The following is a 144,179-nucleotide window of genomic DNA, read 5'->3' on the forward strand; positions in this document are numbered from 1 at the left end:
GGCAGAGACAGTACGTTCAGCCTATGACAAACTCCAAAATGATCAAAAGCTCACAAAGAGCTCAACCCTTCCTAGATATTCATGCAACATCCAGGATGACATGGCTACCCGCAGGACTGAAGCCTGTTACAGCTACCGCCCATCACAATAAATACTGATCATCAAATTATAATGCTTCCTTCAAACCCGGAGTGTGTGGGCACTGGGCTAGTTAGCCACTGGTTGTAATACGATTTTATTTTCAGTAACCGGGATTCATTGGTTGCTGTATGAATTTCCTTCTAAAGTCGTAATTTCTGAAATGTGGCACTTTTCATTAAGATGACAAATGCTGGCATTTGGCGGGATGTGGTATTGATCGCATCAAGCTCTGCAATGACGGCTGGCAGCAGAAGAACAACGCGGGAGCCGGCTGTGCCCGGCTGGATCAGGCGGCTTCCCTAGGGTTTGTTTTCATCCTGAGGTATAGTTCTGACTTAGTGTGAATAAAATCACTTAAGAGGTAACATGCTGATTTGCTGAACTATCTATCAAGCAAACTGTTCAAAGCACAGACAGGGCCAACTGACATAAGTAAGAAGTATACTGCTCTGAATGGCAGAGGTGATTCTCCACCTGTGAGAGTTTTATTGCCTACTGCTGCACAAGCGGGTTCAAGCGCTGAGCAGTTTCCACTGGATGAATGAAAGAGTTTGGGGACCTTTTTGCGAGCACGCGCTACAGGGAAACATCACATTTTACGGTCCCAACTTTTTTCTTGCTAGTGAAGCTGGACATTATTTTTTAATTCCTCATAGTTCTTTTAAACATACTATAATACCAGGCCCTGATGAGGAATCCAAGTAGCCAGTAATCTTCTGGTATACGTGTCCCTGCAAAAACTCTATGTTAGAGTCCACTGTTTTATGGAGGAAATGAGAGATCACCTTCTATGCTCTAAGATATTTAACATCACGAAAGACATGAGCAATTAGACTGTCTTCTGCTCAGGACTGCTGAACGGTCAAGGAAGAGAAATAGTTGCGGCGCCTCATGTGAGGCCAGTAGCCAAGTCGTTTCCTTGCCTAACTGTTTTTCATCCAACTTTTCCTTACTGCTTCCTAATAAATGAGTGTAAGGTGTGTGTGTATATATATATATATATATATGGTCTCAAAAGGCAGAAAACACTGCTAGGAAAAAATCCATTGGTGTTCTTAATTAACAAAATTGTTATTTTTAATAAAAGCTTTCTACAGTGCTGTAGAGAAAATAAGTCCTTTTAGGGGAGATGTATCACCTTCTGGATTGAACTTCTAAATGGTATTTTTCATAATATTGAAAATAACTGGTCTTTGTCCTCATCTAATGAGAGTGACCACCTCTTTGAGATCTATTTATGAAGAGTGCCACATAAGAAACTGATATTGATTTTTATTTATTAACTTTCTTTATGTATTTCTGGCAGTTACATCTCTTTTATTACCTTTAGATTGAATGACTAGGCCTCTTATATATTGCGATAGGACTTTTTTCCAAACATCTCTTACTTTTGTTGCTCTCTTCTGAATTTTTGTAATTTTCCTCCTTTTTTTTCTTTCTTTTTCTTTTAAAACATGCAGCACTCTGAGACTCAAAAAGGTCTTCTGTAGAATAAGGTAATTATCTTGCCTAGAAGGAGATCAACACAAAGTTTGAGAATGAAAATTCGAGGAAAATAAAATGTGAAGGCCACAAAAACATTCACAACTCTGAAACTGTGGACCTGCCCTTTACCAAACATTTGACTAATTCTTGTCAACTGATGATTTACTTCTCTATAATTTCCACTTGTGTTGTTGCTGATTAAAATAGTATCAGGAGAGCTTGTGGAGGCACATGCTAATGTTTTAAGCATCATAAACCACATCTAAGAAAGGATGGAGAGAGAGATGTGCCTCCGTGAGAGAGTCCCTATGCTGAGTACCGTGCCCTCCCAGCATAGCTAATAACTTTTCCCAGGAGGATTTGTTTGGTTCTTTCTCCCTTCTCTAAGTTTTGATGGCTGAGGCAGGTGGCCACAGAGGTATGTGGCACCCCAGGGAGCCCAGAGCCCTGGCACCGTCCCTAGCAGGAAAGGCACTCACAGTGGGTGGCAGAGGGGAAGCAGCTCTGCAGGGTTCTGCTCTCTGGGCAGCTGGAAACACTCCGAAGTGGGGAGAAGACCAGTGAAGTGAACCAATGACAGGACAAAACACCCCCTCCAAAACACAATCCCTAAGCCGTGATAACACTCAGTCACTCTATGTCATTCAAGGATGAAAAAAAGAGGGGGAAGGCGGGGGGGAAATTTGCTTTTGATATATGTATTTAGTGAAAAATTTCAAACCAGCAAGACTTCTTTTCAAACTGTGAAATGGAAAAACTTTCTAAATATTTCATGGATCTGAGTCTCTGTTTAGCTAATTACTTGTTTAGAAAACAAATCTGTGAATTCAGCAACTGGGAATACCCATATGAAAATATGGCCATATTGACTTTTGTGTTGCGTACTAGTCAGTGAACAGGTATTGTACAGCCATTTCTACCCCTTTCCCCTTATGTCTCCCCAGGACAAAAGTCAACGGTAAGGAGGTACAGACCTACATCTCAGTTGATGTAGACTGTCTTTCCAGGGCCATACATGATGGGCCAGTGCCTATATCCCAGTCTCGACACGGATGTGCTCTCCACACATCTGGGTCCCCAACCCTGTGCATCGCATTGCTGATGGATACATTTGCACGGGCCGGCTGGTTTCAAAACTTCAAATATTGACTTTTTGCCACCCTAAATGTGTGTGAAATATTAATTCCAATGTTCTTTTTGTCCCTGCTTAAAAGCCACACCCTGCTGACAAGCCCCGCGCAGGCTCTGCGCGGCACACTGACCAGCCCTGCGCTGAGAGTTGTTACAGCTGTGCTTTTCAATAACCAGTTACCGTTCCTACTTCGAGCAGTGATGGGCCCATGCTTGATTTCAGGCTGATTCTGCAGACTCGGCTACCGAGCCGCAATGAGACCGCTGTGCAAAGGCAACAGTTTTCCATTGAAATAGGTCAGTTCTCCAACATGATCAGCAGCCTGCCTAATTCCCAGACATTGGGCTAATTGGATTGTCCAGATACAAGATACAACAATCATCTTTTGTATTCTTAGAAATAATTGTGGAATTACAACTTTCCTGTAGATTTAGCAGTACTCTCCACCCTCTTTCTCCATTAAAAGAATTAAATCCTATTTCAGAAGATAACCTTGAGAGAATGAGGCAGGTATATGCTTTGCCTCTATCTTAATAAAAGTCTGATACGAAGGTTTAATTAAGACACAGAAAATAACCAGGAATGAGCACAGGATTTAAAGCAAAATAGACCTCGTGTAAGTGAAGTAAGAATCACAAATGTGATTCAAAAGGTCCCCCTGCAGAGACAGAGCAGAGTTTCTCACTGAAGCTTGAGATAAGATCTGCCATAGCTGCTTTCCATTTTCCAGCTGTGATGGCAATTCTTATCCACACTTTTCCCTTCTTCTGTCTTGGCTTCCAAGGCTAAGAGAATTTTTTTCCAGTTTGTCTTTTCTTTGGACTTAGTGCATTTTCTTTCTTTTCTTGTGGTGTTGTGGTGCTAAGATTTTGCTGTTGGGTATTTTCTGTAAGTTTTAAACACCTTCCATTCCCACTAGCCCATCTCATATCACTTTTATTGCATTAGAGTAAGTGAAGGAGAAGCTGCTACATCTGCTGTGTTACCCTTCTATGTTCTGCTAGGGACACAAATATTTTCTGTAAACTGTCAAACCAAAGCAAAAAGTGGAGGGAAGTAAAGAATGGAGAAACTTAAGTTGCCTATTCTGACAATATCTGCTTCTGTGATGACTTGGGAGTGCGCTTGTTTATGCATGCAGGTATTAAACCTCTCCCACCCCACTAAGTTTAACTGTACAAATCTCTGAAAAAAACGTTTTAGTAAGTATATTATACTCAAGGGATTTCAGAGCTCAGGAAGTGAACTCCAGCTATCTTGTTTATTCATAGATGCATCCTTCCCTTGAGCTTCTCAGGTTTTGGCAGTAGGGCTTACTGAAGGAGTCCTAGGAAGCAATTCTGTCTCACTTCATGCGGCAGGCGCAACATTGAAAATGCACTGCTTTTCATGGAGATGATCTTGAAGGTATACATATATAATTGTATGCTTAGTCGACCATTAGTTCTTCTTTCCAGAGTTTTAGATTCAGGCTTATAAAATCTCGTGTTGTTAGGATACGTTTATACTTTAATTTGAGTCTAACAGCACTATAGTCTGTACAGCACTGAAGATAATGAGAAGCTATTATTGGGATTCCTACATGCTGCTACAATAATGCGAATATATTGTTGGGATTCCTAGATGTTGCTACAATAGAAATAAATGCTAAAAAAAATGTTTTAAATTTATCTTTGGCTGACAGACTAGTTTGAAAACGTTGTTGGCCACTGAAGGGGATGTTTTTCCCAAGCTAGATTTATCTGTTGTAAGGGAGAAGTTTTAAAAGCCAGTGAAATATTCCCAGGATAATTCACACACAGCTGACTGAATAATTCATAATGAATAATGTATTTAGATTTTGCCTCTCTCTTCATAAGAAGATTAGGATATTCTCAGATACATTCATTATTCAAACTAATACTGGGTTTTCTCACCCCCCCCGCCATGGGCTCAATTCTGTCACCTTTGCTCAAGTTGAGTAACGTTTTCTTTGGGGAGTTGTGCTGATTTTAATGGCAGTTCCTGCACAGCATGGTACTGGAGAGAGCATCTGGACGTAAGTGAATCGGTTACAAGCACTCGTGAATATTTGATGGTGGTACTTTGAAGCTCCTCCTGTATAGGATTGCTATGCAAATCCTAGGAGGTACTTTTGTTAGCTCTTTTAATTAACCATCGCAACCCCAATTTATTAAACATACAATTCAAATTTTGATTGCAGCTGAGAGGCAAGCTAACATCTTGCTTTCCATGAGCAGTGGAGCTTAGCTTTGAACACTTTGCTGTTTACAGAAAGCGAACACAAAAGATCAAGAGTGAAGGCTAAAAGAAATGTGCTTGAGTGTGCAGTCACTCAGAATTTATCTTGTTACCGGCGTTGCTTCTGGAGACTGCCCACAGGCATTTTTTCAGCATTGAGAAAATGCATTAATTACTTCTGTGCCTTCCTGTTCCCTGCGACTGCAGTTCTTTCTGGCAAATATTTTTAATATAGACCTGGCCTTTGACTGGGCAAACGAAGCTTCCTTCTCAGCTTCCAGCAGCAGTGACTGAAGGCAGAGCTATCAGTGTAGATCGTGGTCCACCTCCACTGCAGTACACTCTCCCGGATGCTCTGCGGCCACCAGTGCCACCCTGCTGTGCAGAAGAAACTTCAGCCTGGTGGCTCTGTAGGCTGGTGTTTTTTGCTCCCTGGCTAGCTGTGCTTCTGGGTTGCCTCCTGTTCCTCCCACCTAGCTAAGGCTGTGGGAGAAATTTGGCCCGGTTCTGCCTTGCTAGCCTTGGCGAGAGCTGGCCGGAGCTGCTCGCTGACTTGGGTTCTCCAGTTGCTCAGAGTAGCCTCAGGGAATTCACATGTGAGCTGGTGTGACTTGTGCCATCCAGCGTAGAAAGGGCTGGTGGCTCCCTGCCTCCTCCCCAGCACTCGCTGCCTCCTCTGCAGGTCTCCGGCGAGGAACTGGAGTTATGCAGGACTTTGCTTTGTTGGCAGACAGAGGTGAAGGGGGAATGAGGGACCCTTGAACACCCCTCTCAGCAATCATGTTTTGGTTGACAGTTTTGTGTTTTACAGCTAGCTGTGGTGGGCTGAACTGAATATTTTGCCTTTCCAAAAGGAAAGGATGACTTTTTCCTAAAAATCATACCATCTCTTCCAATGATTGGGTCAGAAAAGGTCTCTTTCAACACTCTGCCAAGATTTCTCATTCTTCCTGTGTCAAAAACGAGAGCGATCTCAGAGGGGAAGATTTTGGACTAAATATATTCAGTATTTTTACATAAAAATGAAAGATGTTTTATGTAAGAATATTATCCAATATTTTATACACCCACATTTTTTCTATGTGGGGATAAATGAGCTACCTGAAACGTTCTGCCAATGTGAAGTACAAAACCTGCGACAAAGCCTTTGGAGCAAACTGCCGTGCCTCCGACATAGGGATTGCAGTTGTCTGTATGATGGAGAAAGGGCACCTTATCAAGACACCTATTTGCAACAGATATGCCTGCAGTGTCTGCACTAGAAAGTGGTTGCCTGGTTCTATTAAAGTTCAAGCCAGCCCGGAGTTGGCAGGTTTGGAGTACTTTGAACCCGGTCCAACACTTAATTTGATGGACAGATTTGGAATAAGGCAGTTTAGTCTATGACAGTAAAACAAATACAAATAGTCTCCTGGCTCTCTGATGGTGTTTACAAGAGCATTAAAATGATTTCCCGCTAATGATACACAGTTGTAGGGATTGCAGCACTATATCATGAGGGTAATGCTGCTGCCACTGTGGTGTGGATCTAGAGAGATCCAAAACAAAATGCCAGCAGAGGTACTGGACAATGTACAATACCAGGAATGACAATCCAGCAAAACAGAGTCAAAGCGTTGCTGCTGTACTTTTAAAAAGAGAGAAGATAATTGCAGGAAGTGTGCCTTCACATTGGCTTTGCCTGATGCTTTAGTGATGTATTTGTTATTATTTACCTGGTATAGATAGACCTGGTTTTAAATGCATCTCCTCTTTGCATGGTCTAAGGACCTTACTCCAAATCAGGTTCCTCACTTCTTGTATTAATTCACATCGTGCCTTCTGTATAAAAGACCTCTTGTAACGCACATTTAGGTTCAGGAAGACATTACAGAGCTGTTGCAGATTTACTAATTTAGGCTTGATACTATAATTTATTTTTAAAGAAAGTTTGAAGCTTGCTTTTCTGTAACCACTACATTTTTCCTTAAATGAAAGGCAATAAAACAATGTTCAGGAAGTACTTTTACATACATACATTTTGCATAAATACTGCCTCGGAAAGCAGAGAATTTTATACTTGCCCTCTGGGCCTTTTCTCTGCTATAATGCAGGTTCTCCTGCAACAGCAGTGCCCTTTCTCCTTTCAGACACCAGCACTCATCTGGTTCAGTGGGACCACAGAAGCCCCCGATTTCTTTTTGTTCAGGACAGAAGTTGTGTTAACCTTGCAAATGCAGCGAATGTCAAACCGGTAAACTGCTGACTTGCCTAGCATCTGTCTTTTCAGCCTGTTTATGCCATAGCTGTATGTTAAAGGGCACCGTAAACCACTTATGATTTGACCCATTCTGTGCAAACGAAGCAAAATCTGCAGATAACACAAACCATAATTCCAGATGTCAGTAGGTTGCAGAACGCTCCCTTATTATTTTTAATGAAAGATGAACAATGAAGACTCTTTTATCTCATTAATAATCTACATATTATTCATATTAATAGAACTGGGCCCTGCAAACTCATAAATATCAGTAGATGTTGTGATACTGGCCTTGCTGTGAGTGCTTTATGGGTTATAAAATACTTTAAATTATCATTAGACACAGGTTTCAGTGGAGCTCCACTGAAAAGCCCTCCCTCCCTCCTAGTTTTCAAAGGCATCACAAGGCTATACTGATGCTGAAAACTGGTTATCATCAGCTGTAAAATTGGAACTGATGTGTGACTTGGAAGTTCACCACACTTTGTGGTGTTTCCGGTTGTGCCTTGTGCAGGAATTCGCTGGGTTTCTTGTTTCAGATTTTTAGTGTGATTTTAGGGGTTTACTTTTCCCTGAAGACTGAATTTTTGAGAACCTTTGCAAACATGGTTGCTATGGAGGCTGGGGAGAGGAGGTATGGAGTGGGGGAGACATTTCAATTGCAGTTACTAGAGCTCGTTTGTGTGCCTGATGCATTCACTTCCCAAAACAGCTGATATGATCACTGATGCCTCTATGCCAAACCAGCAAGGCAAGGACTAAACTGTAACACTGTTAAAAATTGTTATAAAGCTAAGGCATTCATAGGGCTTAGGAGAAGATAAAAGTCAGATTGGCCAGGAATAGGAGATTTCAGAATTTAGGATTCCCTTTGTCTTCAACTTCACTGCTTTTGGGTTTGTAATGAGTGAGCTGAACGTAACTTTACTTAGGTTCATCACAAGGGGGAAAAATGCTGACAGGGATGATTAGTCATACGGCCAGTAGAGTTACAGGAGATCTGGCAATCAAGCAAATAGGAGAAAAAGTAAGGTTTTAACAGATTGATTTCTCTTTGTGCTAATCTAAAGCTTATTTACAGCGATATCACCCATCAAGAGGCTATTTCTCCCATTGCTTTTCTCTTGGGCAGACTGCCATGTGCCAGCACTTGGTGGCTTCACCGTGCTTTTCATGCTGTTCTAATCATTGTCCCCTGTGCACAAGAGGAGACAGCCAACAGCCCATGACAACGCCTGCTTTTTGGGGCCAGCAGCAGAAATGAGAATTAACTCTGCAATGACTTGGATTTTGTTGTTTTGAAATCCCAACTTTGGATGCATTAATTAACTTTCTACTTGGAGAAAAAAGAAGTCTGTTATAACCTAGGAGTGTAATTTTGGGTTCTGTGCTTTCTCATTGCTTGTAATTGTCGGGATTAAGAATGGTTCCCAGATTCCAGCTCCTCTGTCTGCTCCAGTTTGTTCCCAGGATTTACACTGCACTAGGTTGCTTCAGCTTGTATTCCCCTTGCTCTGTTCCCTCCCCATACATTTACTGATCACCAGGATTAATGCATTCCTGAAAGGTAAGGAGCAGAAGCCTGTCTCCTTGACAGCAGGGGACAAACTCGTAATAAATACATAAAAATAAACATAAATAGTTATAGCCAGCAGCAGATTGTGATGGTAGTAAAGAAGAGTTTGCTTGATGCTTTATGGAAATGAAAGCTCTATCTTCTGCCTTCACTGCCATCATTATGAGAGCCCTGTTAACAGGCTCTCTGAACATGATTATCATTTCTATAAACATAAAACATGCTGCTTTAACTCTAAGTCTCCTCCCCCAGCTTAGTGTCATTGAAAGTAATTGCAATTAAAATAAGGGGCTGCGAGGCAGCCACTGCAAGTGCAGATTCAGATAACAATAGAGCAAAGTTCAGCAGCTGGTATGACGCAGGGAGGAATACCATTCCCAACAGCCTTTCTCCAGATCAGTTGCTTTTCCCCTGGCATCTGGCTGGTGATGGAAGCTACATCATAGGTGGCTATCCAGGGTGGGAAATGGTTTCAAATAGATCCTACTGGCCCTTGTATCCTATGGGACCTGACAGAAGTGACTGATGTGAAACTGGCAGAGGCTCAGTGCAGCAGTATAACAATATACATGAATTACTGCAATATGGATTAAGTGCTATATACAGATATAAAATGACTGACTGACTCAAATTGTTCAGCTAGAAATAAAATAACTAGAATGCTGTGTGCTAAGTTTCATCTCACTGTCTTAAATTATACGTCCATATAGCACAGCAGCAAACCCAACATAACGGTAATGTTGTCCAGTGGGCTATCCATTTCTGGGGACTTGCTGAACCTGATCATGGTAACGTCCAGCTGTCTTCTGTGCTAGATAAAATTATTTTCTGATCCCAGGTAAGCTCCTGCGGGACTACTGGGAGCCTCTGACTTCTGTGAAGCAGAACGTTTAGGAACTGCGAATGAAAGCTTTATGCTTGTAGACATTGCAGCTAGCCTTGCTCTCAGTTTGTAAATGTCAGACCCAGTGCTCAGTTTCCCCATGAGCTCTTCATGCCTCTCTGGCAGCAGGGAATAAGAGTAATGCTGGTGTAACTGGCTGCCTCCCAGTTTCTGCTCCATGGCAAAGTGGAATCCTGCTCACGTGGGTCTGCAGGAGCCATTCTCCATCCCCATGAAAGCAAGCTAGTGTGAGGAACTTGATGGAGAGGAAAGGGCTTCACTGGAATAATTTAGCTGTCCATGCCTGCTAGGCCAGCTTCTTAACATGATGGATAGCTGGATAGCCTCTAGGATCTGACCACTTCTGGAATAAAAGCAGCTCAGAGCCTGAAGGAGGCAAACTGAGGAATAAAACCACCTTTTCTTGAATTTCCCTACCCCTTCACCTACCCTGGGAACAGCTAGCAAATGTCAGCAGTTTTAATTACAGATTTAGCTTTTTATCGGTTTACAAATTGCCTTACAGATCGTTTCAAACTAAGCGCTCTGTTATTTTACACCTGTGGTCTGGGATAGAGCTTATGGTAGAGATTTCACTGAGTAACTGAGCAATCTTTCCCTTTTGCCATCTTATGGGTTTGCTCTGTGAACTGTTCTTTGTAGGTAGATCATTCTTTTGAGAGAAGAGGCTGCAGGAGTTTACTTTTCTCTGACGGTCCAGTTCCACTGTTAAGTGGCCAAATAATTTTTACTAAAGCCTTTGTTTATGTAAAGAATAGATATACAGACTACTTTTACCATAGTTCAGGCCTGACATTCATCCCAACTACCCTGTTACTTGAAAGACCTGCTTTCGTGGTAAGCGATACAAAATATGATGGCCTGGCCTGGGTCTGTCTTCAGAGGATGGAGGTTAAGACAATGTCATAGGTGTACAAAGGGAAATATAATCTTGTCTTACTTTCTCTTTCTCCTCTTGTTTCAGGTTGCCAAATTTTTGGTCCTGTTTTTGTTGGTGTGTCATCCCCCCCTCTCCCAAAACTGGTGGGATTGCAGTAAAGAAGCTTTGAGGCAGAGACACAAGCAGAAATTTGCCTGTGTCTCTTCTAAAGCCAGTGCAGGAGAAAACCTCCTGAGGTGAGCTGTAATAACTTTCTGCGAAGAGCAAGGAAGACTTGGTAACTACCTGGTTCTTTCTTTGCTCCAGGAATAGTGCAACTACATGCTGTCCCTTCCCTTGGGCAGATGGTGATTTGGATGATAATCTTGCGTAAGTCCCTCCTGCTTAGCTTGTTCACACTGTAACTGGGAAGTATTTTCCATGTGCTTGTGCTGCGCTGATTTCTAAAGCTATGGAAAGAAGGGCTGTATCGAGGTGAGACGTTCAAATTTCATCTAAAAACTTAAAAATAGCACTGAGAAGATAAACCTGGAATAGCTCTCTCTGTCTACTGTGTACTTTGCTTAGCATTTCCTTTCACCCCGCAGCCCAGCCCATCACTCCCATGTGGTGTTACCGTCGCCATAGCATATGTTAGTTACTGGACCAGTGCCACCGGTTTCCAGTGAAGTCGTACATAGTTTTTGCATACATCCCTTCTGATAAAATTCTGCATGGTTTCTTTGCTGTGACTCAGTAAATTGAATCCTTCTTGTAGGAGAAAGATGAAAGAGTGCATGAGATAAACGACTAAAATATCTAAATCTTGTGATGTTCTGCAGGTACCTTGATTAAAAATACTTCAGACTTGGTGCTTTTGTTGTATGTGAGCCAAAATGGCAGGTACAAATCTTTATCACTGGGTAGATTTTTTAAGGTCACCTGTCATCTGAACACCAGCCACAAAAAATTAGCATCTTAAAAAACTACCATTAATTCTTTTCATATCCCTTTTAATCTTCATTTTACTCCTGGCCTTATACTGTGAGTTCATGCAAGGTGACAAACTGAGACCTTAAAAATGCACCGTTTCTCTGGCATTTCATGAACACCTCAAGTTTCATGAACTTTACCAGAGTCATGATCAAAAAGTTTTAAAAAAATCCCCAAAGTTCCTCATGTCCTTTGTATTCTTTGGAATTAAGCTATGTCAGGTATTTCTGCAAATGGACAGCACCCATTGCAATTCCACTGAACTAAGAGAAAACTTTGAGCTCTTTTTTTTTGCCCTGTCGCATTTTTTTTAACCCTGTGAAGAAACAACAACCGGTAGTAAATCACAAGAGAGGACAGTCAGTCTTATGTTCTGGAAAGATAATTGTGACAACAGTATAAAAAGCTCCCTTTTTTGGCACAGTAACTCAAATGCTTGAAGAGGACAGGTTGTAGCTGCCCCCAAGCTCAGTGAAAGACACTTCACTTTCTCAGGGGTACTTATTAACCTGTAGATTCAGCTCTCACATTGTATGTGAGAGAAGTGAAATAATTATGCAAATAAGTGAGGGAAAAGGAATTACCGATACTTTACCAGTGTACATGCAACACACAGCATACATCTTTCTCATTCATGAGAGAGCCTTTAATCCTGCTGAAACAAGGGAAAAATATAGGAACTTGCATTGCAGGTCAGTGTGCAGGGGGCCTGAAGATCTAATAGACTGAAAAATACTACCCGTGGCGTATCTTGACATAGAAACCCTGGAGCAAGCACACAGCACATGTATCGAGTTCCCTATTCTTCAGCTGATGGCTTTGATGTTTTATGACAGTTTTTAAGGCTGTTGAGGCAAAACAACCTCAGAATGTGCAAAACCATAGCAACTGCTGCAGGAGGATATATCTGGAGACAAATTGCTCTCATCTCTTCTAATTTTACTGCATTTCTTCCCCTCTAAGCAAACGACGGTTGTCCCTCCATGAGTGGGTTTTGTGTTGGGATAGGATTGGGTTGGAGTTTCAGCAGAGACTCGAGCCCAGCGATATGCAGGAGTAAGCACACATGCTGAAACCTGAAGTGATTTTGCTGGGATAAAGGAGTGCCACCCAGTGTCTGCTGATTATTTATTGGATTAAAAGGTCTGTGGGGGAGAAACTGCTGTTGCCCAGACTCTGCCGGGTGCTCCCCAGTGCTGTCGGCAGAAGGGCACGTGATAGTGATGCCTCCTTCTGGGCCCCCAGCGCTGGGCTGGTGGCCTATGTGGGGGCTACGGTGGTTTGTCTCTCTTGAACAAAAGCTGGAGCCAGATATAAGGGGTTTTTCTGACGAAAATTCTCTTGGAAACTGGTGTGTTTCCGTGGAAACTTTCGGTTTAGCAGAGCTGGCCGTTCTGAAGGAGAAAAATATCTGCTCTGACATTTCCCAACTACTTTAGCTGTAAGTGGTGCGAATGATGGTCTGTAAGTCATATTGTCAGTAGGTCTTGATGTATCAGATTCAATAAAATCACACACATTTCTTGCTTACTAACACCTTCAAAATATATATGGTCATGCCTCATTTTTGCTTGTTGAAGCAGGAAATATACAAAACAACTTCAAACTTCTCCTTGGGTAGAAAAAGTTAATTTCCAGCGCTTAAAAGAAAAATCTTTGTAACGAATATATGATCAGAAATCGTCAAATTAATTTTAACTTTTATCGTAAGACACTATTTTAGTTTACAGCCTGAGTACTACAGGATTTGGGAAATAAAGCAGTCCCACAAGGATCCAGACTGAAAGACCCATTCTTTTTGCTGCAAACAAGCTGCAAACGAGAATACTTCAGTCAAAACCAGCCAGGACCCGCACAAAGGGGATCAGCACTGAGCGGGTGCTGTCTAGCCCAGCTAGCCGCACGGTTACTTTACTACAGAGCCTCCGTCAAATTCCTGGAATTGATTAGTTGTTTAACTCCAAGGAAAATAGTCGTGTAGCTGAAGGGAATGGAGGCAATTTTTGGGTGGTATAACTTCTCCTGTGATCTTTCCTGGACACCGGTGTGCCCTTATGCTACGGATAGGAGAACTGCAGCTGAATTAGTCAATACAATGCCACCGCTCTCTGCCGTCTGAAAGCCTTTATTACCGAACAAGGAAAATCCCTACTGAAAGCGAGGCCGTGTTATCCATTTGTCCAGGTAAAATCTGCCCATGATTTTTCCACCTGCTGCGCAGGGTCCCGGATAGCAAAGCCAGGTAACAGCGGTCTCTTTCGGCTCCCCGTGCAGTGCCGGCCGCAGGGGCTGGCAGTTCCTACCCAAATCACAATTACTCTTTTTGAAACAGTCCCCGGCTTAATAAATGAGCGGGGTTTATTGTGCCCAAAACTGGGAGAAATCTGCCCAAAGACACCCCCCCCAACCCCTCATAGAAAAAGCTGCTTGTTAAATTTCCACCCCCCCGCCCCCCCGGCCCCGGGAGCTGCGAGCACCGCCACGCCCGCGGACCCCTCGCACCCCTCCTCTCTGCCGCGTCCCCATCGCCGCTCCCGCCCCCGGGGTCCCGCCGCGGCTGCGGGAGCGGGGCGGGCCGGGCTGCCGCCCGCCGGGGAAGGCCGCGGCTGAGGAGACACCTGGGTTTCCCTGGCAACAGGTAGGCGCCCGCCGCGGCGGCCGGGGGAGCCGGGGTTTCCCCGCTGCGCGCCCTGCCGCGCCGTTGGCGGGCCCCGGGAGCGCCTCGGGGGCGACCGGCAAGGGTCAGGCCGGGGGCCGGCCGCCACCTCCGCCGCGGAGCAGCCCCCGGGCCGGTCCCGCCGCCCCCTCACAGGAGGGAGCTGGGGGGGCCAGGCGAGGAGCGGCTCCCGCCCGCAGCGGGAAGGTAAGGGGGCCCTGCCCGTGCGGGGGCGGGGGGATGGAGGGGACCTGGGACATCGCTCGGGGTCAGGTACAGGGGCTTACCCCCGGCCATGGCATGCCTCACCTGCCCGTGGCCCGAGGACTCGCGGTTAGGGTGCAGCTCCTCAGCCGGGAGAAGGGCCCCGTTTTCCTGGGGCCGGGGCTCGCAGGCTTCCCCTCTTACTGCCCCCCACCTCTGCCACACCGCATTGACCGAGTGGGGCTTCTCCCCTCCCGGCCTCCGCCACCCCACTTAGCTTCGCCGCTGGCCTCCTCGTGCCTAGGCGGCTTTTTCCAGCAGGTGTGTGTGCCCGCTGCCTCCCACCACTGCCCAGCCACCCGACCCTGTGTGTGCCCCCAGAGCCTGCTTTGCTTTTGCATGGGCCTGGGCTCAGCGAGGCAGCGTCTCCCCTTCCGTCTGTATCAGCCGGCAAAGGCTTGCCTGCTTCCCACTTAATTTCCTTCTTGTTTACATCTATCCTCAGTGAAGGCTGGCAGGTCACTGGCTTCACTGGTGCCTTTTCCTCTCTCTGTCAACACGGGAGCGCTCAGCATCTGCCTGCCGGGATGCCCGGTCCACATGCTCCATCTTAGTGCCCTTCAGGCTCTTTGTCTGGTGTCCCGGGCATGTATATATGGATGCCTGCTGGCTAATCTCAGCTTCTTTTGCTGGGCAGACGCATCAGGTTGGGCACAGGTTTGCTGTAATGAGGCTATGTGGCTCCTGGATGGGAGCTGGCTCCTGCGTGGGCGGTGAGCTCATGTCTGTCTGCACGTGCCCCCGTAGACAGACATGCCCGCAGTCCAAAGCTCTGTTCCCTCAGCGGGTTGCGGGTCCCCTACCAGAGGAGATGCCTCGGTCACATCCCGGGATGCACAAGAGGAAATGGCCTCTCAGCGCCAGGCATCACCTCCGATGTTCACTGCTGGGTGAGGTCAGACGGAGATGGGCAGTACTGGAAGGCTTGCCATGTTGTGGCCAAGTAACTCCTTTCCTACTGCTTTATTTTCTTTCCCTGAATCTCAAACCTAAAGCACAGGGAAGAGCAGAAGAGAAGAATGGATGTCCTGGTACATATTTAAAAAAAAAAACCACCTTTACAAAAACTAAAAACATAAAAAAATCTTTAAGAAAAGTTCTTCAAAAAAATTATCCCCACTTAAAATTTGCCTATTTGTTTTGTAACAGGAATGGTTCAGTAGCGCTTGCTGCTGAAGTTAAATGTCAAACAGTCTTCCCATAAAACTTATCAGGAAAATGGGGCTGATTGGTGACCTCAGGCACTAATACAACAGTAGCAAATAGGCCACAGCATCACAGACAAAGATACAAATTGACCCTGAATGTCAATTAACAGAAGGCTTTCTCCACAATTTTTTATTGCACACGAGATCTCTGGGCTCTGCTGTGTCCCTGTGTTTCCTTTGTGTTGTGTTTGCAGAAAAAGAAAAGGAGCACAAAGCTCCCTTTATTTTATTAAAACCAGAAGTTGTTTATAATTCTGTGGCCAGTGTGATATTTCCTGATAATGTAAAAACTCAATTCAAAAAGGAAATAATGTGTTACCTTGCATTGTTCCCACAAATAACTTAGAGGGAGATAACTTGATAAAAACATTTCTATCACACCCTCTGGTTAGTTAAGTGTAGTTGTTATGTTTCCAAAAATAGATCTTCCCTGAGCATGCCTGAAATCTGCAACGTGGAGGTCAGTTCTGTGTCATGCGTAGCCTTGTCTGCCACAGCCTTTCTGCCTTAAAATTGTCACGGACTTCTCCTCTGTCTATTTCTTTAATTCACTCATAATTTTGCATCGCTCTACAAAGTAGATGCATGCTTGTAATCAGAGAGAGACAAGCTTGTAATCAGAAAGTAGCCAACAATAGTTGTTTGACGCCAGAAAAATAAAAAATGTTCAGATGTTTGAAATAAGGGGAATTATCACTTTTTATGGCTTCTGGCAAAACTCCATGACTAACTTCTTTAAGAAATGTATCTACTAAATAATAAATAATGAACCAATATCTCTTTAACCTCTCCACAGAATCACTTCTTTGTCTTATTTTTCAATGACTTACAATGTTTTGGCTTTCCCAGCATTATTGATACTAAATCAGCTTGCTGACTGTGGGGATGTCTTTGCAAAGAGAGTGGCCAGGAACTGCGCGAAGCCCGGGAGGAGCCTGCTGGGCCGGGAGCTGGCAGATCAGGGCCATTCCAGAAGGAGCGGGATGCTTTTCCTTGTGCTTAGCCTCAGGCGTAGACATGGCTTACTCCTTCCCTCAGTCAAAAAAAGGAACTTCAGAGGCTTAAACATACACTCGGATGGCTGCTAATGAGACTGTTCTGTCTCTTCATACATTTCAAAATCTACATGCCGTATTTCAGTCTCGGGCCTTCTGGGCGTTTGTGTCTAATTAGGCTGGAGGGCCTCCAGGTCGAGATTACCTATGCTGCTTGGTGCCCAATTTCTTTATATGACTTTGGCAATAAAGCCGATTACCGTGGGTTTATGTGCAAGCAAATTAGGGAGAGATGTAAGCATTCTTGTAAGCCCTATTCCTGCTTTCTTAGCACTGATTGAATTCCACCATCATCTGGTTCTTTCTACATGAAATGGCAAGTGTGCCGATTATAGCATATTTGTAACTAGGGGTACTCTGTAAGGTGCAAGGCTTTTAAATACCTTGTCTTCTCTTGCCTTTTGTTTTTTCAAGGGAGAAACAATACTGCTTCAAGAAAAGCTTCCCAGTTCCAGATTCAAATAATGAAAAGGAGGAAAGTACTCTGAGCTGAGCTATACAGAGCACAGCAACAAATGTTTTGGGTTTGTTTATGTTTTCATAACAGCTTAGAATAGAATGGAGAAAACACAATACATAGCACCTGAATTGGCGTCTAGCACTATGCAGTAATATTCCATTGGTTAGGACTCCTATTTATTACTACTTTAGGAAAAAAAAGTCCCTCTGCATTATCGGAGGAATATGGAAAGACTGCTATGGCTGTCTCCTCAGCCATCACTGAATAAATAAACCAGATCTTAATTCTCCAGATTGTTGTCCACTTTATGCGTGCTAGAGGCACTCTTAGGATGTTATCCCTGGTTTTGTCAAGCCAAAGCTTGAAGTGAAATCCCAATTCCAATTCCAGTGAACTAAATGACAAAATTTGCTGACCAATAGTTTCATCTTGGATGTCAGGAGAACTGGATACATGTTCAAAGGCAGCCACCACCTTAAATGAACCTTAAAAATATTTGGAAATATGTGTTAAAATGCAATTTGTGAAATGCTACGTAGCAGGGATGAAACCCAGATATTAAAGTACTCTTCTAAATGAATAAACCAATTTTTCAGAATGATAGCAAATATGTACAAATCTTCTGGTACTTGGCATCCTGCAGTCTTACATAACTGAATATAGATTTTAAGTGCCTAACTTCGGACACTGGTAGGTGAATGTTTTAGATTAATAACTGTAAAGATAATGCACTCCAGAAAGCACCAGATTCTTCACAGTTATAATTTTGGAATATTAGACTTACAGCTCAGAAATACTGTGTTTGAAAATAAAATTCTTCATGACCTCATTAGGAGGACCTAAGAATAACTGTCTCCTGACATCCAAACTCCTGTTTAAATATAAATCTTAGGGATCCTTACCTCAGGTCCCCCTGTGACAGCTCTACAGCAATGTTCTGATGCTGAGACGGTGGGGAACAGTGCACCATGAAAGTGTCTGTCTTCTGCCTGTCAGGCTCCCAGATTTTTGCTTGTGATTGTGCAGTTGATAGAGTCAGTTTTATTTCTTTGAAGAAAAAAGATTATAGTTGAAACACTGATACCTAATTCTTAGATTTAAATCATATGACATTAATTAAGCAGTTCTACATTTTAGAATGCTCTAAAAAAAATCAACACCTTGTGTTTACAGGACTTGGAGCCACAGTAAACTCATTACTCCTAACACTGCATATATTATGAAAAAGAAAAAAGGCTGCCTGAATGTCAAATAGTGACAAATGTGTACGACAGAAATACCGTGCAGCCACCCTTTTATAGACAACTTTTATATTAAAGGAATTTCTTTCCTTTATGAAGTGCTGAGACAGCTGGGACAGGCAATCACATCTGAAATGTCTCTGCTTTCATCTCTGGAATATCGAGGAGTAAGCAACGAGGGGGCATGGCTTGGTGGCAAGAGCAGCCAGAGAGGTTCGGTCCTGAATGCTCAGAAGTGGGCACATCTGTCTTGCTGCAGGTCCCCTGCCCTGTTCCCTACCTCCCCAAACCATGGTGAGGGGTAGCCTTGCAATGCCTTTGAAATCTGTGCCTAAACTTTGTGGCGTGAGCCACTATCTATTTAGGAATACAATAGCGCACTTTGATGTATCGTATGGTCATTCATTTTCATCGAAAGCAAAGTGACTGCTCAATAATAGAATGTGCCTTCAGAAGAAGCTGAGCTACTTTTCATGGGAAAACGAACACTTTAAAACCTCTTTTTCATCCCGTAACATTCCAGAGATCAAAGTAAATCTGCAAATGTTAACCTTGAAAAGGAAACTCTTTGATGCTTGGCCCTGAAGGAGGAAATGCAGGTGTTCTTGTGTCAGAGAGCAAACTTAGACCTCAGAAATGACAAACCTGAGTCCACCTGGTCTTTGCCAAAATAGTTTTATAGTGAAGGGCTTCAGAAATATTTTTAGGTAAATCACATACTTGTTTCCCAGTGTTTCAAATGTAAAGGAGAAGATAAATGACTTAATAAGTTAGGAGGGCAGTAGCCTCATTTATCAAAAAGATAAGAGGAACCCAGATGACAGAATTATCAATATTTTGCAGAGAAAAAAGCTTATGGTAGGATGAAGCACTGTACTGCAGTGTGTTACTGGCTTTGTCTTTCGGTCTCAGAGCACTAACCTGAACTCTGAAAAAACGTTTGGGGAAGAAATATTCTTAAAGACCCAGTCTGGACTCTGTGTGATGTTACAAATGAAATGCAAGTGGCATTCTGCGGGTCTTTTTGGTTCGTATAGAATTTGAGTAGGGCTCTGTGGCTTGGATAGTTCTACTTTTTTTCAGCACTTTCTGAAGTCATTGTAGCTGCATCTTGGCTGTCATGTTCTTCCTTTAATTGGAAGCTGGCCAAGGGGACGGTTGGCAAGCCTGTTTTTTGGAAGTCTGGACATTATCTTGCTGCTTTGGGGCCTCTGCAGTATTAATAAACCACAAATAAATTTCCTGGCATTTCTTTAACGACATTTTGGTTAAAGAACAATCAGTTTAAGCCTTCAGAGAATAGCTATTGCAGAAGAACAGAAAACACAGTCCACTGACATCTAGCAAATGACTCTTTCTTTGCTAAAGCAAAAAGGCTTGTTGGATCTTTGCACGGCAGAAAGAATAGTCCTGGGACATAGTATAAATAATAAACTACCACTACTAAATATAGCCCTTCCACTCTAGAGTCTTACGCATACTGGTTAAGAATCTCTTTTCCTCACTTGATCTGCGTATGATATTCATTGGATTTTGTGTCCTGATCTTGAATTTATGTTTTGGGATCTTATCTTGAAAATGCCGTTCAAGTTGCTATCCAATGTGTATCTCAGCTGGCCAGAGCCGAGAAAATATGCCTAGATTTAGCAGAGACCTACTTAACTTTCCTTGGACAGGGGGCCGCAGGCAGAATTGCTCAGCTGTGTATGTGGAGGACCATTAAAAAGCATGTTCTGTAGAAACCCGCTGTGTAGGGATGCTGCAGGGTAAGCCAGGAGTCCATCTGGTCCGTGCTGCCACTCTTTGAGGAGCTGAGTGGCGTGGCCAGCAAGAAGACCCCATCTGTGCCATGAGCCTTTGGTCAGCAGCTTCTTGCAGGTGAATTTTTCAACAGCAGAGAAGGGGACTCTGGGGGATGCATGTAAGGATTTTCCTTGACGGTGTTGTTCTGTGTTGAGTGTCGTGGTAGCTGTAGTCAGCCACACCACAGCTTTTCCTCTCCTACAGTGTATCTCTGTGTGACATGCAAATCACTAATGAGTAGCTAATTAGGCATAAGTGATCATGATTTTACTCTGTTTTCCTGTAATAAATATATTCAAGTCCCTATCCTCACTGGTTTATGAAAATGACCAATTTTGTAGTGCTGAAAACAAGTTTCAAGACAAAAAAAATTGTAAAACTTTTTCTTTCTGTCTAAGAATGTTAAACTTGATGACCAAAAAGACAAAGAAAACTCGATGAAGAAAAGTTATTACTATGGAAATCCCCAAGTGAGAAGGTAGGGGTGTGAAGGTTTTATAAAATAAAAGCTAAGGACCTCAGGAAATTGATAAAGGTACACAAAAGTCTCAATGGTGAATAGAATTATGGATGAAATATGTTTTTCTTGCCTTTTTTTTATTTTAAAGGAACACAGTAAGAACAAAAGTAGTCTGAACAAAAGAATGGGCCATTGCTGGATGAAAAATGTCCATTAGAATTAGAAGGAAGTATTCATTGAATTCCTTCTCTTCTTCACGTGTCAGTGAAGGACAGGCTGCTGCACCTCTGCTGATGGTAATCATGTAGTGTCTAACACCCTCCTCCACCTTTGCTGTGCTGCTGTGCTACTGTGTGAACTACTGTTGTGCTACTGTGTGAACTGTTACTATTAGGCTTATTTAAACATCTGGACCTGACAGCTAATACCCAGAAGTTTTTAAGGAATTCACTGGAGAGTTCTGTGGGTTATGAAGCTTGAATTTTTCAATATGCTTTGGAACACAGAGAAATTACGGAGAACTTGGGAATTTGTCACCAATGCTTTAAAAAGGAATCCTCTGGATAATTGCAAGCCTATCAATTTGGCTCTGGACCTGGAAAAAGTAAAAGAAATTCTCCTACTGGATGACATTTAAACTTCCTATCATTCTTTAAGACTAGTCACCCGTGATTTTTGGAAAACAGATTTTATCAAACTGACTCTTTATTCCTTTCTTTATTTTCTTATTTGAGAGATAACAAATACAGTTTGATCAATGCCATTGTGTTGAAGTAATATATAATATGCTTCTGTGAGGCATGATTTTTTGATGAAGTAACTAAACTGAAATGAAATCAATGCGAAGCTTCTTAAGTGGGCTAAAAGCTGGCAGACAGGCTATGAAACATGGCTGTAAATGGGAAATCCTCACTGAGTATGTGCCTTTCTGTTGGATCCTATAAGAACTGGTTATTATCAGTAACTATTTAGCACTTTTATTGATGACCTAGATGGTAACTCTATCAGTTTTCCACAGGACTAAGGGAAATTTAAGAAAGAGTATAGCTGTCTGATGCAAAAAGATCTGTCAGTAAAGTGGGTACAAGCTGTAGTGTGTCATGAATGAGGTTTTAGTGAGCTAGTGTGGCTGTTGGACACATGCTTGGCAGTACTGAGTAAGGGTAGAGAAATATTTTGCATACGCAAATCGTGTTCCTACAGATAAACATGATTTTAGGAAGGAGAAAGGGGGTTCGGTAATGTCATGACAATAACAGACTAGGAAAAATTGAACTCCAAGGTCACTATCTACTGGATTTACCAAAGAGGTAAATCAGTGTAAATTCAGTGTAGCCAGCAAAGGCGTAACAAAATGTGGTTTCTGGAAAGCGAAAGTGGACCCAAGCAAGATTTGCCTTTGCAACAGTCAGGTAAACTGACCATTGGAATATTAATATCAGTACCAACATTATTTAAAAAGAAATTCTAGTTTAAAAAGGCCGTGATTCTGGAAAGTCTTGTGCTTTTCAGATCTGAACTCTGAGAGGGCTCCTGTCACATAAGACATATTACCTAAATTCAGTCTTTTTTTGTGCTTAATCCAGATATTTATATATATCCAAGAGAAGCATGGCTCTCTCTCTCCAAGGGCTTAATCGTTTAGAGAACTTTGAAGCTGTATTCAGGCCTCTGAACATGGATGAAACTTAATTTAGTCTCTTGTTCCGCTCAGAATTTATAAGCAAGAATTGGCTTTATGTTAAAGTTTTTATTGTGAGGAATGGAAGCAGGGAAAGTCCTGTGTGTATTTTAGAACCTGGCAAATGTCTGCACGCCACGCTCCTCTCTCCTGTTGCTCTCTTACCCTGTTGCTTGAGACTTCCTAAGTTACCAGGACAAAGAGAATGGGAATTTGACTTACGTATTGCTTCTGTTCTCTGATGCAGCTGGTTTTGGCCTGTAACTAGAGCAGCTGAACGTAGTGCTCAACTTGGGCAACTTTTCTGAACTGGCCAAATGCAGTAAGGGGCTAAGATGAAATTTTTACTTTGAGCTGGATGAAATTCTGGACTGCTCTTGATAGAGGTTTCACCAAAACCCTGGTAGAGAGTTTGCCTGTGACTGTGTTTATATTATTGCCCCTTGAGAGGATTTTGTGGCTCTCTGCAGGGCGGTGATTGCTTGAGATTATACTGAAATTTCTTAATGTTTAAGTGGTGTGTGACAGAAAGCAAAAGCAACTTCTGTATTACAGCTTAGACATCTTGGTTAGCCCGAGGGATCTCAGATGTACAGAGACAGGTTCTGCTCTGCTCCATGTTCTCAAGAATCAGTAAAATTTAGAAATTTGATCTTTAGAAAGTCCATCGTGTTTAAGTACAGCCCTGATTATCTGTCCATTTTCTGCTTATGCTGTTCACTACTGACAGGGCTCTGGAAATAATGCATGAAAAAGTCTTGCATCTGGAATAGTTAATGTTCACCTGCAGGTTTTTCACCTTTTTGCTAATTAAAACACAGCAATGAAAAATGCTATTCAGTTGAATCAGGGTATTTCATATAAAATTAGTAAAGTTAGTAATTATACGTACCTTGTCTCTATCACTTTTGTCCACTGGAAAAATTTCTCCTTCCATCCTACTAGAATTGAAAATAATGAAGCTGGCTTGCTTTGCAGAGGACTTTGAAATGACATGCCCAGATCACCTAGAAACAGAGCCAGGACTAGTATCTGTGAATCCCAAGCTGCTTTTGTATCCGGTGGACCATGCTGATGACACCACTAAATACAGAATTTGGGAAGTACCCAAGTGCAAATGCATAACCAAATTCCAGGTCTTGCTTTAGGAATATACTAAGAATGTTTTTTAAAACTGTGATGATAAGCTCTTTTTCAAATAGAATTTTTTTTTGTTTATAAAACTATAAACAGAAAATGTGACCCTCCATGCTTGTTCTCAAGAACAAATTTACATTTTTTTCCTATGACCATAAAAATACTTGCATTTTTTTTCCTATTCCAGTTACTGCCTTGAAACCTTACCCTTTGTTCATGTTCAATTCCTGTCTTCAGTTTATCTGTGATAGCAGCCTACAGCATGCATAGTCTATATTCTCTAGCAGTTGCAGCAACTCTTATACGTAGGAGCTGTTTGTGACATTAGTAGAAGTATCTCTTTCTCCTCTTTGAAGTCGTGCCTTAAAATGATCCTTTCTCTGCAATTTTTGGCACCGATTGAATTTCTTGTAAGAGCTGATCATTTCCCGGCAGGCTTAAAAAGAACATCCAGTTGCTTTCTTTTGCCCCCTCCCCCCCAATTTGTGCTGAGCTGCGCCCTCCTGTTTTAGGGTTGGATTGGAGGTGCCTCTGATAAAGGGCTGTCTATTGTTCAAATGGGACTTAGTGTAATGATCTCTTAGTCTTGTGTCCAGGTCTTTTAAGTGTTACAGTCTACAAATTACCATCCTTATCTCTTTTTGTCTTGCTCTGTCTTGCCGAAAGAATGAACCGTGGCTGTCTCAGCTGTAGCCGGGACTATCAGTTTCCTCACTGAGAAGACAAGAGGGTTCCTGCTGTACATGTCCATATTCCAGTGACCTGCCTGACGGTAGACATTGCAAACTCATCTGAGAGAACTTCTGTTCACCTGTCTGACATGTCTGCTCTGAAGATTCTGGTTATTAAAGCATCTGTATGAAAGATACTGGCTTAGGTTAGCCTTGTGTTTGTTTGCTGAGGTTTGTAAATCTAGTTGTTGAATCAGTTTGATCTCCACAATCACTGCTATCTTTCCAAAGACAGAAGTAGTATTCAATGACTATTTACCATTAACTGTTCTGTTAAATATTATCCCATTTCATTAACACCAAGCTTAATTAGAACCCCAGAAAGGACAGTCTAATCTTTGTTTGAATAACTGCACCAACCTGCCACAATGTAAATCAGGTTTTAGCAGGGTAATTCAACAACCTTGCCTTGTTAGTTAAATGATTAAACATCTGCTGTGTTGAAGAGAGAAACACGTTTCGTCTTACACTTGCAGCTCATCCAATAGCTAGAAAGTGAAGCTGTTGACTATCAGTGACTAATAGCTTGGAGTCCTGTTTTTGTGGCACACTACAGTTGGCAAGAGTCTGTCTGCTTCAAGGTTCCAGGGAAAAGTGTGATACTTTCTGGGGGGAAAAAAAAAAAAAGCCAAAATAATTCTGTCTTTCACTTATTACTCTGAATTGTATGCGCACAGAAATGCACCCAATATAAACTTAGAAATATTATTTTATGTTTAAACTTAGAAGTTAAAAACAACATGAGATTTATTTTAAAGCTTACAACCAATACTGTGAAAAACACAAAACTGATCAGAGTTATCATCTGTTTTGTTAAATGCTGATCAAACCCAAGAAAGGCTTGTATTTTTTTAATGTCAGAACAGGAGCATACCATGTAATCTGCACTGTGTGGTGCTGCAGTAACTAAATTGTACCAGTAATGTACATCATTCCCATGCAGTGGTGTAAACTCTGCTGGCTTCCCCTACTGGTGCACTCCTTTTCCCCTGCCCCTGCATGCAGCAGAGGGGTAGGAGTTTTGGAGAAGCTGGCTGGCTGTCCCTGGCTGGCAGCCCCATCTGCTTGCAGTGTGCCTGCTGCAGATTTGACTGCTGAATGACCAGCCTCGATGGAAAAGAAATATATGCCAATGGCACGGACATACGTGCCAAGAGAGAAGTACTAATTAGGAGCTTTCTGCTTGCAGTCTAGCACCCAACCATAGCTGCATGAGTATTTTGTATGACCAGTAGCTATTTATGGATGACTCCTGAACACAAGCACCGGAAGGATTAGCAAGTTGTACAGCACGTGATACTTTGCCCTTTCCACAAACATCAGGGTCACAGCACTAAAGAATTGCAATGAGGTCATAAAAATATTCTTTTTTTCCAAGCTTTAAAGATCAGCACTATTTGTCATGGAGCAAAATGGCTTGGAAGTTGAACTTCTTGTTCCCACAATTGTATTTAAGAAGTGCTCATGAATCTTGACAGACTTATGAGTGATTGTAAGCAGCTGAATGAAAACAATAGGCCCGCGATAGCCACGGGACATGGGTGGGCCCCACCATCAGTGTATCTGCACTGATGAAGTCTTGTGTGGCAGGTAGGCTACGTCAGGGCATAGCCCCGGGAGCTCAGGCAGTCACACTGCAACACATTTGAGCTTCAGTTCCAGCTATTCCTCAGCTGCTCAAACACTCTGTCTGAAGAAATGTGTTAAATAAAGTGCATTTTGCGTGCTTTTTGTAAAGAGGCTGAACTGTGTCTTCCCATAATGCAAATTCACATCTAAGAACACGCTGGCTGTCATAGCTTTAACCCCAACCCGCTCTCTTAGCTGGGGGAGGCATATGTTGCCAGCTCAAGGCTGGCTCAGAGAGAGGTAAATACAGATGGGTCCATGTGTATGTGTGTTCATATATATGTTTATAGCTAAATGTTGTATTAACATGAATATAATTAACTGAGGAAAAGATAATTCCTGGAGGAGTTGTCTAAGACTGAAAGTCTTACGTGGCCAAGGGCAGAAAAGCTTACAAAGGGGTGAATTTTCTTGATGCGTAGACCTTACTTCTTAAAAGATGAAGAGAAGATACAGAAGGGGGGAAGCAGGATATAAAAAAGCAAAGTGGTGAGTTTGTTGATTGTGGTAATTGAGGATAGACTGATAATGGGGAGAAGCTGCTTGTAATTTACTGCCCACTTACAAATTACAGAGGGAAAGAAATAGCTATTCTGCAAAACCTGATATGACAGAGGCCCTTTTCCATCTGTAACTAACTAAAAATCTACTGCTGTGTTGTAATGCCATGTAACTGAATCAGAATCAGTAAAACACTTTGCTTCTTTCTTTTAAATGCGATTGCCTTTGGGTAGAAAATGTTTCCTAATGTCTGCTAAACTCTTTAAGTGGTGTTTCTGTGAGTATATGAAGATCTATTCTGCACAAAGGAATACTGTAGTCTGAAATCTGTATTTTGGAATCATGTTGTCAGATAAATTTCTTTATAAGACATGACAAGCTAAATAGTTAATTGCATTGAAAAGGCTTTAAGTTTAAAGATTATTATAATATTAAATTACATATGTATAATTTTAAAGGAAATAGAGTATTGATCTGTAGAACATTGAGAAGATATTAGTTCTGTAAAAAAACATTTCTGGAAATATATTACTTATGGCTAAAGGGCTCTTTATATACAAAATTTTTCATATCCCATGTATATTAAATGCAGTGTACTCTGTCTATAAAGATCTTTTGCAGCTTACTGTTTGATCTGAACACCATGTAATGAAGAGTTCTGCTTGTGATGAAATTTTGTGTAATTGAAAGCCCAAATGAAGAAGATGTCTAGTAGGAAAGGAATAAAATGCACAAGCTATAAATAAATGGACACTCTGAAGTTAGTATATGAGGTGCTTTTTATTTCTACAACCTGGAGTGCTAATTTCAAAGAAGAAACTACAAAAGATGGAAAGAAATTGCAACCACTGCCACACTCAAAAGGTCTGTGTGACAGAAGGCAGGTGAAAGAAAAAATGAGATCACAAAAGATATTTTTGCAAGAAAAAAGAGGCTCTTACCAGACTACAAATAAAATCAAAATGTAGTGAAGAATTAGAAACTAGGTACTTTAAACAGTGGAGGGAATTCCGTAGTCCAACAGTACTACACAGGTGAGAAGGTTGTATCCCACTTATTGCATTTTAATTTCTGTATCAGTCGAGGTATGTCATTTTCAGAAAAAGAGATGTGATCTGATTATCTGGTAATTCAGACAACCCATTATGATGTTTAATTTGCAAATGTTCATGACCTAGAACATTTCACTAAGCAGCTGATAGCGTGAGGAAGAGTTAAAGCTGTTGGTTCAGCCTCCTGCTGTGCAGGGAGTGTGTTGGTAGAAGTAGCTGCAAAAGAGCAAGACAGATCTGCAAGTCGGGCTCCTGCTACATCGGCTTGGAATGAAATCGATACGTGGATGAGACGGGATTTTCGTCCTCCGTGTTCTTCAAGGAGATACACACATGGCAAGGATTTGATGGGTGGAGTTATTAGGCTGTATCTGAGCGGTGCTGTGCAGGGACGTAATACTTTGTATCCTCAAGTCTCCGGGGATAACTACAAGACAACAGGATTAACTATCAGAATGGATTCGCTCTGTAGACAGAAACTCTTGTCTACATGATTGGAATAGATAATTGATGGAAGAACAGATAGTGCAGACTTCTGGAGCAGACTGGTTTTGCACTTTTCTTTTTCTCATTACAGCCTTTGTCATGAAAATGGATATACTTTATGCCATTTTCTGTTCTCCTTACAGTCATTACACTGGAAATGTTATCACTTTTGATTTTTCCAATTTTTACATTCCTAAGGCCTGATATAATTATTTTCTCATAATGTATTCTCTGTTTCAGTGTCTTTATAAAAAAATTAGCATTGGTGGAGTTTGGTATAAAATTATATTCTTCTCTGACAAGCTAAAGATGGCATTGTTTAAAGGAACAATTAATTATCTTAGGAAGCCATTTTCATTAAGACCTAGTTTTAATAGCTGGTTAAGCATAAGAAAAAGTGGCGATGAGGACTTTCCGTAGACGCTAAGAAGGGAAGGTGCTATATTGCTCTAGTCTGACTTTCAGTGTGAAAGAGATCCAGGGATTCTTGCATCTGACCCTCTGTATTGCTAGAAAGTCATCTAGCTTTGATCTGCCAGTGGCAAATGATGGAGGATCTAATACAAGCTTTTGGAGAGCAATCCGATGACTACTTACTCTGGTGAAAACCAATGAAACTGAAAATAACTGGAATAACTTTCTATTTGTGGGATGAATTGTCTGTCATGGGCATGCAACCTTAAAAAAATCTTTTTAAAAGTATAAATCTTTAGAAAGGGATACTAGCTTCGAAGAAGAATTGATCAACAGATATCCTTTGGCTTCTGCTGTACTGGACTTCTGATTTCATAAGCTCCTACTGTTCAAACCATATGCCTTATTTCTAGACTGAAACTATCTAGTTTTATTTCTATATTCTGCATTTTTTACAATATTTTTGTCTTTTATATTATTCAACATCAAAATAATGAGCAGAGATGTCTATTTTTGGTGTCTGCATGGTTTGTAGGAAGCACAGATTTGGTTCAATTGGGTCACTCAGCACCTTCAGTTCCCACCCCATTCAGGGTTGGAGGGATTAAAACCCACACAGAATTCTTAATTACCTGTAATTAAGTATCCCACTGATTAGATGTTGCTGAGTTATAGAATATCTACATATAATATATCTCCCATTCTTATCATAAGGTTTTCTGGACAGAATGCGTTCTCACCTATGGTGATGTTACTTTTCTACTTCGGTCTTCTAACAAACTGGCTTATATTTTCGTTTTTGTGCCCATTAAAAACAAGCCTTAAAATGGCTTAAAATGGGCTGCGCCCTTTTGGAGATAATCAGAGTTTGTTTCAATGGTTTTTAAAAGCAAACCCGAGGAGAAATACCAATAATCTAAATAGAGGATCCTGAGCAGAGCAAGCCACTGCAGTGCAGAACATAATTCATAGAAAGCATTTGACAGTAGAATTTTTGATGATTCATTCTCCTGACTCAGATGGCAGAGAGAACCAGGCATGGGAGCAGTGTATTTCTGCAATAAAAGAATGAGAGATGCAAGGGCAGACTTGTTGTGATGACCCTGGAAATGATAGGAGGTTATTCTGGTGTCTGTTCTGGGCCAGGTCGTGATGGGTGAGGGAGAGGGAGGGAGAGAACAATCAGTAAATGCATGAATACAATATAAATTAGTGAAGGATGTGGGGAAAATGCCTAACCAAGCTGATGACTTTTTTAATAAGTTTGGCTGGTAAAGATAATTTCAATTGCTGTAGGGCATGCAGTATTGTGTGACATCCTAATTTTTTTCATAAATTGTTCTGTGAGGTGGGGGCAGTTCTGCACAAGATTGTTTTCATAGTGTTGTGTCTTGTATGTGCATTACCCTGTGACTAACTAGCAATGAGGTCTGCCTGAAGCTTTACGCGCTGCTGAGCCGCAATAAAATCTCTCTGCCCCGTGAGCACTCCAGTATCTGACATTGTGGTTGTTTTAATGGGATTATTTTTTCTTGTAGGTTAAACTACCTTCAAAAGAGTTGCCATGCAGTGCAATCTTCCCAGGGAGGCCCCTATTTGGGAGTTTTTCTACTTGAATCGGGGCGGGAGGGAAAACCAAGTGCACTGTTGCCTGCGATTTGCAAATCTCACACCACATGTGGTCCAGCCAGATGTGCCTGACAGCCCTCGGCACACGACAAGTATATACCTAGTGACATGCTGAGTCGGAGACTGTAAGTATCCCAGAAACAGAAGGATCCCTTTTGCAGGGCAGTTGTGGCTACATTTTTAATCGGGTCAGAAGCCTTTTCCCCGTCTGCTGCTGAGGAGACCTTCAGTAAGGGTGGCCAGGTGTGGAATGTACAAGTTGCTGTGGTAGCGGTGCTCAGGGCCTGGGCAAGAAATGGTCAGAGGTGCTATGTGAGACATTTTCCACTGAGCCCCAGCTTTCTCCCACTCTTGGTCCTGCCATGAATATACAGTGGTTCCTCTGTGTGCCTGGCTGTGGTCGGGGACGCCTGCAGATTGACTGTGCTGTGGGTACGCACAAGCTCTGGCCAAGCAACTTGGTGACACGGTGGCAGGTGTCCTGCCCTGCCACTGGAAGCAGATGTGCAAAGTACTGATGTTTTTGCTGGCTACTGCCTCTTTGTGCTGGCCTTCAGAGGATGGTTTGGGTTTATTTTTGAACCAATGAAGCATAGGAAGGTCCTTGAAACCCAGGGAGAGTGAGGGGAGATGGGGTGATACAGGTTCCTCCCCATCTTTAATTTTGTTGCTTTCACTGCTGCCTCTATGTGTTTATGCACACTAACTTCATAAATGCATGGCAGTCTGTAAACTTTTCATTGTCTTTCCTTCAAAGTTGGCTTATCCTGTCCGGGGAGTCTTCCGCAAGACTATATGAGTCACAAAAAGTAGCAATATGCTAAGTTAAATACAGTAAATGATTTATCTCCTCTCCCTCTGGTTTGTGTTTTGAAATGTACGCTGCGCGGTTTGATAGCTTCCTACCACTGCTGCCAGGCCACCTGTCCCACACCGCGTCCAAGTCTTTGTCTCCAAAAATACCACTGCAGCTCAGACAAACAGCTTGGCAGCCATGCCAGGGAAGACCTTTAAAATGACGATCTCGTATCGCCACAATGGGAGAGAAAGATACGTTACACATCTGACCCAACACTTCAGAACTACAGAGCTGGAAATACCACGCCATGTCTAAAACGCATGTAGTGAGTTGATCAGCCTCTGGAAACAGGCATCGTCTGGCTTCACAATAGTTAACGTAATACTACTGCTTTCTGTGATATAGTCTGTTTTTTTGTCTTTTTTTTTTTTAATCAATCAGTGACTCAAGCTATTGGTATTGGTAAATTAGGCTTTTATCCCTTGCCACAAACGCAGTGCTTTTTCTCTGCTTACTCTTTTTTTTTTGCCTGTTAGTGAAGCTATTGTAAGTATGTAATGCCATGTGGTGGCTGCGGACAGACACTTGAAGTTTTCAAAGAAGTAGGTTAAATGTAAACAGAAGATTAAGTGGGTGACCCACTGAGATGTAGGTTTCCAGAAGCAGTAGGGTTGCCTCTGTTTTTGTTGCTGTTGGTTTGGTTTATACAGACTTTGCCCATATGTTTCCATACCCGAGCAAGCTAGCGGCAGCCTGGGAGACAGCAGGGAGCCCAGCGCTGGCGGCACCCTCACTGGATAGGACTGTTAGTGCTGAGCCCTCGGCTGCCGTGGCTGGACGTTGGACCTAGGTGGTGGCCCTGACATTGGCCCATGTGACACTGGCAATGCAGTCTCTGGGACTGCAGACACTCATCTTGTGCTGGACATCAAAGAGAGCGAGAGAATGGAGTTGCAGTTGCTTGGGATTTATTTGTCGTATGGAAGGATGTAACCGAACTTTTTTCCGCAGAGCTGCAGGGCGAAAAAACCCAAGCGGGATGCAGCTCCTGCAAAGCGTCCTTGTCCCTGGCAGCAGCATCCTCTGGTGTGCAGCAGTGGGACTTCAGGGATGACACAGCCTCGCCACTGGGCTCTGCAGAAGGCGCTACTTTGCAAGCCATCATGATGGACTGCCCAATATCCTCTGGGTCAAGGCCAATATTGATTGTGAGAGATGTGGCGAAGCCACTTTGTAAGCACACAGCGTTCAAGGGGATGACGTGAGGGAGGCAAAATGTCTCAAGTTTCTGCCTACGTGCAGATAGAATAAGGAAGCACGTCTGTTAAAACAAAAGGTCCGTGCTACTTGTTTGGTTTTAAGAAACTTTGCATCCTCCCATTGACAGAAGCCCTTGGGGTCGAAGGAGTGCAGTTGCGAGGGTTTAATATTGTTGGCGTCTGTTTCTACCGAGGTTACATAATTGCTGTTTTCCTGGGAAATGAAATCATGGAAATGAAAAACTAAATCCACCAGAGCACAAGCAGGCACAACTTTGATTTCAGGCACCTGTCTGTGCCAGTATTTAATTTGGCACAGGAAACGTAGCATCAAAACGAGTATAAACAAGTAGCACGGGAATAATGGCACAACTGGCATTCCGACACCGAGGTGTGAGAACAAACACATCCCTCCCCAGCATGGGAAACTTCACAGTGTATAGTGTGTGTGTGGGACGAGGCCAATGTCAGGAGCAGGCAAGGAGAGTCCTGTGCAGCAGGAATGGCAGGGGGCGTTTGGGAAATACGCTTGCAGAAACCCAACAACCTACACCTTAAATGGACTGGAAGGAGAGAAGGGCAAGCTGCAACCAAAGAAGAGAAGCTGGAAGGCTGGAAGGCCTTTCCTCTGTCTCGCCTTAGTAATTATCTCTTGTTTGCAGAGCTTCCATTAATTGGAATGCATTTCCTAATGAAATTAGGCTGGCAGCCAGTATTCAAGTCTTTTTACTGCTAGGGAAAATTTGTTCTTTGAGCAACTCAGCCATTGATTTTTGTTTGTGTTTTCATTCATCATGAGACTGTTACGTGCCAAAAATTCCACGCTCCGTCATATTGCCTTGGACAGTCTGCGTTATTTGATTTATTCCCTTGCTCCTGTGGCTGGAAAACTGAATTCTACAGCAGTGTCCCATTTGTAGTTACTTTGTTGTATGGTTGCCCCCCCCCCTTTTTTTTAAAAACAGTTGGCCTTCCTTTTAACTACCTATCTGTTAGGACAGCATGAAATGCATGGCAGTGCAAAGACACTAAGAATCCCTAAGAAAAAAGTAATAAGGCTTCAAAAAATCAGTTGAAGTGACATTTGCATTGTGGGATTTCTAAATTTAAAAGGATTCTCAAACTTGCCTGGTTTATAGGGAGCACAGGAGCTGGACTATATCAGTACAGAAGAGCACATTTTGAAGAGAGATCTTTGACAAAGCGAAACTGGCAACAGTTGAGCTGGAAGGGGTCAAAAGCCTGTTCAGACCTCCGACAGTCTTTGAACTGTGCTTTCCTTATCGCTTTGAAGAAAGGTGGGACTGGAGACAGCAGTTGAAGCCTTATTTGGATGTGGTGTCTTCTTCGCTTCTTCAGCCAGGTCGGGACTAGGTATTGCTCATGGGTGTGCAAACGGCCTTGTCTATCTTACTCTGCAGGATACTGTTTGATATATTGGCAGTATCTACATACATACCTTATCCGTCAGGCTGAATTACTTTCAAGAATTAATCTTTCTGCCACATCCCCGCTACACGATATATATCTGTACTGATCATCCTCCATAACAAATATGAATCTTACAAAATGCATGCAGCCATTTTACAACAGACTTGTTGTAAAGGTAGTTGATCCACTGGTCTCCTTTCTCATTCAGCACGTAGTAAGGATAGTGAGCAAGGCTGAAGGTTAGATGAAGAGAAAATGATTTGAGTTACCTCCAGCTCAGAATGATCAAAAATATGAGACTGGCTTTAAAATTAGTTTTTGAGAAGCAATATGCTTAAGGTTCATCTTAGTTTCTTTGATGTTTGAGACTTAAACGAATGCACTCAATTTACCTTTACAGATTTGTCTCAACGCATGCTAGCATAAATGGTTGTGAATTAAATCTTAGTCACCCACATCTACAGCAACTGGAAGTATAGGGACAAAATCAGTATTATAGGACCTGTGACTGAAATCAGGAGAGCAAAAAACCGGTGGAATTCTGTACTTTTTAGGACTTTACTGTAGTTTCTGGAACAGTGACATTCTTTTCTTCAACTTACTAACACTTCCCCCTGTGCGTGTGTATTAGACTGTATGTATGCATGGAAACTCACACAATTGGTGCTACTAACTTAAACAAAAATAATTTTCTTAGGTGTATTTTAATTCTTTCTCCTTGTGATTCAAGTAGGTTTATTTCCTATCCAGAAAGCAAATAGCGCAGTAGTAGTCATCTTCAAGAAACAGGCTGTTATCGTGAGAAGTCACATTGAGAGATTATGCTGAGAACCCACAAACACCATGCATATTGTGGATGATGTGAAGAATTTAGTGGTGTTGCCAAAACATGCTTATGGTGAGAAAGAAAGTCAGCCAGCTTCCTTTAGCTGCTGGGCTGAGGCTGTGGCCTCTTTGCGCAGCTATGATGAAATTGTGTGTACAGAAGGTATGTGCTTCCAGAAGGACTAATGGACTAGTTTAATGGGATGTTCAACTGGAACAGTTCACAAAGAGAGGCAGCCCTCAGATCAAGATAAAGATGCTTCTGAGATTATTGGAACAAACAAAAGAGGCTTTAGGCCTGTCTTTCATTGGAAAATGAAAGGGGGAGAAAAAGGAGTGTTGCAGAGGGTGGTCTTGTAAAGGGAAAGAAAGAAGGGCAGGCATATTTGCATCAGGTTGTTGTAACTGCCCTCTGAAGACGCATGAGACGTTTTCCCTCTCTAGCTTTACAGATAACTCCTGGTAGTCACTTTTGAAGCAATGTGATTATCAGCTACCTAGAGTACAATATCAGAACTGCACCAGATATTACAGCAACTTGAATGGCCTTTTAGTCATACAGTTACAAACAATGGGCGGCATTTTCCTCTAGCCAGAGTTGATCAAACTGTCCATTGCAGTGCTCTCTAAGAAGCCCTGGCACTTCTGTGAGATTTGCAAATAAATGTCTTAGTCGACCACTTCTTCAGGCTATTGATTACTGACCAGCAAATAGTCCTCAGTGCACCTCCCATCTATAATGAAGATATTCTATATATTTCTTCGCATTATTCATGTCCTTCTGGTCTTGGGATGTTGTAGAAAATCTAGCAGGCTGTAGCTCATAGTTGTAGTCTTTTCCTGCATGTTATAAAGCAAATAAACTGGCCGCTTCCTCTTCCTAAACTTGCAGCAACAAGATCAGAAAGTGACACAAGGCTTTCGTGGATTGTTTCCCTCTCAATGTACAGCTGGTACCTGACTGTCTTTCCATTCACAATGAAATGGCTACAGAAAGCAAGGTGTACAGATGCAGAAGAAAATAACTGTGGGAAGAACAGGTAGTATCTTAATGATGCTAGAAGTACATTGCCACTGGGGAACGTGCTGGTTTATGGTATTGAAATGATCAATCTCTTTAGGGTCTGAAATTCCATGGCTACTGATGTGTTTACAAGAGCAATTTCTGCTTTTTCCTGTGGCTGCATTGTCCCTATCTTAAATATCTTATGCATAAATATGGAAGAAGAGAGAAATACAGATGCACACAACATGCAGGTGTCTGAGTCTGCATTGTGAGACTCGACTAGTGTACAAACACAGTACCAGAATAAGATCATGTTTGACTGCTGGAACATTTACTTTTCCCAGCAAAGCATCTATTTACTTTTCATTATTCTTAATGAATGGAGAAAGGACATAGATTTGTGTTTTGCCTGCCTGTCTTTCCCATGAGGTGTTTGTCTTTTATAAATAAACCAACAAAATAAACCAAAAGACAATGTTTCAACAGAGTGCCTGATTGTGAGGACACGAAGTTGCAGCTAAGAGGATTCCCGTAGGATTTGCAATACCAGGCAGTCCTGGGGAGGAGCAGCTGCCACTTCCCTTTGCAGAGCAGGGTGCAGGAATGCCCCAAGGCATCGCAGGGAATGGCAGGGGTTCTGTGGGATCATCTACAGCAGAGGATCAGTCACGCAGGGCTTGGCATCAAACTCAACTTTTCTTTTTGGGGACTGTATCCTGATGCTGTTATGGCAAGTGCCTCATCTCATGGTTCTCCCAACCTGAGAGGTAGGTAGTTAATTTTTAAATAGTTACAGTTCCCACACCTCTTTCTTCATTTTTGTCTTAAATCGATTGTCTCTACTTGCAGTTCTTTCCCACTGACAGTAGTTAAGCGGGCGGTGATGGTGGTGTGGTGTATGGACCAGACAACCTCCTTTCCAATCTAAATTAGTCTATATTTTGGGAAAGAATACTAGTACAGACTCACCAGAAGAGTAGCAGACTCATCTGTGCTGAGGGAGAAAGTGTGACGACAGCACTAGAAGACAGTTCTGGGTTGAAGACGGGAGCCTTGTTGAGTAGAAAATGGAGAATTGAGACCTGCCCCAGGACACCTACAGACCGTTAACAGCGGCTAGGCTGTTAGTATCGATCAGGGTCACAGGCAGCGGTTGCAACTTATCTATCATTCATGTGGTCTCTCTAGGCTGACCAAAAAATGTGCACTGCACCGTGACCATGTATGTTCTTCACTTGTTAGCACGGTGCCCAGCACAGCTGTGACTTGCGCCAAGTAGCACTCTCCCAAACAGCTTAAGCATCTTCTAGGAACCCAGAGAAAATATTTGAGAAATAAATTTGTCAATAGATAGGCCTGGTCACACCTATGTTATAAACTGAAAATATTTCTTACTATGGGAATTCTTTCCAAATCCTTCAGGCTAATGGTGATATAATGGTGTTTTTGCTGGAAACAAGACATGTTATGCAGGAGAATATTTTACTTGAAGACAGTGATTGGTTCCAGACTTCTCCAAGTGGTTTTCACTGGAGAAAACAGCAGCTCTTTAGGTATTACTGAGATCTGTAAGGTCGCTGCTGAACTGCTTCATGCTACAGCTCTGTGACCCCTTGTGAACGTTACTTGTTTTCACTGTGATTGCAGCCCCCCTGTGCTGCAACGCGTTCTCCCACATGCATGTATCTTGTCTGAAACAGCCACTGTGGCTCACATACAGAGTGGCTTTTGAAACTACTGATCGAGAAGCGGTGAAAGTTTTGAATGAACTGCAAGATGAGGTGAGGACTGAGTTTCATTTTGCATTGAGACCCCCCTTCCGTTGCTGTGGCCTTTGCATGCCTGGGGTTCAGGCCATCCAGACAGTGGCCCCTTTTCATTTTTTTTCAGTAAATTGCTTCAACATTTTAGGTTGTAATAGTTTCAGAAGTTTAAACCCATGGGTTGTTAACCAATTTCTTCTTTGAGAGAAGATGTGATGCTTGCTCTGAGAGGTCAAAAAATTTTGCAGGCCTCCAGAGAATATGTGTATGGGCTTGCACATCTGGGGTAGACTCAAGAAGAATGCTCAACAGCATAGAAATGTGGGAAGCCAGAAATATGTTCAGACACACTTTTATGGTTTGTCTGAGTTTCCCCTGTGGGACAGGATCAGAGGGTTTTCTAGGCTTACGCAGATATTCTTTTGATACTACAGCACAGAAGGGCTGGGTCTGCTCCGTGTGCTTGTGTGTGTCTCCATATACTAGCTGTGCCAGGGCCTATAGGCTCTGTCTGTTAAACCCTGCCATGAATAATGAAATACTTTGAGGTTTTTCTGCAGTCCTGCAGCAGGGAATTGCTACTCCTGTAACCTTTATTTCTCTTCCTGGAAGGAATTGTGTGCAGCATCCAATGTAATGCTCTGTCATCAGGATTACAAGGCTGATACTGCCTTGATAGCTTCCTGTTTGTTTGTGGGTTTTTTTTTCTTTTTTAGCATATGGAAGCTACAGATTTTAGCAGTTGATGTGTCCACCTTGTCCACTGATTTACCACTTTCTCTGTATTTTCCCCCCTTACCACCCAATTTCTGCAGGGTGGGAAGACTAAGCCCTTTCAGAGCAGAAGAGCCGAGACAAAAGCTGTAGTCAGGCAGCAGGTTGTAACTGGCATCTAGATGCTTTCTGCTGGTGTTTTTGAAGGTGTTTCCTCTGGGCTTCTGGGAAGGGTGGATGCCTCACTGGCAGGGTTTTCCCCACAGAGGGATGAGGGGAGGTGGGGCAGGCACAGAGGAGTGCTGCACTGCAGCTCTCTTTCCAAGCCGGGCAGCAAGGTTTTAGTACCTGTGGAGTACCAAACAAGACTGAGCAGCATATAATTTTTCCTGTAATTCATTCATATGCAGGCCATGGAGAGGCTGAGTTGTGTCTCTCAGGGATGTGCTGTGAACACGCCACGGGAGGAGCTGTGCAGTTTCACTGGTAATGAAGTCGATGTCAGAAGCGTCTCTGTCTTTCTCTGGGCTGAGATAAGTCATGGGATGATAAAATGAATTCCTCCCAGTCCTTTTGCCCAGATAGCACACAGCTATGGGCAGTGATTGCTTTGTGTCCCACATCTCTCATCCTGAATACTTTTCATTTCATATTCTGGGTCACACCTGAGCCTCTTCCCTTTTCTTCACCAGTCCTCCATGAAGTTCAAAGGTCCTGCCTGTTTTTCTGTGGCAGGGAGGAAAGCACTGCTGTCCCACAGACCCACTTGCTTGTGGCTTTGACAGGCTGTGTGCAGAGGAGTTGGAAGGAGCTGCTCTCATTCCCTCTTCATCTTCCTGTCTCAGCTGGTGGGAAGAAGCTCCGTGCTCCTACTTGGGAGAATTATGCAGGTGGTTGAGCGAGCTCCATGATACATACTACAGATCTGATCCTGGCTTCGCATTTGTTGCTGCCAGGAGACCTTCAGTGGTGTGAAACAGAAATACGTAAATCCATCTCCGGTAATGCACAACTAGGCATCATGGCAGCACAGTCAGTAGGTGAACTGTGCTTATTTGTGAATTATGTCGAGGAATGGTGTCCTGGTTTCGGCTGGGATAGAGTTAATTTCCTTCCTAGTAGCTGGTACAGTGCTGTGCTTTGGATTTAGGATGAGAATATAACATTGATAACACACTGATGTTTTAGTTGTTGCTAAGTAGTGCTTACACTAGTCAAGGACTTTCCAGCTTCCCATGCTTTACCGACTGAGAAGGCTGGAGGGGCACAAGAAGCTGGGAGGGGGCACAGCCAGGACAGCTGACCCAAACTGGCCCAAGGGATATTCCATACTGTAGGACATCATGCTCGGTATGTAAACTGGGGGAAAGCTGCCCCGGGGGGGCCGCTGCTCAGGGACTGGCTGGGCATCGGTCGGTGGGTGATGAGCAATTGCATTGTGCATCACTTGCTTTGTATATTCTTTTATTTATTTATTTATTATTATTGTTGTTGTTGTTGTTGTTATTACTATTTTATTTCAATTATTAAACTGTTCTTATCTCAACCCACGAGTTTTCTCTCTTTTACTCTTCCAATTCTCTCCTCCATCCCACTGGGGAGCAGGGAGAGCGAGCGACTGGCTGTGTGGTGCTCAGTTGCCGGCTGAGGTTAAACCACGACAAATAGTTAGTTGGAGGGGTGGCCCTGACACCAACGTGTATCTTTTTGGGGATCTGGGTAGTGTGAATGAGGCAGGGGACCGGAGGAGGAGGAGGAGCGGAGGGGTGGTTTCCTTCTGGGGAGAGATGAGCATCCTTGAGAAGAGCTGGGCAGTCTCTGCTGGTGCTTCTGAGTTCTCTTATAATGCTAGTACCCCCACTAACCATGCTCTTGTCAGTTCAAGCTGGTCATTCATTTTTTGTTAGCCTAACAATGTTCTTGGGATCCAATTTTAAAAAATGCAGAATGCTTACAGCTGCAACTACAGCGCATAAAGTTTTTGCTGTCAGCTCAATAGCAGAGAGAATGCTAAGTATTCTCAAAAAATGAGGTTGGTGGTATCTCAAGTGGGATATCCAAAATCGGGGGAAACTTTTGACCTTACATGTCCTGTGCCAGGTATGTAGGCTATGATAATGCTATTTCCTGAAGTGTTCTTACTGCAGCGATGAGCTCTATTGGAAAGGATAAGGGCGCTATTAGTTTTGCATTCACTGTAAAGGGACGTGGCAAATGGGAAACTGCTCCATACGTGAGACGGCAAGCACTAGATACTAACTTCTATAGTGGAGCAGAAAAGAAACTAGAAAATGCAGCATATACTTACACAAAAATTGAATTTTCACGGATATGCTATTATTCCCTGTCATGACCTTACAATGTAATGTCTTTTACCATTAGATTTTTATAGAACGTGTGTGTGAAAATATGTCTTAGAAAGAAATTTCATGCTGGGGAAAAAAGGAAATATTAGAAGTTTGTTTGCAGTCCATTCTGTGTCTCAACAGCCTTTGGCCCTGACCTTCCCGTTGATTAGGGCAGAGAAAAGAGGAATCTTATCTGGGGGATTGTGGTCCCACCTGCCTTGAGCTCTTCTCAGTTTGGCCTCAGCGTGAAAGACTGAACAGGAAAAGATCATTCACCTTCAATTGCTGCAAGACACAACCCTGTTATTGTTAAACTCACTGTGTCTTGGTTTCCAGTGCAGTCTTAAAGTGAAAACTGTTGCAAATATAAAGGTATGTTTTCATACAAGTAAGGGATTTTTCTTGTAATTACTGTAACATTAATGGCAGTTGAGATACACTGAAGAACAAACTATTGAATGAGTTAGTACAGCATGAAAATCCTGTGAGTTTTGCTGGAGCAGGGGGAGAGCAGAAGACAATTTCTCCCCTCAGTGTATCAGAGTATAAAATTTGCCCGACCACTGGTAAGAGACTGGTCCCAGCAGTCAGGGAAGCGTCACTGTGCTGGCCTTGTCCAGTATGGTTTTATCGATGTATTGTCTGCTTTCTCTTCAGGTGTATTGAGCTGGTTTTAAACCACCACTTGAGTTTGTGTCATTTCCTACAGCAGGGCTTCTTGCTGTCTGAGGACAGTTTACCTTCTCCTTACCTCCCTGCAGTCATCTGGTTCACTGGAGAGCGATGGACACGCTCCTGGTGGACTGGCTGCTGGGGAAGTGTGACTCGGGGCTCTTTCATTGTACAAGTGCAGGCAAATGGTGGGACACGACTATTTGACCCACCATAATGCTGTTCCTCAGCATGTGGTGCACCACTTCCTCCACGTGCCGGGTGGGGGAAGACCAGCACCCCCTTGCTGCATGGCTTAGAGGGGGGCCCCCAGGGACTGGGACAGTTCCCCACCTGTCTGGTGGATCTGGGGACCCTCGGCTGGGTCTCGTTGATAGCAGCAATCCGATAACCAAGCTAGATGATGTCCCATCGCTGCATGTCAGGCCCCCTTCCCCGGAGCAGGTCTGGTTGCTTCCTGGGCTCCAAAAGCCGACAAGCTCTCACAGACTTCTGTAAAAGATTGCAAATCTCTGGCCTTTGGTCAAAACTCAGTCTAAAACAATAGCTGAATGTCTTTTAAAAGTCTTGAAACCGAGGGCAACATGTGTCAGCTCTCCTCTTAGGGCTTGTTTTGTAAGAAACTCCTCTTTTGTTTGTTAAGTGTAAGGGGAAGAAAAGAACACCAAAGTTTGATTTAACCTTGTCAATACACTAATACCTATATTTTTTGGCCTATGGTACTGGCTGTGTTTGGCAAAATGGCCAAGATGGAAACAAAATCAGCAGCACACTTGATTTCTATGGATTTTTGATTTGGATTTACAAAAGACCCTGAAATTAAAAAAGCAAACCTATTGTCTGAAATCAGACTTGCTTGCACATCATGTTGACCTTACTGTTAGTAATAATATTGAATCATGCAGAATTTTGTTCAGAATTTGGCAAAGATTGGACTGTTTAGTCTTTTCTGTTCTCCTACATATATGTCTCCGTTGTTCGGAATTGGAAGAATAGAGAATGTTGTCTTCACTGAAACGAGGTTTTTACTCATTTGTCTGTGGAAAAAGTACTTTTTCTGTTAATCCAGACTCTTTACTTTATTGGTAATAAAAATGCAATTTTCCATTGCTGATGCTGTCTATGCAATATACTTTTACAGTGCTGCTGCCATCCTGTTCTGAATACTCTGGGGAAATTGTGACATACTTGTTCAGAAGCCTGTGTGACTTGCAAATCTGTTTTCTGTTTTGTTATGTTTTGTTTGTGAGTTTCCTCTTTTTAAATTTATGCTGAAGGTGGGTTGCAAACCAAACTCTGTATCCAAACCAGTTACAAAGCAGGATATTATCTTTTCTAGCCAAAGCCCCCTCATCCAGCGGGGGCTGAGACTTTTGGTCAGCTCTAAGCCAGACACAGTTGAAGCATCGGTCAAAAATCTGCATGTGGTATTGCTAACTCCTTTGGCACATTAAAGCATAGTTTTCAGGGTAGCCTAGATGTATATAATTTCTCATTTTGCACTGTCCCCTTTGCATTGCAGAACAGCCTTTTCCCTGCTTCTGCTTAAAAACCAGAACATGTAATTTATTGGTATTTTCTGTTCCAGTTATACGGGTGAGTGTCTCTCTTTTAGTTTGGGTCCAAGTTGTTTGCTTCCTGGACTGTTTTCTTTTTGCTCTCCTCCCAGGGGTTCGTAGCTGCATTTCCTACAGAAGGAGAAGACTGGGAAACCCTCTAATCCAGAAAAGCTGTCTTCTTTTCTCTTGATGAAGTAGAATTTTGATGAAAGGTCTTCAACACAATGAGCGAAGAAGACAGACTTACAGTCGTCATTGCTTTTGGGCCACCTTCCAACATGAAAAAAATTTCTACTTTGGTCTTTCATATAGTCTCCTATTTACCCTCTGGCTACCTTCGTCCCCACTTCTCCCCTGAAAAATTGGGTTAAATTGTGTCCTAATACTTTTGTGTGAATTTCCAAGTCACGGAAGTGTATATACTTTCTGAAAGAATCTATTTTTCAATTTTAAATCCTTGGCTTGGCATTGCCAGATTACCATATGGAACAAGTTCTAATAACCAGCCAAGATATAAATAAATTCAGCAAGAACATTAAGAGCAAAAAAACAAAGAAATCCCTAATCTTCCAAACAGCCTGTCAGGCACCACTTTCATTCCAATGGGGAAAAGAAAAGTAGCTAGGAAGAACAAATGTCTGCAATTAAAATGACAGCTTTCAAAGTTATATATGTGAGACGGACTCTGACAGAAGATGTTTTCCCCTCACGTCTCTGAAATTGTATCCTGTGCTTTCTTACCCTGGCTGTCCCACTGTTCATAGGACTGACTGTACAAGAGTTTAAGCAGCACCTTGAAAATTCAGCCTACTTGTTGGGTGGCGTTGCTTGTGTTTTCTGTGCACTGGGCTGTGATTCCTCATTTCATACACCACTGACAAACTGCAGTGGCTCCAGAAAGCCACATCATATCATACCTAAGCATGCATGCATATAGTGACAAATTTTCCATTGATGTTCAAAATTTTGGGAACATGGGGTTTGCATGGTGATATACACAGGTGTTTGTTTATTTTTGACTACCTTTCCGGAGCTGAAGAGTGAATAATGCTTGGTACTGCAGTCCAGTGACTAGCCTGTGTTATCTGTGTGTAATATGCAAGGATTTTGTTCAAAGATAGCAGAATTAGAGCTGGAAAGCCACCCTTGGTTTAAAACCAAAACTCTTCAGACTTCTGCTATATCTTGACCCAATTCTAGCTCTATTGTTTGAAGGTCTACATGAGCTGGCTCTATCTGTGCTACAGCAGTAACATGGCAAAAGGCTTTTCGTGTGCTTTTTTGAGCTGAAAGCAAGGATTACCATGAATCTTCTGAGAATTTGTATGTGTGAGATTCCACGGCAGAGTTACACCATCCTAAAAAACCTCTGAATGATCACTATTATGAAGTGGTTAAAAAACAGTTTGTGATTAATACCGGTAGATAAGTTGCAGGGTCAGGCTTACCTGCTCTCTAGTGAGGCTGCTGCCAATGATTCTGTGGAAATTGTGAAGGCTGCCAAAAAATAACGCATGAATGAACAGTTCAGAGGCCCAGCAGATCTGTGGAGTTCACAGCAAAGCATCACTTTCTGTCCAGACGGTAGCAAGTTCAAAGTAGCTGGTTCTCATTTCCACACATCATGGCATGCATCCCGAGGTTTTCAGGACTCTGGTGCTTCCGACAGGGCTTTTGTTAGAGTAAGCGTTTGTAATTTTCATCATTTCTGGAAGAAATATCTGTATTGCTGGAAAGAAATCTAGCTGGAAGCAGGGCTCTGTTGTTTTTTTCCCCCCACTAGGCTAATACAAAGCTGCTGCTGCTGCATCTTCCTCTGAGTGGCCTCAGCACAACACCCTTGGAAATAAGAATGACTCATCTTGATGGGGGTCTTCCTGTTGGGATATTGGAAATAAACACAGTTACTGCAGGGGACCTAAAGTACAGTAATTTGGATGATGAAACTTGAGGCATTGCTGGGCGAGGAGAGGCTGCAATCAGAAAGCTGTCAGAGGCAGCAGAGAAGCCCTGGGGGAAGAGATGAGCAGAGTAATAAGATATGTCCAGAATGTTTTGCCGTTAACTTAAAATATTGTGGAAGTAGAATATTGGCTCTCAGTTAAATCACGCAGAGACTTGGAAAAGGACTTTGAGAAACATACAGACATTGTGCAGGATTGCTGCAACACCTATGCCAAATGCTGCAGCTTAGTGAAGGTCCTTGACAGCCCTGCAGCAGTAAGCATCCTGCATAGCTCACTCTACCCTGTGTGTGCAATAGCCGTATGCTTCAGGTGTGGTTTAGAGCAAAGTTAATAGCAGGACTGCTCTGAACAGCCAGTCCTTACTTTTTGCATTAAAACCTCATCTCTTCCCTTCCTTTGCCCTGGCCCTGTTGAGACAGAAGTGAATCCTTACGAATTTCCTTACGGAAATATGTTCAGATATACCAGGTAGCACGTGAGGCAGATCTGTGCTCATATAATGGTCATTTATTCATTATTTAGGGGCTTTAATGAGTCCATTTAGAGCTGCTGCTCATATGAGCTACTGAATATTCAGGATCATTGGATGAAAGGTGGATACCAGATTTTTCTTCTTCCACACATACATTTTGCTGTTGTTTTTTTTTTCTTACGCAGAGCTATTGGTAGTTTGGGGAAACTATGACTTTACAAAGAAACATTTTTGATGACTAGAGGAGTCGGTTACGTGAAGCTCTCCTCTGCTCAGCTTGATGCCTCGTCCTGCTGGTTTGTCTTTCTGTCAGTTTTTGCAGGAACTCCTGTTCCCCACTTGCCTGCCTAAACCCTCTCCATGGGCTCTGAGCTGCGAAACCGTGCCTGGGGAGGGGCAGAGCGTGTATGACAGTACACATGGCAGTAGGCTATTCTGTATCACCAGAACAAGCTCTCAAACTTGATCTTGTGGGGAAAATCTTCACAGAAGATGCAAATATTCAACTGTTGTTTTCCCAGGATGGGAACATAAAATCCTGGAGTGCTTTCTTGACTTCTGGAGGCTGACTTCTGGATGTTGAACCATAAAAGAAATGGCACGATTCACACCCTGGGAAAATATTTTCCATGTACATCGTAAAAGCACACTCCCAAATCATGGCACTAGGCCTGCTGAATGTGTGCAATAGCTGGAAGATTGTTATGTAAAATCAAATTAGATTTTTTTATAGCAATCTTGGTCTATGACTACTGGTCTTCTCATTCCATAATGATGTGCTAGAAGAAACTTGTGCCAGATATATGTCATGGGGGGTGATGCCGTTTCCCAGCAGGATGCCTCTGTTCAGCCTGTTGTTCTGTCTCATCATCAGGCAGTACTTGGAGGAGTTGACCAGTATCAAGGGGAGTGAAAATCTGGAAGTGAAGAGAAAATGTTTAAGCTTCATAATTTATAAAACCAATGTAGAAGTTAGTGCCGATTCTGAAACAAACTTGTGGTGTAATGCTAGGACCTCGTCTGTCTGGGGGGAAGAGGAGTGCTGTGATGCAGTGAAACCCACAAAAATCACGCTGAATTTCCAGTGTACTGTATGCCAGGATGCAAGTGCTGCTTGTGCTGTTAATATATGCACAACATAATGAGTATTATTGCTATCATTAATCATTTTCATTATAAATAATGTAGCTACAGAATGAGCCTATTGAAAAATAAGAGTTAAATAGAGAAAAGAATAGGGATTACACAGTCATTGTATCTTAACAAAGCCCAGTGCCATGGAATTTTACCTATCCCACAACATAACTAACCATAATGTCAGCTAGCAAGTGCAATTACATGGTCACAAAGTTAAATAGTGCTCTATGCTTATATACTAATCACAGAATGACTGAGGAAACTTGGACAACTCATAAAAAGTTTGACAACTTGACAAGTAAAAGATGTAAGTGATGCTTCATAGTCCCTCAATAGTTTATTTAGATAAGATTTTATGTCTTTTTTAACTGATGTAAATACATGAGGATACGTGTCTCACTCAAAGATCTGTTTGGTTTGTGTCTAAAGATGGGATTCTTGCTCTTTTCTCTGTAAATGATCCTGCATCACGCTGTAATTAAATAAAAATGCACTCTATCACAGAAGTTGGATGCTTATAATGCAGCATTATTTATGGAGTCTTGTTTCTTAAGTACTTCATAGGTGCTTCTATTTGAAAGCTACCTCACCATAATTTATGGTTTAGGCATTCAGCATTATCTTACACTGTGGAATTCAAATTTACATTCATCAGAAATTCTGAGGAGAAAACCTTTGTAACAATGCGATTTCATATCACGTCTCTATTGATTGTGGGGATGAATTTTTTCATGGAAAAATCTTTGAGAGCTTGTATAACACAAGCTTCCTTTCTCTCTGGCATAATTAATTTTATGGCAAGATGTGAAAGATGCATTTAATTTAGTGTACTCAGAAATACTGCACTTTTAAGCTTTTGCATTTTAACCTTTTCCATTTCTGAAACTTGAAAAAGCTGCTGAGAAAGACCAAAAAAACCCCCCCAAACTTCCGATTAAATATACTCCAAAGCAAATGAAAATTTGACCACTAATGTTCCATCCCAGTTCAAAGGCAGAACTTCAGTTTAACTTCCTTTAGAGCAGTATTGAGAATTTGTTGTATTTTTGGTCACCATTTAAAGCAGGAACATCTTCGGTTGTCTTCTTCAAAGAGGGAAAAAGAGAAATAGTGTTGTAGTACAGCATAAAATATTGCTTCTCTCGGGTGTAGATGCTATATAGGCCATTAAGAGAAAACACTGCACATGGAAAACAGATGGATCTGAAGAACCAAAAGGAGCACAACAGCAACATTGTATCTCTGAGTCCCTTCCAACTCATTCATCTAGTGCAACTGTAAGATCAGTAGCACATTGGATAATTGGTATTGGCAAGTGAATGGCATTTCTGTGCCTACATCTTCCTGATTCTCCCAAACTATTGCATCCCAGGAGGGCTAGGAGAACAACACAGGAAGGGGGTAAAATAACCAGGTTTTTATACAAAATACTCATTTTTGCTGTCTAAAAGGAAGAAAAAAATACAAATGAGAACTTAATTTCCTCCATTTTAATTGAAGCAACATGTAGCAGAGGACCTGATTTGAGATCTCTTGAACTAAATCTTGAAATACGTTACCTCCAGGCACCGTGGCTCTACCTGCCCAATTACTTTGTTCTCATGATATAAATCACTGAAATGAGGAAGATGCATGGACCCTTTGGCATCTCAGGCTGTGAGCGCCATTTGCACACTGTGCCCATTTCATCAGTATGACACTGGACAGGCTGTAAGCAGAAAGAAGTGTTTTGTAACCCGGATTTGTATGTTTTTAAGTTGTTCTTAGGTTTTTTTTTCCAGATCCTAATGACAATATGTATTGTAATTACTAATGCCTACAGAGAAATGAAGATCAACTGCAGTAATAGTTACTGAGTTCACCCAGTATCTAGTATGTAGCTCCTAAGCAACAGGTTGGGCATAACTATTAGTGCTTGCCAAAATCAAATGGGAAACAGGAAAGTCTCCAAAATAACCAAGGTGAAATTGGTAGGGATAGTAACAAGGAACAGATGCTTGTACTGCTGTTTCTATTGAAATTGGTCACAATATTCCCGATCTATCTCTGATAGAGGAGAAATTGGCCTCTTGCTTGGTTTATCTAGTGAACATAAAGGTGGATGTGATTTAAGTCTGTTGTGCAAATGTTGCCACAAGGGAAAATAGTAAATTACTTTATATACCTTTACCCTTATATAAACAAATGAGAAGACCATTTAAATATTTTTTTTTGTGCATGTGTAAGACTTTCATGATAACAACTGTAAGAATAATAAAAAAGAAATATATTTCCAACAACTTTCATATGATATCACCAGCTTGAGTGCAGTACCCCTGACTTGCGTTAGTGCCATAATGCAAACACTGAAGTGTTTACTCACATTTTTCCAGTCCTATCTCTAAGTTATACAGAAAGAAGGGAAGAAAATACTGAAATATTGAAAAGAGAAAAGGCTGCTAGTTTTAAACAAGAAGGAAGGTTATTTGCAGAAGTGTAACTTTCCACTAGAGATTTTTTAAATAAATTCATCTGGAGTTCTAAATACATGAAGGTTTGAAGTGAAGCAATAGTCTCCTACAGTACTCAGAAAGGTTCATCTTGAGTGAAAAAGTTTGCCAAAACTTCTTTTCAATTTTTCCCTCAAACTCTCAGTGTTTCCATACCAGGCCTGATGGAAGGGGGAAGAGGAAAAAGGCAAAAACAGGACTTCTGAAAATTTCTGCTGTGTTTTTTCAAGAGTCTCTCATCTCTCCTCATAGTGGGTGGGATTCATTTTGGCAAACTTTACTACAGCCTGGAAGTACCTACCTCTGAGCTATTCTAGGTTCCCTGTGTGCTCCGCAGAGAAAAGTAGGCTCTTTTAAGTCGTGACTCATGTAATCTAGTTCGAACACCTACTCTCAGATAAGATGTCCATATAGGAGCCAAGGGTGTCTGGCTCAGATGTATATGTCTACACTTGGCCAGATGAATCTTACCCAGTATGTCTATGCTGCAGACTGCCAAGAAACAAGATAAGTTTAGCTGCATAGAGCTCAGTGCTGTCACAGCGGAGTTTTTAAAAGCTAGCTCAGGTATTTCTGACTCTACAATGTAGTTTTCCATAAGACAGTGTTCACCTGAGATATCAGAGTGCCTCACGGTACTTATAACTCAGGCGTTTCAGGCCCTTGTTTTCCACAGCTGCCATCCCTAACTGGGCATCGTGGTACATAGCCATTGTGCAGTCAGGAAACTGGAAACCACCCTGTGTGCAGTGTGGGACTAAGGATACCAGGGGATACCTATGTATGTATGGTGAAGAAATATCCAGTAGGAGTTAGGGGATGATAGGACTTCTGTACTGGTGAAAGTGGTGTTGAGGTCTGAGTCCAGTTGTGGTGCTGATGTTTTAAACGCCTCTGAAATCCTTCCAGCACAGTCAGAGGTCTGGACATGCTGCCTGTCAGCAGAAGTGAAGAAGCTCAATCTTTTTATTTTGCCAAAGAGAAGGTTAGCCCATTACTTTATCGTAGTTTGAGAGTTGTTACACAGTGACATTTCTGATACGGGATGACAATTTAATCTAGTGAATGAAAGCGCGATGCTACTCAATCTCTAAAGTAAAACCAGATTAATTCAGGCTACAGAAAGGAGCATATTTTTTACAGCAAGGCTAAATAACTGCTGGAATAACTTTATCTAGGAGTTTTATAGATTATTCTTTTCCTTGAAAATCCTTTTTAATCTAGATATGATACAATGAACTCATTGCTTTAATGAAAGAATTAAACAGTGAAATGTTATGGCCTGTGAAATGAGACTCTGAAGATATCCCTTCTGGCCTAAAAAGCTGTTTAATGGGCCAAATGCAGCATCGGAACCCAATGTCTCACAGTCCCGGGAAATCTGCATTTCAGAAAGGGCTGCGCAGCCTTTCCCATTTCCAGTACAATCGCTGTCAATCACCTGGTCCTATCATTCTGTTCCTTTAATAAGGTTCTTGATCTGAAAATGTGCTCAGTGAACTAGCTTTCTGTGAGCTGGACTCGTTATATAGAAATGTAGATAAGGGAGCTGTAGAAGCAGAACGTGCTGGAGCTGAAGGTTGTGACTGTGACGTATGTAACATGGAGGTTCTGCGTCCTGGGCTTAGGTTTGGGGTATTTTACTACTAATTCTCTGCTGGATTTTTTTCACCGTTATGTACCAGAATACCTTTGGTAGGCCAAACATAAATCTCCCATTTAATTTTGACAGAAGAAAGTGAATACCTCTCTTTAACTCCAGGCAACGAATATAGGTCCCTGTGTTAGCAATCTAGTCTGTCTTTGCTTCTCATAGTGGAAGAAATTTGAATTCTTGCTTTGCACCACTCTCTGGAGGATGCTCTGTTGATAGTTAAAATCATAGGATATGAATCTTTGCGAAAACGTTGTTATTAAATGATAGGTACATCTGTTGTGTGTTGTCGTTCCCCCCCCCCCCCCCCCCCCCCCCCCCCCCCTTAAAGCTTACCTCTGTATCTTCAGTCAGTGCTAATGGGAATTTGTCTCTCTTTCCCTCTCTTTCTTGCCCAGACTTTATCGAGGCTGAGTAAGATCTTGGCCACACCTGAATTTCTCATCCCATCAGCTAAATATGTTTCTCCTTTGAATATTTTTGGCTTAGGCAGAACTACAGTGTTTCTGCTAAAAAGCATAGAATTGCAATTCCATATAGTCCGCTTTGTTTTGTAGGTGTTCCTGTTCGGGGTATGTTCTCCTCCCCTCTCTGGTCAAAGCATGGAGGGCACACATCTGAGATGAACTGTGGAAGACTCCTCTAATGTGTTCCCCTACCTTTACCAAGAGGCTAAAAAAGGGAATACACTTTGGAAGTGCACAGCCCCTAGAGAAACATGGAAGCACTGATCGTATGAACTAGTTTCTGAAACTGAAATTTATTTCAGTGTGGAAACATCTTTTGGTTTTTGCACAACTGGATTTTCTACTCTGTAGTTAAATAAAAGCAACTTCACAGAAAGCAGAAGCAGCTTAAAGAATTGATGCATTTTGTAGAAGAAAAACACTGTCATAGTTAAGATTTAATTTTTTTCACTGATTCCATCCATTTATCTTTGACAGAATGGCAATAGCAGTCATCTAACACTGTAGCAGCACTCTGATCTGCACAATTGAGAGATTTTGAAAAACATCTCATCTAGAAATCAGACCTTTTGCATAAAGGCTTTCAGATGACACTGCATCTTACAGCTGTGTCTTCAGGAAGGACTGCTTCCACACAGGAGTGAAGGTACCGCTTTTCCTCTTCCCTTCCAGGCCCACTCACTCTGTGTGTTCCTGGTTGTCTTGGTCTGGTCCGGTCTATCATACCTCCTGACTGCTTCAGGGCAAGCCAAGGTTTCAGTTCACTTCCTGCCTGCTTCTACTCAGGAGCGAGGAGGCGGATAGATTCTTAACTAAGGTCCTTTTATTATAGTTTCTGTTCCTAGGGGTCCTCTTTTTCCTTGCCAAAATGCCTTTTGATCTACCTCTGCCAGCCAAAACATTCATGAAATGTCATGACTCCTCACAATGCTCTTACCCCTTGCTGTCAGCTTTGAAAAAGACAGCGATGCTGATAACTGAAATCTGCTATGATGTTGCTGTGGTATGAATAACACTAGAGTTTAGGCTTTGGAGTGGTTTTCTAGTAGAGAAGGGCTTACATTTCTACCCTTCATGAGGATAATATTGACAAATCATATAAAATGATGATGTGCAATTGAGAATAAAATTAGGAGATATCGTGTTCCTTTTATAATCATACATAGGAATTTCATAGGGGATATGCATGAAGTAAGAGGATAGAGTTAAGGCATCCACTGTGATAAGAAAGCAGTTAAACTTCCCAGAGTCTGTAGGTTTTGAACTCTTGAATTAAACATATACTGTACATTTTACACTGTACTAAAAAAAGTGTAATGGCTACACATTAGCTTTGGAGAGTGATGCAAATTGCACCATTAAATGCCATCTTTGCATTTAGATTTGTAACTATTTGTGGTTCTATCAAAACATAACTGCATTTTTACTCCTGCTTGCTTTATAGAACCAGTTTGAATTTAGGAGAGGAACTTAGCTTGTCTGTTTAGCTTTCATATTATCAGCAAACATTCATAGAATCATAGAATCATTAAGGTTGGAAAAGACCTCTAGGATCATCGAGTCCAACCATCAACCCAACACCACCATGCCCACTAAACCGTGTCCCTAAGTGCCGCATTGACACCTCTTTTAAATACCTCCAGGGATGGGGACTCCACCACTTCCCTGGGCAGCCTGTTCCAATGTTTCACCACTCTTTCAGTAAAGAAATTTTTCCTCACGTCCAATCTAAACCTCCCCTGGCACAACTTGAGGCCATTTCCTCTTGTCCTATCGCTTGTTACTTGGGAGAAGAGACCGACACCCACCTCGCTACAACCTCCTTTCAGGGAGTTGTAGAGAGCGATGGGGTCTCCCCTCAGCCTCCTTTTCTCCAGACTAAACAACCCCAGTGCCCTCAGCCGCTCCTCATAGGACTTGTGCTCTAGACCCTTCACCAGCTTCAATGCTCTTTGTTGGACACGCTCCAGCACCTCAATGTCTTTCTTGTAGTGGGGGGCCCAAAACTGAACACAGTATTTGAGGTGCGGCCTCACCAGTGCCGAGTACAGGGGCACGATCACTTCCCTACTCCTGCTGGCCACACTAGTTCTGATACAGGCCAGGATGCCATTGGCCTTCTTGGCCACCTGGGCACACTGCTGGCTCATGTTCAGCCGGCTGTCGACCAACACCCCCAGGTCCTTCTCTGCTGGGCAGCTTTCCAGCCACTCTTCCCCAAGCCTGTAGCGCTGCATGGGGTTGTTGCGACCCAAGTGCAGGACCTGGCACTTGGCCTTGTTGAACCTCATACAGCTGGCCTCAGCCCATTGATCCAGCCTGTCCAGGTCCCTCTGCAGACCCTTCCTACCCTCGAGCAGATCAACACTCCCGCCCAACTTGGTGTCGTCTGCAAACTGACTGAGGGTGCACTCGATACCCTCATCCAGATCATTGATAAAGAGATTGAACAAGACTGGGCCCGGCCGTCCAGCCAGAGTCCACCTGTCTAAGCTGTGAGCCGCCAACATTGCTAGTAATGTGGGTGTCATCTACCCTAAGTTTGATGTCTAAGCCTAAGTCAGTCCCACTAGGCTCCATTTGTAGGCAATGAAGTGAATAGACAGCTGTAGAAGGTGATGCCTCTCACACTAAGTCAGCTCAGATAAGGGAGATTAATTGCTCTTTACAGGTGCTTTTTTCGATTATCAGCTAGAAAAAAGGACTAGCCTAGGCTTAGATATTTCTTTGTTTCTTTATCTGTCTTTGTTAGGCACCTCAAGTAAAGAGGATAAACCCATATTTTGTCATGGATCAATGGAACAGCTTTCAGGTCATGTTATTTTTTATAAGGTAAGGTTAATTTGTATCATTGCAACTCTTTGTGGTAATGTGCTTGTTTTGCAAATTAATTTCAGGGAAGGAAAAGAAAAGGAGGAAAACCTTGAAGTGACCTAATGCAGGATTTCCCAGTTTGTTTGGATATCCCTCACAGTAACAGTTGCAGCCCTTTAGATACAGAAGAGGGTCCAGCAGTGGGTCATCAAGATGCTCAGGGGCCAAAAGCACCTGAACTACAGTGAGAGGCTAAGGGAATCAGTGAAGAAGTTGAAGGGCGGGTGTAGTAGGTAGTAGTGTATACCTACTTAAAGAACAGTTACTGAAAGAACAGAGCCAAAGTCTACTTGGTGGAGGCAAATAATATGGCAAGGGATAAATGGCCGCACTGGGGCTTGGAGGGCTCAGACTAGATGTTAGGAGAAGGTCACTGGGAGGGTAGTGCAGCACTGGGACAGGTTTCCCAGAGTGGTGGTGCACTCTCTGCCCTTCAGGGTGTTCAAGGCTGAGCTAGACAAAGCCATGGCAGAGCTGATCTGGTGCTGGCAGCACTCCTGCTTTGAGCAGGAGGCTGGTCTGGGTGACCACCAAAGGTGCCTTCCAACCAGCATCCCTGTGACTTTCTTCTCTTTACTCTAAGGAAATCAATCTCTTCCTATGCAACTCTACCCTCAAAATCTGGAGCCCGACCCCAGTCTCCTGTTCCCAACCCTGCTGTGCTTCTAACCCCGTGAACTGCAGGCAGGTGGCTGCAGCAGGTCCTGCCAAAGCATCTGTGCAATATGGGGGTACGCTGCTGCTGGTCCCAGCTCACAGGCCGCTTACAAATTGCTCCTAATGTCAGTATATCATTCCACTTAGGGCACTGTGCTGTGACATCTGTGTTCAAATCCCTGCTATGCTCAATACCAATGAGGCACCTGAAATTAGATTTCCCATAATAATGTGGTTGTGCTTTAACAGTTGGCCTATTGTCTTTTCTGGGGAAAAATCAGAAACAAACAGTCCTTAAAGACCTTCTGAGGGTCTCAGTTTTCCCCAGCTGGGAAGCTGCTTTATAGGATGGGGACAGCTAATGCTTTCTTAGCTCTAGATGCAAACTGTGATTGCAGAATCTTAATTTCCTGTTGGGATACTGGAACTAGACAGTACCCGTTTAAAAAATAAGCTGCTTTGCAAGCCTGGTCATTTTGAAAGAGTAACTACTTATAAACTTGGGGAATTTGGAGGGAAAATTAGTGAAAGGTGAGAAATATGGAACTGGAAAGTGCTATTTTAGCATTGCTCTTCAGCATGAAAGGGCACCTTAAAATCTTCCATAGCTTGCATTAAGTCATCTTGATATTTTCTTCTGTCTCATTAATCCCAACCTATTTTAGATGATATAAACAAATGCCACTTCTTTTGAATGTTATCACTTTAATCCCTCTTCACCTTGAGTTCACTCCAGGAAATGATATTTTTTCCTATTGAAAAGATTGTAAAATGAGCACAGCTTCTTGATAGTAGAATCAAATTATTTATTTATTTTGTTATATTAGTGGTATCGTCTCTCTTGGTTTCCAGGCTAAGCATAGTACAATGTATATTTTTAAATACCAATTTATTACAGCTTGAAGGATTGGAGAACTTTACTGAAAGAACTCTTGAGTCTTTTTCTTCAACGGTCCATCAGCCTTGTAGACTGTTCTGGTTCTTTGCCCTCAGAGAAGTTATTTTATATTTGGTCAATTTTAAATTGCATTTTCTATTTTATTGATCTATCCAGTGACTCTACTACTTGCAGATCCCTAGCATTGTGCTGTGGTACTGAATATTATGCTTTGTTTCCAGCAAATAAAACCAGTAAAAATTTATGTACCTTAAAGGCAAATAGGAATCTTGCATTGTCTGTGTGCGCTTAAAACACAAGAATACTGAAAGTTTTCCCTTCAATTCCTTTTTCTGAGCTTCATCAGTGCAGTCTCACAGTAATCTGTCTCTGTCACACATACTTTCTTATTTCACTTTGCAACAATCCCCCTTGTATAGGATCATTCAGGCTTCAGAAAGAGACAAAAAGAAGCAGAGGTGGGAATTTTTTTCCTTTTGAAATGCCTGGAATGATGTATTGGAGGACCGTAAAGGGTGCCAGAGCCCTCCCTGGATGACACCAGGTGTGTGTGTGTGTGGAGTGGTGTTGATAGGCTGGAGGACAGGGCTGCTATTCAGAGACACCCCGGCAGGCTGGACAAAATTACAAAGTCCAGCACCTGGGATGGGATAACCCCGTATGGCAGTACAGGTTGGGGCAGCTTTTCAGAAGAGGACTGTGGGTCCTCATGGACAGCACAGCAGTGTCCCTGGTGGCCTTGGAGGCCACCACAAACTGAGAGGTATCAGTACAAGGCTCATGAGGCTTCATTTGGAGTCCCATGCCCATGGGTGCTCAAAACCAGCTGAAGTTATGTTCCAGATAGCTCTATAAACTCCACGCTTTAATGCAGCAACATGGATGTGCCCGATACCTATTATGTGTGCAGAATGGCACCTGCTGGGGCATGCTCATAAACCACAGAAATCCTCAGTGCTCATTATAGAAGAATAAAAGAGCAGGCAAGACCGCAAGCTATGATAGTTGAGTAGAGAGGGTAAGTTCTAGTAAGTTTTGCTGTCTACAGCAGATTTTCGTGAGCAGTCTGACTCCTTACAGCTCACAGATGTAAGAGGTGATGTAGTCAGGAGATTTCTTTTAAAAGGGAAGGGAATACTGGAGACGTAAGTGCTAGCAGGCAGTTGAGATCCGGGGTTCAGATCAGGCTGATTTCCCCCAGAGGTCTTGATTTTTCTCCATAAACTACAGATGGTGTGTAGGACAACAGCTTCTAAATGGGGTGTCACGTCTATGTTTAAAAAGCTAGGCAGGATGAATCTGGGTCAGTTCTGGGCTAAGTTTTGTCAGTAATATTGCAATCAGGATTAAAGCTCCAGAGAGTTTACATTTGCATTTCACTCTGTTCTCAACTGCACCCTTTTGGCACAGCCTGGATTTCAATCTGACTCACCACTACGCTTTTAAATGTCAGTCCCTGACTTGTTAAATCACATCCCTAACTCTTAAGCAAGGAAACTAATTTATTTTAAATAATTAAGCTTCAAATTTAGTCTTTCCCTCCTCTTAAAACTGGAATGCAGCAGTCCGAGAAAGACTAGGTTTGTACCAGTTGATTGTGGCAAGTGCGTAGTCTGTATGTGCTGAAGAGAACATCAGTAGCAGTAGCAAAGGTTATTCATCAAATACACAAAATGAGGCCAGATTTGCATATGAAAATAAGCTAAGGATGTGAGGACAGCTACCTCAGCTATCAGCTGAGGTATCAGCTATCAGCCAGAGGTTCAAGATTGCTGTTTCAGAGCCGAGTCCTCACCTATCTGGCACACTCTGACAGAGCTGCAAGTGAGGTCACTTGCTGCTGCTTTTTACTTTGTTCTGGGGTCATCTGTCCAGTCTCCCATGACGCGGACAGTCAGCTAGTGCCAGGGCCACACGAGTGGTGGAAGGTTATCTTTCTGAAGGCTCATGTCTGCCAACACAGAGCTGCTGCTCTGCTGGCAGACCACGGGAGATTTGGCGCCTCAGGCATTTCCAAGTGCATTTGGGCCATGGCTGAGCTGCCTGCTGTCCTGGACACTGTCTGGGAGGGTGTTTGGCCCGACAGATCTTACATCCTCTCAGCACGGAGGAGCCACGTTTTTGGTGCAGTAGGAGTTGTAATCACTACTGCAGCCAGAATGTGGCCGTAGGCCATGCTAAACAAAGGCAGACCAGCACCCCAGGTGTGTCCTGACTGGGCTGTCCCGTTCCTCCCAGTCTGCGTAACAGAGCTGTCCTTTCCTCCCCCACTTCTCTTTTAGTGTCAGCAGGGTTCGGATTTAAAAGAAATGGAACAGCACCCCAGGGTGCTTGTTTTTAGCTGTACCCAGACTTGGGCAGGCACTAGCTGGACTGCAAGTTCTCATGATCTTCACTAAAGTCTTTCAGAATTAGTTGTTTTTGTGTTTTCTACCTCCTGCAGTTCTGATGCCTGGTGTGTTGTGAGTGTCTAAGAATCCTAGCTTTCATTGGAAAATGATTAACTACTACTGAACTGTGATGAAACTCTTGAAACCATGACCCAGCTGCATGTGTTATCTGCCAAACTGGAAGATGAAGACAGATCATTCATAAAATGTATGCTGTTTCTCTCAATATTTAAAAATAAAATGCAGATTATTCTGTATTGAGCATTTGAGACAAGAAACAACTTATTAAGTGCTGAAACATGTGTTGTTATTCTCAGAGTGACAAGTCTTTCCAGATCCTCTGCCTTAGAGTGCAAAGGATTGTACTAGGCATATGTACCGAGGGAAGGCTAGGCTTTTCTAGATCTGTTGTACGGGTTAGAATCAATCACACAGGAAAACATGTCACAGTGCCTCTGTGAGTCCCTGCTCCTCCATGCTGAGGGCTGTGGCACAACTGGTAGAAGCAGAGTCAACGGGGATGGTGGTATAACACAGGTGTGTTTGCTAGAGAGACTTGCAACAGAGCACCCCCCATGGGAATGGGGATCTTCAGGGAGCCCAGCCTTGGGAGGGCTAGGAGTTGCACGTGTTGTCCTTGGGGCAATACTGTCAAGAATGTTTTCTGAACAGATAAGGATGGAAAGCATAGCTGGTTCCTGGTGTGGAGTAGCTTTTCTCCCTCTTTTCCCACAATATGTTTTTACTGTAAGGGTGTCCACCTGATGAAGAGGGGCAGGGAACTTTGCGGGCTGCCCGGGTTGGAAGGACTCCCTCTGGTCCCACCCAAGTGTCTCACTCGTACACTGAGATTAGTGTTGTCTGGCCAGCATTCAGGGGTTGTACATGGCATATACAGAGAATTGAGGTGAAGTCTAAGTGAGGGTGACAGTGGGTGCTGTATAGTTGGCCACACAGTGGCCGGTCCTGACTCACTGCCTGAAGGTGTGCGGTGTGGACTTGGGTAAGGTGCTCTTGCCTGCGACTCTCTGCAGGGAAGCCTTTGGGTCATGCCCTCCCGGCCAAGGAGCAGTATCGACTGACATGGGGCTTGATGTGGCACAGCGTTGGGTTTAGGTAGCATTTGCAAGACCCAGTTAAGAGTACAATTTTCCACATCCTGCAGGACTACAGCCTGGAGAACAGAAAACACCTGTCAAACTCCATTTTGTATTACATATTCATAACTTGTTAGAGCAGGTCCCGCTCTGTCACAGTAATGACCTTTGTGTGTTATACATCTATTGTTCTTTGCTGCACAAAGTCAGCACTGCCAGCTGCTATAGTCCCCAACGCAGCTGTAGCTGTAGGAGGTTTTGTTTTAGCCCCAAAAGTAAAGAAAGACCTGACTGTTAAGCATGGATGTGTGTTTATTGCCGGCTTTGCTATGTAGTCTGAGTAGCCATGGAATAGCACTGTAGGATGTGTTCTGCCAGGAAGGGTTGCTACAAAGGTTACGTTTTTCCAAGAAGTGGAAGACAGTTGAATACACTTCTGTTGACTGAGGAAAGCCTTGTGCAAATGTCTGCCATGTTTTAGCAAAATTTACAGCCTCTAAAATAGCTAGCTTTTTGGAGCCTCAGAGGCTTAGAGTGGTAAAGTCATTGGAACAACTGCTAATGAGTTAATTACAGTGGATTCATTAGTTAAAATTGCTGCCAGAGACTTGAATGTTGCAGATAACTCTGTCTGCTGGCAAGTGGCTTACGCTGCTGGGCAGACCTTTGCCTGATTTATGACTCTTCCACAATCAAATGAAGTTCTTGCCTGATTATCCTGAAATTCAGTTCTGGTTTTATCTTATTTATAAAAATTAACTTTTGGTTCTGGAGAGACTTCATATGCGCTGCAAGTGCACTGTGAACCACTATCACAAACAGCCATTCCATGATTCTTGTCTGAAAGGTGCCTTCCTGCATGGCAGCTTTTCCTCTGAAATATAGACAGCTATCTGTCACCCATGAAATCTGAGGCATTGAGAGGCTTCCAAAGAAAAATGCAGCTAATCCATATCCTCTGAGGGTCATTTTGTGCGAAATAACAAGGATTTTGCCAACAGAACAAAAATTCATTGTGTAAATCGATAGTTGAACTCCTTCCTTGTGGGCACCTACTTGATACTTAAAATGGATATTTAGAAGTGATCTTTCTTGGCTTTTTATAGAAAATTACAGAGATTGTCCAGAAAATGTAAGCATTTACTCTGGTCCCTTATAAATAGCAAAAGTACAATCAAACCTCCTAAAACCACCAAAAACAATTCAGAGGCCAGGTTTCAACCTTACCTCAAATATTTTTCCCCAGCAAAAATTGCAGCTGTGGGTGTTGAGCCCTTTGGAGGCATCCTCAGGCTTCCCAGACTCCTCCGGTAAAAGCCTCTAGCTCTTGTGCCAGGTTTTGTTTAAATACTTTCGATTAACTTTTTGATTAAGCTCAATGAATATCTTCTTTCCACCTTGGCTCAGAAAGAATAACATTTCAATTTCTCTCCTGTCCAGATAGATGAACCCTTGACCTGAGGGTTTAATAGTTATTCAGGGTCTTACAAGCTTTTTCATTAGGAGAAGGAATTGATATGGAGTCTGCTTTTTCTTCACTACAAATCTGTTATTTCAAACACCTACAAAATCCAATTTCTCTGAACAGTCGTCTAGTTTTGCTCATAGTTCCACACCTCTTTCCATCCTGCGCTACATCTGTAAAAATTTCTCTCATGTTATACTTAAGATCACGCTAATTACATTTCCACCGCAGACATTTTAGAATCATAGAATCATTGAGGTTGGAAAAGACCTCTAAGATCATCGAGTCCAACCGTCAACCCAACACCACCATGCCCACTAAACCATGTCCCTAAGCGTCTCATCTACACGTCTTTTAAATACCTCCAGGGATGGGGACTCCACCACTTCCCTGGGCAGCCTGTTCCAATGTTTCACCACTCTTTCAGTAAAGAAATTTTTCCTTACATCCAATCTAAACCTCCCCTGGCGCAACTTGAGGCCATTTCCTCTCGTCCTATCACTTGTTACTTCGGAGAAAAGACCAACACCCACCTCGCTACAGCCTCCTTTCAGGTAGTTGTAGAGAGCGATGAGGTCTCCCCTCAGCCTCCTTTTCTCCAGGCTAAACAACCCCAGTGCCCTCAGCCGCTCCTCATAAGACTTGTTCTCCAGACCCCTCACCAGCCTCGTTGCCCTTCTCTGGACACGCTCCAGCACCTCAACGTCCTTCTTGTAGTGAGGGGCCCAAAACTGAACACAGTATTCGAGGTGCGGCCTCACCAGTGCCGAGTACAGGGGCACGATCACTTCCCTACTCCTGCTGGCCACACAATTTCTGATACAGGCCAGGATGCCATTGGCCTTCTTGGCCGCCTGGGCACACTGCTGGCTCATGTTCAGCCGGCTGTCGACCAACACCCCCAGGTCCTTCTCTGCTGGGCAGCTTTGCAGCCACTCTTCCCCCAGCCTGTAGCGCTGCATGGGGTTGTTGTGGCCAAAGTGCAGGACCCGGCACTTGGCCTTGTTGAACCTCATACAGTTGGCCTGGGCCCATTGATCCAGCCTGTCCAGGTCCCTCTGCAGAGCCTTCCTACCCTCGAGCAGATCAACACTCCCGCCCAACTTGGTGTCGTCTGCAAACTGACTGAGGGTGCACTCGACCCCCTCATCCAGATCATCAATAAAGATATTAAACAAGACCGGCCCCAGTACTGAGCCCTGGGGAACACCGCTCGTGACCGGCCGCCAACTGGATGTAACTCCATTCACCACAACTCTCTGGGCCCGGCCGTCCAGCCAGTTTTTGACCCAGCGCAGAGTCCACCTGTCTAAGCCGTGAGCCACCAGCTTCTCTAGGAGAATGCTGTGGGAGACAGTGTCAAAGGCCTTGCTGAAGTCCAGGTAGACCACATCCACAGCCTTTCCCTCATCCACTAGGCGGGTCACCTGGTCATAGAAGGAGATCAGGTTGGTCAAGCAGGACCTGCCTCTCATGAATCCGTGCTGGCTAGGCCTGATCCCCTGGTTGTCCCGCTCATGCCTTGTGAGCGCCCTCAAGATGAACCGCTCCATAATCTTCCCCGGCACCGAGGTCAGGCTGACAGGCCTGTAGTTCCCCGGATCCTCCTTCCGGCCCTTCTTGTGGATGGGCGTCACATTGGCAAGCCTCCAGTCATCCGGGACCTCCCCCGTTAACCAGGACTGCTGATAAATGATGGAGAGCGGCTTGGCGAGCACCTCCGCCAGCTCCCTCAGCACTCTCGGGTGGATCCCATCCGGCCCCATAGACTTGTGAGTGTCCAGGTGGCATAGCAGGTCATTGACTGCTTCCTCTTGGATTATGGGGGGTTCATCCTGCTCGCCGTCCCCATCTTCCAGCTCGGGGGGCCGAGTACCCTGAGGATAACTGGTCTGCCTGTTAAAGACTGAGGCAAAGAAGGCATTGAGTACCTCAGCCTTTTCCTCATCCTCAGTGACAATGTTCCCCCCTGCATCCAATAAAGGATGGAGATTCTCCTTGGCTCAATTTTGATGGGCTTTCGTTGCCTCTCTCCCATGTGTGTGCACAGGCATGTCTGCAGCAAGCACTACTGAGTTGCTTATAGCATTCAATCCCCAAGCAAACCTGTCTGTCCTGTCTTCCTTCCAGCAGCTTCAGTTAGCTGTGTCTCAGTATAAGTCTATAATTCATATGCTGAGCTGTTAAAATTCTTCTTGACTTTGACACTTTGCCGCTGCTTAGAGAAATACTTCAGGTAATGGTGAATCAGGGAGAAGTAAATACTTGTCTTCAGAAGGCATTGAATTGTCCCAGTCCCAATGAATTATGGTGTTCTTGTGTGTTTAATTATGCTTCTTCTACAATAGGCATTTTATTGTGATTTCTGTAGCAGGCTTTAGAAAGCCATGTGATACTTGTTTGAATTGCTTGAAGATTTTCAATCCCAAAGCTAAACTAAAAAGACTTGTAAAGCTAAACTAAATAGACTTGTGAAATTGTTATATAAATTGCTTGTCTCTTAAACATGAAAAAAAAAAAAAGGGTCAACATTTAAGAGCAATAGTCTCTGCACAGTAAGAATGGCTATAGAATGGCTTCCACACATGGCTTCCATCTGAATAGTTTGCTTATGTAAAAGTTTGCTAGTCTTATCCAAGAATGACAAAAGATTAGGTATAGGAATAAAAGAAAACCCTCAGCATAGTGCCCCAGAATATTTGAAGAAGTTCTCCTCCCCCAACTATCTTTCTGATGCTGCCTTCATGCTCCTAGCTGGATGGCTGAGTAGTTTCCAACTTCTAGAAATGCTGGCCATTAAGGAGGAAAAACTTTCTCCCTCTCCTACATATTATGTTTTTGTTGTTACATATTGTTGTGGCAAGTAGTGATCAAAAGTGACGAGATGAACCTCATCCTGAAGATAAGACAACCGTGTGCAGCCCAGTACCAAGTTTCTCCTCCAGACTGGGTTTTCATGTGTTGTTTCCCATTTAAGAACAGTTTTTCCTACAGATGCCTTCCTGAACTTAATCAAGTTTTCATCAAGAAATGACAAGTTTTGCATTCTCTTTTGGCACATGGGACCTGATGGGTTGTGCTCATGAGTGCTGAGGGAGCTGGCAGATGTCATTGTGAGACTCCTCTTGGTTGTCTTTGAAAGGTCATGGCAAGCAGGGGAGGTTCCTGAGGACTGGAAGAAAGCAAATGTCACCCCTATTTTCAACAAAGAAGGTCCAAGAACTTCAGCCTCGTCACCATCGTCTTGATAGTGGGGAAGGTGATGGAGTAAATAAACCTGGAAACTATTTCCAAACACGTTAAGGACAAGGTGATCGGGAGTAGTGAGCATGGATTTATGAAATTTATGAATCCATGGGAGATCATGCCTGATCCATCTGATAGACATCTATGATGAGATGACTGGCTTGGTGGATGAGTGGAGAGCAGTGGATATAGTTTGACTTGAGCAAGGCTTTTGACGCTGGCTTCCATAACATCTTCATAGGCAAAACTGGTGAAATACGGACTACATAAATTGACAGTGATGTGGAATAAAAACTGGCTGAACTGCCAGGTTTGAAGGGTTGTGATCAGTGACATGAGGTCCAGCTGGAGGCCAGTCCTGAGGATTATAACCCGGGGATCAATATTGTTTAACATCTTCATTAATGACCTGGATGATGGGACAGAGTGCACCCTCAACAAGTTTCCAGATGATACGAAATGGAGAGGAGTGGCTGATACACCAGATGGGTGTACCACCATTTAGGGGGGACCTTGACAGACTGGAGAAATGGGCCTAAAAGAATCTCCTGAAATTCAGCAAAGGTAAATCCTAAGTCCTGCACCTGAGGAGGAATAACCCCTTACACCAGTACAGGCTGGGGCAGACCAACAGGAAAGCAGCTGTGCAGAAAAACCTGGGCTTCTCGTGAACACAAAGTTGAACATGAATAAGCAATGTATCCTTGCAGCAAAGAAGGCCAACAGCACCTTGGGCTGCGGCAGGCAGGGTGTCACCCGGTTGAAGAAGGTGATCCTTCCTCTTCATTCAGCACTGGTGAGACACATGTGGAGTGCTGGGTCTAGTGTTGGGCTCCGCAGCACAAGAGAGACATGGATGTACTGGAGCAAGTCCAGTGAAGGGCCACGCAGAACATTAAGGGACTGGAGCATCTGTCATATGAGGAGAGGTTGAGAGAGCTGGGACTGTTCAGCCTAGAGAAGAGAAGACTCAGGGGGATCTTACCCATTTGCATAAATATCTGATTGGTTTGGGATTGGGCGGAGTAAAGACAACAGAGCCGGGCTCTGGTGCCCAGTGACAGGAGGCAATGGGAACAATTTGAAATACAGGAAATTCCACTTAAACATTTACTCTAAGGCTGATCAAACACTGGCACAGGTTGCCCAGAGAGGTTGTGGAGTCTCCATCTTTGGAGATGCTTAGAATGCGACTGGACACGGCCCTGGGCAACCTGCTCTTGCTGACTCTGCTCTGAGCAGTGGCTTGGACTAGATGATCTCCAGAGCTGCCTTCCTGCCTCAGCTGGTATGTCATGCTGTGATAAAATAGTAAGCTCTGTTTTGTTTTGTTTTGTTTCTTTGCAGAAATGATGCTGCAACCCAAGTATATACACCAGTGAGGGTTCATCTGCTGTTGATGTTTTTGACATTTTGTAGTTCAGTCCAGCAGCTGCAATATCCGCACTCATGGATGTTGAACTGACAAGATTGAAAGGTATCTGCTTATTGAAAAGGTCATTTTTGGTATCTTTTCACTTGTACCATAAAAATAAAGCCAATCCCTAACTAGGGTGCCTTAGCTTCAACTTTGTGTATGTTTTTGTGTTTTTTTCCCCCTTCCATGCCTGTGTGTTTTTCTGTCAAAAGCCAGTTTGTGAACTTGAGAGAAATGTATACCGTTGGCTTGGCTGAGCTATTCTGATTTATCGTTTTGGAAAAACAGTGGGGCTGTCTGCCACTGTCCCATTACCAATGCATTAGGATGTCCTGGCAATAATAAAGCAAACTCCATTTGCACATTTGCTAACAGCTCTTCCACAGGCACTGTTGATATTTTCTTCATAAACTCCAATAAATTGGCAGGATGGCAACTATTATGCCGTTTACTTGCAGTTGATCAGTAGTGCTCTTATACAATGCTTCGGTGGAAGCAGCAAGGAAGCGGCATGTTGTTCATAGGAACCACCATCCCCAACGTTACATTGCTGTAGCTGTGGCTGCCTCTCCGCAGTCAGTGATGCTCTGTTCATCGGCTCAGTCCCAGAGTTGCACTCACTGCTGATTCAGCTCCACTATCATCACAAGTATTATTTTTTGTGATAACACTAAGAGGCAGTGTCTGTAGCAGGGGCTACAAAAGTGTTAAGGAGGGAAAGAGGAAGGTGATTTATTGGCTTGAGCTCAGGGCTGTACAACTGCAAAGCAAGCCTGTGCTGGTCCAGCTTGGATTCATACTAGGGCTGGCTGGCATCTCTCTGTGTCAGGTTTGTAATGTAAGCTCAAGCACCGGGCATCACTCCCCTGGGTGGGATGCTGGTGGAGCACAGCCATGGGCTACAGGCTTCCAGTCTCTGGTCTTCCCTCCCCAGAAGCACCCGCCTGGAAGGGAAGATGGAAGCATGGCAGCCCAGGCAGCCCAAGGTGTCACAATCTTCTCCAGGGCATGTTGCACACCTTCCGGCCAATGCATAGCTGATACCTGATTGATAGCTTCATGCAGTAAATACTGACACAGTAAATACGCTGCACCTGAGGCCAGCGAGTGGCAGCTGCCTGGCACAGACTGTATGGCTTTCATCGCAAGGGTGCAGCTCTGTACTTTCCATACTATAGAAGAGAGAGGGCTTAACATTTTCAGTTGGGCCCCCTAGTCTTTGCATGAAAAAGCTTCAAAGCGTGCAGGCTTTTAGTCCTAACATAATTTTCAAGCATTTCAAGGCTCCCCCTGGGAAAGGCTGCGTGCCCACTGCTCCTTGCAGAACCTATAGGGCCGGAGGGACGTAGCACTTAGGGAAGTTGGACTGTGTGGGAACGGTTGGCCGTCGACTTCCATCAGTCTGTTTTAGCAGATCCTGCAGTGATCACTGTGAACATAAAAGGCTACCACAACACTGTATGAGAAGATTTTCAAAGGCGAAAATGCTGTCAGTGGAAATAAAGTGAACTTCAGCTATGTAGAACTGAGTCTGCAACATGGGATTTTTCTTACAGAGAATTATTTTCTCCCTCAGTCTGATAGTCTGAAATGTTCCAGATTTCATTTCAGGGAAGCATTCTTTAAGCAGTCGTAGCCGGATATCTGTTAGGTGGTTGGTGAAACAAAGTTTATTAACTGATCCATATCCAGAAATGTTATTAAAATCCAAGAATTTTGTGTAATATTGTGTTGCTCAGATACCAGACATTGCTAGGCCTAAGCATTTTAATACAGACCAGGTCTCCAAAAATCATGGTTATTCTTTTAAGTGGTAATTGCTGTAAGCATATTCAGCAGCAGCTATGAAAATAATGTGAAAATAGAAATATGTGATTTTTGGTTAGGAAAAAAAAAGTTAATCCAACCTTTGTCATCTCAGGAATTAGATATTTCCAAAATGCTTTTTTCCCATTTTGCATCTTCTTATGCTAACTTCCTATTACATGATGAATTATTAGCTTGAGGATATAAGAAGAACCTGGTAGTATCACCTGTGCTGCTGCTGGAAATCAAGTGTTCAAGAGCAACAGCCAATAACCCCACTGAAGTGCAGGAGGACAAGGAAATTTGCTGAAATATTGCTTTGCACCTTTTGTGACCACCAGCTCCTGTACAAAGCTGAGTACTGAATATTAGTCAACTCTGTCCTTTGTGAAAGTCACTTAAAAGAAATTGCAGGAAGTGCAGAATCAAGCATCAACATTTACAATTTAAAAACCTGCTAGTAAAGTGAATAAGAATGTATATCTCTACTGGATCAGAGCCTTGACTTGCAAATGGGTCCACTCAGCTGCTCGCATGAATCCAGCAATGTATCTCCATTTAAGAATTTCTTATGAAGCCTCCATTAGACCTAAGATGGACTTTGAAAACTTATTTTTAGACAGTAAAGGACAGAAGGGATCAGCAGAACGATGGAGTCTGACCTCCTGCATAATCCTGCACCTCTTCCACAGCAGGACACGAGCTGCTTTTTGTAATGAGATGAAGTGAAGCCAAAGTTTGGAGCACAGGTTGCTGCGTCTGTTTGAATCACCATGTTGTGCACATGCCTCCCTGGATTTGGAAAACGACCCTGCAAAACTCAGGAGTAGCTAGACATATTAAATTTCTCTCCTAGGACAGTGTAATAAACATTTCTAAGCCTGACACACTCTCTGTGACACAGGAGAAAACCCACGTTTAGATTTATTGCAGAAGTTACTGCTGGGTCTCAGAACAGTTGTGGTGGGTGAGGATCTTTGGCCAGGAACTGTACAAATGCAGCAGGCCCTGAGAGGAGCCTGTAGTCTAAAGGCAGGCAGCAGCACAATGTTGAGATACACAAACTAACTTTGGAATAGCTGGATCAGACACTGGAAGTAATAGAAATACTGCTGGAGCACTGAACTGAACAGCTGCTATTTTATATTGCTGCTAAATGTGAAAGAGCTCTAAAACATTTCAGGAGCTGATATAGAGACAAAAATCTATATATACACCATGTTGTTAAGTAAAGGGTGAAAACAGAAAGTAAAATGATTTCCCGTTTTGCCATAGCTTAGTCACAAACCTACACTTAAGGAAGTGTCCTTAATGAGACGTCAGCTTCCAGAAGGAACTGGACTGCAGCCAACTGCCAGAGAGAGATCATGGGAAGATTTGGAGATCATTCTAGAGGGAGTGACTGGAATTTGCTAAGGAAAGGAAATCAATCCAGACTGGCACTTATGGGGAGATGAACATAGCTCCTGTATGGGAGCGTCATTAAGGATCCAAAACACCAGAAGCAGATAACTTACCATCTCTAGAAAGGAAAGCAGTTCATAGAAATTACATACAGATATACACATAGCAGGTGCAAAACAACAGTGACAGTTTCTTAATTGCATTGTCATAAGAGGAGACCCCACAACTGGGGCTATCAACAAAGGTGGACATGCTTTAATGAGGAATTCATGGTGTCTCCTCCAGATTTCAGGGTGATGGAGGTTACATTAACCACTGGCAGCAACATGTTTGAGATGGCTCAGTTTCAGGACTGACGAACATACACACACATTCACAGGGAGAAAAAGAGGGAGACTGCTGCTCCCTGATACTGCCACAGATTACAGGAGTGGGTGTAGCTGCAGCAGCGGAGGCAGAGTCATGCTCTGCACCTTCTCTCCCCTGAGGTGTCAGGGAAGAGCCTGTGCTTCCAGACATGCTGAGAAAAGGACAGAATCTACAGGAAATTGGTTAAACGCTTCTGTAGTCTATTCCTCAGCAAATTAAAAAAATTGACTTCTTGCCTCCATAGATTTTACAAGTTCATTATTTTGTAGCTCATTCATATTAACTGTACGTATTATTGTTGTGGAGTAAATAGATCTAATGGGGACAGTTTCCTTACTACCATACATTACACAGCTGTAGAAAGAAGGAAAAAAGCAACATGTGAAAGAATTATAATGAACCAATTCATGCAAACGTTGTTTTTGCACTAAAACTGAAGCAAGTTCTGTGTCTCAGTCTGCTCTATTAAAAACATTCTCAAAGCCTCACTCATGAACCTAAGCTCAAAATCAGCATTTGACTTCAGATTTCTTGAGAGGCCAGTTTCCTTCGACACTATGGGGAAAGAAAGGATCTTCTTGACTCCTGTGCTGCTTTCACCTGTGACTGTGTTACTTTGCTTCTCTTCTTCACTCTGCGATTGATTTCTTCTTCAGCGAGTCCTTCAGAGGAATCCTTTCTCCTTCCCTCTCCCCACCCATTCCCTACTACGTTTCCAAGAGATGTCCTGGAACTTCCTCCTCTATCCCTTTGTTTTTCCATTCTCAGTGAACTAATTCTTTCAAAGCAACAGACAAATTTGGAATGATCATAGCTTTAATAGTCAGTGTTTTTCCAAACTCAACTTGCAGGCAGAATGAATTTATAGTACTGAAGGAGATCCTAGTAAATATTCTGTAGCAACTTTTTTTTTTAAGATCAATGATATCTCCACAATTTTATACCTTTGCTATTAAAGTTGTGCTAGTAATTAAGGAACAGTGATTGTTTGTGCAAATTATTTAGGTAACTGAGTTAGCAAACTGAGGTTACTCTACAGTTACTGAGGTTAAAATTGCTAGTTCCTGGATATAGTGTTTAATCCTATGAGTAGTCATTTTGAGTTCATCATTGCCTGTACCAGTCCCTTAAGCTAGCTTTGATGCACATATTTTGTCTTGAAATTACATGTCCTTAACTCACAAAGGTACTATTCTAAGTAATGAGAAGTGTTGAGATATTTGTGTAACTTTCAGTTAGGTTTTGAATTATGGCAATACACGAACAGGGAAATTTTTCATTGGCTAAACTGTCATTGAAAACACACTTGTACCATGAATGTGATGCTTAAGAAGACGTTATACTGTTGACCTGATGTCAGCTCTTGTGGGTTGAGGCATTTTTTTTTTGATGGGAGTCTTGAGAGGATGGAATATAAATCCGTTTTAAAGATGAAATTGCTAGTTCAGCTACGGCCTTCAACAGTGATTTCCTGTACTTAGGCTGCTTTTAAAATCTTCTTGTTATTTCAAATAATCTAAATTGGAATTCACTCAATAGCTTTTTTAAAGAGCAAATGAAGGGCCAAGTCAGAGATGAGAGACTTAAACAAGGAAGTCATGTCAGTTACCCAGGCTGTAAAGCATTTTCCACAGAAGCAACTGCAATGTATGGAGCAATGCAGACAGCAGGGAAAACCTCCCTTGCCTCTGGAATGGCAGTGTCAGAGCCTGGAGCACGATCCCACACCCCTCCCAGGAGTTTGGCCCTCTGCACTCAAGGCCAGGTCTCTGGGCAGAAAGAGCTATTTGAGAAGCCTTGGCTGGTCTTGGAGCTCTTTGAGCAAAAGCTGGAAGAAGGCTCTGCAGAGGCTTCCCACTGCTGCTTGGGAATGAGCTTGGTCTCCACCTGGGATACACCACAGTAGTGTTGCAGCTGTGCTTGTGCCTGGCCACACACCAGACCCTGGCCCTGACTTGTGGACTGATTTCTTGACCTCAGGCCTTATGCCTTATTAAGGACTTGCCTTGGTCATATGGACTCTCACCTCACACGATACGGTGGGACTGGGCTCTTGCTGACGATACCATTGCCTTTGCTGGCCTTGTCACCATGCGTGGCCCCCAGCTCCCTTTCCTCCATGGAGCAGTCCACTCTTGCTGCATCCTGACATGCAGGACCAGAGAGCATCCAGGTAGGACACAATTACGGAAACAATTCCCTCCAAACCCCTGTGAGTGAGGCTGACAGGTACCAGAATTCACATTCTCTGAGAGCAGCTCATTGATAGTGCTATTTTCAAGGCTGAAAAGCAGAGGAGGAAAATCAGAGACCCTGTCCTTTGAAAAATGTTGCAAAGACCAAACAAAAAAGTTACGTTACTTCTGGCTTGCTCAGTCAGTCCTTGATTTTTGCTTGCTGGCTTTCATTACTGGCTGGTCCTTCAGTGACTGCTTTTCAAAACTGCATTTGGAAGTCTTTGTCACAGGATGCTCTGGAAACCAAAAATATAAATAGCTTCAAAAAGTTTACAAAAATAAAAGAAAGATCCATGGGCCCACCTCAGGAAATCATGGAGCCCCCACTGGTAGAGGTGGGAAAGTGTAACAAGGCAAAGGTAATTCTGCACTTGTGTGGCTTCTTAAATGCTTTCCCTGTTCAGCCATCATGGACCATTCATCATGGACCACCCAATGTTGGAAACAGACTACTAAGCTTTGATCTCACTGAATTAATTTGTTCTAATGCTTTTATCATGCAGTATTCTTTGATGTGGATAATACTCTGGGATGCTAGAATAATACTCCTCTCCTTGTGAATTCTGGTGGTACTGACACACAGGCTACAGGAGCTGTTGCCTTTGCAAGACTTCTGGCTCTGTTTCTTAAGTGATTTGATGCCACTTACATACTTAGTTGCTGAGACTAATGCAGAGATGCTGTTGGGTCTTTCCTCACCTGATTTTTGCAAGAAGTCAGCAGACCCTCACAAGTTGTCCTGGGGAACAGCAGGGGATTAGGTGAGTATGTACGTCCTAGAACTTATTTGCTTCTTTAAGCGTGCAGGCACTATGCAAAAGGTTGCTACCTACTTGTCCACGAGATGTTTGGAAGATAGTGTGGCCCACTTCTGTTATTCACCCTCCCAGGAAACCTGTAGCTTCTGGTCACAAGAGCTCTATGTGTGTATTCCTTTCCTCCGTAAGGTATGTGAGGGGCGATGGGAGAGTAGGGGGGGATCAGAAAGTAAAGATGGCTCTCTTTTACCATTATTTTTATTTTTATAACAGTATATTAAGATGATACACTAGAAGCAACAGCTAAATTTCAAGCGTGACACTTAAGTACCATGAATGTCAAAAGAAAACTGAGAGTCAAGCACCACTGAAGTAGAAATGCTGTAAGGTTCAGTCATCATGGATGTCATGGGTCATGTGTACCCCTCAACCACACTCCTCAATTACTGCAAAAGCCACTGATACCCTCTCTTGCATTTTTATACTATTTTTTGTCATCTAGAAAATACATTGAGGTTCATGTAAGATACTGTCATGGCTCAGTGTCTTAAATAGTAGCCATAAAAAAGGACATGCAAGGATCAGATCCTTGCTGGGAGACAAAAGCCATGATCCATCAAATTAGAAATGTGCTGGCAAATCAATACCTGGCTCCGAGCCTGGTGTCACTGGCAAAATTTTGTTTTTTTTGATCATGGGTTGGTCTACATGACACCAGGCCTGCTGGTGACAGATGGGGTACACCTGTCTCAAAGGGGGAAAAGGATCTTTGCATAGGAGTTAACAGGGCTCATTGAAAGAGCTTTAAACTAGATTTGAAGGAGGAAAGGGATAAAACCAGGCTCGCTAGAGATAAGCCTGGGGGTTGCACACCAATGTTTGAGGGATGGTGTGCTAACGAGTTCCTTCGGTCTGCCATCTCAGTGGAGGTAGGGGATGGAGATCAACGCAGCAGCAGAGACACAAAGGATATGGTTGTGCTAGAAACCATGGAAGCTCCTGAGAATGGCCATGTAGGAATTAGGGTTTCTTCCCCCCAAAAGGTGGCGGGATCAATAGCCCAACTGAAGTGCATCTACACCAATGCACGCAGCGCGGGCAACAAACAGGAGGAGCTGGAAGCCATTGTGCAGCAGGAAAACTGTGATATAGTTGCCATCGTGGAAACATGGTGGAATGACTCGCACAACTGGAGTGCTGCAATGGATGGCTGTAAACTCTTCAGAAGGGATAGGCAAGGAAGGAGAGGCGGTGGGGTAGCCCTGTATGTTAGGGAGTGTTTTGATTGTCTAGAGCTTGATGATGGTGGTGATAGGGCCGAGTGTTTATGAGTAAGAATCAGGGAGAAGGCCAACAAGGCAGATATAATGATGGGAGTCTGTTATAGGCCACCCAACCAGGATGAAGAGGCAAATGAAATATTCTGTAAGCAGCTGGGAGAAGTCTCACAATCGCTAGCCCTTGTTCTCGTGGGGGACTTCAACTTGCCAGATGTCTGCTGGAAATACAATACAGCAGAGAGGAAACAGTCTAGGAGGTTTGTGGAGTGTGTGGAAGACAACTTCCTGACACAGCTGGTGAGTGAGCCAACTAGGGAAGGCGCCCCAATGGACCTGTTGTTTGTGAACAGAGGAGGACTGGTGGGTGATGTGACGGTTGGAGGCCGTCTTGGGCATAGCGATCACAAAATGGTAGAGTTTTTGATTCTTGGAGAAGTAAGGAGGGGGGTCAGCAGAACTGCTACCTTGGACTTCCGGAGGGCAGACTTTGGCCTGTTTAGGAGCCTGGTTGACAGAGTCCCTTGGGAGGCAGTGCCGAAGGGCAAAGGAGTCCAGGAAGGCTGGATGTTCTTCAAGAAGGGAGTCTTAAAGGCGCAGGAGCAGGCCGTCCCCATGTGCCAAAAGACGAGCCTGTGGGGAAGACGACCAGCCTGGCTGAACAGAGAGCTTTGGCTGGAACTCAGGAACAAAAGGAGAGTTTATGACCTCTGGAAGAAGGGGCAGGCAACTCAGGAGGACTACAAGGATGTCGTGAGGTTATGCAGGGAGAAAATTAGAAGGGCCAAAGCCCAACTAGAACTTAATCTGGCTACTGCTGTAAAAGACAATAAAAAATGTTTCTATAAATACATTAGGAACAAAAGGAGGGCTAAGGAGAATCTCCATCCTTTATTGGATGCGGGGGGAAACATAGTGACAAAGGCTGAGGAAAAGGCTGAGGTACTTAATGCCTTCTTTGCCTCAGTCTTTAATAGTAAGACCAGTTGTTCTCGGGGTACCCAGCCCCTGAGCTGGAAGACAGGGATGCGGAGCAGAATGAAGCCCCCATAATCCAAGGAGAAATGGTTAGCGACCTGCTACACCACTTAGGCACACACAAGTCTATGGGGCCGGATGGGATCCCCCCAAGGGTACTGAGGGAGCTGGCAGAAGTGCTCACCAAGCCACTTTCCATCATTTATCAGCAGTCCTGGCTAACCAGGGAGGTCCCACTTGACTGGAAGTTAGCAAATGTGATGCCCACCTACAAGAAGGGCTGGAAGGAGGATCTGGGGAACTACAGGCCTGTCAGTCTGACCTCAGTTCTGAGGAAGGTTATGGAGGAGATCATCTTGAGTGCCACCACATGGCACGTACAGGACAAGCAAGAGATGAGGCCCAGTCAGCATGGATTTATGGAAGGCAGGTCCTGCTTGACTAAGCTGATCTCCTTCTATGACAAGGTGACCTGCTTAGTGGATGAGGGAAAGGCTGTAGGTGTTGTCTACCTAGACTTTAGTGAAGCCTTTGCCACCATTTCCCACAGCATTCTCCTGAAGAAACTGGCTGCTCATGGCTTGGAAGGGTGTACTCTTCCCTGGGTTAAAAACTGGCTGGATGGCCGGGCCCAAAGGGTGCTGGTGAATGGAGTTAAATCCAGCTGGCGGCCGGTCACAAGTGGTGTTCCCCAGGGCTCAGTATTGGGGCCAGTTCTGTTTAATATCTTTATCCATGATCTGGACGAGGGGATCGAGTGCACCCTCAGTCAGTTTGCAGACGACACCAAGTTGGGTGGGAGTGTTGATCTGCTTGAGGGTAGGAAGGGTCTGCAGAGGGACCTGGACAGGCTGGATCAATGGGCCCAGGCCAGCTGTATGAGGTTCAACAAGGCCAAGTGCCAGGTCCTGCACTTGGGTCACAACAACCCCATGCAGCGCTACAGGCTTGGGGAAGAGTGGCTGGAAAGCTGCCCAGCAGAAAAGGACCTGGGGGTGTTGGTCGGCAGCCGGCTGAACATGAGCCAGGAGTGTGCCCAGGCGGCCAAGAAGGCCAATGGCATCCTGGCCTGTATCAGAACTAGTGTGGCCAGCAGGAGTAGGGAAGTGATCGTGCCCCTGTACTCGGCACTGGTGAGGCCGCACCTCGAATACTGTGTTCAGTTTTGGGCCCCTCACTGCAAGAAGGACATTGAGGTGCTGGAGCGTGTCCAGAGAAGGGCAACGAGGCTGGTGAGGGGTCTGGAGAACAAGTCTTATGAGGAGCGGCTGAGGGAACTGGGGTTGTTTAGCCTGGAGAAGAGGAGGCTGAGGGGAGACCTCATCGCTCCCTACAACTGCCTGAAAGGAGGTTGTAGCGAGGTGGGTGTTGGTCTCTTCCCCCAAGTAACAAGTGCTAGGACAAGAGGAAATGGCCTCAGCTATGAAAACATCTTGTTTTCTTGGAGTATGTGACAGGGCCATAGTCAGTCACTTAGTAATAACATAAGAGCATGAAAACAGTGCCGAAGATGTACCCTAGTGTTGTTTTGGCTAAGAAATATGGCTCCTGCTTTCAGATGTATCCTTCTCTATTGCAACATGTACAGCATCTTTGCTGTATAAAGTTACAAGGTTTGCTTTGTGAAAGAGTACAGCATTTATTGCAGCATATCCTCTTCTGGCTTGATTTTCACTGGTTACCATAAGGGTTTTGTGAAATGGTACGTCAAATGGAAGCCATGTTACTTGTGCTGCACCTCTCTCTGCGAGCTAATTACACTAGGTTGGAAAGAATCAAAGGCCTTAAACAATCAAAACATAAATAACTGGGGCTGCCCAGAATAGTTGTTGCAGTACATGTTAGGCACCAGGAACAGGTATTGCTATTTGAATATCTAAATTGCCTTAGCAGGCATGATAAGGCCATTAAAGGCATTCTATCAACCCTCTGAATGACTGTTTATTGGTTGTTTTTATTTTGTTTGGTTTTTAAATTATTGGTCTTCTATCTTCTTACCATGTAATAAATTAAAATCTCTCTATATATAAGATTTGAAAGCTACACAGCTTAAAAGCACAGGCTAGATTTTAAACTGTTATTATCTGGTGAGTCTTACTGAAGTGAATATAGCTATGCTCATCTACCACAGTCATAAAGCTGGAGGAAGAAGCTTAGTCTTGTTTTCAATTTTTTTTCTATGCAAAAATATGAAGATGAGAAGATTGCATTTTTTCCTACTTTTGTTAAATGACTTTGCAAGTTCAGACTTAATCTATTGGCTGCTAGGTTTAAAAGAAATAATACTAAAATACACATGAAGCTGGTTATATAAGCCAGTACTGCTTTTATCCTACAGACGTTAGTCTTTCCCGTGGTTTGCTCAGTTATCTTCATAGCTTTATAAAGATCTATGAAGGTCACCTCTTCACAGATGTGAGGGTATTTATGAGTGCAGTCAGCCTTACTCTTAAAGTCACAAAGGGCAAGAGTAGCAGTGCAGTATGGGTCTGTAGTTCTTAATCTTAAGTCACAAATGGCAGTATTGTGCTCAGTGATACATACTTGGTCAAGAAATTCTGTTGTCATTAAAAGTTCCCGTTAAAAGTAGCCTACTTCAGTCTGAATGTGGAACCGCAGGAAAAAGCTTTTTCACTGTGAGGGTGACCAAGCATTGGCACAGGTTGCCCAGGGAGGTTGTAGGGTTTCCATCCTTGGAGATAATCAAAAGCTGTCTGGACACGGTCCTGGGCAGCTCTCTTTGGGTGGCCCTGCTTGAGGAGAGAGGGTTGGATGAGATAACCTCCAGAGGTCCCTTCCTACCTCAACCATTCTGTGATTCTGTGGTTCTGTAACCTTTAAAAAAAAAAAAAAAAAAAAGGCTTTGCTGGTTTTTTTCTACTTCAAACTGAAATTTGGAAACGTGTGGGTATTTGTAGTGTGGAAGTTCAATGTCAGCAACACTGTTTGCCAGGTTTTAGAAAGGAAGCCAGAGAATTTGCTCAGCCATGTGTAGTGAGATTTAGTTCCAGATTAAGAAGCCGACATGTATATGTGAGGAAGATGTCTAAACTCTGGTCAGCATGGTCAACATATAGTCAACAGGTCAACATATAGTCAACAGTGTCGTTTGGTAGCACCTCAAGAGTGATTCAGGCCTCCCTAGAGTAGAAATCTATGGGGCAGTGAGCTGAGTCCCTCTGTAGACTTCATTGAGTACAGCAGAAGCATAGATACCTGCCACACCTAGATTCTTATGTTTTAATCTCTGGCTGAGTCCCACTCAAAGCATCTCATTAAAACTAGATAGCATGCAGACTGGAAAATGTATCTACTCAAAGTGGAGTTTGGCTAAAATAGGAAGGGTAGCAGGAAGGGTCTTCTTGTAAAAAATATATAATGACGCAGGGTCTTTGATTAGTCAAAAGACTGTATTTTCACCTTTTCAGAGAGACTGAAACTTTAGCAGCAAATTGTACTCCATGCATTACTTGGACATAGATTTGCTCAAACGGATGGGTTTACTTGCTGCAACTACTAATGTGAGTAGCAAGAGAAAATGTCTCTGCTTTGGATGAGCTCTCAATCTCTATTGTGTTTTTTGATAAAAATGCATAATTTTTATATGTGTTGGACAACTTTCAGGTATCCAGAATCCTGTACCTCCTGGTTCTATTCAGCCTCACTCCCTTAAATGTATCCAGCATGAAAAATGGCCATATCCAACTGTGGGGCACTATTATGTGCAGCCATTAAAAACAGGGAGAAAACCTCCTCCATACCATATAACTCCAAGGAGTTCCACCTAGTTTAAAACACAACTCACCACTGAATCATGGACTTCAGAAATATATATGAGGACTACTAGAAAATCTGACTTCTGTATACACGAAATACAGGGAGAGGATTTCCCTGTGTATTCAGGGAGACGATTTCCATTGCTTTTGGGATGACTGAAAGTTTAGATTCAATGCCATGTACTAGACACACTAAGGTGAGTTCTGCATGTATTTGTTTTATTGTTTGTGTGTTCTGACTGAGAGGATTGTGGGTTGCACTGCCATTTTCCTACTGGAGCAGGAGGTAGCGAGAAATAAACATGCATTTCATTGTCCATCATCTAACAAGCTACCAATCTGGTGGTTTGCTTTTACTGAAGCATACAGGTCTTACTTCTTTGTCTCTTGGCTGGGTAATATCTACTCGGCTATGAAGTGATCCCTTCAGCTGCTTGAGGAATAAACTTCAGTTCTTTAATATTGCAGCAGAATAGAAATATGTTAATGTTTTCCTCCACCATCAAGGAGGTGATTTCTGCATTAAAACTCTTATCTATCACACTGTGCTAATTATATTACAAGATCTTGAATGGGTTCTCTTACTTTTTTTGTCTTCCGTTGGTAAGTAATCTTTGTACTAAAAAGCCCTATCATACTAATGTGTTCCTTCAGTGACAGCATGCTGACATCCAGTGCCAGCAATGCAAACAATTAACATCAGGCTTGGATACTGAGCCTTACAATATGTAAAGCAGCAGTTTGTGAGTCAGTACATGGAGTTTTTCATAGACTGAACACAATTACTGTATGAAATAGCCTTCATATGAAAGGAACACATCCTGCAAGTCTGATTTAATACCACACTATTATTTTCAGTCAATGTTAGATCAGACCCTAGCTACCTAAATGCAGTGTATGGAATGGTAAGTCTCACTGTTATGGTCCTTGAAGAAGGCAGTATTATACATGTGAAGATGATGAACCAGTGAAAGTCGTGTCAAGAACCCATGTATGAAACAATATTTTCTTTCAAAGGAGGGGAAGCATATCTGTTTACTGAGCAGTCCCACAAAAATGTAAAAGGAGTTGAATTTGGAACAAGCTGGTCACCCGCAGGAAGACAGTTCCAGGTTGTAAAGATGTAGATCTCTATGGAAGTACCCTGGGTTTCCCTGGCTGCTTTAAGTGAGGAAGCAAGATTATCTCTCTAGTGAGAGATAAATACGATATGAGCAGAAAATAAACTGTAGTGATCTAAGATGGGACTGAGGAGAACTCGAGATCAGATATTAACTATGATGAGAATTTAATATAGCACCAGAGCAAAAAGCCTCTGCTAGGCTGGTCACCAACTCACAACTGGTTTGTTGTTGCCTGTTCCAAGCACCTCAGAGAGACAGCTGTCCTCATATGGGCTGCTGGTCTTCTCTAAATCAGAGATTATTTCTGCGTGTAGGTTTTGAAAACCAAACAAAGTGTTTTTTTTCCATCTGGTCAGACAAGCTTCTTGATGACAAAATCATGTGCTTATCAGTGGTCTGGGTTGGTAAAAATGGTCTATTTCCCTTAGTCCTTCGTTCAGGAAGTGTCTTGCATCCTTGCATTTCTTTATTTTTTTACAAGATCTGGAGGTGGGGTGTGGGGTCGGGGCAGAAAGGAAGGAAGAAAAGGTAGCCCTAGAAAGTGCTTGAAGATTCCAGGAAATTGGTAGGCTGGACTTGTTAATGCTTGTGAAATGATTTTTGACACAGCCTTTCAAATGAAAAAATGAGATATTAGAAGGATGATAGTCTTTTATCTGCTGAGGAAGATGGATAGGTATGACTTAAGATGTCATGTATATGAATGGGTGCTATAAAGGGATCGTTCTAATGACATGCTGTAAAAGACAACTGTCAGGAATAAATTATTCTTCTCTTCTGATGATACTGATGGTAATGTACTCAAATTCCCCACGACACATTTCCTCACCTAAAGTTAAAAGCTTTTCCTAAAATGTTTAATGGGCGCAAAAGTCTTTGTTGTGCATTTCCAGCTCCATGAAAAACATCGGGTAGTGGCTTACATAAGAGCAATTTTGCCTGCAATTAGCATGTTTGCATACAAGTACACAGGCTTTGATTAAGCAAAGGAAAGTACTTAAGTGCATGTGTAAGTACCTTTCAGTGATGGAGTAACGAAACTAAAATATGTAAGAAGAAAGCACGACTTCCAAAGTAACAGAGCTGATAAGAAGAGCAGTTCTGAGCAGCCGATCAGCTCAAGGCTCCAGTGGGGATGGAGATGAGCTGTATGTAGCTATCTCCAGAGATACTTGTGCAAAATTCACATCCCGCCTGTGCAGCCTGAGACCAGTACCACACTTTGCTTGTTCTGAAGGAGCAGCACTGGGAACAGAGGGAAAGAAAGACAAGGAGGCCAAAAACACTATGGGGGGAGGCAGGGACCTGCCTGTCTGTAGGTATTGACCACCAGCTGCAGAGCGGCTGGCTGAAGAGCCCTAGAGGTGAGGATCCTCAGGCTGAAGGGAAGCTGACCACGTTGCATTGCACTGTCGCCAACCCCTTCTCCCCAAATTGCCTGTGACTCTCACATTTGAAGTGTGTGGCTGCCTGCTTGCAAGCAGCTCAGTGCTGTGATGCTACAGGGGGAATGTCATGTCCACATGTGGGCACCAGTTTGCTTGGAGAAGTCAACAAACCTGCATGCTTGAACGTGCCCGAGTGACCATGGCGGTGGGTGACCTGTGCTAGGGCAAGGACACACCTGAGGGACTATGGCCATGGTTGACCCACGATGGGACAGGGACATCCCTGAGGGACTGTGGCTCATGGGCGACCCACACTGGGGAAAGGAAAGTAAGGAACAGCATGGGAGGAAGACATTAATTGTAGAGTGTTAGAAGGACACTGTAATTCACACTACTTCAGCCTCCTATGCGCCCATTGTCTCACTGGAGGAATTTTGGTGCGCTGAGATTAAAAAAAGGCAAAAATAAGGGTGCTGGAGAGCAGGAAGGGGAAGGACAGGTGTTTAAGTAGGCTTTTGCACAGTGGTTTCTGTCTGTTTTTCCTCACTACCCGAATCAGTGATTGTAGGTTTGTGTTCGTTGGCAGTAAATTAAGTCAGGTAAAATTCCCCAACTTGATGCTGCTTTACCTTTGGCAGACTGGTACAAGAAGCGATGGGCTAAATTGCAGTAAGGGAAATGTAGCCTGAGCATTTGGAGAAGTTTTCTAATGGTAAAGGAGGCTGATTACAGACTGGATTGCTGAGGGAGGCTGTGGAGCTGCTGGAGGATTTAAGAGCAGATTAAATGAACTTCTGTCAAGAACAATTTAGAAAAAGTTGATCCTGCCTTTGGGACGAAGAGGCGAATTAGATGACCCTCTTGAGGTGCTGCTGAGCCCTGTTGCCTTTGATTTCTATGACACTGACATGGTCTTGTGTACCCCTGGGAGAAAAGAGGATATCGAGCTTAATTATCAGAAGGCGGTTTCAGTCAGCGGGAGGTGTTTTCTGAGGAGAGGTGGCTTAAGATGGAAGGCTGAGGATGTTAAAGAGGTGAAGGGTGTAATTAAATGAGATTATATAATGCTGTATTTGTAATTAAGTTGACATAAAAGTGAATCTTTTTTCATTTGACCTAGCACTGACCACACATCTCAGAACAGTCTTCCTTAATTCAATGTATATTAAAAAATTGGAGCCTCAAGTGCTGTTTAGGTCGTTCTGTGGGCAGGGAGGTGCTGGCCTGGATGGTACTTAAGAATTAGGGAACCATTGTGGATGCACTCACAGGCTCCTCAGGCTGCAGCTGCTTTAGGCAGAATGATTACAAGCTCCAGCTTCAGCTTGAATGTACATCCTCAGTCCCAAGCACCTTGCAGCACTCCTGTCAAGGACAAGCACGATTTCATCCTTCTGCCTACTACATTAATGCAGATAGCTATTTTGAGGTTAAGGCCGTGTTGGCTTTGAACTGCAGCCGATAATGAACACCTGGATGGAGTTCTACTTTATTTGCAGGTGATTGAGGTATTATTATTAATTATTAAACCATTTCTTGTAATACGTAATTATTTCTCCCCATTTTGTGATGAGCAAGCATTGCCATTATTGCCTGTAACCAAATAACCATCCCCATTTATCATACTAATTGTGGCTTAATGAGGAAGGACCTGGACTGGGGGAGTTGTCTACCCTGAACAATTTTGGAATGTAGCTTCCTATGATAATGAATACAGGCTGTAATAATTAGGTCTGCTAAGTGCTATATTTATCATGAAGCTTAAATGCAATAAAAATTCATCATACGGCGGTAGGCTTACAAAACACAATGGATTGCCATAGTAAATATGGAAATATGAAAATAGAGTATGAACAGATACAAGATTAATTCCTCTTGCATGGTTTTGCCACACAAGGGGATAACTGCTTTTCACTCCATTCTACACGAAACTGGAAGAAAATCATGGCAAAGATGCTGTGTTGAATTGCATATGGCTTTGGGAGGAAGGATGGGTTTTGCTTGCTTATGCTTCCCTCCCGGTTCCCTCCCTGGCCCAGCAATATTTCACTGGATGCATTTCTGAAGAGCCCTTGGATCTGCACTGTACCCTTGATAAACTGTGGTGTTTATTAGAAGGAAGCAGAATACTGGACCTAAGATCCGACTTATGGATTAAAAGGAAAAATGTAGTCTGCTACAAACCAACTGTCTTTCTGCAGATAATTACCTTACAGATAAATAAATCATACACTTTTTCTCCTCTTTTTATGTTTTATCATGAAATTACTTCACAAAGGTTTTAACACAATAATGTCTGTACAACAGGGAAAACCCATCTGAATATTCTGGAGACAATATCCACTTTAGTTTAATACAGTGGATAATCCACTCAGGGTTTTATCTGAATAGTCAGTAAATATACATGTGACTACAGGTCGTTTTTGAAGTCGTCCTCATGAGAGAACAGCAACCAATAACCTCTGCAATCAGAAACAGTGAGAAGCTGAAGTATTCTTTTTTTCCCTATGCTCAGCAATTTCTACAATAGCTCTTAAAATGATGTGGTATTAACTATTCAGTATTAATCAATATTGACAGGAGTATTTCTTGGAAGAATAAAGTGAAAACTAGTTTTTCAAAGCTGTTTTTATAGCGCTTGCTTGCTTGTTTGTTTGTTTGTTTGTTAAAAGTAACATGGGCAGAGGAGAGAGAAAGAAATGTATTTTAAATATTCATAGCTAGCTTGGAAGATGCAAAGGGGACATTTGGTGAGCAAAACATCCACACTACTCAAAAGCAGCAGTAATGTTGATAATTGCAGGTTCCAGTCTGGATTAATAATATAGGCACTGGTCTACATAGCTGCAGGTGAATTCAGTCCAGTGTTTAGGTGTGGGGAATAAAGAGAAAGAAACACCTTTGTCTAGCATGAAAGCTGGAACGATGATATTGGGGAATGTGAAGGGCACAGAGAAGACTTTTTCTATTATACCTTCACTGAGCTTCAATAGGCTTTTCATCATCTCTTTCATTTGCAGATGCAGTCACCCACGAGTTGGAATAACTAACTGGAATCCCACCTATCCCTGCTGGTCTTGACTGCAGATTTACTTGTCCACCTTCCCTCTCACCTCCTTGCAGGGCTGCTGTTGCTTTGGCATGGCATTGATCCAAAACACAGCCACGAGCTCTTGAACCACTCCTGCCTCAGTTTTGGTCGCAGAGGTTGTGTGTGATGTAAACCAGGATGTCATTCCTGGGGACCGTGCTCTCCTCAGTGCTGGCTGAGCAGGAGGAGAAATGCTTAGTTTAGTGTACGCACACCTATGTCCAGTGTGACAGGTTGCCATTCAATTGTAATTCTGGTCCAGTCTACAGGTTGGGTCTTTTTTTCCTTGTAATAGGTGAAATATGGCATCATTGCAAGGGATAACCACAGGAAAAATGTGACAAGAATGATTCTTGTGAAAAGGTGACTTCAGTGTCCGTACAGAAACAGTTTGTCCTTGCTTTGTTTAGCTCAGGATTTCATGGCCGGTGTGACAAGCGCAGGACTCCCCTGGGTGCTCATGCAAGTGGCCATGCAAAATTCCTTCGGAGGCTGGAGCTGGGTAAAAAGTGGTGTGCTGGTCAGCCCTTTTCCTACTTCCAGCAGAGGAAATAACTCTTGTTTTGGGACACAAAGCCTATTTAGGTGATCCTTTTGAAAGCAAGTGAAGCCTGTTTGTTTTCAGGCAACACTGAGGGGAACACTGATCGGATGGCAGAATTAGGCTCTCAGTAACTCAGGGAGACATTTTTGCCTTCATGTCTCAATAGATTTATCCTCCAGTGCCCTTGTTCACAGCCACAGCCTCACTGCGCTGTTTTGACAGTGCATGGTACATAGGTGAAGCCACACGTGTGACAATGGTAAAGGTCCTGTTATGTGCATGACCGACTACAATGTGAAGTTTTGAAACACTAGACTGTGATTGTGAGGACATGAAGAAAGCTCTCTTTCTCTTGTGTTGCCGCAGCAGTCTGAAAGCGACTGGACTGGCCCCTCAGCTAAGAACATTTGTTTTCCATATGATTGTGAAAGTGTCTCAAAACCTTGGGGACATGAGGAACACATTTCCGTTCCTGGACCTTGGAAGAAATGGGGTGATCAGTAATAACTCTCACCTGACTGAGAGAGAGTCTGTGCCTGCATCCAAATGTTTTGGACATGGATAGCTATTTTCTTGCTACCTTGAGGTCTGGCAAATGTAATACTCTGCTTTAATCTGCATAAAGGTCTGAGAATATTCTGGATATTGAAGCTGCGAGGTCCTATCATTTTCAAGGTGGCAATCAGATGAAAGTATGTGATATCTGTGCTGCATATGCTGCTGGTTTCTGCTCTGGAACATCTTAGACTAGCCACGTCCTTCTGGCAAAATAGGCTATGTGTTTCTGTTTGCACATCGAAAGCTATAGTTAGCTCTTTCTGTCTATGCATGTATCACTTTGACATGAATTTTAGAAAAGATGTGCATATAGATCACAGTGATGGGTACTTTGTAAGGCCTCTCTACCATGATTCAGTTTTAGACTTGGAGATTTGGAGACCTGGAGATTTTGGAGACTTTAGATTTGGAGCATTATCTCTAAATATTTTGTTTAAAGTACCTTGGAGCCGCCTTCTAAAAGTTGTGTTACCATTCTCAGGCGTTACTATTCTGTCTCAATACCATCTCTGGAGAGATGGTATTCAATCAAGGTCCTTAAAATGGTACAGTATAACAACATGCCTAGTTTCTGTTGATTCAGTAAAGATACTCAGGTCGTTTGTTTGCTTATTTCTTACTAGATTTTTGGTTTCCTTGACATTTGCTGGTGAATATCCTGATTTATTTGGCATCCCCTCACCTCACGTCCTGCCCATGATGTAAAATGTGCATCTTTCATCAGTGCTGACGGGAACTCCAGTTCTTGGCCGGGATCCATAATCCCAAGATCAGAGCAGGCATATTTACTGCATTTACTCTTCAGTGTGGTTTTTGTGCTCAGAGGAGCGTGTATGTGCATTTCGTCATTCTTGGAAAGTTTTTAGACAAGTGTCACACTCCTCCATGAGGGTGAAATATGGAGCTGTATATAGCTGCTGTGGAGGACTAAGAGAGAGTGATCAGAAAGGTTTCAGGCTGGCAGCACAGCAAAGGCTTCTGTTTCCCAGAGGATGCACTGCCTTGCCATGTGCTTCAGCCCTGACTGGGAGGTCAATAGCCATGCCAATTCAATCAGGGGGTTTCCCGGGGGACTGCACAGCTGCTGTTTGTTACTGTCCTGTCTCCTCCTGTGCTACTTGCTTTCTCCTCTTGTGTTTGCTGTGGGTTTTGAGTTTCCTTTCCTTTCCTTTCCTTTCCTTTCCTTTCCTTTCCTTTCCTTTCCTTTCCTTTCCTTTCCTTTCCTTTCCTTTCCTTTCCTTTCCTTTCCTTTCCTTTCCTTTCCTTTCCTTTCCTTTCCTTTCCTTTCCTTTCCTTTCCTTTCCTTTCCTTTCCTTTCCTTTCCTTTCCTTTCCTTTCCTTTCCTTTCCTTTCCTTTCCTTTCCTTTCCTTCCCTTCCCTTCCCTTCCCTTCCCTTCCCTTCCCTTCCCTTCCCTTCCCTTCCCTTCCCTTCCCTTCCCTTCCCTTCCCTTCCCTTCCCTTCCCTTCCCTTCCCTTCCCTTCCCTTCCCTTCCCTTCCCTTCCCTTCCCTTCCCTTCCCTTCCCTTCCCTTCCCTTCCCTTCCCTTCCCTTCCCTTCCCTTCCCTTCCCTTCCCTTCCCTTCCCTTCCCTTCCCTTCCCTTCCCTTCCCTTCCCTTCCCTTCCCTTCCCTTCCCTTCCCTTCCCTTCCCTTCCCTTCCCTTCCCTTCCCTTCCCTTCCCTTTCCCTTTTCAAAACTACTCACTGCTCTTCAAGTACTGTCAAGAAAGGAAAGAAAATGTTTACTGATTTGAATTTTGGTAGTTTAGTTACGTTTGAAAATTTTGAAATATGTTGTGTTTTGTTTCCCTTATAAGAACAGAAGTGTTGTGTCTTCTCATTCCTTCACATAGTGGGCAAATGCACAAACTCAAATGTCAGCACCCAGAGGGAAGAGCAAGTGCCTGGAAATGTGGCGGTGTCTGTAAGCAGCATTGTTGGTAAGCAGCCGCTGCTGAAATTGAACACTGCAATTTTGCAATGCAGCCAGGAGTGCTGAATGAACTGTCTGAAGAGCCCTCCAAACCACTCGAGTTCAGCAACTCTAGGAGTGTTACAGAAGATATAGGGGACACAATAAAAGCTAATGTTCTGCCTGTATGTTTATAAATTAACAAGCTGTGCTAGGTAGCTTTAAATTGGTTAGCTTTTTATCAGTTCTCAACAAATCATGAAAAGGTTGATAACAATCAATGTAAGCCGTAATCCCTTCATGCTAATGAATGCTATTCAACATAGTTTTATAATAAACAGTTAATTTATTTCTTTGTTGTCAGTTTTAATTAAATTACGAATCTGTTTGATAAAGGCAACACTGTTGTCACGGACTCCAGTAAAATATCTGACTTTTGGCAGAGCAACATTCTGATTAGAAAAATAATTACTGCCAAGTGAAATCAATATAGCATATATTAAATGAATTAAAATGTAATAATTAAGTTGTTTCAATGAGCAAGTTCTGATGCTCAGTTTGAAATAGCTATGCTTGTCCTTAGTGAGGGTGGGAGATGAAGACAGTAGGGTAAGGAAGCCCACATTCTTGTCTGCAATTTTTAAAAAAATTTTTACCAGCGTTGAACAAAATAATTGCTGACGAAGTTTCAGAGAACAAGAAGTTAATGAAGAGTTAAGAAAAAGAGGAGTTATTTAGAAGTACCAGGGTCATTACGGGAGAAGCTGGGCTCCGCAAAACGACGTGTGAACTGCAGCCAGAATGGGGGGACACCCACCAGCGAGCAGTGCTCGCTTGCCTGGTGTGGCTGGGCTGACTCGAGGGCAATCGCTCAGGGTCTCGGGAGGTGCAGTGACTGCGAGCTCGAATTGAGCTCCCATTACGGGGTGGTGCCAGAAATGGCAAATGGGGTCCTAGCAAATTTCAGTGGGCTACATATTGAATGAAAATATAGCAATGCTATTACTGTTTTGGCGTTAATGAAAGTACTGCCAGAATACTCTGTGCAATTGCGTTGTCCACATGTTGGCTAGCTGGGAAGAGTTCAGAAGAAAACTACAAGGCTCTTTTCTGCCACTTCATCGTAGTCTGTCTTGCAAGGAGAGAGAAAAAATAAATCCAGTTCACTGCAGAGGACATTTAAAGGTAGATGTAGTGGCTATGTAGCAAGAAGCTGTCTCACAGTAAAAGTCTGATGAATTTAGGAGATGCATTGGGAATGGAGGATTGAAAGCTGAAGCTTGGGAATTGCAGACCGAAGTGCAAGTTTCTAGCAGTGAGGGCATCAGCTGGAGTAACAACTTATTGGTCCTTCCAAAAAATTATGCATTTTCATAGCAAAGACTTCTGGACTTCAGCTTTAATTATGAAATCATCCAGCAGTTCTCATCCTGACATTGTTTGTTTTTTTCCACAAGGCTCTGAGAGTAAAGCCTGCAGTTCCTATTTTCCTGCCCATTACCTTGAAATGGTGTAAAAAAGTCATACGCTTTTCTTGACTTCTGATAATTTCACATGCTTTTTTGGAAATTATGCAAATTATTTATTCAGGTATCTTGTACTAGTGCACAACTCGTCTGTCTAACAACAGAAGTAATTTAAAGCTAATACAGTCACATCCTTTCTTTTTCTCTGTTGATTACAAACCTAAACTTTTCGCATTTGTTTTCAATTCAGTGACTCTGTGAAGAAAATGGTAATAATTAATTTGTGTTCACCAAAGTGATTTAATTGCCGTGGTTTTCATTGTAAGTGTAATTGCCATGGCATTTCTATTTTCAAACTGCTCAGATGCACATAACTTTCATGTTGTTTCCTTGCCTCTTTGTGTTCTGCTATGGTTTTTCAACAGCATAGTGGGGATACTCTTTTAAAAGTAAATCTTAGGAAAAAGCTCACATATGTGTGACAGCTTCTCCTTTTTGCTGATCAAGGGCATACGTAGGTTCAGCATGTTGCCACCTTTTCCTGTATGAACAGGATAGGAAGCAATTCCATGAAGGACTTGTTGGCAGCTGTTGCTAGTGGTTGGGTCCACGTGCTTTGCGTGAGTGATACTGTACTTGTGTAACTTACAGCTTGGGAGAAGAGGGTCTCACATTCAAGTACGCAGTGATTCATGCCCAAATGAGAACAGATTTCTCAGGGAAGAAAGTGATGCCCTCTTCCATTATTTCGTGCAGTTTTGCAACATTTTTTTACCATCTTTAAAACATTTCTGGCACAAAGCTTATCTGCCAGCAATTTTCATTCCCTGACCCTGTTGTTTATCTCTCAGATTTACTGCAAGTTTTCTGTGATTAGTATTCCCAGCCTCTGCCTGCTAATACAACGTCCAGAGTTCCACAAGCTCCAGCATTAGCATTTTTTATAAAACTGTGGGACTCTGCAATAAACTTGTCCCTTCTGTCTTATCACAAATATTTATTCCAATTCTCTTCATAAAAATTCTGAGTCATCTCTAGTTCTGTGCTTATAAAAATTCCACTGGAAAAACACACACACAAACCAAAAAAACCCCTTCCAAAGGTTTTATAGGAGAGATGTTTATTCCTAACTAAAAATCAATTCCTTTATGCATAACACACTTATTTAATTAAATTATTAATAATGGCAATTATGTACTTGAGGAGAAAAAGCAACTATATAACCTAACAGTTTTGAAATGTTGCTCGTATAGTTCTTCACCATTGTTACTGGGCTTTGCTGGTGTCCCTGTGATGTATTGGAAGGACGCAATATACTTTTGCGATCGCTGGCATATGCTAATTACCCTGTTTTTTTTTCAGAAAAACCGACCCAGCTTCTTGTTAGGCACTTAGACTTTGTCTAAATAATGCATATAACCAGGGATTTTTCACTTGCCTTCCTTGATTTGCAGTGCTTGGAAATCTGCAGTGAGAAGTCGTACAGATCCTGCTGATTCACTCTGGCAGATGCTAATAGTTAACTGCATCCTGTCTGCAAGGGTGTGGGATGGTCTCAAAAGGATGCAAGCAAAATTAAATTAGGTATGGCCAAGCTTGGATAAAGGGACTCTTTTTTGCTTCTATTTTGAACACCAGAAGAAGCACAACAAATATGAAGGCTTTTTATATTGAATGTGTTAAGGGCAGGTTCAGTAGGACATGTGTTTGCAGGACTCTTCGTAGCTAAATTAAAAAAAAAATAATTATTTAAGGATATCCTGATCTCATTGAAGACAATACTACTGCATCCATTAAAGCCAGCATTTTAGCCTTACGCTCAATAGGAGTACCCGTGCAGTGTTATGCATATTCTGGTAATGATCATCAGAAAGAACATTATCTGCTATTTCAACGACTGGTAATATCAGTGCAGTTGGCAGCAACTGCCATGGTGTTATACAAGATTGGCTATATAAGAAGCCAAATCAGAACATCAGATCTCTGTGTTCTTTCCCATTGGAGCTGGTGGTGGAGCTTTTAAATATTTATTATTCTTAATAGACGCAAAGGTCTGCAGATGAACTAGGTATTGGCCCAGATACCAGATCACTGCATAACAGCCCCTGCCCAACTTCTCTGCATCATGCTTCTGTGCTGCACAGGCAGGAATTTTTAAATGTGATGTTTGCAATTCAGCATCGAGGCTCTGCCACGCTGCCAACCTGTTGAAAATGTAATGGTAAGGAAGCAAAATTTCCTGTGACTTCTTGTGAATTCTGGGGTTTAAATCACTTTACATTTACAATCATGAACTCTGATGATAGAGTGCTTGACTTGTTGATCAGCAGGAAAGAAAAAATATATATGCCTCTCAAAATATCCTTTCCATGCACTTTAGTTTAAAATTCAGTGTGTTGTTACCCAGTGATGATTTCATCTTTATTGCAGGGAAACTAAGTGAAGTCGTCTTACCCAGTTTAGCTATGGCCTTTTTTTCCCAGGTGGGTCATGAAAACAGCTCTACACTAGCAGCTATTTGAAAATACTATCTCTTTTCCCTACCCCAAAATGTTACAGAGGATTTACTGGGTAGTTTTATTTGCTTCAGCAAATACCTGCTGCACTTAAGTCACAAGACACTGAAGAAATACTGCAGTAGAGCCCTTTTTATATCACCAACAATGTAACTGCATTGTCAATTACTCCGGAAACAGTGCTGGGGAGTTTATGGGAGGGTTGTGAATAGTACCGGAATCACTGTTTTGGGATTAATTTCTCTTTTAAATCCCAACAGGGAAGGATTTGCATACACCAAAAAGGTATTAAAATGTGTTGTGCTCTTTTGTGGTACAAGGAGAAAAGAATTGATTTCCAAAGGGTTTACTGCTGATTTTCTAGAGAATGTCCGTGCAAGTGTTACAAATATATGATGTGATGCTACACAGCCAACAGTGGATTTTGGAATAGCTTTGATCCTTTTTCTTTATCTCTGGGACTACAGAGTAGGGTTTGCTAGATGATAGCACTCCTGTACTTTGAAATAGCCTGAATTTCTGAAATAGTTCAGAATGTATTTTCTTCCCAGCATGGATCAGAAGAGAGCTGCCTGTAACTCAGTGGTTAGCACACTCGGGAGCGTTTGGAGAGATCTGTGTTCCCGTCCCTATTCTGAATCATGTCCCTGTGTGGCTGGCTACTGTGAAATCTTTTTCTCTCTTCCTTTAGGTTCACAAGAAAAGAATGTATCATTTGGGGAAAAAACACTTCATTGAACCTGATGTTTCCCTCTTAAAGGTGGGGCTTTTTAAGCACTTGCCATTTTTTCATAGAAGAAATTCCAGCCCATTCTAGCTAAAACAAATTTAAGGCTGTGCAAGTTGTTTTCATAGAACGGATTATTTGCTCTGTCCCTTGAAACCCTGTCTCCTCAATTCATGTGAATATATACAGAAGGGCAGCCACATTCTGAAGCAAAATCCTGTAATAAAGGCGTGTGTGGGAGGAGGCGGATCATTTTCACTGATCTTTTTGTCTCTTTTTATTTCGTTGTCACCCTCTCTTCTGCTATAGCAACAGTGCTGAGTGTTGATGCCATAGCATGTTGAAGAGATGTTCTGGACATTAACTTTGGTTCAATCCATCTTAATTTCCTGTAGAAAACGGTTTGTTACTTGTGAATACTTTTGTAACCTACTCCCGAAGTTACATTTTATCTATATATCTTACCTATAAGTGGCATATTTGTCGTAATATTTTCATTCATGTGCAGCCAGCTCTCATCTTCTGTTTTCAGATGCCTCTCATTAATATTTCAGGTGCAAAAGGTCCCTTTGGATTGGAATACGTCATACTTGGCTGAGGAAATGCGGTGTCGCATCTTTCATGAAAGTCTATCAGCCATTCTTTCCTGGGATAGTCCGCCTAGTCAGAAGCGGTGGACCCTGCTGTTTCAATCTATCATTTCTTTTGTTTCCTTATTAAACGGCCTGTCTTTACCTAATAAATCACAACGTATCTACATTTCCATCATGGATAATGTCCCTGATGAGGTCTATGTCACTGAAACCTGGCAAAGTGAAATATTGCCCTCCCCCCAGTTTTGACTCTATCATCAAGTTTACATTATATCAGGTCATCCAGGAGCTACCGCAGTAATCCTTCATTCTTATTCTAGCTGTCCACTAGTGGCTTCTTATGTTTCATCAAGTGAAACATTGAAATAACAAGGTGTGCGTATTTATAGCCTCATTGTTGATTAAGTATAGTAGCTAGTTTGTGAAGTAGCTGTTAGGAAATAGGATCTTAAATCAGAGCTCATTTCCCCCCTTCAGCTAGGATGACAAAGGAAATGAGATATTCCTGGAAGTGTTGTCCACAACTGGATATAATAAGGACCAGAAGGTACAGCTATTTGACTGTATTAATTAGCTTTTCTTCAGAGCTACACATCTGTCAACTGGTAACTGCAGCAGCTTCTCAACTTCATTACTTTAAGAAGGTATCTTTAAATAACATATTTCTTTTTTTTGTCGGTTTCATTTTTGTACCGACCCTTCACATGGAATGATAGGTAGCAAAATGACTTCTTATTGATCTATGAAATTGTAATTTAACACCTCCCCAAAACAAAAAAAATAAGAAAAATCAACAGAAAAGCCCTCAGAGCCTTTGCTATTGGTAAAGACAGAGTAAAAGGAAAAGGAAATTTTACAAGGTAGCAGTCATCAGACCGGACAAGACATCTGTCTCCTTCATTTGGAGGTATATCTATGCTGTTCACAAACTGTCCTTTGGCCTCATTTTCTCAGTTCTTTAGCCAAAAGTCCAGCTAAGATCAATGGATGCTGCAGATGCTAAAATGCCTTTGCGAATCCTTTGATCGGGCTGTCAGCTTATAGCTACAGAACAGCATCGACGTTCCGCAAGACCCAGAGCCAGTGCTGATACTGTGCTCCTTCTGATATTAGGGTGTGTTGTAACTCTACGGAGGATTACCTAGTTGCTGCCTCCCAGTGTGGGGATTTGGGGTGAAACGCCCAGCATATTCCCTTCTCTCTGGGAAGCTGGTGCGACGATGGCCCTAGGATGCTCCTCAGGGGGTTTCCTGGACCATCTCTCCACCCCTGCTCAAGAAGAAGGTGCTCAGTTCCATCTGGTTTTTATTGCTTGCTGACATTAATATTACATCTCCTGCCTCTCTAATGAAAACTCAGGTTTCCAGAAGCTGTTCTTTTTTTGTCTGAAGGCTATTTGAACCTTGCTGAGAAAAGTGGCTGACCATGGAAGGCCATTTCCCAACAGGGGCTGCAACAGTGATCTCTCTGATCATTCTCCAGTCTCATTTCAGGCCTCGGTAGAGCATTAGTTGTCGTTGTTTATTCTTTTTCCAGTTAGCATTTTCTGCCACTGCTTTATGTTATCATGATGCTTGTGGTGAATGTGGGCCTGAGGCAGGAGTGGGTGGCTTTTCATTTTTCACCTCTGAAGGAATGCTCAGCATTGCTGGTGCGTGATTATATAGCCCTCTCCAAGGGTATCTCTTGGTTTAGGTCTTACTCACTTCAGATGACAGTTTTCTCTCTGTATGTCTCCTCAAGAGATTTTGAGGGAAGGCATCTGATGTGGCTTTACCTCTTTGTGTTTTCTTTCTGTTTGTGACGAGAAATAAGAAATGATCACCTCATTATAAGAAAACAGGAGGTCCTGATTTAATCTATTTGGCACATATTGTTCATTTAATTATTGCATGATAGCTGTGTGACAGGAGTAATATGGCGGCACATTACCGCTTCAGGCTCCCTTTTTTATGGTCTCTCAGAAATAGATCACCAGCCTCTTCTCCAGCCCTCCTTTCTACTAGCAGGTTCAAAACCTGCCCTGCCCTGAAATGCGTAGCACAGCCAGTCCACAGCAGATCTAAGAGCGCTTGCTTCAGTTCCCAGAGGTCTAGTAATAAACAGGCAGCCTCTTGATTTAGTTCTCAAGTTTTGAAACATTTTGTTTACTCTCCAGGAAACTTTATTTAATACTCTTGTTAAATACAAACTAAACCTGAGGGGTGCTTGAACCACTTTTTGAAAGTGTTCTTTTGAGTATCGGTTACCTTGGCCTGCCTAACATTTCACTGCAATTGAAACATTTCTATTCTCTTACAGCTCTAGCAACTTGGATTTATGTTTGTTTTTAACACAGAGGATGTAACACCTCCTGGCATGGCATGAATAGTTTTCAAGGCTAGGCTTCTCTGTTGTTGGGCTTTCTTTTTCTGATCAACAAATACTATTTGTTTCAGGTTGGATCTCATCAACCTGAAGATCCAGAAGGCTGGGATGAAGTGAGCATTCCTGAGAACTGATTAAGTATTGTAACAAACACAAATGAAATTTCTGCTATAAAACATTGCTTAAATTACTGTAAATCCTCATTTGATTAACTGCTGTTCTACAGGTACATACTTTTCTGTAAGTGAACCCGAATATATTAGAATTTTCGCCTTCTGAAATCGGTTGCTTGTAGGTGATACCTGGTTTTTAATGGAAATAAAATTAGACCATTATCCCCAGTAATGAATAGGAGACACTGGGGAAAGTGTCACCATGATTGTTCCCATGTTCAGTCAGGTTGTGTAAATATTTCATATGAAAAGAGTTGCCTAGAAGGTTGTAGGAGAAACATCCTATGAATCATAAGCTCTTAAGGATATGGCATGAGAAGAACAAAAGATGAGTGCAATCTGAAGGGGCAAAAGAAGGTGAGAGGTTTACATAAGCACTACAAGTTGAACTATAAGTAAATGCAAAACGACTAAAGTGAATGCTCACATCAGCTCAAAGTGACAAAATATGAACTGAGGCTGAAAATGAGGCAATATTCAACGTGTTTTGGGGCCACATGTTTATTGATGGACTGAGCACATGGTCTTTTCTTACAATTATGAGCTGAAAGATGGTGTTTCTTGTCCCCTCTTCCCAAATAGTAATGTGCTGATACTGAGCTCCTCGTAGGACAGATTTTTCAATGTGTTACCTCTCAGTAATAACAATTACTCTTCCTCTTTGTTTTCAGTATATACTCTTAGACTAAGTCATGTCAATGTACGTGGGCTTTGACTTCTCTTACCTTCAGTAGAATAGTCTTGTTCAACCAAGATCAGACAAATACTGTTTAAGGAAGAGCAGAGGAAACACAGAGGAGAAAGAAGAAACACCTCTATATTAACAGGATATTTTAAATGGGATCTGGGGAAGCTGCTGACATAGGAATGCAGGTTGTGGTCTCAGTACAGAGGACAAAATGACTGTGCAGTAGTGAGGTTTCTAATGTTTGTTGTTTCACTTGAATCAGTCATAAGCTGATTCACTGCGTCTAGGGCAAAAGCAGAAATAGCGAAGTAAAGGTCTATCAACAGCCTGAAATGTCACACTCAGTTGAGAAAAATGTATCTGGTTTTGGAACGACTCCTCTAATTGTCTTTTGGCTAATCGTGGAAAAAAAAAAATCTTTCCCTTTTCCTTCATTTTTAAAAGAATAAATATATATAGACTTTCTATTAAAACTCATTAACTGTGGTACTGCTTTTCCTTTTATCTTCTCAGCCGGGTTAATAAGATTCTGTGCATATTGCAGAACAGTAACACTCTTGTCTGGTCAAAACCACATCTTACATCTTCTGGGAGAAAGTAATCCTTACGATTTACGTGCTGGTTGCACTGTTCTGTCATTGGGAGTTTGCTGGTGTGCTGAAGAATCAAGGTTCCTAGCCGATTGTTTAGAAGTAATTAATGCTTCCAGAATTATTTGTCATGCATACACTAGTGTAAGAATACTAATATACTGTAACTGCAATGCTCCCAATTCAGATTCAGTGGTAAAACTATACTGTAAATTAGTATAAAATATCCTTCTCTCAAAAAAAGAAATCATTTATGTTGGTAAAAGAGTTGCTATATGTAACCATATCCCAGTGTCCTGGTTTCAGCAGGGATAGAGTTAATTTCCTTCCTAGTAGCTGGTACAGTGCTGGGTTTTGGATTTAGGATGAGAACAATGTTGATAACACACCGATGTTTTAGTTGTTGCTAAGTAGTGCTTACACGAGTCAAGGATTTTCCAGCTTCCCATGCTCTACCAACTGAGAAGGCTGGAGGGGCACAAGAAGCCGGGAGGGGGCACAGCCAGGACAGCTGACCCAAACTGGCCCAAGGGACATTCCATACCATGTGACGTCATGCCCAGTACATAAACTGGGGAAAGCTGGCCGGGGGGGCCGCTGCTCGGGGACTGGCTGGGCATCGGTTGGCGGGTGGTGAGCAATTGCACTGTGCATCACTTGCTTTGTGTATTATTATTATTTATTATTATTATTATTATTATTATTACATGATTATTATTGTTGTTGTTATTATTATTTTATTTCAATTATTAAACTGTTTTTATCTCAACCCACGAGTTTTTCTCACTTCTACTCTTCCAATTCTCGCCCCCATCCCACCGGGGGGGCGGAGAGGAGTGAGCGAGCGGCTGTGTGGTGCTCAGTTGCCGACTGACTGAGGTTAAACCATGACACCCAGGTACTTCTACTGCCACAAGATTGGCCAGGTGACACATCTTTTCACAGCCTGGCTCACAAAGAAATGGCAGTTGTAGATCATAGTAGACATAGTAGTCATTACAGTTCATTTAAAAAAATACCTAATAAAGAACTTTCTGGAGCTCAGCTCCTTCCCGTTGAATCTGTCTGTCCAAATGTGGGATAGTGGCACTTGCAAAGTCTTCTGCTCAAAGGGAGGCAGTAAAGAGGAGCCAAGAAGTGGTAAGAGCTTCCAAAAATAACTCCTGTTTCAGCTTGAAACTGTCATTCTAGGAGGATCTTTTAGGGCCTTAGCAGCCATTAAGGCAGAAAATGCCAACTTGTAACTCCTTCCCACAAGACTTGTGAAACAGTTTGATGGAGCTCATAAACATCTGCTGGACATGTGGACTGTAATGAACAGCTCCAACCATGGGCATTAAGAGTCATGTTTTCATGCATAATGGATGTTTGTCCTGCTGACCTTGTGTGGCCCACTACAAGGAAAGAGGCTATGTCCAAGAGAATGACTGGTGCCCCTCTCCACATTTGCACGCACTGGTCCAGCTTAGAAGTGGTTGTAATTCGATTCATGTAATGACTATGACTTGCTTCAGTGTGCCTATTTAGATAAACAAAACTTGAGCTACAAAATAGGAATTACTGCAGCTAAGGAGAAAAACATCTTATATGGAGGTTGGACATTGCTTAGATGTTGGGTCTGAAGAAATGACCTTGACTTGTACTCCTAACACAGCCTTTTTGGATCACCTTGGATAATGAAACTCTATATGTCTTTACTCCCATCTGCTAATGGGAATAAACCTTACCTTATCCTCCTGCTGTCTTATCTATTCAGATCATAAGCTCTAGGAACAAGACTGTCACTTAAAATAATAAGTGTGTTCAGGACCCAGTTTGTAGGTGGAGCCTCTAAGCCCTGGGGGCCACAGTCATAAGGGGATTTAAGTGCCTGTTGCGCACTGGTTTCAAAGGGAGGTATGTTTGTGGGTCTTTGTCCTAGATAATATAAATACACAGTAAGTATCAGAGGAAAACTTGCAAGACTATTTAAAGGATTATGTTGGAAAGGAAAAAGGGATGGCAGAAAGAAAGACAGCAAAAACCCCTGAAAGAATAAAGAATTTAAAAGAACAATATGTAAGTTTTTAAGATTTATACATTAAAGATCAAAGAGGCCATGCAGTAACACACAAAGTAGGCGATGCTTAAACTGCATTAAAGGTTAAGAAGCTAGTAGAATTGTTTCATTCATTTATTTGCTTCTTTCTTTTGTGATGAAGAGCACTAAGATATGTGTTATTCTAGGATGAGAAGATGATCCAGGCCATGGACTATAAGTCAAGCACTGGTATGAGAAGGCTTTCTGCTGCTGCTCTGCTAGTTTTGGGGTGAAACCTAAGCCCAGATCTGAATGATGTGCAGTGATTAAGATCTTGCTAACAAGTGGATTGATTATGTAAAAAATCTCAGGCTTCAAGTTTGAGCATGATACTGAAAAGGATGGTGCAGAAGATAATAGAGAACGTGGAATTTCTCTTTTAAACATTTGTGTCATTGATGTGACTGAACCAGCAGCGGGTAAATGCACTCTGATAAAGCAAAATTCTTCGTAGCCAGAAAGGATTGGACTGAACTTACTCTGTATACTATTCAGTGTTCTCTGGCATCACTATTGCTCTGAATGGGGAAGTAGAGGAGGGCAAACACAAGGGAAATACGTTGCCAACTGCCAAATTACTGCTCTCCTGTCTCGCTGAGCTGAGGAGGAGCGACTCAAATCTGTGACAGTACCTGTCTTTCATGCCTTGTTTCTACTCTAGTCCGCACTTCCTTCTAGCTGAGTATCGTGGAAAAGGAGGCAACAGGACAGAGCCTGAGTGCATGGCCCTCACCTCCCCGACTCCTATAGCCCTATGCGCGGTTCAGACCTGCAGCTGAAACCCAGTTCATGGCCAGAAAGGAAGGAAGGGAGCTGTTCCACTCGCGTGGGTATAGATAGACTCCAATGAGTATAGACTCCAATGAGTATAGACTAACATGTGAGGCCTTTTGAATGTGAAGACAACCATGTTATTGCTTGTGGGTTTTGGTCCCTAGTGTTCTGTGGAGGACAGGGAGACTAGTGAAGTCAGCTGCTGCAGGACTTTGTGTGCGGTACATTGACATAGAGTTTAAACCAGAAACCTTGGGAGAGATGTACAGTTATTTTGCTGTCAGCCAAGATTCTGCAAATTGATTTCTGGCCCTGTTTGTTTGATTCTCTCTAGCTGGATATTAGTTGTTTTTACTTACTGCTACTGCCCTCACCTTTCAGTTAAAGAGTAGGAATTTAAAAAGATGTCCTGAAGATGAGAAGGCATAAATTTAACTTCAAACACTCTCATGGGGAACTAGGGGTACAAATCTCATCGTCTTCCATGAGAATTTATATTTCTATTTGAAACCTAAAAGCCCCTTCTCCTCCCATCACTGCAAGGCTAGATCTGAATTTTTGTTTGAAGAAAACTGCCTTACCAGGTGTTCAAAACCTGTGTAAAACCAGGCAAAGAAACAGCTGTCATGCTGTGGTAGTATTGGAAACAAAAGCAGTTCTCTCATTTCATTTAACACTGTGGATCAGCAAGGAGGGAATTAAAGGTATTCTGGTTGCTATTTGATTTTGTATCTCCCAAGACATTTAATTAAATAATATTGAATGAAAAAACCCAAGGGATTGTTTGGATTTTTCAACCATTCAGGTCTGGAAATCCTACTGAATCACCGTTGAAGTCAAACTGAAGAAGTGTTGTAGAAGCAGACCCTACACAGAAGGTATCAGGTAGCAAGGCAGTTCTCCATTTTCTCAGGTGACAATTCAGCATTGAAAAATAGCATTATGTTAAAAATACAAGTAGCAAATTTGCCACCATAATCTCTTCAGTATCTACTTCCCTTTCCATGATTACGGGAGATATCTGTTTGGGTCTCTTTCTGAACTATTGGGAAATTATCGCTGTGCTGTACTGGTGTAGTTCAACGAAGCTGTGACCGAAGTGCACAGGGTCCCTTGCTTAATTACTTTCATACAACACAACATGGCTATAGAAATCTGACACTGGTGAATAACATTAGCATAAGGGAATGATCTTTATTTCAAAATGTATAGTAGAAACTGTCACATTTGCAGATAAAGTGAACATTCCTATCTATGCAGGCAGAACCGATTTTCTTCCTCCACATAAATATCACAGTTCTTTATTGATATATCCAAAAATAACCTCCCTAAACCTTTCAGTCAGAATGGTCTGATGTCAGATCTACAAAAGTTATGGTGCCTAAATTATAAGCTTGATTTACTTTTGGGATGTATGAATTCAAATATGTTCTTTGCAAATCCTAGCAATTTTGGTGTAATCAGAAGAGATTACATGCAATTTCACTGTCACTGAAACTAACATCCACAAGCCTACGAAGCACAGGCAAGACAGAATTCTGTTCTGTAGGAATAATAGCCCACTGTCTGAAATAGATGTAAGATTTCTGTGATATATTGGGCTGTCCAGTGGTGCCTCAGGTAACATCAGTTTTGTGCGTGCAACCGAGGTTCAAAATCTTCCTCACTCCATTTCTTTCAATTTCTGATTTTCCTCCACTAACTAATCTCTTTCTGGTTATGCTTTCATCTTTGCTGGGAACCCAGTCAAGGAATCAGTTCAGATCCCACTCTTCTGGGACTTTCTATAATAGAATAGCTTCCATAGTGATGAAATACGATTAAATATTAAAAATATTTTATTTTAATGATGTGCTTTTATAAACTTGCTTTGCAGTTACTGCATTTTGCAGAAATTCCTAGTCTTTTTTCTGTCTCAGTGTAACAGGCTCCAAAGTGCCAAAGGAGGATGACAACAGATTTTTTACCCCAAAATATTTTTGTGACCTGGGAAATGCAGTTTTGGGTCTTCTGATTTGCTTTGGCATTCTGAATTATTTTCTTGCACACGAATCTTTGAAAGGTGATTGTGTACTTTTTCATCTGTGTGTGTGTGTGTAATGGTTTGTGCAAAAATGGCTGAAAGTATTACCATGGCTACAAGTATCACAAGGGGATGGTGCTGGAGTTTTTTCCACCTGACTAGAAGCACTTATTTGGTGAGACAAATGTAAGGATGGGAGGGTCTGGTTTTGGTGTGGTAATAGGACTGAAATGTCAGGGCTGAATAACAACATACATTTGGCTTTCAGGGACACAGTCGGGACTTATAGCTCTGAAGAAACCTAACACAGTTCCTGGCCAAGTATGGTACCTTGCATGTAGTCTGTTTCCTGGAAAAGTGGCTTTTGTCAAAAAGATTTTTAAAATATGGAGATCTGACCTGGATGAATTCCCTAAGTCTGTGGTATGACAGAAGGTAAGAAGGGATTTGGGGTCCTTCTTATTTGCAATATGATGATTACATCTTACAGATAAGGACCTAGGCTCTGGCTACTGTAAATCACCTTTTCTTGCATGTTAATGACTTACTCAGAATGATGGGGATGCATCCCAACGGAGAAACTATTGGAGGAGTCATCTAGAGAGGGTGTTTGCAGAACAACAAAAGCTACACCACTGCTTGGGGTAGACTATTATTCCTAATAGCTGCAGAGCAAAGAAAGGAGCATCTTTGCTCTACAGCGTTCATAAATGCTTCCTTTGGAGCACTTGTGGTCAGCAGATCTGTTTGTTTACAAAGTCATATCATACTTGATGTTCTGTAAAAGATAAAATGCATAAAGCAGGTATAGTGCTTAAGTATCTGTGGCTTAGGTCTTGGTTCATCTGGTCAATGCTGCTGCCAAGAAGGGGAGGACATTGTGCTAACCAGCTGCAGCACAGGCTTAAGATGTTCAGAACATTAAGTCAAGAGCTCATAAAATGATTAAAGAAATCAGTGGTGGTGAGGCAGTGAGCACAGTATAATCATATCACATATTAAAAAAAAAAAGATTTTTTTATCAGACTGGATAACACTGAGTGCCAAGTTGGGAAGGTATTTCATAAAGTCATGTTGGACCTTCTGATGCTTCATCTCATCAATAATACTCATGGTGCAGAACTAAAAAGCAGCTGCTGCTTGATAATAAAGTGCAATTTTCTTTCCTCAGAGGTGTCCGGACGTAGGAATGGCTTATGCTGCTTGCTGTTACCTCGACCTGCATTAGCAGGGTAAGACATACCTGTAGTGTGATAGGATGGAAGCTGGGATGTGGCAGCAAGAGGTGTTCTTTGGTTCCTCCACTCCGAGTGTGGTGGGTTATAATGCCTTGGCCAGCAGCCGGATGCCCACCCAGCCGCTCACTCACTCCCCCTGCTCAACAGGACAGGGGGACAAAATTAGATGAAAAAACTCATGGTGGGACTTAAAGACAGGGAGATTGCTTGCCAGTTACCATCACGGCCAAACCAAACTTGACTTGAGGAAAATTAATTTGCTTTATTGGCAATTAAAATACATTTGGGTAGTGAGAAACAAATACAAAAATTAAAACAACACCTGCCCCCTCCCCACCCTTTTCCAGGCTCAGTTTCACTCCTTTGTTCCTGACTCCTCTACCCACCTCCCCACCCCACCCCGAGCGGTGCAGGGGGCTGGGGAATGGGGGTTGTGGTCAGTCCATAACCTTGATGTCTGCAGGGCTGTTTCTCTCACTGATTTTCCTCACTCCTCACGCTGCTGTGTGGCGTTTTGCCCTTTCTTAAAGGGCACCCAGAGGTGCCACCATCTTGGTTGAGGGACTCAGCTGTGCCCTGCAGTGGGTCTGCTGGAGCTGGCTGGAACCGGCTGTGCCTGGCACGGGACAGCCCCAGCCTCTCCTCACAGAGGCCGCCCCTGCCAGCGCCTGGCTACCTGCACCCAGTACCCTGAGATATATTAGATACATTAGTCTTTCCATAGGATCGCTGGAGGAAGAGAACGGCCTGTCTATTCCCAGCCTGTTCTGATCCAAAGTTTCAACAGCATTTTCATCTCCTGGATGTGCTACATGGTAAAATACACGTGGCTGTGTTCCCGCTGCCTTCGTTTTTGTAGAGAAAGCTTCAAAAGTATTTTTGACAATTTTAGCTTTCTCTTTTATGCAGTCTATTTTCTGAGACATTCCTTTATTTCCTTTAGGATTCAACCATAGCTGAAATTTTTATGTAAATTAACCAAAAAGGAAATCCTTTTCTCTGTCAAAACATTATTTTTAAAAGTTAAATGATTCTTAAAGACTTCAGTTTTGAATACTCATTAAAGAAAACATTGCTACTACTTTTCCCATTTCATTGAGAGGTGACCCTAGTCAATCTGGCTTTTTTTTTTTTTTTTTTTTAAATTAGTTGCTTAAGCACTGCCAGATAACTAATTAAGTTCCCAATTATTATGAATATTCTATCCTCAGATGGCTTCTTATATTAGTAAATAGTTCTTGCAAGGTCATTGGTTCCACCTGGCATATAAAAACTTTACCCTGTTTTTTGAAGTGATGACAGTAGGAAATCGAAGTATTACACTGTGTTCTTGCACTTAGATAAAAAAAAAATCCAGTTAAGTATCTTGAATAAAACCATAGTGGTCACACTGCCCACGTGATCATCTGAACGATATGATCATACTGGAGAATAATCCCACCGACTATTCACCTATGACAAATTTTACAGCTGGCCCAAAATCATGCCCAGAAAGGAAACTATATGTTTCCCTTCTTTAAGAATACAAACCTCAGAATACAGTAAAAACAAAGTGGAATTTTTCATATTGAAATTATAAAGCCAAAGTTTGCCACTGGTCTTGTAATGCGACCTTCTTATCCTATCGTATCCTGTTAAGATGGTGTACCTGCCTTTTTCCCAGAAAAAAATTATTTTCTTTTGGCTAATCCTGGAGTGCAAAGCACAGCAGCTGCCGTCCAAAGATAGTAGAATTATAGGTGTGTGTTTTGCAAATGTGGAAAAAGAAGTTCAGCCAAAGATATTTCTTTCTATTACTTTAGAACTTGCTACTCTAGTAACGGGAAGAGCCTCCCAGTTTCTCTTCTATTTTTTTTTTTCCCTAGGGTATGTAAATACTGAACAAAACATAGAGGCTCTCTCCACACGTCCAGCATTCTCCTCATGTACATATCCTCTAACATAAACATCAATTCCCTTTTTCATCTCATGGTAGGATATTAACATTAACACTTGCATTTTCACTTGCATTTGCAACGCCTTCATCTCAACGGTTCATCACATCTGCAGAGTAGCATTTTTCATCCCACCAGTCTGAATGAAGCAACCTCTGCTCCAGAAAAGTAATTTTTTTCTGTTTCTGGAAGTGTATTCTCTTTTTGCTTTTATATATGATGTGATTTGAGACCAAAAGAGAATATATAAGGAACATAGGGCTAGAAATGAATCATTAAAGCATTTGAGCAAATATGGAAAATATAGCTCAGGGGTACCTCTTTTGAACTATCGTCATGCTTTTTAACAGGGGGGATTTGAGAGATACTAAAAGTTGGTTTAGGAAAGATACTGCAAAGACAGCTTTCCAAATTCTTTTTATGCAATTGTGACAAATGATAAGCTTTTTGCTGTAATACAACATGGAAATTTGCAACTGCATCAACACTGTATCTAGAAAAAATTACATACCCCTTCATCCATACGTGTCCACTAACAGTTCCTCAGATCGGTTGATATTTAGAGTTTTAAGTGAGGTCAGAATTTTTGAAGAAGGTGTGACTCAAACATATAGGTTATGTATGAAGTAGAATTCTCAAATTGTTATTTGTCAAATGTGTACATTTAGTATAAAAGTCAGGGGCCAAAATTTTCCAGCTTGACTACCTAACAACATGCCTTGCTTTTCAAAACTGTCTAGTTTCAGCCCAGCTTCCTATGGTTTCCCCTGAGACTGAAGCACTGGGATTTCTCTTCACTGTTGGCTTTCCACCATAGTGTTTTTCAAATTGAATACATTTTTTGTGAAGTGGGAGAAAGAGAGGACTGGTAAATCCACAGGTGGCTTTGCCTCCTATGTGTAGAAACTGGACTTCATTGAGAGCTGGATGCCTCTGTGGCATTGAAAGGGAGAACTGAGCCCCATCAGGGATACCGTTGTGCCAGGAGGGCTGGAGAGTGCCCCCTCTTTGGGCAGCACTAATGTGGGAGAGGATGAGGAGGATCTGTGTGAGCACTGTGGCTCAGATAACCTCCTTCTCCCTATCTGGGATGTGAAGACTCCTTCCGTTCTGTAGAACACCAGCTTTCCCCATACCAGATATTTATTTACAGTAAAGCAAATCCTACTGCCTCTGGGCTCTTTACAAGACTCTATCAGGAGACAAAAGTCACTCTAGACTTCCCCAGTAATTGAGAGCGAGTGAGTCCTGTCTATGGCTTGACTAGTATTTCGAGGTGCTTAATGACCAAGAAGAGAGCTTGTGAAGATGGATCCCAAGCTAGGAGTACATTTTTTTAGCTGAGTACAGTCTGTGGGATGAAATCAAGCCTCTGTGAAAACTGATGATTTTTGCCCAAAGCGAGAAACCTAGGCAGAATACATCTGAGCAATGACGAGAGCTGTGACTGATAATGTTGCTCAGCACCGTATAGGTCTTCTGTACAACAGGCTACATGTTGCATGTGTTGTTTCTTCTCCTATGAATTATGCAGTTACATGCATATTGAAGCTCTTCTCGTTTCTTCTTCTGTAATTCAGACTTCTTCTTTTTCCAGTCAGGAGTCCAAGTCTCCTTTGAGTCAGAATAACTTGTTTAAATGGAAAAAAGACTCCATTTGTTTTAAATGTGAGCATGATTTTGATTGTTCCCTGGTAAAATACTGTGGTTAAAAAAACCCCCAAACCAACAACAAACGAGACACAAACAGCAAAGCATCTACATTATAGTTTCCTTTGCAAAGCCTAAACAGCCCCTGGCTGGAAGGCAGACTTTAGGGTCCTGGTTTATAATTTGCCATGGCTAAGACAATAATACTTCATTTTCGGCTCTTACGTAGCCGAGACAAATCAGCTAAAATCTCCTTTCTGCAGCTTAAAGTGAGTGAAAAGCAGAGATAAATTTGAATCCCAAAATCATTCTTAGTGGCAATACAAACTAGACAGGAACCTCCTACTAAGACGAATATAATTGCATCTTGATTTCAAAGGCTCCTAAACTTGTAATTCCTAGAAAAATGAAACGACAGGTTTCACTTAAAGCTATTTCTAGTGTCTACAGGTATATTTTGGTGATGGTAGCAACTGTTGATACGTCAAAGGTAATTTTTGATGGTGAGATATTGTAGGAAAGCACCAAATTGTATATATTACCACATTTGATGATGAGCAGCTGTAAGCACAAACTAACATAAATTAAATGTGTATCACATTTTTCTGCACCCTGGGGAAGTGCAGAACAGAGTCATGCAGTGATTACACTTCCACCAGCATGCCATTAACAACTCCAGATGGCAGCACTTTAACTGCAAACATTTCCAGGTGTAATGAGAAGGCTAAAAATAACTAAACAGCAAGGCATGACCTAGTGACAGTCTAATTTGCAAAAGCAAAGATGAGACAACAGGACTGTTTAGCTGAAGGCATGTGAGAGAAATGGCTTGAGCCATGAACAAATTAATGTAAAATAATCTTGTCTTAAGGAAGGACATATGCACAATCTGTCTTTCTACGTAATCCATAATGAAGATGAAAAGTGTATGTTCATTCATGTGCTAGCTTGTATGTATAACCTGGTAGGAAAACACTAAGTTCCTCTCAAAAAAGATGAACCTTCTTCATTTAAGACTTACTGTCAACCTGATAGGAAAGCAAAGGAATTTGTGTGTGCTTTTCAGCTGACTTGTCCTCTGGTTGGTTGGTTGGTTAGTTTATTTGTTTTAAGGCAAGATACTGGAATTTCAATATATGTATTAAGAAGCAAGGATATTTTCCTTTTTTGCTTATCGCCCACAAAGTGCCTTGAGACTTCTTGAATAATTGTCATCTATTTAAGACTGAATTTTATAGGATAATTTTATTTACTCTATCACTTAGGTGCTAACAATCCTTGTATCTATAGGCATGAAGTGGATGGACTGCTATTGGTCTTAAATAAAAGTAATGGTTTCTATCATATATATTTTGCATCATGTTCAGAAAAGTTACCAAGCCTAGAACAGAGGTGAGGGTGCAGAGTGCTACCAGTGCAGAAGTGGATGACAGATGTAAAGCTCTTTCAGTGAGAAACTGTTATCATGTATGTAAAGTTCAGGTAGATCAATCAGAAGTAACTGCTTCCCAGTTGTCTTTCACCAGGGGATGTGGCTGTATGGTGAAGAACTCCTTCTGAGGAAGAAGTAGTATCTTGAAAACAATCCTATTTTCTCTAATAGTCTGTAAGTTTCCAAGCTATTTTAGCACTAACATAAACCCCTACAGACTCAGGTGGACTCATTTCTTTTTACTGCACCTGATAAAACTTGTGTGTCTTTAAATTGTCAGTGGTGACTTTATTAGTGTATTTCAGTTCAGAACTGTTCACTGTCTACAAGGATCATACCTGCATATCCTAATGGAAACAGTCTTGAATGTCTCTGGGAACAAACACGGAGAAAAGTTACCATTACTGAAGGGACACTGAGGGTGGTTCAGACGAGTCTGGTTAAACCACAGCCTGAAACTACAGCCAGCTCCTGAACTGCGTGTTGTAAATTGCCCCCGGTATGCTGTAGCTTGTGCTGCAGTCCCATCTCCTGTGAATTTTGCCTTCATCATTTTGCTTACACTGCTTCCTGCTGTTGCTGTCATCCCTTCCTCTAGCACGTGTCCCAGAAGGGGGATCTCCCTTCTCTCTCTCAGGACCAGACCTAAAAGTCATCATTTCCCTCCCCAAGCTGAAGGGATCGGTTCCTGCTGTGCCCTGCCCGCGCCTTTTGTGACCCCCCCAAACTAGACGATAGCAAGGACAGCATGCTTGTGATAAAATTACCAGTGTGTCTCATGGTCAGCATCCCTATGCTGGTTGAGAGAAGGAAGAGAAACTTGTCTATCAATAACTTGAGGTGTGTGAGATTAACTTTTTGAGACAATGGGGAACAGTCATTGTAAAACATTCAAAAGATGAACTTAGCATCTCTTCCTTGTGAATCTCTAGATTGCAGCTTTCAACATAGGCAGGCAGAAGAGATGTCATTCATGATACCACGGTTCCAAAAATAAAAAAAGGCTCATTAAAAATATGATTTTCTGTCCTGAACACTGGCATGGTAGAAAAGTGACTTCTGCTGCTGATAAAAGCAGAACAAAATTTTTTAGACAAAAAATCCAGTCTTGCAAGGCCTGTACATCCCCTGTCTGGGGCACGAGGGTGTCATGAACTCTCATTCATTTCTGTGTGAGCTAAGAAATCAGGAAAACCTTGCTAAATTAAGCAAAGTTTCAGGCTTATGAGGCTTATAGTTCAGACTCAAGAGATAAATCAGGCAAACACCAACACTTTGGCTGCTTATCCAAATTAACCCTCATACCTTCTGAAATTTGTTCATGGCTCATTTTCCCAATGCAGGAAGAGAAGTTAATGAGAGACTTGCTTCTATTAATCTCACTTCAAGTTTGACATATGTGGATAGCTAATATAATTTTAAAGATGCAATAGTTCAAGCACACTGTTGTGATAGGCAAATATTTATACATAATCATATCGTTATATTAACGAGTTTATTATTCAAATATGTTCTGCCTTTTGGGATGTAATAATTTTTTAAATATCCAAAAGCAAAATAAAAAGTGATGACTTTTAAAGGTTCTTTCTGTGAATGAATGTTCCAGCACCAGAAAAATTTGTTGTTTGGGATTTATTTTTCATAAATAAATAAAACTTGTGTCTTTACTGGATATTGAGTATCTTCATCTCTGCAGAGCCATTTCTATTTGGAGTTCCAGCCATGCCTGCCTTCCCTTTCACAGCCACAAGCCTAAATATAGGAAGATGTTTATCATTTTCCATTTAGAAATTAGTATTCCAGTCCCTTTGCAGTGCATATAAAATGCTCGTTATGCTGGAGTTTCACTGAAGTAGAAATGATTGTACCAAGGGAAAAATTTCTCTCGATCAGGTTTGAAGTGCATGCCTCAGGGATGGGGGCATCATCTTCCTTTCTGGCACACAGTCACTCTTCTTATATCAACACCAATTACGAGGTAAGGTTCAAAGCTTGCCTGTGAGTTTGCTCATATTCAAGCCTGCTGAGAACAACCTGTCCCTCCCTCTCAGCGGACTCTCTTCTCACACTAGAACTCCCTTTCCTTTTCATATCTATGTAAAATATACAGAAACTATCACTTTTGGCCAAGGACTTTGAAAAGACACAAGTTCTGATTAGTTTTGAATATCCTTTTGAGGTATTCCTCTGAAAATAACCTTCTGTGTCTTTTCGATTCGGCTGTAGACTCTGGAGTTTGTGCACCGCCATGCAAAATTTTGGATTGGGAACACTGGATTGTTACTTAATGTGCATAAGAATCAGGGGAAAAGCTCTTACATGCGATAACCTATCTCTCTCTAGGAAAAGTGGGAGTGGATTAAAAATTTGCTCTGAGTATCTAAGTGAGAACTAACATCTCTGGCACTATCTTAACCTCTAATCTCCTGTCCTCTCTGATAAAAGTGTTTAGGAGGATGCCTACATTTAGGGCCTCTTTGGTTCAATTTACAAATGATAATGTGCAGCAGGTTACACTGAAGAGAAATAAGGCAGATTGTCAACACAGGCTTGTGTTTTCTGGCTGTATGATGGTAATCTTCTGTTTCCGCAGGAAACAAAATAAGTTTGTCTCTGTTGCAGCACAAGCAGTCTCAATCAGCAGATTTGTTTCTTGATGCCCTCAGTTAATCTCAGTTGCTTTTCTGTGCTGCTTTGCCTTGAGTTAATCCTGTTAGGAAATTCCTGGTAACCTTCTGGGATAAAGGCAATCCCACATTAATTAACAGCTGCCTAATTTTGTGCAGGTAGTTGCACACTGCTGTGAAACTGTGTCTGGGAACCTTCCTGGGAACCTCAGGAGAGAGGTCTGTGGAAGACTATCATGGTGCACTGCTATGTTGTAGTACGGCAAAAGTATATAAAAAGTTGGGTACTTATCTGTGGAAAACTTTTTTTGTTTTTGCAAAATTCACCCAGATCTTTAGCAATCAGAAAAGGTTCTTAAAATAGCCACTTGCTTTGTTTCTAATTTGGTGGCTTTAATATCAAATAAGTGTAACAAACCAAACCAAACTGAAAAAGTACAGTCCTCCTCCACTTCTGATTTCTGTACTGGTATTGATCTACATTATTCTCCAGCCCTACTGTTTGGCAGAATCACAAGGTGACACACCTATCTGACAAAATGTGCCCACAGCTTTACAGTTTCATTTATTGTAGGAAAAAAGCCCCAACCCTGAATGCTCTGAAATTCTATCAGGCTTAAAAGGAAAACATGTTACTTACTAGAAGGTTGAGAGGGAGAATTAATAGAATGGAGTTCATCTGGTTTCAAAAGTTGGCTAGACTTCTTGAACTTTTAACACCAGAATAAAAATTTCACTGAGGAATGGGAGAATAGCTTCCCCCCTTGAGCTGCATGTCAACTATCTTACTGAACATGAGGAGACACTGCCTCCCTTGCTTGACACCATGACTGTATTAGATTTCATGCTTATGAACATGATTTCAAAGGATGTGAGGATAGAGGATATGTTCAAGACCTGGTACGAGTCTTACTGAAAAATGAATGCCAAATCAGCATTAAAGTTCCGTAAGACATCAGTGTTTCTTTGATTTTCTTATGTATTTTCTTCTTACTCTTTCTATGAAAGCCCGAACTCAGTAGTTTCTTCATAATCTACCCAGTTGGATAATTTTCTATGTTGTGATAGAGCCAACCTGCTCCACATTTGGACTTAATAATGGACCACAAACTAGGAACTAGTTATTATATTCAAGCTGCATACATTGTGAAAATCTCATATTACTTGAGATTCCAATATCATATATTCAAATGATTCAAATACTACATAAGAACAAATTGAGGAAAATATATTAGTATATAGACACTACAAACAGTACAAAGGTACAAATTCAATATGATAAAAAGCAAAACTGTTCATTGAAAACACATTTTAACCATAACATAATATACTTCAAGACATGATTTTTCTGAGGAAAGCTGCAGCTGTCCTCTATTTAGGATAAAAATAGCATTTTTTTAATGTCTATGAAATATTTGACATGCAGTTTCTTTCTAATGCTCTTCATTGCATGAATTTATGACAGCTTTTTGGTTTAATTTTTCTCCCTACCACAGTGAGTATATAATTGTACCAGTGAATGTATTAATTCCAAACATTAAAATACTTTAAAATTCTTTAAAAATACTCTTCCAGCTCTATTTTTGACACTTTTTTTCCTTACCTGCTAAGATGCAGAACGATTTATTCGATTGTCTAGTTCCACTTGGCATAGCAAATCATTTTCATTTCTCATTATGGTAAGGCAGTTTAAGAATTCTCATTTTACTCTGCCTCTTACTTCACTATTAATTCATTTTACATGGGGCATGGGAAGGTAATGGAAGGGTAATACCAGATTGGAATTCAGACAAAAGTGATTGCTAAGTTTACACTGCCACTGAACAACAAGTAATCTCAACAGGTTTCACATGTATAAATAAAAAAAGATAAAAATAAATGCAGAATATGGATTTTTACTTTTTTTCATATACGCAGTAAAATAGAGCCATTTATCTGAAAAAGAGGATTTTCACAGTTTCAGTAAAATGCCGCCTTCTTATAAGCCAGAATAATACTGTTTTGTCTTTGTACCGTACAACAAAATCCTACAGAGTAAAAACTTTCAGAGGTTTAGAAGCACTCCAGTGCTTGGAGTTCAAACTAAGAGACAGTTTTTACAAACTACTGATGAAGAAGAGAGTAACATTACCGTACTGCAGGAAGCATTTAGGCTAGCAGAATGCAATTGCTTAGCATGGGTTTTCAGAAGATATTTTCACTGTTTAAATCTCCCTTTATTCTCGAGGTGAAAACCAAATGACTAGAAATTGTTTCTATCTTGGAGAGCATTTTCTCTGCAAAATTAATTTGCGTGACCAATGTTGAGTTGGCTTTATTTGGGGAGAATAGCGCCTTGCAAATTACCACCTTGGGTATAAATAATCCTCAGAGTTTAGTCCATCCCCTAGCCAAGTGCACTCAATTTAGTGCAGTGCAATAACACATTTGAGATAGGAGGATTTGGGCCAGAACTGAATAAGGACAGGAGGAGGGTGTCAGGGAATTTTCTCTTTGGTCTACTACTGTAATGTTGTTGGGTTTTCTCCTGTGGAAAAAAAATAGACACTGCTAATGGATTACCTTTAGGGGTGCATCTCCATTAGCATTTTTATTTGGATCAAGAGTCACCTTTAGAAGCACGTCCCCACTTACTGCTCACTGATTCATATTACTGCGCTATGTTACAGTACACAGAATGGGTTCCCTTCAGATAAAACTCACTAAAAGGTGGGCTCCAGGAGCACGCTTAATGCGTGTCAGCCACGAATGAGCATTCAGTCCCTGGTACCAGCCTATAGTTAGTTTGAAATAAAATCTCCAAATACGTATAGCCTAGGCATCAGGTCCTCAGTAACATCTGTTTCTCTCTGTAGATCTACTGCTGTTGCATCGTGCTACTTACTAAGGTGGATATTTTAATAATCTGTAGGAGAACTTAAGTCTGCAGCAATTCCAACACCTTCACACTTCACCAGGAAACAGAGTTAAAAAGTAAACTTTGCAGTCCTGAAGAGACCAAGCCAGAGCCAGAACTGAATCTCTGCCAGGCAGCACCTCCTACCTACAGGGACCCATCACTGGAAGTATTCAAGGTCAGGTTGGACAGGGCTTTGAGCAACCTGATCTAGTGAAAGATGTCCTTGCCCATGGCAGGGAGGTTGGACTAGATGATCTTCAAAGGTCCCTTCCAACCCAAACCATTCTGTGATTCTCTGATTCTATGATCTTGGTTGTGGAGCAAAGAGGGAAAGCCCTGGCAAGCTGGGCTTTGCTGCCGTGCTGTCAGGGAAGGGTTATTCCTGGAGGTCTTAGGAGTGCTGCTCTTAGGAAGATCTCCTCTGCCTTCCCACCCACCCCTCCCCAGCAATAGCTGCTTTCCTACGCGTATCTTCCTTAGACTCAACAGCCAGCCTACAAGGCCATGTGTTTTGCTGGCTGTAGCAATCTGCTGCCTCAGATACATTAGACACTAGAAACACTGTTCTCATGCCTGGAGCTGGCCCTGTCATCAGCTCAGTAGTTAGAAAGGAAGTCTGTGCAAAAGAGAAAACATTAAATCAGCCTTACTCAGTACCAGCACTCTTCAAAACAGCCCAAATGTTCACCAACAAATCTTATTTTGGAGATACTGCTTCACCTTCACGTCAATTAGCATCAAAGTAGCAAATGCTCAACTGTGGAGATTATGCTTTACTATCTAATCCTTGGCCTGAAGCTACAAAAATAATATCCCATGCTGTCAGGGCCCTGAGGGCACCACCAGGCTTGCCCATCCCTGCCCAGCCCCCTTGGGGCTCCCCACTCCCGCCAATGGCCCAGGACCCCATGTCAGACCCCCGGGGCTATTAGCCCCTGCCCCAGTGTTGCTGCAGCAGGGCTGGTCTTCAGCTCCCCACAGCCCTGCCTGGTCATGGGCCCTGCTGAGCCAGGCCCACCTGCGGGTCCACATCCCAGCCCAGCCTCAGCCCACTCCTGTCCCCGTCCCCAGAGAGGTGCCCGATGCCCGGGGCTGGGGCTGCCCCTGTGACCCCCGGCTGCCCTGCTCCTGGCTGGGACGGACCCTGGCTGCCAGGCCCTGCCCTGCTGCCCCCAACATGGGGAGCCCCTGATGGTCCTGGCCTACTGGGAGCCCCTGGTGCCCTGACATATGCAATTGACAGAGCTCTCCCACAAGTAAATATTGAGATACCATGAGTTTTTTTTACCATGTTCCTTAAAGAAACAAAGGTAAATGCCTTGGGCGTACTTGTGTTAGAGGGAAGGAAGTTAAATTCTTCGAGTGGGATGAACTTGGTTGGCCAAAGGCTTGCCTAGAAAACCAAAACAACCAAACAAAAAAGGTGAAGCCTCACTCCCCACCACCAAAAGATCATCCTCCAATATTTGGCAAGCTTTGAGGAGAGGTGTTGAGGGGTGTCTCCAAACAAGGCGAAGACTGTGCAGCTTTCCTGGCTGAGGCATGCTCAGAAAGCTTGTGGTGCTTCTGACCTGCCAGGCTCCCGCTGATGAGCCTGGATGGTGCCCATGCCATCTTTTCTTGAAAGTGTTGGGAGTCATTTTCCAGCGCAAATGCAAGCAATATAGAAACTAAGGCTAGTGCTTTCCCTCCATACATCCAGTGGTTGCTCTTTCACTCCCTACCTATTCAGTTCCACTGGGTTTTGGTTTCAGCCTGGTAGAACTGGTTTCAGCCTTTAAACTGCTGTGTTTTCCAAGGATCTCAATATCAGTTTATCATTATTTTGCCTGAACAAATCCAACCGAGAGCCACCACCCATCAGGACATCTCCAAGGCAGGACATCTCTCTTTCTAGGGTGGTCAGTAAAGACTCCAGAGATTTTGCTCTCTCTGTCAGGCTCTGCCTTGCATTTCTGGTGATCTGGCCATTGAGAAATGCCAAAACAAGGACTCGCCCTTCTTTGTGGGTTTTCTTAGCAGTCTGTGGCATGATATCTGCTAAACACTGCATCTCCCTAGTGAGATGTTTCTAGGGATGTGTTGGGCTTTTCACAGTTTGTGTCTTCACGGAGCGATGGCACAACTGGACGGTGCTTAGAGGTAACCGGACTGGATTGAAATGGAGTCATTGAGCTATAAAAAGCAGTGCAATGACATTAGCAGATTAAATTAACCTGAGAGGGGCTCTGTGCTGATAATGCAATGCCAATTTCAGCTTCCAAGGTAGCCTAAATATAGCCACATGGCACTGCAGTGTGGCCTGTACACTTGGTCATAGACACTTCCAGCAGGAGTGGCCTTTGAACGCGGGGACCCACAGCCCTGCAGGGAGGTAATCAATGGCAGTAGGTCTTCAAGGGTCTGAGGTACCTGCAGCATCAGATCCCTTGAAAGTGCATGAGGTTTCCCTGGTTAAGAAAATACTACAGTCGGCACCAGTATCAGCAGAAAGTGTATTTTCAACTTTTGTATTACTATGGTTGTATGACCCTCATGATCAGTAAGGTTTATGATGCGATTTACAGCTTCTCACAGTGTGACCTGAGGTAGTAAGGATGGGAAATGCATGTTTTCTAGGTGTCAGAGCAGAGGTGTTGACCAAGCTGTATGCTTGTCAAGAGGTAAATGCTGTCTATTTTACATCAGTGGGAAGACAGATAAACTCAAAAAGTTTTGTTCACAATGTAAAATCCTGTGTAGGGAATGCTGTAGCCCATTGTTTATTTCTTAGTGGATGATATATTATGAAAAGGTATGCCAGCAACTGGTGGCTTAAATAATTTGAGATGCTTGTAAAACTTACAGGAAATGCTTGCTTTGAAACTATAACTGGTCATATTTCCTGTTCAGAATAGTTTGTGTGATGAATTTTGGAATTTTCTTCTAATACATTGTCTCCAAATTATTGTTTTTTCATCATTCAAGCAGGACCATCTTCATGTCTGATGCAGAATTATTTTTATGATTATAAACAACAGATTTCTAATTTAATGTTCCTCTGGCTTTAGAAAGAGCTGGTTGATTAAACGTGTGCTCTGAAGCATTGTTTCACTGATATGTTTAAGGTCCTTGTTTGGTCACTTGCATTATTTCCTCCATTGTGCATGAGAATCTGTGTGTGCACGTGCCTTGAAATCACCTTGAATAACTCAAATTTTGGCAGAGAACAGCCTCTGCATAAACGATAATGCACAGCTTTTCCAAGCTCTTAAGAACTGCAGGTCCATAGATAAGTAAATTCAATAAAATGAAACTCTCAGCCTTGCCTCCTTCAAGTAATGGAATCACCACTCAACTTCCCAAGTTTGACGCTTCTGGTTTTTCAAGACTTTGGCGAATTATATTCCCCAATTCTGCAACAAGAATCTCATAGGAGAGAACCTGTCTCCCCTAACCACTTCCAGAGTCCAAGGGGACATGTGTCAGGCCTGACCAGTGCCAGACAGCAGGAAGACTCTAAGGAATATTTCAGGAAGAATAGGAACTGAGGAACAGTAACAATGCCAAAAGAGCAGAAGCTCCTGTAAAATGCAGATTTGAATGCATAAATGTAGGTGAGCTTATCTTTGGCTGCCTAACCTCATTCCTGTACAATAAAAAAAGGCCTAGATGAAAAAATAATTTTGAAATCAGAATTGTGAGTGGGAAGGGGAGGAGATGAAGTCTGTGAGGGAAAAAGAAAGGTGTAATGTCCAGTGGGTAGCCTGAAATGTACATTCTAAGTATTATAAAATTTTCTTTAAAATATTCAAAATAAAGAAATAAATAAAAAGTATTGCCACTGATTGATTTACTCCTGAGACTTCTTGGTTTTACTTTGTGATCAGTTCCCTACTGCTTACGCAAACAGCCTAAATGTTTGCTTTTGGTATTTTACCTCGTGGTCATGTTTAGAAGCTGCTCCATCAAAACAAGATTTTATTACTTTCAGAAGTTTATGAAGCAAAGGATTGGAATAGCTTGAAACATACAAAATATTCTAACGTCACTCAGTAGTTCAGTTATAAGCCTGAAATATGTAAAGTGATAATAGGACATTGACATTTACCACTCGAAAGAGTATCTACTATGCAAATCAGATTTTCTACAGGAGAGAAAAACTTAAAACCAAATAAAACTACCTCCTGGGACCTCCCCAGGCAAAGTTCAAATAGCCTCTGAGAATGTCATTGTAGGTGAAGCCACTGAACCCAATGAATAGAAGATAATCACTGGCAATCTTAAAAATGCATCATTTACAACAAACAATTGAGGAAATATCAGCATATAACTTTGCTATTTCATTCTCATACATGTATAACTAAATTTGTTGCTACTGTTTATTTGCTATTGCTGTTTGAAAGAATTCCTGCAGCCAAATATAAATTTATTTGCTGTTGGAGTTTAAGAGGATCCCAAATGGGAGCAAATTATGTCCAGCTAAAGTCAATTTCATATTTTCTCAATGCTACAAAGATTGATCAACTAGAAATGAATTTAAATGATTCTTAATATGCTTATTGATCTGAAGGCACCTTCCTTAGAGAGAAGGTTCATATGCACAATCATGTAATTTTATATGTATCTATATGTTTGTATATAGTATTTTAAGTATATAACATTCATACCTGCTTAGTGTTTTGTCCTAGTTTGGTGACATTTGGTCTTAAATTTGGTTTTGATTCTGGTGTAATATAACTGTAATAATACATGGCTGGATACAGCAGAATGGGGACATCTGCACAGCTTGAGTGTTGATGACATCAAGTTGGCTAGTGGGTGGGGGGACGGGATGCTTCTTCCCCCTCAAGCCTATTTTAGGGATGGGTCCCTCACCAAGCTGAATTGCAGCTCATGACAAGGTGCTGACTGGCCCTCCGGGTTAGCCCCCAGGAGATTACAGAGGAGTTATTGAGCTCCCATGCCATGCAAAGTGTGCAGCTGTTTTGCTCTTTGCCTCCCCGCAGCACTTTAGGGTCTAACTGCAAGTCCCTTGAACTCCTCCACACAAGTGTTGATGGTTCATCATATGTGTTGATTTTGCTGGGAGCCAAACTGAGACTGGCTTCCAGATTTAACAGTTTTGGATGACTCACTCTTTCAGAGAAGCAGCTGCAGGGTATTCAGGAGTACGCAAAAATGGCAAGCCAATGACAAATGTCGTGGCGGTGACAGCAGTTGCTAAATACGGTGCAGCACCTGACAGGTGAATAGAGGCGGTGAGCCGATAACATTAAAATACTTGGGCAGCTTCCCACAATTGCTAGCATTCCTGGCAAAAAAGATCTGACCCTAGGACTTTATAGATAAATAATTACCCTATTGCATTTGGAACATACGTCTAAATGTGTATGTTGTTGTCATTACCTAAGGTATTTCAATCTTTAATTTGAGATTGGGATCAGTCGTATGCTTAAAGGTGAAGTATTCTTTTGGGGTCGCACTCTGGACTTCAGTAGAAATGTGCCAGCCACTGCAGTGGCCTTTCAGTGCATAAATTGCTGAAAGAAATGGCCTTTGCTATTTCTTTAGGATGTGAACTAGTGCAGTCAATCTACCTGCATGCCACCCTGCCATTTCTGTCATCTCTACTGTGCTGCTGTTATTCAGAGGAATGGGACTAAAAGACAGGCACTGAACTTCCCCAGCCAGATTTATAGAAGAAGAACAAAACTCAAAAACTTTATTTTTCTCATGTTAAGGTTCTGCTGTCCTAAGAGACCACCTTCTTAGGGACTGATGGTATCTGTGGTGTGCTGAGATTTCCCTGTGAAGATTTCTGGCTTGGTACATGAGAAGAAATTAAAACCTTCTACTCAGCCAGTGACACCAAGTTATGCGAGCTCCACTGGAATAAATTTGGAGGCTTGTAGCCTGTTTGCCATGTTTAGTGAGAAGCCCCAAGCTCCCAGCGGAGTATCTTTCCCCAGTAATCTCTAGTTTGTTCTGGATTTTCCTTTCCTTGCCATACCTATGTTTCAGATATGCAAAGTCACCCCCTCCTGAGAGACCAGGGTCTTGTTTTGTGGATGATGTATTGCAATAGATGCTCCAGCTGGGAGCCAGGGTGGACAATTTAAGCCTTGTGCTACACAGACTTTAAATAACACAGATGTAGGTGTGTAAGATTTGGTATCCAGGTAAGTACACACAGAGAATAGTGGACAAGTTTTCTAATATGATCAGAAAGCCTCTGTGATTTGAAGCCCCTTGAGACAGTGATTTGATCTCCTTCAATCCCATCTTCCCTCTTCTCCTTTCTCCCACAACTGTTTCTCACAAGTCTAGAACAAGGAGATACACAGTGAAAGCTGTTTAAAATAAACCACAGCAAGCATTCATCCATAAACTGAAGCCTGAGTTTGTCAGTGAGCAAAATATACGTGGATCAAAAAGCAGTTCAAGAGATTTATGGGAAGAAGGTGGCTGACAACCTCTTAAACATGATGATATGCGTGTAACATTCTAGTTTGGTGGCCTCCAAGCTGCCAGAAATGAGGAGGGCATATGAGAGGGAAGCATGATTGTGTGCCTTCTCTGTCCTTACACTCCCACAAAATATCTGCTAATGGCTGTCCTCAGAAACAAGACATTGGTTTGGAAAGTCCTATTGATGCGACCCAGTATGTGTAAGCTTTTTGGCAGTCTTAAGCAGAGGGCTAAGGAATGGAAACAGCACTGAAAGCAAATAGAATTTTCTCCCTTAGAAACTGTCTCTGTCTTTGAGGTTTGTGGAAAAAATGTTGGCTTTTCTTTGCTGTATTATTCCTCTTTTGTAGATAGTATCCTACCTCTCAGGTACCAGCCCAGACCCTTTCCTAGACACAAATGGAATTTTTCTTTGATGTAGTGCCCACTGCATGACACAAAGGACTGCAGTTAATCTAAAACATGTAGCAAGAACATCTATTCAAGATTCCTGTATTTCAGGACTTGGTATTTAAGACAGAGTAATAACGGCATATGGATTGAGACATACTGGTAAAGAGAGAATAAGCTCGTGTAAACCTGTTTGGAAAGAAAGAATTATATTGATATTTTCATCTAATATGAACATAAACCTCAATGATCTACTAAGCTATATACCTAAATATTTCTAAAGATTTCTAAGACAGAACCTCGTACATTCTGTGTGAATTTCTATTACTATCACTGGGTTGAATCCCTTGGTTTTAGACACTTTTCCTTTCTTGGTTCTTATTGCATAACATCATCTATTAAAATGGTGGCTTAAAGAAAGGCAGACTTTAAAGCAATGAGGGCTTTCCCCCCACACCCACACTAATATCTAAAAATACTCTTAAAATTATTCAGGAGTGAAGCTTTTTATGGTGAAGTTCCTCAGATATATTGTGTTTTGCTTTTAGAGGAGTGAGTCAGTTTTTCATATGCTGTAACACATTCAGTTTGTGAGTATTGCTGTCATTTTTACATTTGTGGAGTATTGCAAAAAGCTGCCTGCTTATGATTTGATCAATATAACTTGGCTGTAATGCTATACTTTGGGGAGGGAGTATGTCTGATCATAAGAGCCAAAATGCATACCCTATGCAATACATGAAAAGTCAAGAAATATAGTAGTTAAGTTCCTGATAATTAAGTAGGTCATGACTGACCAAGAATCAGTCCTGATAATCTGTGATGGTACCATGAAAAATGCATTGTAATTAGGTACCACAGCTTGAATATAGATCATCAATATTCAACAGATGTATGCCTCTTTGTTGGTTCCAAGCATCAAACAGATTTTCACTGAAATGGAAAATCAAGTAACAATAACACAAAAAAATAAAAAGGGAAAGGAATTGATACAGTGGTCTAATATTTAAATTTTTAAGAAATATTTAAGAAAAATATTTTTATTTGTTACTCATTATTCCTACCTTCTTTTAAGGATGACTAAAATACTGTTCCAAACAATACACTTTGTTTTAGGAAAGAATGTTTAACACTGAAATATTTTTCCTGGAAAGCTGCGTGTCTTTTTGTCTCTTCTGTATAGGAGGATCTATGGAAATATCTGAATGTATATGAAAATATGAATATATTAATTTAATGTATATGAAACTAATTCACCTCCAACCCACTGACCAACCCCTCCTGAAACTGTCGCCTTTGTGCTACAGAAAACATGACCAGAATTACATAACTAGTATGCAGGGACTAGTGCTTATGATAATGATCAGGAGCATTTTTATGGGTACAATATGCTCAAATTGTCTGTCTATATGTCACAGTTACTTTTATATTCCCTGTCCCTGTTACACTGCTGTAAAATTGTGCAGAGGGGTAATATTGGAAAATCTGCGAACACCCATTTGTTCAAATGTTTACTGCAGTTAAAGCAATTCCTATCTCAAAAGTTTGTTTTCCCAACTTACCGGTTGTGATGTACCGATTGGCACTAGCAGTGTGTGGACGGGGTGCACTGTCGCATGTCTAAATTAGCAGGTGGGGATCATCCTGCAGAGGTAAGCAGAGAATGCAGGAGACCCAACATCCACACTAACACCTTCTTAGGGATACACTTCCATCCCGCTGAATGAACGCCCATGAGCAGATGGAGCGCGCTCAGTGCACCCCAGCTCAGTTTCATCCCAAATGAACGCAGTCTGTGTGCTCTGAGATTGCCCTGCAGTGAAAAGCAAAATGAAATAAAGGGGAATGCTCAGGAGAGTCTCTTCAAAAGCGCACTCCTGACCCCAGCTAAAATACTAGCGGAGATGCCTCTGTTGAAGCTGGGATTTTCAAACTGAGGTAAAGAGAATTAGTTGCCCCAAGGTCTGTATTCAGGCACCCAGACAACAGTATTTCTCAACAGTGATAGACTGCTGCATCATTCATTTGCTTGAGCTGGAACAGAAGGTCTGTATTTTGAATTCTACAGTAGAGTCCAAGGTTTTGGTTAAAATGCTTTTAGGTCTTAATATACCACTGAAGTGTAAGACCCAGTGAAGTTTCATTAAACAAAATCTCTTCAGCTTCAGCTTCCAGCCCTATCCTGCCATTTTTAATAGGAAAGCTAACTATCCTACCTGCAGTAGAGGCTTGAAGCCCTGGAGATAATGCTGCCCAAAGCTAGAATAAATATGTTTTCTGCACATCGTTCCAGTCCAGGCATGGTGCTGGGAGAGGGCTTGCATCTCTCTTACTCTATGACTTTGTATAGGACTAGGTGGGTTGTATGCTCTGCCTGCTGGCTTTCAGCAGCAGTTAGAACCCTGGTTCTCTCATGTCCAGCTAATTTTCATTTCATTACTGTAGCTCTCTAGCCTCCTGCTGACTCAAGCCTTTCCTCCTGCAGTAAGAAATGTTGCATGGACACAGTCATTTTACACATATCTTTGTTCAGACTTCATTATAATTTATTATTAGCTGTATTAAGTCTCTCATACATAAGTCTTGAGCAGCTTACCTATCAGTATGGTGTCAGAGTGAGCAGCTGGAAAAGTATGTCAGTAATTTCTTTATCTCATCTGATTAATATCAAACATTAAAATTATTGCAATTCATTCATGGCACCCACATTTTTTCATTCGCAACATACCTTTCACACCTCTTTCCTCGGTGAAATATTCTTGCTACCTACTTTAATCAGAGAAATGAGTAGCTAATCACTTACCTCTGCATTGTAGTAGAAATGAGTAAAACGATCAGAGTTTGGGAACTGCTGTTACACATGCATGTAAGTGATGCATAACTTTATAATTATACTGATAGAAGTAAGACATTCCCAGACAAAAAAAATCATTTGTGGTTACTCTGAATAAACTAAAAGACAGCTATTATGTCACAACTGTGTCATAAACTTACTTTTTATTGTATGAGTATTTTATTATTTAAGCCCTAAATCTTACGTAAGTGGCACAATTTTAAACACATGCTTGATTTTAAAAAGCATTTTAGATTTGGATTCCTTTTAATATCATGGATTTTTGTGCATGTATTTTTTTTTTAAAACACATTATTGCTCAAAGGGGATCCCAGCTTCACAGCACTGCAGGCTGAAATCTTTTCTACATGGAATACTTAATTGGGTCAGTATTAAACTCTGAGTACAGCAATCGTAAAAGTTCATAGAAGGTCAATCTGAAAAACAGTACAATTTTAACTTCAGTAGAACTGAGCTGTGTGTCTTTTGTCTTGAGCATTATTTTGAAGTTGGTAGGTCTTCAGAACAGGTTCTTTATTTTGGGTATATACAATACCTGCATGTACAATACAAAAGGCAGTCTACAGGGTCTTCCTGTTTCTCAGCAAGGTTATCTCTCAGCAAGTTATGAGCAAAAAGCTTCAGAGTCTTCCAGGTGCCCTACCTCTTAGGTGAGGTATTTCACTTCTTTCACCTCTACAGTGCACCCGGGGGCAGAACCTCTCCTGCACTGTGTCAGTGGGTTGCAGCCTTTAAGTTTATGCACATCTGCTCCACTGTTGGGAAGCCGCTCCTGGAAGAAACTTCTTGCCTCCTGGCAGTGTGATCAGGCCTCATTACATGCTTCGAGATAGCCCTTTTTCCAGAACCTGGTGTATTTTGTATCTCTCCCCAAACTATACAGCTAAAAGATAAAACAGCTGCACCAATGAAAGCCTATTCATTTAAGTCTTATTTGTATTTTAGCCTTTCCTTGCAAGTCTTGGCTAGTTCCAAAATTGCTTCTGGCTGGTGGGTAAGAGGACGGGGCAAAGAGCCCTACTGTAGGTTTTCTTTCCCTGAGTCATGTAACATTTTCCTCCTTCCTCTCTGATTCAGTGAGCACATATCCCTGAATGCAACAGCTGTAAATGGTGACTTTAATGCAAACCCCATAGATCTGGAAAAAATAAGCCAATAACGTGGCTGAAACCAGGGAGTTTCATCCAGGGGTATTTCCCAGGTGGTTACACAGAGATTCTTCACATGAAGGTCCTTTTTCAGGTCATTCCTTAATTTCCCGTTTGGTTTTCAGCAGTTCCAAATTAAAATAAGATGACTCTACCTACATCTTCCATCACGGCTGTCTGTCAACTGTCTCGGAAGGTAGGATATATGTTAATAATTGCATTATTGATACAGCCCAAATAATTTGTTTCGTAGAAATACTGAATATGCTACAGAGGTTCAGCTGAAGAGATCTAAATATATTTAGAGGCTGTCCACAACAAAGGTGAAAATAGAAAGTACAGTATAGTAACCTAGCCACTTGCATCACTTGTAATTAACTTCTTTATACTGTTCTATGTGTGGGTGTGAATAATAAGACTGCAAATATTTGCATTTGTTTCCTTCTATATGTTTTCAGAAAGTAGCCCGGGAAGCACACATCCAGCTTTGTTTCTGATAGTTTTGCAGAGGAACCTCCTCTGGACTCTGAATAAAAATATCCCTATGGAAAGCGAGGAGGGAGCAATCAGGTGGGCCTCAGGGACATGAACATCCAGCTCCCATCATAATAGCACATGCTCTGGGCATCTCACTGAAGTCCCTTTGAAAGACTGAACTGTGGAATTAGATCAGAAAAAGCTTTACTCGATGCTATAATTCACTTCCCTGCCATGCAGTAGAGAAGACCCAATGGTATATCTCAATCAGCATTAGCTGTGTGGCAGCAGGATCAGAGTCCCAGTCACGAGCCAGGCAGTAGCATCCCATTGTGCTAGGTTTTGGACAGGCATCAATGAAGAAGCTGATGGCTCTTCCACAGTTCATGACTTACTTGGCAATAGATCTATTTCCTGCTTTTCTTTTCTTTTCTTAGGGAAACACTACATCATGTATTACGGAAACATCGAGGATACTGTCTTACCTGTGCTGTTTAGTAAATGGCATAGTGCTTCTTGGTAGAATATAGACGTCAACATGAATATTGAAAATGTCCAAGGGTGTCATGAGTCCTTGCATGCAGGGGAGAGATGGCGTGCTATTAATGATCCTTTCTTCCACAAACGAATTCCAGTCATGTTATGTAAAACTGGGACAGAAATAAAAATAGTCCTTCATTAAAAGCAGCCTTGTCTGCTGTACCTATGGCATATTAGACTTATTTAAATAACATTGTGAATTCTTGGGGAAAAAAGAACCTGGAGATGCAGCTATTATTTCTGCTGTAGTGTGGCAAGGGCTTTGCTGCTGTGAATAATAACAGCCATGTTGATGGGTAGACCTAAATTAAAAGTGAAAGAGGTTATTCATTCATTGCAAAAATCCATCTTAATGTGAAGATGAGGCAGTTTGGGGAGTTTTTTATTTCTATTTTTGCTTTTAGGCCTACTATATACTATTCAGGGCCTTTTTAAAGTTGGAAAACCGTTGATAATATTATCACAGATCAGCAAAGTTTTAAATTATTTCTTTCAGTTCCGTTTTGAATTCTCCTCTTCTACTAGGCAATTACAAACTCAGTGGGGGATTTTCCTTGGTGCAAAGTGCCATATCTGATGCCTAAAAGAAAGTGGTGACTTTTTTCTTCACTTTTTTGCATATATTGGTCAACATTCATTAAAGCATTCCCTTGGTGTAACATCTGAGGTCCTTATGTATTTGGAATTAGGAAGTGTCCTTGGTATTTGAGATAACAGAATGCTAACCAGTGACAAGCATCAACTGATACAGGGACTTAAGGGAGCATATTGGAATGGGCAGGGCTCGGTGGTGAGTGTATGTCAGTGGAACAAAGTGGTGTCCTGAGCTATTCTGTTTGCTTAGGATGGTTTCATGGCTTCAGGCAACGAGGGCAACGAGGCTGGTGAGGGGTCTGGAGAACAAGTCTTATGAGGAGCGGCTGAGGGAACTGGGGTTGTTTAGCCTGCAGAAAAGGAGGCTGAGGGGAGACCTCATCGCTCTCTACAACTACCTGAAAGGAGGTTGTAGCGAGGTGGGTGTCGGTCTCTTCTCCCAAGTAACAAGTGATAGGACGAGAGGAAATGGCCTCAAGTTGCGCCAGGGGAGGTTTAGACTGGACGTGAGGAAAAATTTCTTTACTGAAAGAGTGGTTCAACATTGGAACAGGCTGCCCAGGGAAGTGGTGGAGTCCCCATCCCTGGAGGTATTTAAAAGACGTGTAGATGAGGCACTTAGGGACATGGTTTAGTGGGCATGGTGGTGTTGGGTCGATGGTTGGACTTGATGATCTTAGAGGTCTTTTCCAACCTCAATGATTCTATGATTCTATGATTCAGGGACTACTCTGGTACTGATGCCCAATGCACTCCTGTGGCCCGCATATGGTTCACTGAAGTACTACTTCTTTGGAATTCCCCCCTGCCCACAGCCACAGGAATGGGCCATGCTTAAAAAATGTTTCTCAGTTTGCTACCGTCAGGAGGTTTAAAAGCTCCCCTGCTGCCACATAGCCCCCACTTGCAAAGATTAACCTGTGTACTAAGCAACTTTGGCAGCTGTTCAATGAGGAATATAGCTGAGATGAAGTTATATTTATTAAACTCAGATTTTCCCTTTCTACCTTTTCAATGAAGATGACATTCCCATAACAGATCAAGAGAAAGATGGCTGGGGAACTAGCTTATGATTTGCATGGCTTGGGTTTCTGTCCTGACGCAGGGGGCTTCTTAGGTGGCAAAGGACTCAAGGCACGGATATGTGAACAATCTCTGGAGTCCTGTAGCCACAGAAACATGCACTGTGCCTGAGGTAAATTATTGATTATACCTTGATTATTTAAATCAAACACCCTGGTGCATGAGCAAGTGTAGAAAAAGTTTTCCACTCTACCTACCAAAATGTAATAGTATGACTGACTGCAGGTGTAAAGAGGGAGGGAGTGATTTACCTCTGCTATAAGGTGTGAGTAAGGAGAAAAGAATTTGCTTCCATCTTGAATTATGTAGAAAATAATTAAAGGAAGCCAACTTGCAGAATTGGCTGATTTGCCTGCCTGAAGATATTATTCCAAACATAAATAATGGAGAATGGATCCTGGAATATCCTTGAAATTAGGCCCTACAAAAAGGCCGTTTTTTTTCTTTTTTTTTTTTTCCCTTTGGAAAAAAGTAATTTTGTTCTCTTTTCTGTATGTAAATGCATACGTGTGTGTTCAGCAGTCCTGATAGATTTACTTTGCTTTCATTGGTGTCATTTCCAGAGGAGGGGAATATGAATTTTGAACTTATTTTGAACTTTGTGTGTTGGTAATTTAGTCAAGAAGCTGAACCATTAAAAAGCTTTCATCTTCCATCATTATGGGTCCTTGAAGCCAGAAGTCTTCACAGCAGCATGCTGAGAATGTCAGAAGGAATCTGTCCTTTAGTCCTTTCCGTGGATGAATAGCTGTGGTGGTCAGGAAAATGCAATCTGAAATCTGGCTAAGGAAATGATAAAGCAAACAAGCAAGAGCTTTATTTTTAAGGAAGAATGGTACTTGGAACACTTAAGGACCTGCAACAAGCAAGAGAAATAAGGCTAATATTATAAAGTGGTAAGATTTTGCATCAGCATTCAATTAAAAAAAAGCTGAAATTCAATAAATGTAATCCTAACACGTCAAGAAGAACAAATACTCTGGGCTTAGTTGTGGCCGGGTTCAGGAGTAGCATCTAAAATTTGAACTAGAAGGTCAATTGTCAATACCAAGCACCTGTAAATAAGATCACATTTTTCTCTTAAGAAAAATTACCCAGTGCCTTATGGCTGTGAGGTACATCTATTTAGTCTTCCCCCCTGACTATTTTAGGTAGAACCAGGCCAGTATTTCTAATGGGCAGAAACATTTCTAGGCACTCTTGGAGTTTTATCATCACGTTTTTATTCCTTACGGAAGGTGGCAAGTGAAACATAGAGTTTCCCCATACTAGACAGTGATTCTGAAGGAGAGAAGTGAGGAAACAGTGCAGGAAGCTTCAGGTGACTGTGTGACAGGAAAAGCATTTAACATTTTCTGTAAATTCAGGTTAAAAAGTTGGTGCATAGTGATGTGAACAGGTTGGGACAGAATGGAGTGCATGCTGGGTTGAAAGTCAGGGATGCAGTGAGGGCACTGCCAAGTTATGTTAATCAGGTAGAATGTATATTATTGAATGTATTTTATCCTTCCTTTTCTTCATCCCAGCCCAATGTTTGTTAGAGGCCTGTGGTACCTGAAAGTTGGTCTATGTGCAAAATCACAGAAGGAAGTAGATTTAAAGCTCTCCACTAGCAAAAAGTTTCTGGACCGCGATGAGAAATGCAGGGTGATGTGATACTTTGGTGAGTTCAGACCTAGTGCAACACATTCAGGCTGGGGTCTTGTGAAACACAAGGACAGTTGAACCTGAGTGCACCGGGGGAAATCTGTAAGCAAGATGGCAGCAGTGGGTACGTGTCATGGAACGCAAGTCCAAGTAAAAAGAATATCTCTTTGTAATTTTGCCATGTGTTGTGAATGTCTCTTAATGTCCTACGTATTTCCCTTCTCTGCAAGCTTGTGCACAAGTCCAGGACTAGCTAGCTGCCCAGACTGACAGAGTATTTCTTTTATTGAGTCACAGCCATGCTAACAGCAGATCTGAGGACAAACCTTGGCTGCTGCCTGGTAATACTAACAGAAGAAAAGTTTTGGGTTTTTTCTGGGTCAAATTCATTTCCAACAAGTTGATATGAACCCATTTGCACCTACCTTATAGATATGCATTTCACCATTTGTATTTTTGAAATATTGACAGTGAAATTTTGCTAGTGAATGATCTGTGAATGTACTTTGAGATTCCATGAATGTCATAACTATTATTCAATAAGAGGTTTGTATTTAAGCCTGGTAATTGCTTAAATGCTAAAGGCCACAATTATTTATTCTGTAATTCAGGACTGATTGACCAGATAAATCATGTGGTACTCTTTCTACTCCAGGATTAGATGTCTTCCAGATCCACAGAGAGTTTTGTCAATTAGTGCATCAACATTTCTGCCATAAATAGTCATAAAAAAGTGATGGTAGGAATATGCAAAATATTTTTTCTTCTCATAGCCATGCCTGGAATAAAATATTGTTTGCAAATTAAACTGTAGAGTTGTTTGGGAGTTTTAATTTACAGGCAAGCAGTTCCAGTAACTTTAAAAAGGCTGGAAGGGATAAAAAACTGAGTTGTTGCTTCACCTTTAAGTGATTACATAGAAACCTGTGTTTCTATAGCTAAAGGTGATTATTTCTGTGGTGTGTGAACGTTAGCTGACAAACAGGCTGCATGCATGTGAATGCCTACGCAGTCATTGATTGTGACACCATTGCAGAGACAAAATAATCTGTGACAGCTAGGTATCTGGAAACAAGAGTCTCAAAGATAAGGCTTTGATACCAATGGCAGAAGGATGTCAATGGATTCTAAGTAGTCCCACAAGACTTGTCAAACATGCCACGTTAAAATTAAAATTTAGTGAATGAGGATAAAACTTTTATGTAGCTTCAATGCCCTGACCTAGATAAAGTTGTTAATTTTTGATTTGTAACTGGGTACAGAATTTTAATCTGCATTAAAAAGAGAAATTTTTCCATTTCTCTGAAAATAAGTGTTTTCTTTAACTACTGCAAATCTTAGACCAAACTCTTGTAACGTGACATAGTAGCACCAAACCTATTCTACCTCAGCACTGAGTTCAAGATTGACATATCCTCTGGACTCTGCCTGTGCAAAACTTGGTTGTTTGCTCTCTCTCTGGACAAAACTGATTGTGAATATATGCGGTTGCAGATGTCTAACAAGCACTATGGGTTTTGGTCTTAAATGGGATTCTTGCTTGCTTATATGAAGACTCAATTTTTCCTCAAGCTCTTGCTTCTCTTCTGTTACTGCCTATTCTCTCCTGCAGTATCACCTTGCCAGGAGGTCCAGTTACATACAGATGTCCCCTGACCTAGTTAACAGTCTTCCAATTACACACCGAACATTACATGTGTTTTGCAAAACCCTGCATCCCTCTGTTTAATTAAAAGGATTATTTTTAAGCGGCGTCTTACCCTAGATTGAGAATGAGGTTGGTCTCATTTACTCTGCAAAGTAAAGCCTCATCGGGTTTGCGCGCACCGCGCAAAACCACAGGCACTGTGTCCAAAGGCTAGTGTTGCTGGTTCATACTGTACGCTGCTGGCAGGGGCGAGGTGCCGCCCGGTGCAGCTGGAGCACGCCTGGGAGCATGAGGCTCGTCGAGAGCACGGGCTAGACAGGCTACAAGAGGAAGGAGGTGGCAGGAATGGGACAGCTACAGTGTTGCATTGCCCTCTAGTGACAGGCTGCCTAATTAGGTTGTTTCTCACCACACCTTTTCAAGTTGTGCCAAACGTTGCCTCCATTGGATTTCTAGACATCCAGGCAGGGGTAACACAGCATTACGGAGTAACGACGTGGCTCTGAAAATGGACTCCAGGAGTCCCTAAGCTGAGGTTTGGCTGTGTAGAGCCACTGAAGAAACTCAGGCCCGTCGTAAGCTTCACGTTGTTGGTTTCCAGACCACAGAAACGTCCGTTTCCTATCTGCCAACATCACAAATTCAGTCTGCCAGGAAGAAGGCGATTTGCCTCCTCTGTGCCCGTCCCACCATTAATACATATTTTTGAAAGCAAACCTGAGTTTCCAGTCAAAGCCTGTCCAACAGCAGTTACAACTGTGTTCTCGCCTACAGAATAGTAGTTAATGAAAATACCAGATTTTGGTGGTATGGCCAATAACAACTTTTTTTTTCTTTTTGTTAATTAAAAGTGAGGAAGTTGGATGTGATATCACTAGCGATTCACAAACATCTAGTAGCAAGAAGGGATTTATAGTTCCACATATGGAGGAAAACGGCAATTTAAAGTGGCCATCAAGCCAAAGTTTTTACAAAATCAGTCAGGTTACGTTTAAAAAAATTACCTTATTTTTTGCTTACTTTCATAATGTCTTTGAATTGTGGACATTTCTTGACAGCTTCTTAAGCTATATGATATAATTTCAGACAATTAGAGAGCTGGTCAAAGGAAAAAGATTGATTTTATGATGACTTTTTGAAGGTTATAAATCTATTTTTGTTCCATACTGGGACAAAATCACAACCTTATAATTCTGTTTTACGTGAAAATGTTTGAATCAAAATGTCAGTTTTCAAATTGAGAAAGGAAGTGTTTTGATTCCTTTTTCTCTTCCTTGTTTTCCTTCTGAAATTTGTATGGACCCTCTTTAAAATGTCATTGAAATGAACGCTTCTCTGCAAAACATTTTAGACTTACCAAAAAATAGTCTGACCTACTTTAATCTACATGGCTATTTCTCTGTTCAAAAATCCTGCTAAAGAAAAGGCTCATTTTATAATCACTGTTTACATTTTCTTATTTGTGACTAGCTTTTTTCTCTCAATCTTTCCAGGTTTGTGCCCGAAGTTTCAAAAACTGAGTCCTCCACACTTTGGGAGTAACACAAACACGCAATGAAATCGTAGTCCCATTGCAGTCAGTGGCAAATCCATGCTTCATTGAATCACAAATTTCAGCAGTAATGGTATCCCAAAGGGCATGAAATCTTTGGTCCATTATTTGCATTTGGTATTTGGTTGATGTTGTCCTGAACTCATCCTGCAGACTATTTTACCTTACCTTCTCTTATAGCATAGCAGCTCAGTAAGACCTTGTTACTTTCTTAGTAGTGAACTACTTCCCAGTGTGCCAGGCTGAAACTTCTTGCTTTCAGACAAACTACCTGGGGGAAGAACCTCTACATAAGAGGTAAAATTTTGATTTATCCATCCTTGCAGTAGCATTACTGGAAGAGGAACTTTTTCAGGTAGTCTACTTATGACTGAGATGGAAAGGAGTGAGCATGATTGGAGCCTTAAGTAACAAATAAGCAAACTCAGGATCTGGAGCAATTCAGTTGCAGAAAAAAGCAAGAAAAGAATAATACCCATGTGCCAGCTCTACCTTTCACCTCTGGCTTTGTCTGTCCTTTCTAGTTCCACTGATTGCAGAAAGCACTCCTCTGAGCATGCGGAGGTGATACTCAGTTGTTTCAAACCGAAGTTATGGGAACCATTTGGTTTTATGTTTTAATTATGAAGACACATAATTTTAAAGCTGTTTCTATTGCTTATGTATTTCTGTTTGGTCATTAATTTCCCAGCTCCAAAATAATACATTTAATTGGATGAAATCCATTTACTCTGGCCAGATGTGCATGTGACATATTTTTATGTGTCTGTAGTACTCGAAAGATAAATAGAAAAGTACCCAAGGTTGGGAAAATTCTCCTAGCTAAACTATTTTTAGTAGCCTTCAGTTTTTCCTTAGAAGACTACTGGGACACTGAGAGCATTTTGCATATGTTAACATTTAGCTCCATCTGAAGTACTGTTTTAAAGGACTGGCATTGTCTTTCCAATAATTTCTTCACTCTGTTGCTCTTTACCTGCATGCTATGGCCCTCCATTGGCAGTACTGAAAAATAGTCAACCTCTTTTCCTAATATCTAGCTCAAAATACTCAGAGAAACTACTGCTTAATTTTTTTTGTGGTTAAATTCTTCTTTTAACATGCAAGGATTAAGCTTTGTAAAGTCAGAATCAGAAAGAGGAACGCGTTGCCACAGGTATGGTGACTGTGGATATTGTCATGTCACTGATGGGCACATATAATACATTTGAATCAGACCACCCCCTTTGCAACACTCAGAGTAGAGAGGCCAGTGTCTGAAAACCAGGGATGCCCATCCAGCACGCCACAGTTCACAAAGTGTGCCCACCCTGCAGTGATGGGTAGTGAACATATGCTGAGGCTGCGTGACTCGCTTTTCATCATAAGCAGCAGCAGGTAGTTTAAAGCTACCTCAGATTTGCTCATGACACAGCCAAAAACCTAGTGACTGCAAAGTAGCCGTACCCCTAGTGGGATTCTGGTCAGAAAGGTGGAAAAAATGTGTGAGGAACTGCAGTCCTAATGCCTATAAATTATAGGTTAATAAACTATAGGTTAACGCTTATCCTACACAAGTTGTTAGTGCCTATACCTGTACCAACTCTTCTGTGGGGAATAAATTGTCAAGTCCTTATTCTGTTTTCATTTGGTCCTTACTGGAGCCTTTAAAGCTTTGCTTGAATCTAAGGGTGGGGTAAGGGCAGCCTTAGCTCTCCCTGTTTCCAACCAAGTACTTTTTTCCTCCATCAGTGCAAAAACTCAGCTTATTAGGAAGGTCTGTCTTGCAGCAGCGTCTGAATGTACAAATTTGCTCACAATCACAGCTGGAGTGGCTTATAGAGGAGACAGGTCATGCTGGGATCTTTCACTTTGGTACCAATTAAATTCTTCTGTGAAAGCAGAGGAGGAAATAAGAGTTTGTGGTTTAAAGTCAATAGAAGCTGCAGAGCACAGAGCAACTTGTCTTTTCATATGCTGTTCTTTGTAGATACAATTTTGTTAAGAAGTCAAACTCATGCCTAGCCCTAGGGCTCAGTTGCCCATCTGTACTGTCAAATCCATCCAACTAAGAGAAGATCATCTGAAAATAAGGCCTGAGAATATTCTGAAGAAAGTGCTATTAGGGTAAGCTGTGGCAAGTCTTTGTAGTGATCAAACTGGAACCTCTTAATATGTGATGTTTTAAAAAAATAAAATGAGATGTACTTCATGGGCTTTTTAAACCTTGCTGCTTAAGGTAACAGAGGACATGCTGGACCTCAGTGAGACTTGGCACAATGATCCTTGAAACTTCCAAAAAATGTTAGAAATACAATGATACAGAAATACTAATGAGCTGGTGGTGAACTTGCTGAACAATTTGGCTATTCAGGACATATGGTTTCTTAGGGCTTTCATAGCATGTCCTGAAACTAATTATAAAACATGACATTGGAATCAGTATGGACTCAGAACAGCTAATCTGTTAAAATTTTTACTCAGAGTTAATAGATGCCGAAGCCTGGTTTATCATTTCCCTTCCTTTTGCCCACAAGCACAGGTAAAATTTGCCCGCTTTGACTGTGGGTGTGCTTTGAATTCTTAAGCTCATTCTAAACCTCAAGAAAAGCTGAAAAATTAGTTGAAGCTCAAGACAAGAACCTCATCAAGTCATATCTAAAATAAAAGCTTAAGTTTTTTTGCATGATTGACAATTTGCGATATTGTACTAGATCATGCTAGTTACCACTTAATTTTCTGCAGTGACATGGAAAACTGATTTTTCAAATAGCTTTGCTACCAAATTAGTGACTAGTTTCAGATCAAGAGAAGGAATCTGACTATTCATCTGAATGTTTCACAGAAATTGGCCTTGTTTGCTTTTTACTGTTAGCAAATGTTGCTTCAAGCGAAAGTGCAGGCAGTGCCATACATAGTCGAGTGGCATTTTGGCTGGATTAGATTTTGTTTAGTTCAGACTTTTTCTGCCATGGAGTATGAATGTGAAGCGTGAGCTCACATGTGTGATATTTACACCACCTGAAGTTAGAATTAGTGGATATTTGCTCTAGAAGTAGTTCCCAATGGAGAATTGACAGAACAATGTATGACTCATTTGATCAATCACAGCTAGCCAATACAACTAAAACAATAAATATTGAACACTTCATAGAATAGCTCGTGATGCATCTGGAGATAATCTCCCTCCTTGATAATTGTTTGGATAATTGTGTTGTATAATTGTTTCAGGTAATTATCTGAGTAATGAACATATTTAGAGAAACTGTAGTCTTCTCTTACTGTATAATGAACATAAAAGTTACCAATTAATATGATAATCTGTTGGTTTTGGTCAGTGAGTCATTTATTTTAAACTGCAGTGGAGGAAAATTCTCTTTTTGAATTAAACTGCTGTAGCAAATTTGGTGCACAAGCACTCACATTTGAACCCCTGCTGCCCTGTTTTCTGTTTTCTTTACCTTTAATTTTCCATGGAGGAGTTTAAGGCAAATGGGCAGTTGTGCTTTATGGTTAAATGGCAGTGCGGTCTCTGCAGTAATGTCAGCTTTATAGAGGCATGCGCTCAGCAGAGGTCCAGACTTCGTGCTTCGTCTCTCCTTTGTGTGAGGATTTTGATTTTGCTGTAATTGTTTTGGAATTAGATTGTGCTGTGGAATGAGTCATCTCCATAGACCATGGGCATCTTTGCAGTTTCTTTTCTCAAATAATAGCCTCACTGTTTGCCTTTTTTAGCTCGTGCTGATCATTGCTGTGGGGTGACAAGAGGTAAAGTAGCTGTGTGGTGCTGCTGCCAGTTACCCTGGAGGAGCAGAGGAGGAGGGAAAGCTAGAAGCCCCTGTTCTGAGATGTATACCAAGGTTCCCCCCCAAAGCTCTGCTTGGTGCAGTTTGCTGGGTTAAAATTGAAGTCAATGGAATCTTAGCTGAGTAAAAATAAATGCAGGAAAAAGCCACAGGGTTGACTTTGTAAAAGCCTTCAGAGTTTAGTCTAAAGTCTCTCTCTGCCATGTGTAAAAATGAATGTACAAGAAGGATGAAGGAAAGTAGCTGGGCAACTATCCTGTTTTTGCACAGCTTAAAAGACATGGTGTCTGTCTAATTCTCCAATTTACTAGCAGTGGGGAGACTTCTCTGCAGTGGTTCAGCTGAAGTGGATTCATTTTCTGGCATTACGAAGCCACTGATGCATGGTTTGTTTGGTCCACACTAGTCAACACCATTTGGTTCGCTTGAAATAAAAAAGCGCTGTTCGTCAGCCACTAAGAGTACAATCCAAATCACTTGTTCACAGGAATCTTTTCTATGGCTCTTCAGGCTATGTGCTCATACAAGGGGCAGGTGGGCAGTGAGGACATGAGTGCGAGAGAGGGAGATGCTCTCCTCTCAGTGCTGACTCAGCAGCTGCAGGTGTAAGGCCAGCCAGGCTGGAGTCGCGTCTGCTCCCTCCCATCTTCGTGGTCTCTCCTCGCCTCTGTGCAACACTGAATGGAAAACCCTGCCCGACTCTCGCAAGCTGCCTGGGGCTGACATCCCTTTGCTGTGCGTTGCCCTCCATCAGCAGAAGCTCCTGGTCCTGCGACAGCTGGCGGCTCACAGAAATCTCCGTCTTGGAGTGCAAGGAGCAGGATACGTCCTGCCTCGGCTCAGGAGGATGGGAGATGGGAGCACACCTGCTGCCTTCCCCCTTGCTCTGTGCCAGGGATGGTACCCGTCTGGCACAAAAGTGACTGATGTTAAAAGAAGGTAGCACCCTCTGGCTGCTACCTCCTGCATGAAACATGCAGTGCCGTTGTTTCACAAGCACAGTGCCGGCTTTTGTCACCTAACAGTGTCACTGGGGTCCCCTATTGCTGTGCGGCACAGTGGTATACCACCTTGCACTGCAAAGTCACAACATGAATTAGCTGGATATACGCGTACCTAGAGATTTGGCATATTTGGATGGTAACGGTTTCCTGGCTTGGTTAAAAAAATAAGAAAAGGCAATCTTATGGCACCGTGTGTGCTGAAGCATTAAATACAACCATTTTTCCAGTAATATGAATAACTAAATTACTATTGCCACATATTTATTTACTGTTCTTTATGCTCTCTGAACAGCTAAGTTTTTCCAGAAGAAAAGGTTTTAACAGAGAAGGTAATCTAAGCACTGTGAGAAATAATTATATTCTTCTGTGTTACTGCTAAGCTAAGCAGGTTTTAATTGTGTTTGGTTCTTTTAAATTTGCAATGTATTGAGAGTATTGATTCCCTCTTTTTGTAGGTATATATTTGTATGTGGGTATTGTGATACCCACCCAGTAGAAGTTTAGTTGCTAAACAAGCTAAAATCAACCTGTGACTTCATGGAAGTTTAATACATTTACAATTTAATTCAGTTAATATGCACTCGGAGTCCTTTGTGCTTTGATCCCTGCTGGCATCATCCACTTCTAATAGCAGGGCAGTTGACTGAGCTATTGATGAATGATGGGCACAGTGGGACATCTGAGGATTTATATATAAAAATCCCTACTCTAGTTGCTGGCTCAGTTCTTAACATGACGGGTTGTTACACATCTCAGAAACTGAATACAATTTTGAACCAATGGAGGCCTGTTAATGCTTGAGCCTCAGAAAAGAGTTGAGGAAACACAACTACCAGAATGGAAATCAAAACAGTAAAGTACCAAAAAGCTCTCTAGTTCATATTTTAGAGGAAAATGTGAGTATCCGGGGATGTGAAGGAGGAATGCTGAGAGAAAGGAGACATGTCCATGTAAAGCCTATTTAAAAATATCTAGCATTCACATAATGTAACTATGGAACTATAACTGAAGTACACTACCCTCTGTAATACTACTTTGGACATTGCTCCAAGGTGCTGGGGAAAACATGGAAAATTATTGAACGGAAGGACTCAGGACCAGTGTTCTGGCCTTTCTCCTGAAAGTGGAGGGCTCTTTGTGAGCAGCCACACCTCCACACCCAGATATCTCACTTCTGAGAGGGCTTCAGAGCCCAACTGAGGGAGGAAGCCAGGTGGGCTTTTCCAGAGCTTCTTCCAAGGAGACCTTGGAGAAAATTTGCTGTTCTGTGAGGTGGAGGCTAAACTAACTTGTTTGAATTCCAGCTCTGTGTTGTGGATACCAAGGAGTATCCTGTACGGCTGTGTGTCCATTTGATAGCTGTTTCAGAGGGAGCCAGTGCCTCTGGAAATGCGACAGTGACCACTAAAAGCTGGTGGTTACTGAAAGGGCTGAGAAGCTTTGACAAAAGTGGCTTTCTTCAAGTTCCAGAGAACTGGTACTGAGTTCCCAAAGATGACAGCTCCCTTCGTCTTCCCCTGAGGAAGACAAATCATGTGCTTGACCCTTCCGCTCCTTGCAAAAGTACACAGAAAAATAATTGGATTGACAGTGTGGTATTCCTTCCTTCCTGTACTGATAGGATAATATGAAACCCTCAGAAGCATTCTGATAACATTCAGTAAAGCTAATTTAATAGTAATTGAATTCTTGAAAGTTCTCATTAGGATGCTAAAAGCAAGCATCTGTGTAATATGAGTATGGTCAGCTTCACAATGGAGCATGGGGAACTGATGTTGAAGCTGCCTGTTCTTCATACAAACAAGGCTGTATTTATTTAGCTTCTTAGTGACTTAATGCAAATATATTTGGAAGGATTGCACTGGGGGAAAGAAGAGAGAGAGAGAAAAAATGTTCACATTGTTTTCTTTGCCAGAAATCTAATGGTGTATGTGCAGCTGTATATATTCTCAGTCATATACTAGGCCTGATCAAAAGGTATTGTACTCCCTCTAGCTTAAATTCAGCTGCTTTATGTTGTGCTGCTGGTATTGTTCCAGTTCATCATATGCTTAGATGACTCATAGTGCATGCATTGTGGTATTTAACATAATATGTTTTCCTCTTTTTAAATTAGTCTGCAGTGTATGATGTGAAGTACAATTCACAATTAGCATTTCAGCACTATTAAATTCAGCTTGAAGTGTTTTGATGGAAACAGCAATCTGTTTTATTCTTCAGATTTCCCTAAACAAAGCGAGTGTATCAATAGCTAATAGTGTATATTATACAGTATTAACTGGTGTCTTTCAAATACAATAATATTTAAGAATTGCTCTTTCATAAGCCACTAGCAGTCAAAGAACCCAGTCTCACCTCTTCTAACAGTATTGAATTATAGCAGGTTTGATTTGCTTTTGGTTCATCCCCATCACTTCTGTCAAGTGCCAAGAAGTGGGGCCACATCTCTGTCTGGAGATGCTTGGTCATAACCTACAACAATCAGTTGACAGAAAACTAAGTGTGCTGACTGACGTGGTGCCGGATTGCTTTTGTAAGTGAGATAGCCAGAGTTGTTGGCATGTCCATGTTGATTGTGAAGCCCTTCCATATTTGGCATTTAAAGTGATGGTCTCTGGCAAGGCCTCAGGGGCAGAAGAAACCCCAGCTGCAAGAGCTGAAGAGAAAACTGATAGTACATGTACACGTTTTAAATGGATGCAAACTGTGTTGAAAAAAGGAGGCATGGCTCTGAAAAATGCTACAAATAGAAGGAATGGAGGAGGTGCATGGGATAAGAAACCAAAAGAAAAATGAAGCAGAGGGAGGGTCAGGTGAAACAGTGAGGAAGAGGAAAAGAGCAATGATCTGATTGACCATCCCTCAAAAGCAACATGAAAGTCAAATGGAGGGGACACTGGGGGGTCATCAAATGGAGGACAGAGGTTAGCAGGACGTTGCTCTCCCTCATTAGCACCACCATGTGCGGTGATGTTAATGCAGCAATATGCTGCAGTCGTGCTGACAGGGCTGTCTGATGGTCACACATCCCATATGGAAAATCCCTCTCCCATCTAAGATGGTGATCATCACAATAGGTGTGATGCCTTGTGGAAATTTTGGACTAACCAAGCCTATGTGGATATTCTGGTAGAATTTGCAAAGTATTAAATCCTAGTATATCTTTTTGTCATCTGCTGACCAAATATATGGGACATAACAGGCAGACTGCAGGCTATTCAGTTGAGCTGTGTCTGCCACCTCGACTGGGGGTTCTTCGCTCCAAGCCAAGATCCCTCTACCTATGAGGTTTCTGATGGTTGCAATCAAGCAGTTCAATCAAACAGTGCTTAAAACTGTGCTGATGGAGTTTTCGTCACCCTCCAGAAAAATTTATTCTACTGGCTTAACCAACACCGAAAACTTCCCAAAGCCCTTTGCTGCAATCTAAACTCTTAGTATTGCATCTGATTCATAGAGAATGTATTTTCTTTTGTGCCTTGCAAGCATTCTTCTCCAGATAAAATAATTCTAATCCTTTCAATTTTTCTTCAGAGACCAAATCTCTTAGACTTTACTCAGCATTCTCCTCTGGGTTCTCTTTTGCTAGTCTACATCTTTCTTGAAAGGTGATACCCAACATCTGACACATCAGACCTGCTGAGACTCCATGGCTGGTGAAAAAAGTGGGAAAGAGGATTATTTCATACCTCTTAGAGATTATATTCTTGTTTGTATATCCCAGTATAAGGAGAACTAATTTCCACAGCAGTAGACCATTGCTGATTCATTTTCTGTTTGCATCGCCTGGATCTTTTCCGGCATGGCTTCTGCCATGGTTGGTTGTTTCCCATGTTATATTTCTGTACACTAGTCTAGAGCTAGAATTTTTGCTTATTGAATTGCCTTTTTCCAGACTATTTCTCCAGTTTGTCAAGAACATCTTGCATTTTAATGTCTCCCAGTGTTTGCAGTCCTGCACATCCTTGTCATCTAACAAAGCATGACCTCTGTTACAACGCTTGGGTTATCAAGAAAATGTTGAATGTACAAGGCCCCTGTAGTACTGACCAGTGAGGAACCCTACTTGGAATCTAATTCACTTGCTCTGAGACCTCTCTGAACCAGAGAACCAGTGAACCAGAGCAAACCAAAGGGGAGAGAGAAAAGATTCACTTTTGATCCTAACTAAAGCAATAATGTAATTGCATGCAAAGAAAATTGTAAGAAAGGGAAAGAGATAACAAGAAAGAGGAAATTATTGTCTAAGTGGTAGGATGTAGTTTTGCTTTCCAGTAGTTTTAGCAGCAAAAAGAGGTTGTGACTCCATCCTCTGTCTTTTCTTCATTTGCTTTTAATTTTGTCCTTATAATTCCTTTTGACTATAATGTTCCATGTTTCCTATCAAGCAGTTCAGTCAGAAGGAATTGGCAGACACAGAGATTCCATAACAAAATCTGTTTCCTAGCTCTAACTTTCAGCTAATAATCAACGAGCCCTGAATAGGATCTTCAGATCTTCAAATGATCGTGAAGGTCTTTGCATATTAGGAACTTGAGTTTCTGCAAAGTATTTTTTGATGTCTTGCAACCAAGTAAATGCAATAATAGAGCTCATTTCGTCCATTTATGAGATCGACTTGGAGCCAGAATTCATTAAAAAGACAACAGGAGACATGAGTTACCAACACTTAGTATGACAATTAAAACCCTATGATGACTCAAACATAAAGTATCAAAAGCAGCTATCACAGCCTTGAAGCAGAGATAAGATCAAATTGCTCAGAAAGCAGACAATAAATTAAAATTGATGTCATTGCCTGGAAGAACTGGGTATACTAAGTGGTATATGAACAAAGAGTGAATGTTCTTTACCTGCATTGTGTAAGTCACAGATGAAAACCTGCTGCAGTTCAGAACATCTTTGAGGTATATAGGCTCCCTGCTCTTCCCCTACTTGATTTTGCTTTAGATCCAACCCCTTCAGAGGATTCTTGTGGTTTGTTTAATGTATTATGGATGCTTTCCTCTTAATGGCTAAAGCCTGTGTCTAGCTCCCTGTGGACTGGGGAACCTCCAAGGATCTGGCTGAGGAAAGAATTTGCCCTTTCTGTTTGATGATTGTACAGTCTGATACAATGAGAAGCATATGAAAACTCTCAGTTTAAAACTAATTGTTTGTTATTAGTAGTAAATAATATCAATTTACTAATAGCATAAACAGGATGAGGCAGTTCTGTGTGTCTCAAAAATAGAAATACGTCAACAATTTGAAAAGCAAACAACCAGCAAACTTGCATTACTGTTCCGGTCACCTTGGCCTTCTACCCTTATTATTCTTCCGGTAATGTCCTGTGAAGCTTTTCTTCCTTGTCCCTCTCCTGCAGAGTCAGATAGTCTTTTGGGTAGAATCTCTCTAAAGTACTCTGAGCCTTCAAAAAATCAGGTGTTTTTGTCCATGCTAACGATTTGGCCTCCATCTATCACCGTGGAGAGAGGGTGGCACCTCTGCAGGGCAATTTAAAGGCACATAAGATGAATGAATTGCTGCCTGGAGGTGCGTGTGGCTTTCCCATCCCCTTCTCCGGGTTAGAAGAGACTGAGCCTGTACTTGCTGCGTGCCTCTGATCTCCACCTCACCCTGCAAGCTGTTCACCTTTCTCTGTTCAGTAGCTCCCAGCTTTCATGTTAGCTGATTCTGAGATCCAAAGCTTGAGATCCAAAGCCTTTTCGCTTTTAAAGGCTGCCAAATGATTGCATTACCCTCATGTTGAAAAAACAAGGGGGAAAAAACCCAAAGAAATTATACCCCTCATACTGCAAAAGTCTTGCACATCTGATGATATATGTATATATAGTAACAGCATAGTAAACAATATATATAAAGTAAGTATAAAAAGACTAAATAAATAATAAAATAGTATATAATAGAGAATATAATATATGTATAGAATATGTACATACTATATATAATATATATATATAGAATAAAAAGTATAAAATGTTTTCCCTCAGCTCTGAGGCTGCATTTCATTTGGGGCATTAATTTTCTGGAATTATCTGAGCTGATACTTACACTGTCATTTGCAAAATGGCTTTGCTGTTACAGCAATTTCAGTGGAGAGGCATTAGTTTGTCTCATAATCTGCATACTCTGGGTGTGTGAGCATTACAGAGCACATAGGTGAATAGGGGAGCTATTAAATATTCTTTCTGATATAAATCAAATAAAAATTAAAACCTGAGGTAAGAGTGTTTCTTTGCCTGAGCACTCCAGGTCTCGGGCTGAGTGCCTCTGGTTATGTTGTCTCATGCTGGAACTTGGCTTGGGAAAACTTTGTCTCCCAGTTTAACATTTCTTTGCCTCCTAAAGGAGGCATCCTACTGACCACTAGGCATCAAGCATGTTTTATATCCATCCTCCAAAGCAGCAAGGTTGTCAGGTCTTTACTTTACAAGGTTGTCTTTACTTACAGCTAGTAAAGAAAAACTGCTTGTAGTGAATCCTTTGGAGCTAACCCCTTTGCCCCCTCCGCCCCTGCAGAAACCCCCAGTCCATTCTCCTTAGCTTCCTCACCTGTGATCTCCTTTATCATGATATTAAACAACATATTGTCCGAGCTCTGAATGCTCCAAGCAGTGTTTTACGACAGTCTGCGGTACGACCATTTCCTTTGTTTCACTAATCCAGTGTACTGCAATCCACAATTTTTAATATTGGGTGGGTAAGTGCACATAACACAGCGCATAATATTCTAATTTTGAGATTTATCGGCTTCATCACCCATTTTTTGGACTTTCTTTTAGTGTTTGGACTAATTCTGCATGTATGAATAGAGGCTAAGTGGATGGTTTTTATTTTTTGAGCCCTTGCTTGGTTTAATCCCTTGCTAAAAGTGATATTCTTTTTCCTGTTTTTCCTGGTTGATACAAAACTGAGCATAACCAGGGACTCTGCAGTCTTTTAGTTCCCCAAACTGATTTCTGAATAAAGACCTGTCTGCAAGATACAAAACACCTTGACTGTTTTTTCTTCCTGTTTTGCTTGTTTCGTAATGGTCACACTTAAAGTCTTGGTGCATAATCTGATTTTTTCCTTCCCATAATGTGCTGCTGCAATAGCCCCTGACTAAAAGCATCTTTTTTGTTCACCTTAGAGCATATTTGTGTGACTGTTCCTTCATTGCTTCCACTTCCTGATGACTTCTTAAGTGCATTCATTGCCTTCCTCTTTCTATATCTGCTACCCCTGACATTTAATGCTCTTCATTCTGTAATATTAGCTTATCTGCTTACTGGGTTTTCAATGTATACAGTGTGCAGGACACACAGTTTGCACTTAATTTCTGGCTTTTAACAATCTGTCAGCTCCAACAAGCTGTTCTTTGCCTATGTGGATTTTGGTTTGATTTGTTCTGATGAAATTCTCAACCCTTTAAAAGTTGTACAATGGACTGGTAACACAGTCACATTATTTTCTCAGTTGTGGAAGTAAGAACTAGAGAGTTTTCTGAAATAAAAGTTTCTCATTGGAAAAAGCATTTCTATTTATAAATAGTAAAACTTTGTGTAGAACATCACTTTCAATAAAATCTAATTAAGGAAAAATGATGAAAATGTCTTTTTCACTCTTATCCATAATGAAATGTTGCAGTTTCTCATTTAAAAATACTTCTCATTTTCACAATCTATAGTCTAACTGAACACAATATTAAATCAAAATCTGAACAAAAATATTCATTTTTTGAAATGGAACATTTTAGTTTATCAAATTATTTTTGTTTTATTAAATTTCCTTACAAAATAAAATTCAGCTTTTCCTTTTGTCCCTATTCATAATGAAAACAAATCTGGTGTTTTCCAGCAGAACAGTAAGTCTGTGTTCAGACCAGCATGCACTGACTTTATTTGCTTAGCATTGTAGGTTAATTTTATCTGTCAAGCTATGTGGAGTAGATTCAACATAAAAATGGTCACTGTTTTTAGATATATATGTCAGCATTTGGAAGGAGGGAGAAATTCTGCCCATAGCTCTGGTCTTCTGGGTTAGTACCTCCTGACTTTGTGGTTAGCTGAGTGTCTCGAGTGTATTGAAAGTTACTTTGATGGTTTTTTGCTGCTCATTATGTTCAATCTATTGCTTCTTTTATTTATATTTTCATAGTTTACATAGCTGCACGAAAGGCAATTTTTATTCAACTTTCTGTTATTTTTCTGTAACTGATTATGGAAAGCAATTTATAAGTGGTCATACCAAATTTCCTTTTGAATTAAGTTTTAGCAATCTCCTTGGTGAAAAAGAAATTAACAACGGAGGGAGATATGTGATGAGAACCAGAGAACGTAACGTGCAGCTTGACAAAAACACTGATTTTTGGAGACATAGTTAAAAATTACAGTACTTGGAGAGTCTGAAAATGGAAGAAAAAGGGGATTTATTTAATGCAGTAGATGAATGTGTCTTCCATTCTTAGTAATTAAAGGCCTGGCCCGTTGAAACCATTTTTTTAAGCCTACATATTACAGCAGGAGGATATTACATAATGTCAGCCATGACATTATGGGAGTTGTTATGACACGTCAAAAAGAAACTGGGGCTTTTAGTGATGTATTGCCTCATGTTTGTCTTCACAGTTTCCTACTTTTCAATTTTACATATCCACTTGAAATTTACATCTTCATTTTTATGTAAGTCTTGCTTGTAATAAGGGATTCAGGACTTTCAGTGGAAAGCAGGAATCTAGTTCTGGCCAAAATAAAGCTGACATCAAACCCTCTATCTCTCTTCTCTGTTTTTGGAGTTTACTTCAAATACTAGAAAGTAAGATATCAGTCAAACGCAATGAACACAGATGACCATGAATCTAATAAAAGAAAAATTATAAACCCTTCACTGGAAAGATGTAAACCTAGCTTTGAGAAAGGATTAACAAAACTGCCCTTAAAAGAACAGTCCTGTGTGGTAAGCCCTGAACCAAAAGACCTGTAATAGTTTCTGTTTTCATCGCTACTTTCAAAACTATTATTGTTTTAGACATCGGGAGCCTAGTGCTGCCATTCAAATCACTGCGCCAGAGCCTGTGCCTTCCACACCTCCATACTTCTGGTACAATTATGAATCCCCCATTTTACTTGTTTATATTGAAAACGTCTTGCACATTTCCACCAGAATCCACAGTTGGGTGGAATTCAAGGTTTAGTTGTTTTGGAATTTGTCATTAGCTAGGCAAATTGAAAACCCTCACTATAAGGCATAGAGGTATCAAAGATTTTGCTAAAGTTCATCCTTATAAAACACCGTCTATTAAGATGAAGTCACTGAATCCTTCCAGGCTATTTCCCACTGTTTTTAGTGTGAATGTTCTTAGACCGATGCTTGGAAAATGAATGTGCAAACTGAAACAAGAATATTTATCTTCAGCTTTTGCTTTGTCTTTGTATTACATCCCT

General features: G+C 41.9%; 1 long non-coding RNA gene across 2 annotated transcripts; it reads left to right on the forward strand.

The window, feature by feature from the left end:
- The first annotated feature begins 14,311 nt into the window (after window positions 1-14,311).
- Window positions 14,312-64,734, forward strand: LOC143169093 (uncharacterized). 2 transcript variants are annotated; one of them, XR_012996853.1, is made up of 2 exons: window positions 14,312-14,433; window positions 64,514-64,734. It is a non-coding gene; the product is annotated as an uncharacterized LOC143169093 (long non-coding RNA). The 2 variants fall into 2 exon arrangements; XR_012996851.1 differs by lacking the exon at window positions 14,312-14,433 and adding an exon at window positions 35,904-36,064.
- Window positions 64,735-144,179: the final 79,445 nt, after the last annotated feature.

The sequence above is a fragment of the Aptenodytes patagonicus genome, chromosome 1 (assembly GCF_965638725.1).
Source record: "Aptenodytes patagonicus chromosome 1, bAptPat1.pri.cur, whole genome shotgun sequence".
Classification (NCBI taxonomy): Eukaryota; Metazoa; Chordata; class Aves; order Sphenisciformes; family Spheniscidae; genus Aptenodytes; species Aptenodytes patagonicus.